This window comes from Spinacia oleracea, chromosome 4 (genome assembly GCF_020520425.1).
Source record: "Spinacia oleracea cultivar Varoflay chromosome 4, BTI_SOV_V1, whole genome shotgun sequence".
Lineage (NCBI taxonomy): Eukaryota > Viridiplantae > Streptophyta > Magnoliopsida > Caryophyllales > Amaranthaceae > Spinacia > Spinacia oleracea.
In genome coordinates this window covers 171,681,953-171,824,605 of record NC_079490.1, presented here as the reverse complement: position 1 = coordinate 171,824,605, position 142,653 = coordinate 171,681,953, and the positions used below count along the sequence as shown (strand labels likewise).

Below are 142,653 nucleotides of genomic sequence, written 5' to 3'. Positions count from 1 at the left end.
AATATACTTTTATACAGGTTCAATACTCCTCCATGTGAAAATTAATATTGAATAGTAAATTACAAAAATATACAAGTAGTACAATTTCAACTTTAAAAAAAAAAAAAATTAGAAGGTAAAAGAAAGTGCCATAGCGGATTACCCATAACCCTGCACGGGTTAATCTAACCCGGGTTAGCGGACTAAATATTCTGAAAGTAGGAGAATGATAAGGGAAACCTTCTCTCATATTACAATTAAACTTGTTTTTGAAGCTTTCTTGTAGTGATGCATGGTATTGGATGTTAACTAGATTCAGCGTGACCAATCCACCTATAATCAGCACGATGATTCCTACACCTAAAAGATCCCGGATGTCTTGTGGGTGAACAAACACATTGTGTCTCTCTTCCACCACTACTGCCGCCGCGTATAGCCACGTCGCGTTGTTGTATCACCACCTCCGCCGCCACCATCTCTGGTGATTGCCACGTGCCACGGCGGCTAGGTTGGCCACCAAGAGACTCACCAACGCCGTTAGGGAGCGAGACAATTGGGTAGCACATAGCTAGCTTAGCTTAATTAGTAAGGAGCAGAAGAACGAGCTATATATTAGTGTGTATATATGCTTTAAGAAATTAGTAATGTTTAATGTTTATTTTTGTTATCTTTATTTTTATATTTATTTTGAGGAAATTCTCAAGGCCATATACATGTTACAAGGCTAAGATTCCATATAAAGTTAATATTTGGAGTTTGTGTGGAGGGGATAAAGACCCAAGAGTTATGGATTTGGAGTATTTTAATTGTGTGCCATATGATGTGGGTGATGAACACTTGGCCAACAAATACATTCTACAGCTGGATATTGTAATATTTGTATACTGTATTACTTTATATACTTACTGCATTATGAAGACTTGACCCATCGTTTAAAATTGAGGATCTGTGTACGATATGTCTTAGATTCGAATCCCCTCACCCTCATTTTATAATTTGTGAATATATAGTTATGTAAGTTTTTGTTTAATTCGTTTCGATATGTACTTTTGAAATATCAAATTTTCATAATTTTTACAAAAAAAAAATTAAATATTTTAATATTCAGACATTTACATTGGCAAGCTAGCTTAAAAAGGTAAAAGTATAACTATTAAATCAAATTAAGTGGATAGAACACGAAAGTATAATTCTATAACTGCTTAAAGTTGGGACTTTAATGAGCCTATACACTCGTGCACAAGATTGGTCAAAGTTCGTTTGATAAGTAAACAGGCGATGTGACCTGCGGTTGAACAAAAATTTAGGCTTGATAGATGAATAATTAAATAAATAAATAAAGTCTAGCTAGCTCGAACAACAACCGTATGAGTTTTAATCAAATGCTCAATCATTTAAGCTAACAAATAACTCGTTTGTGTTTATTTATAAGCTTAATTAATTGGGTAAAACGAAATATCAAATATTTTAAAGATACCCATGGCCAATATACATAGTGTTAAAATGTACACTACAAGAATTTGTATTTTTAATGACAACCTAATTACGACGGGTCAAAAATTCCGTCGCAAAAGTCTTTTGCGACGGGTCTAACAACCAAACAAAGACGTGAACAACCGTCGCAAATGTCTTTTACGACGGGTTAACGACGGCCCCCTTTTATGACGGGTTCAATTCACGACAGGAAATCCCGTCATCAATCAACGATTATTGGCCTTTAGCGACAGGATTTCCTATCGTTAATGGTACAATTTCTTGTAGTGGTAACTGACTGGTAAGGCTTGGAAATATCAATGAAAGTATTTATGATATACGAAGTATTTAATTAAGTTCTTTATAGTAGTATATCTTTTTTGTTAATTTGATTTTTATTTTGGAACGCACATACCACTTAAATTACCACGTCAAATAGCATTGTTTTCATACATTAGCATTGTTTTCATACGAGACAAATTGTTTTTCATAGGAGGAACAATAAAAATAGTTTTAATTTCTTGCATTAGCTAGACTACCATTAGAAACATAGAACTCCCTAAAAAAACTTGTAAGTCAAATGGGAGTGGATGGATTTCGTCATCTCAGTCAAGACATCATACAATGATAAACGGTAGCAAGTGCATTACAAAGACCAACGGGATTTCTCTTTTGACAACCATAATGACTGACATATGCATGTTAACATAATGATCATGCATGGTTGTCTGGTCGATATAATTAAAATAGGGTGATGGTATTCATCTTATATATTTATAGAAAAAACAACCACCAAAAATTATATAATATAGAGTATATATTATATATATAAAAGGTACATTGTTAAATGAATAATATAAAAAATAGAAATGTTTTTATTTTAAAACCACAACAAAAGAAAAAATTTAAAATCAATAACTTTTTTATTAGACCTTTGACAAGTATATGATAAAATACCAACATTTTTTTTTTTTTTTGAGGGGATAAAATACCAACATAATTCCAGCTTAAGCCAGCATACATTTAACACCTAGCCAACTAATTTAACAACTTATCTTCATTTTTCTTCCTCTAATTTTCAACAAATTCCTCAATATTATTTCTTCCCCATGAAAACCAATCCCATTTCACAATAATGATCTTCAAAATGGATGAAAACAAAAAATGGAGATCAAAATCATCATCATCAACCTCTAGAATTATTGATAATAGTCCCAAAACCCTAATTTATCTGCTAAAAAGCTTCTCCGAACGGTCTAATGACCGCCGATTCCACCACCAGCCGCTGCCACCAACCGAGGCGGCCACCACCGCCACCGCCAAGCCAACAATGGCAACAATATTAACAAGACAACCGTCGTTAGAACCACCACCAAATAATAAAGTGCAGAGATTTTTCAAGGAATTAAAGAGAAAGTTTAGTATTAAGAAAGAGAAGAAAAGTATTGGTAATTGTTCAACACCTGTTCGTCAATCAAACCTTGTTATAGAGCCATATGATTCTTATAATTATGCTAAAAATTTTGATGATAATGATTTGGACTCGGTTGAGCCTGATTACTTGTCTAGATCGTTCTCGGCCCGGTTCGCCGCCCTGCCGTCGTCTGCGGTGGCCGTAAAAGATCAAGCAATGTGATGATGATGAAATTTTTCTAAGGGGTTGCTTGTTCATGAAGAAAGGTCTTCTGTATTTAGGTTGGTCTTATTTAACGAATATTTTTTACCTTTATTTTTTCTGGGTTTATAATCAAGGTGTCTACCGTTGACAGTAACTATTAACCCTTTCGCCCCGCATGCTCCAACCAAAGATAAAAGGATATCGATGATCTTTTTTTTTTCATTCCAAATTAAAGTTGGGATTCTTGTCCTCAATTAATCGGTTAAGAGACAAAGTGAGCAACCAGCCAACCAACCGTGTAAGACGAGTTTGTTAATAGTTTTTTAGTTTTATATTTGTCTTTTGTATGGATGTTATATGGATTAAACACCAATTAACTTTTATGTTTATTGGTTTGTAAATTTATAAAAATGATCCGCGTGAAGAATATATAATCTATCTGATCTCTTGTTCCTATTTTTACTACAAGAATTTGTATCTGTAATGACAACCTATTAACGACAGGTCAAAAATTCCTTCACAAAAGCCTTTAACGACGGGGCTAACAATCAAACAAAGACGGGAACAACCGTAGCAAATGTCTTCCAAACAAAGACGGGAACAACCGTAGCAAATGTCTTTTACGACGGATTAACGACAGGATTTTCCAATTAATGACGGCCTCCTTTTATGACGGGCTCGCGACCATGAAATCTTATCGTTAATCAACGATTATTAGCCTTTAGCGACGGGATTTCCCGTCGTTAATGGTACAATTTTTTGTAGTGTTCGTTCTTGGGTTTTTTTTTTCTTTTTTGTGTGTTTCAATTGAAAAAAAATGCTACATAGGTAAGCCACGTTATTTTCTCTAATACCTTCTTCAATTTAGTTAATATCCTTTTGGAAATTCTAATCACAAAAATATTTTACAATATCATATATTTCTAACATCTTCAGCCTAAACAAGTTTAATCACCAAAGTCAACTATTCTCCAATTTAAAGACTTTTTGCGATCATATTAATACTTCGAGGTGACCACCCACGAACTAATAATTAATTTTTGGTATACCACCCGGTTCACCCTTAGGGCTATTCCGGATTCGGGGCGAGTTCTGAGTGGATATGTTCTAATTCCCTCCCAATTGTTGTTGCGGGGGATCGAGCACGGGTCCTCCCTATCAAGTTCGGCCTCAATCACCACTGAACCAACAATCAATTGGTACGAACTAATAATTAATCACAATATATGAATGTACGGAGTAATCAATATGCCATCATTGCCCACCGTTGCGATCTTTGTTCAACAATTGCTCAAATCTCTTATGAAAGTTTATTGTGCATTTCATCCGTTTTAAAATAATGGGAACACTTTGACTTTTGATACTATTCACAATTTTAATTTGACTATCATTTGCAATTTATGGGTAAGGACAAATATAGTCGTGTGATATCTTGTTTGATTCTTCACGATATATACTTTCAGAATACCGAATACAAATTTAGAGATATTATTAATGTTCAAACATTTACATTGGCAAGCTTGAAAAGGTAAACTATCCCCTTATTTCGAAACGGAGGGAGTATTAATTTAGGATGGGATTTGTTATGTTTAGGTTCCCCCGTAATTCTGAATATTGAGGTTGGGAATAGACCTGATCAATTTGTGCCCAACCCATTAGCCCGGTCTGACCCTGCCAAAAAAATGCGGGGTTTTGCGTAGATTTGTAGGCCCATTTTTGGACCTGGACCGTTTTTTAGATTTTTTGGGCTGGTTTTAGGCAACTAAAAACTACAATTTTAGTTATAAAATTAGCCTGATTCCAATGGCACAAAAAGCCCACTATTTTCGGCCCAAAAGAGTCGGTTTTGCACACAAGTCGGTATGGAGTTTGGCCCGGCCCGATAAAATGGGCTGATTTTTAGTTCACAGTCCAGCCCGTCTTCTAATCCGGTCTAGTTGGGAATAATAGCGAAATACGGAGTTTCTGCATGAAACGAGAATAAGAAACAAAACACAACCGGGAAAATCCATGTTCTGCACCCGCTCCTAGCCATACGGTCAGACCGAGCAACCACACCTAGCCATGCCCAGCTCACATTAAAAAAAATGGAGAAAAAGCCGACGAAACTGAGAAACATAAGTCTGCCAATCAACCGGGCCAGCTCACCCGACTAGGCCCGAACCAAAACTCTCCGAAAAGGCGAAAGAAAGAACTGATATACATATACATACAGCAGTTCAACACCCAAATCTCTGTAAACATCAGGAAAAAGGATCCCAGTATTTGTTTGTGTCCAAAGTTCTATATACAGCCTTATTTTGCAGTCTGTTAATTTCCATTTACAACAAAAATAAAGAAAACCTACCGAAAATTTCAGTATTACAATCAAACTAAACAAGTTACTGCATTAAACCCAAACAAAAGCATCAGCAAAGCTAAATCCGAGTTACCAAAGAAAGAATACAGATCACAAGCACAACGTAAACACTCAAATCGATAAACACAGCACGTACCGTTTGATGAAACACAACACCTCCCTCTAACAGAAACTCTGCTCTTTCCCAATTAACTCCACCTCCCTTTGAACCCTTTCTATCTTCTTCAAATGATACAGAATTTCGTCTTTCTAAAACAAGGTATGAAATTATGACAGTGAATTCTGTCACTAACAGCATATATAGTGGCCTCAAAGCAATGATGCTCTTTGAATTCACGATATTAATTCCAAGTAAGGGATAATCGATGAAAGATAGAACCACTAGCAGAGCTACTGAAACAGAACATATGGTACGTGTACTTTCTGAGGCTATGATGCTGGAACTAAGTTCCTTTGCAGTAAACAAAAGAGGTCGATGGGGGTCTGGTTTTGGTCTTGAGTCTTTGTTCTTACCGGGAAATCTAGTATCAACAATGGAAGCAACTCTCAGTTCTTGTTCCATATCATCAATCATATGATTCGTACTATGTAGAATGCCTGCATTAACAAATACATAGAAAACAGAAATAGGGAGCTATTTTAGAAGAGATACTCGGACTAAATTGATAGAAATTTAACATATTGAATCAAATGTGTGATAATATACTGCTATCTTCAGCATATTTTGCAGTGTGGTTTAATGCCAAGGGATTGAGCAAAAGAAAGTTGGGAACAACAGAGAGATGTGGAAGCCAAAAATTGAAAAATAATGATCAAGATCTAACTTTTCTTTACAGCACTTTCCCGTTAAATGATCAATTTACATGGAGTGGCATATTTTTCAGGCATAAAATAGATTTTAATGTCCAAAATGGGGGTGAAGTTCGGCTCATCATTGTACTTGTTACTTGTTAGCCTTCACAATCATCTACCCTGGCCATAACTTAGGTCTTGTTCTTTTCACTTTATAAGATTAGTGCATAAGACAGCCATTCAGTTCATATAAGGTTCAATAAGTTTTTAAGGGCTACCATCTACCATGTTCATTTTACAACTAAACCCAAGTTCAAACAAGGGCTAAAAGTTCAGATAAGAGGAATTATGATAAAAAGAACAAAGCAATTTTATATAGTCACTCCGGCCAGCCAACCCTATGTAAGGCATTGCCAACAGAAATTGTTAAATAGTCAAGCAATTTGTCCATGCTGCATTCAGAAAAACTTCAGACCTGCAGCATATCATGTCCTGAATATGGAAAAAGCTGTCGACGTAATCAACCACATGTGTCTTACCACCTACAACTAGAGAGATACTTTAGGCGAGAAAGTCTAAGTCAAAAGTTGCTTGCACCCATATTGGACGCAAGTACTCGTATCGGTACTGATTAATTTAGTATTGGTATTGATTAGTGTGTTATTGGTGTCCCAATACGCTACTAATTAATACCAGTAAGAGTCACTTGTGTTATTGGTATGATTAGTGTGTTATTGCAGTATCAATACGCTACTAATTCATACCAATAAGAGTCACTTGCGTTATTGGTACTGACATACTCTTTGTTGATACTAAAAAAGGTCCTATTGGGTGAATTGTGTCCAATTTGGTCACAAGCCACTTGAGGTTTAGAAACCCTCAAAGCAAGCATGTCTCAACCAAATATTATTACATAGAAATCTCAGGAATCATCCCAAGTTCCCAACATTCCATTGCCAATCTAAACAAGAAATTCATTAATACGATGACTCGATCCATCCCTTATCTTTCTACCAAAGCTATACTCCCAATCTTCTTATAAACAAGCTATGATAGTTGTCAAATTTCATCGACTTCTAGGGGTTTCAATCAAGGAAAGCATCACAAACTTTGCATCATTTCCAAATTTTCCACCATTTTAGTTCAATTAATCCAATGTATAAAGAAAATTGGAAACCCTCTTTAAAAGGATCCCTCAATTACCCTATGTCATACTTTAGCCCTATTGATTACAAGCATTGCCAAAATATTCCATTGCTTTCCCATCTTCAAACACCCAATTCTTAAATCTCATTCGAAAATAAAATTAAAACGAAAACTTGGGACCAAAATGTACATACAAATCGAAAGAGGAAGCTCCAATTCAAAGGAAATCATCAAACTAATTCATGTTAAATGATCCTTCTACAAACAGTCAAAATACCCAAAATCCGAAACAATTAATTTGATTAACTGTTCTAAGAGTCTAAACAATCTTTAACAAGAAAAACTTCACAAACCCAGATTATAAAGTTGCTAGAGAATCAAAAAAAAAAAAAAAATTGAAAAAAAATTAAGAAATTGCAGCTTTGATGATTTATTGAGAACATACGAAGATAAGGAAGAGGGGTTTACCGTTGGGTTGAATGGGATGATCACATACTTCCACCTTCTTTCATCAACCAATTTCGAAAGATCAAAATATTGTCTGGATTTTGGGACAGGAAATGGGGCAATGACCTTTTCTTCCTTCAAAACCGATTTATTTATTGTTTTACGGGGAAGAACAATACTCTGTGGCATCTACTTCTTTCTTCGATTTATTTGGAAACTGAAGAATCAAGAATGTCTGAACCTTTTAACTTTTAAAAATAAAATTATAATCCAGAATGTCTTTTCGGTTAATAAGAAAATCTAGTTATAACCCGATAGGGAGTGAATCAATTCGTGTTTTACTCGTTTAAATAGACACGTCTCACTAATCCGTGTAATTTTGTATTGGAGTTGTCATGCTAAATCTACTATTATCATCTATACTAATGCGATTTTGATCTAATGGTTAAAACTAAGGATCTGTGTATGTATGTTTCAGGTTCAAATTATTCTGCAATCCCGCCCCCGTAGCAACAACAATAAAAAAAAACAAATCAAAAAAATTATTGCCACTTATGAAAGAGACCGGATGTTTTGTGGGAGGTGAAAATTTAGGAATTAGAGTTGCTCATGAGCCAACTCGAACTGTAAAGGCAAAAAAAATTGCAAGTTTATTTAGCTATTTGAGGGATGGAGGCACATCCTAAAAGTGGCTTGACCTTTTGAATCAAGTCAAATGTCAAACCAAAAGTATCAATTGTGTTACTTGTACAGTCGAATAGAGATGTTTAGTTGGAAAAACACACAAATTATAACTTTTCATACTTTCCAAGAAGTAAAACCTTAATTTTTCCTTGTCTTGTGGTTTTGCCTCTTTGCCATGCACCTGTGGCGGCTCCAATGTATAATAAACTAGTGTGTGGTCCGGACGTTGTCCCGGTTTCTTACTTTTATTCGGGTTTATTTATTTTTTAAATATGTGCACATATAGATGGAGTCTTCGTCGACATCAAATGACATCGAATTACGGTGGTGACACAAGATTAGTGGCCGATCAACAACTTTTCCAAATATGAAACCCCATATTCGAAAATCAAAACAAAGTTGGATACTTTTCTTCAAAATTAGTTGATCGATTTTGTAACACCCCGACCTCTAAATCACTTATTAAAGCATAATTAGCAGCGGAATTAACCTAATTCGGTCGGGACATTACTGCCGTAACTCCCTCTTGGGAATTACAAGGCAACCATCAATCATAAGCAATTAAACTCCAAGATTAACATAATGATCCTTTTTAAATCCTTAATAAAAGTACGTAACTTAATCCAGAATCTTTACTTAAACTTGTTACAACTTAACATTGACTTAGGTGAACATGGTAATGGTGAAATCCTCGCCACTACTCGTTTCCGTGGTCCCCAGCAGTACCTAAAACGGAAAACAAAACGGTGAGCCGAAGACTCAGTAACGAGTTACCCTAGCATCGTAACATCATTTCAATTCATTTTATTTAGTAAACAGGGAGAATATAATATAGTAAAACATTTAATAAATCATCATTTCAGAAGCATCATTTCGAAATATCATTTCAGTAATATCATTTCAGGAACATTATTTCAGGAATATCATTTCAGGAATATCATTTCAGGAATATCATTTCAGGAACATCATTTCATTAATCTTTTTCCTTTTTAACAGTATTATTCTGGTCGTCAGGACTTTACAGGAAAACATGGTAGGACGTCTCCTACGAACAGGGGAAGCCAGTGCTTCATTTTAGGGGGAACCTTGGTTCCATATCAGGGGAAGCCAGTGCTTCTTATCAGGGGGAACCTTGGTTCCATATCAGGGGAAGTCAGTGCTTCTTATCAGGGGGAGCCTGGGCTCCATATCAGGGGAACTTGGCCAGTTCTTACACTTTCATTTATCATGTTTACATTTCTTTTAGTTGAACATTAATCAGGAAAATCTCATTCATTCAGGATTGTTCAATAAAACCATTAAATCTCGTTATTTCATAAAATCATTACTTTCAGGAACAATAATTCATTAAATCAATACTTTGCATAAAGCTGCATTATCATAAAACAATTCAATCAAATCATACTTGTAATCCCGCAAATCACAAAACATCATTATAAAACATCAATCATTCACAACATTATTCATAAATACATTTCGAATGGATTGCGGGTACTAGCAATAACTGTTACCTTAATTCCACGATTTGCTAAGCCTTTTCGTTGGTCCGTTCGTCCTGAGCTCCGAGTCTGATTTCTTTTAAAGTATTTAATCATTGAATTAGTATTAAAACGATAACTACTTTAAAACTAATTATTTTTTTATAAATATTATATTATTATTATTATTATTATTATTATTATTTTGTTTATAAATTCATAAAATAACTTAAATAAAGTATTATTAAATTCCATTAAATCATTACATGAAATATTTTCATACATCAATAAAATACTTAAAAATCAATAATATTTTTCATAAATCAACACATGAAATATTTATCAAAATTTTAAATCAAAGTAGTTTCTAAATCATTTATTTATTTATAACAATGCTAAAATAAGTAGTAATTTATTTAGGGCTTAAATTGCATGGCAAAACTTACTTAGAGGTGTTTGGGCCTAAGAGTTTTGGGCTTAGCTTGAGCAACAAAAAGGAACAAAGTTCCAATACTGGAAATCGTTCTCTTTTTTTTTTGAAACTGATACGAAGAAAAGGGGAGGCAAAGGAACAGGGGAGGCACGAGGAAGCACGAAGGGGAGGAAAGAGAGAAGGGTGGAGGGTGGCTCGGTGGCTCGGTGCTGCCGGATTTCGCCGGCCAGGTCGACGGTAGTGGGGTGGGGTTCGCGGCGGCAAATAACGAGGAGAGGGAGGGGTGCTGCGCGAACAGGGTGAAGCAGGGGAAAGGGGTGGTAAGTTGGGTGGTTTTGGGCGGCGGCTCGCCGGGGTTTGGGGCGGTTATTGATGAAGGTGGTTGGAGTGTGGTGGTGTGGCGTCGGTGGTACAGCAAAGAGGTAAGAAGGAGAGAGGCAGGGGAGTGCGAAGCGGGGAAGCAGGGGACGGTGGTGGAGTGCGTGCGGGGAGGGGAGGAGTATGGAAGGTGTTGCGGTGGTGGTGCTGGGTGGTAGGTGAGGCGGGTAATGGTGGCGGAGATGGCTGAAGATGGTGGTTGCAGTGGTTGTTGATGGTGGTGATGGTTCGAAACAGAGAGGAAAATTAGAATTGAAAATTGGTTTTGATTTTCTGATTTGAATTCCAATTGGTACCATGACTGATTTGTATAGTCAAGAAGAGTGAATGGGAAGGAAAAGTCCTTGGTCTCCAAGGCATGAATGTAGACAGAATTCAAGGAAAGGAGTGAGAACATACGTGGAGAGGAGGAAGAAGAAGAGAAATGGAATTTTTCTCTTTCAAGGGCATTTTTGTAATTTCAATTATTTAGGCAAAAAATTCAGAAAATTAATCTCTATTATTAATTAGGAAATTAATCGGAATAGAAAAGTTTAATTAAAACCAAGTTTTAAAATAATTATTTATAAAAATATCGTTAACGAAAAATAAATTTAGTTTTCAAATAAGAACGTTCCGAAATTATTAAAAATCCGAAATAAATCACGGAATAATTTAGATTTTTAAAAAGTAGCTTAAGCTCGTAAAATACGAAATTTAATCATAGAATCTAAAAATTAATAAATCGTGTAATAATATTAAAAATTCAAGCGAAATAAAACTTCGTTAATTAACTAAAAAAAATAAAGTTCGAATTTTAGGATTTAAAACGATTTTAAGCTAAATAAAAATAATTAAGCATAATTAATCAAGTTTTAAAAATTCGGGGTATTACAGATTTATTACACCGTTTTTTGTTTTTGAGGTTTAAGCTAGAAAAGTAATAACGGAACATTTATAAATTAAGTAATCATTATCATTTTTTTCCCTTTTTTTTGCATTTACTTTTATTTAATGTATTATTTTACGTCAAAAGAATATATATGTTTATGTCGAAATATGTAACATAAGTTGTAGTTGGCTAAGATGGTAGGAAGTGCAACTTTTAGCAAAGAGGTCTAGTGTTCGATCCTTGTTATGGGTCTCATGATTTCACTTGCATAACTGTAGTTAATTTTTCATTATTTTTTTATTAGAACATACTTATTTTTAGTTAATTTTTTATTCCCTTTTAAATAATAATCTCACTTAGTATAATTTATAGATCCGCCACTTATAATTGTGCAGTAGAATTACTAGCATGATGAATGATACAAAGTTGATGAGTGACGTATTGACATGAGTGGCATGAAAAAACGACACTAACAAGCTAAGGTTGCTACTTAAGTGGTAGTGTGAGTGTGTGACCCTTGACTGTGAGGAAGATTAGAGAGCCAAACTTGTGTTATTTTGGTGGGTTTCTTGCCTTGTTAATTAGTTTCAATATTATGATAGTAGATGATGTTATATTGATGTAGCTTTTTATATCAATAAACAAAATGTGCATGATATACCTTAGAATTAGACTATTAGAGGGGGTTGACTTTGTAGTAAAACATTTTTTTATTTGCATTTAACGATTTTGAAACTCCGACTAATTAGTGATAAAGAGCTCTACGTAAAAGGAAATTTTTACTCCCTCTGTTCTTAAAAGTGTCCACTTTGGATATTTACGCGGGATTTAATAAAACTGAATTGTGTGTAAGAGGTAATGATTGGGAATGTTTTATTTGGGAAAAGGAAAAAGTAGATAATAGTTTAATGTTAAAAGTACAAATAAAAAGAATGTGAGGATCGAAAAGTGGGAAAAGTGTAGAATGTGTAAGAAAAAGTAATAATGATTTATAGAAAAGTGGAAAAGTGTGTGGAAAAGTGGGAAAAGTGTATAGAAATGTGGGAAAGGTGTATGTCCAAAAATGGAAACTGGACACTTATAAGGGAACGCTATTTATGGGAACTGGACACTTATTTAGAAACGGATGGAGTATTATAATACCCTTTTAAGAAGTACAAAGTATTTATTAGCGAAAATTTTAAAAAATACTTAAATAATTATTATTGTCGAATTGAGATGTGTCTTGTGCGAGTTGGTCGAGTTTTACTGTTGACCTATCACTTGATTCTCAATTCTCATAGTAGGAAAACAATGCAACAAGATAACTCATTTTGAGTAATGTTTGTTACAAATCTAATCTACCTAATTGACTGAAAATACACTGATTTATTCATATCAAGTATTACTTGACCACTTTAATGAGTTACAACGTAATGACGTATGTAATATATGACTATGTACTAATGTCGATTTAATTTCCAAACCTTAAATATAATGAAAAATATACAAACCAGCCCATTTTTTTAGCAGATAGGAAATAAACTCACAATTATTTTTCCCTTTAAAAAAAATACTCACAATTATTTAATGAAAAGGACTTAACTATCAATTATATGAACAATATAATTCTATTTTATTTTATTTTGCTTGAGATTCAAGGACACTAGACATTATACAAACGGAAGAGGATAAATTTTAACGCGTTCTTAGTCTGAATAACTAGGTCAATGCATCATTAAAGTTATTTTGATTTTTGCATAATATAAGATAACATCGCAACATTATATTGGATATATTTTTATTTTATTAATTTTGGTGAAGATATTAAGCATATTTAGTAGAAAATCATTAATTAGCTAATAGAGTAACTTGCCATAAGAATTGCATTTATAAGATCCAAGGGGATCAAATCTTGCCAACATATATGGTAACAACCCTTTTCTCTGATTTCCATATTCAGGTGGATTTTCTTATTATAAAACGTTATGTTTTCAATTGCATTCATACTAATAATATCTTATGTTACCTTTTAAATAATATAATATAATAATATTCGATAAATTAACTGACCAACTCGTTTGTCACCTCTTGCTTAATCTCTTTGTATATATATGTTTAACAACAATTAGTTCTCCTACAATACAAATTAGGGAGCCAAATTACATAAAATCAACATGTCTAAGAAACTCCAAAAATCCCTTCAAGAATACATCTCAAAGATCAAAAAACAAACTCCACACCTACAATTCTCTCATAGTTCCCTTTCCTCCACCACTAGCAAGATCATATCAGGGTGTAAGCACCCAAAGAGCCTCTCCTTTTCCGGCGACCGCCGCCACAAGATTCACCACGATGATGATCCGTCCGCCACGGCCGCCACCTTGGAGGACATTGATAATTTCCTAATCGAGAATTTCAAGTCATTGTACGGTGGCAAAGACCGTGATTACCATCAAAACGACGAGTATGATGAACCTAATAGTAGTAATAATAATTCTCATGGATTCTTCACTCCACCTAGGGACCTTTGTGGGTCCCACCGGTTTTTCGTCTCCTCCACCTCCTCGAGCTCGTTGGTCGAGGAGGCGGTGATGACGAACACCACCGAGGACGACGGCGGGGGGTCCACCTCTACAACAACCTCCACCCCAAGGGCCACCGGCCGCCACCACGACAACGACGGCGATGACAATATCAACACCGATAAATCGGCGATTCCACCTGGGATCGAGGATTGCATAGCACTTCTAACGGTGTCACCAAGTCCATATGAGGATTTTAGGAAATCCATGAAAGAGATGTTGGATGCAAGGATTAAGAACAAGCAAAGGGTAGATTGGGATTTCATGGAAGAATTATTATTTTGTTACTTGAGGTTGAACGAGAAGAAACAATATAGGTACATTCTTAGTGCATTTGTGGATTTGGTTGTGGTTTTGCGTCAAAATTCGAGGAATTAGAGAGAGGGCCGGAAGGGTCATGCAGTTGATATGGAGATCAAATAACGTCTAATAAAATTAATTAATTACGTAGTAACTAATTAAGGGGAGTTTTTATTAAATGTTTATTTTGCTAATAATGCTATAATATCATAATCGTCATTGGTTGATGATGTTCACACTTCACAGAAATTTTATATAGTTGGTATTATAGTATAGTATTTTGATTTTTGAATATGATGTTGTAGTTTTCTCGTTGATCAAAATATTATGGGGCAAGTAAACAGTTTCAAAAATGTTGGTGTGGTCTAAGTTTTGGCTTTCTTCGGTAAAACTAACCGATATAATTAGCAGTTGAGTAGCGAATAACAGTTAGGTATTTAGGTTAAAGTAACGGATAACTAGTATGAGTGTGCAGTAACAGTTGCATACTGGCTTTTAAAGTACAATAAAAGTTGTATGCATTGCTTAAAACTTCATTATAAATTTATCAAAAGTTACCCCCGTTATCTTTGAACGCTATTAATGTAACGTTTGACACAAAAAAAAAAACTACCCAAGTGCTACCTCTATTATTCGCTACCGAATCTTGACAAATTTTACAAGTAGTATCTTAAATATGTCAAAACACTATCCACTACCTCAAATGCTACTGCCGAACACGTCATTTGTCTATGAATTTGGATTATCAGTTGTGACATGTAACTTTTATGAGATTTCAATATTTCATGATCTTCGTGTTAGAGCTTGTGATTGTATGCTCTCTTTAAATGATTTGGAGTGACATTAGATGATACGGAATATACATAATAGATTGAGAAGTTTATAACAATATTTTCTCTGCATATTTGAAAGTTGCACTATTCAATTCAATAACGATTTATGGACAACGTTTCTTGACAAACAATATCTTTTGGTTAAAGTAGGAGTGGTGATGTGATCGAACTGCATTAAAAAAAATGGGACAAACTATGCGTGAAGCAATTTGCTTTGCCAAAACAATCTCTATTTCCCCCTAAAAATGATACATATGTGGACCAATTTTGGTTTGTCAATTACTTTGCGACGTTCATAAATTATCAAAATTACTTCCAATATGTGAATGAGCCAAAAGGAAAATGCAATCAACAAATTGGGGACAGGTGATTCGAATTTGATACCTATCAATGGCAAAATCAATTCCATTATGCTTATGAATAAAATAACTGAGTTTTTAAGGAGTTGTAACAATGGTGACCATAATGGAGTACTACTAAAGATGGCTGTGGGTCGGCCCGGCCCGAAGCCCAACCCGAGGCCAGCACGAAAAATGTCCGGCACAAGCACAAAGTCGTGGGCCGTGGGCCAGGCATGGGCCTTAATTTTTTGGAAAAGGCACGACAAGACACGGCACGACTCGACCGGGCACGACAAAACACACTAAATTTAGTAAAAATAGCCTTAGGCACGACGGCACGACCCGACACGAAGCATGTGGGCTCGAGCCAGGCCTTGGCCTTGTTTTGAACTTTTTGGCCTGGCCCGGCACGATACAATGTGAGCCTGCTGTGGGGCTCGGCCCAAAGCCCGGCCTGGCCCACGGTCATCTTTAAGTACTACCAATGGAATCATCAAGCTCTGTAAATGGTAACTTTTTCGCAATTTAAAAGATGATTATGACCAAATCAGAGTTTAAATACAGAATAGGATGGAGAACAGAGTATTCGATGCAAAGATTAGTCCCTTTGAAGGTGTGAACTTTCCACCAACTCATTTACAATATTCCTCATACAAGTTAGCAATCAACAGGAAAAGATCCTTACATTTCAAGTAGTATCTGTTCTGCCATTGCAATATTCATCGTACAAAGAATGGTACTTCTGTGGGATGTATTGCTTGAATCTGTAACAGAACAGCAGAAGAATCACTCAGATTTGTACATAACATCTATTGTAAATTTGCAACAATGTTGAAATAAGAATAGGATTGAGGATGTTATGAATAACAGGATCCATGGTTAATAAAATCGCGATTCAAGTCGTATAATCTTATGATTCAAATATGGTCTACAATTCGATTTACGATTTTACACGATTCTACACTTTTTTCTCGACTATCGAAAACCTCGTAAATTTAAATCATGCTGAGAAAATTATTAATAGATAAATATTGTTAATTATTGTTTATAACTTTATATAGCTACTAAACAACTACATATTTCAATTATTAAGTTTTTCACCTATATTATAAGCACTTTAAATGAATTTTTACGACTCGATTCTTAGAGCCCTTACGATTCAAAGTAGAATCACGATTTTGATAACCTTGACAGGATTCACAAATGGACTCAAATACATTTTTAGATTTGGATATTATATAAGAACACTTGGCCTGCGTGGCATATCATGATGACAATCATTCCAACAGCATGGATGATAGATAATAGCAGCTGTTTGAACAATAGTTTTGGATTCAATAAAATACTAGTAATGAAACATAAAATCCCTGATAAACATTGATTAAGGACATTGTAGGACAGCAGTTCTATAATCTGCATATACAAAGACCAGAAAACCCCTGAAAGTCACTTATTTTGAATAATGAGCACGCAAAAGTCCGAAAGGCTAACACATAAACCCTGTAAGGTGGAAAGGTTTTGGTGAAAATTTATCCAGAATTAACTCATCAGGCCTTCAATAGGATATAGGCGCATTCTTGGCCTTTCTTCAGAATTAACATTTCTTTTCGATAAATCTCAAGTTGTGGTAAATATGTGTGTGTGTGTGTGCGCGCGCGTGTGCTTTGTGTGTATAAGCAGTAGATATTTTGAGTGCAAAAGCAGTAGATATTTTGAGTGCAATGGTAATTGGAAGGTGATTAAAAAGCTGCGAACATATGGATGGTATTACCTTCTAAGAAGAGAAAGCCTCTCTTGCCCAGAAAACAGTTTTGCAATAGATTGCAAAACAGCACCAATTTTCATAGCTTTTGACTTCAGTGCCTTCATGTAGCCAATAAATTCTTTATACTCGGACTCATTAAGTTTCTGTTGGACCTGCAACGTCAGGAGAAAGAATTTGCAGTGAGCTTGTACAATCCATCTGATATCTTATAAAGCAAATATTTAAACACAAATCTAAAGCCTATTTGTTTGTACAGAAACAAAATTAGATTTCCTGGATAATACCAACATTCAGCTGCTAAAAAGCATGATAAACAATACAATATTACAAAGCACACAGAAAATCTTCCTTTCCAGTGATAAAATTTCAAAAAAGCGCAAGCCAAAATAATATTGTTATTGCATATCCAATTATCCAAGAGTTGCAACATAAGAGTTCAGCACTTAAATTTTTTTAATACCACTATGTCCACTACTAATTCACTATTGTTGGGGCAAATAATTAGCGGAGCCACTAACAGCATGCTGACTCGTAGATCCTAGTTTATCCTATGTGTTAATCAAAATGGGGAAATCATGGTCTGAAAACTTAAAACAGGAGAAGCACCACCTCTAACTCCAGTCCTTGATTATTACATCAACTAAAGGGTTAAAAGGTATGGGAGGGGGGGGGGGGGGGAAGAAAGGATTAGTTCATTTAACTCTGTATCCAGATAATGTGCTAGAGATGTATGTAGCTCAGAATGCCCAACAACTTGGCATCATACATCTCTAGCACATTATCTGGATATATTCGTAATTAAGCAGAGAGAACTACCTGTGCCAAAAAATTATGCCCTTTTGCTTCATCGTCCTGAGAAGATAAAGAGGGAGTACCCTGATTTGCCTGGCTGGAAGACGTTTCTTGTGCAGTCGTACTACCACGAATACCACCAACCTCTACTGAAGAACTAGCAGAGCTGCTTTTCAATTTCTTAGTCAAACTAATTGGACATTTTCCTGCTTCTATATAACCATTTCGTAATGGAGTGTCTTCCAATTTCACTTCTGTGATAGCAGGGGTCTTCTCCCAAGGAAACTTTTTATGCTCCATATTATCAGGCTTTAAGTCAAGAACTCTCTTTTTCTTAGAAGAGCAACCTACAATCAGTTCATCTGAATTTCGATGAGATGAAACATTACTTGTCAAGTCAATAATTTCAGAGGTTTGATGTCTATAAGTAATCCCAGAAGGATGCAACTTGCTTCCATTCCCAGGTAAGAAACTGGGTTGCTTCATTGCAACAAACTGCATTTTCTTTTGATGAACACCAGACAATCTATTAGCTGGAGGAATATTGTATAGCTGGATATCACTTTTGCCTCTATCAACACTGTTTCTGGCAGATGATGAGATCATACAACAGTCTTCATCCTCAGCCTACCACACATTACGAAAAAATGTAATATGGAATAGTTAGTGGGAAAAGATAAATTAAGAACTAGTTCTTTACCCAGCAGAAGATTAACAATTATGCAGACTTACAACAGATTTGAATTTCATTTCTGAACAGCAACTATCACGGGATAGGGAGACTTTTTCGCTGCAGGCCTTTCCTGCAGTAAGATTTAAATGTCAAGTGTCAGCCATAACTCCTCGAGTCCTAGCATAACCAGTGATACGGAGGACAAGGTTCACTGTCCAGCAACATGTAATCATTCGCAAGTAATAACACTATCATTAAATGTGTGTAAATTAGCAGATGCAGCATCAAATTGTAAGTTTAAAACAAACTTAGAGAGGGTTTTCCCACAGTTTCTCAATTAATATGCAGCAAACAGTTAAACACATGAGCATCAATTATACTGAGAAGAGATAGAATCCCCAAAGAAGAGATGCACCCTAGGGAAGGACTGGTATTTATTGAAAATAAGATTGAGGAGAACCAGTTGCAGTGGTTTGGACATGTTTAAGTGTTCCAGCACCAAGATAAAGAGGCACCAGTTAGGAGAACGGTAAGACAGAATAATGGAGATATTTTTAAAGGAAGTCAAGGAAGACCAGAGATGACCTAGATGGAAGCAGTAAAAGAACATGAACAATTGGGCCTCCATAGTCATATTGCGTTGAATAGGAATGAATGGAGGAGAAGGATTAATGTAAACGTCTCATGGACAGTGGCAGAAATATCAAGCAAGTTTAACGAATGATATTTTTTTCCAGTCCTTATCTATAAAATAATCTAACATTCCATCCTCAACTTGTTTGGTAACATGTTAGTTATGTTACAAGAGGTTCCAGCAGAGAAGTTGCAAGAGGTTCCCGCACAAATGGAAAAATATGTTTGAGCAAGAAGATGCTACATCCTACTTACCCCCGCCCCAAAGAGCCTCAATACGCAAGCACAAACTCTTAATTAAGGCGGGTGTACAATAAATATTGTAAGACGGATGTAAGCTACTTTAAAATGCTTACAAGTTACTCTTATATAATGTAAAAGTTATTTTTTTCTCTTTAATAAAAATTATCCTTTCCAAATCATTCGTAGTGTATAAAGGTAACCATGCAAACCTTTAAAAAGTTTATCCATCAAAAAGTATTTCATAATATAAAAAGTTAATCAAAACATGTTAAAAGTTACCAAAAAGTGGGTAAAAGTTACCACGGTGTAAATAAGTTTACCACTAGGTCAACTACACTGAGTGAAAGCAATACCTTTTAATACACCAGTATGTCTTTAGTTCAGCAAGTGATTATTCTTCACGTTAATAAACTTAAATTTATTCAGGGATGTGAATAAAACGGGCTTTTTTTTATTTAACACTTGTAGATATTTAATATTGAAATAGTGATCATACATAGTGGCATAAGAGGCATGATTTAAATTAACTAGAAGAAAAAAGTATCATTTTTGCTGACTATGTGAAATACAAAATTACGAGGGCATAAGCTTAATGTTAGCCAGTGCAAATTAAAAACTTTAGAAAAATGCACTTGCAGGACAATACACTGCATAACCAATGTTGCAGATGGCTTTAAAACACTCATGAATTAGACAACTTACAAATACATCACAAACAGCATTCACATGAAAATACCAACAGAAATATTTTACCTTTGCAAACAGCTTCTTCTGGTTCAGCCTTTACAGTAAGATGAGTTCCGGCACGAAAGAACCGGGTTAAGGAGTAAACAACATCCCCAAAATTTGAATAACACTGCAAGGTCGTTTCCAAATTTTAGACAGACCACAATGAGAAAATGAAAATGATAACTAATTTACAACAGATTGAAAAAGAAAAACTTCACACATGCACCTGGATATGAGGCTGTATCCAACGTGAAACTTGGGCCTGGCGATGTGAAGATGAAAACCTATTCACAACTGAAATATTAATAACCTAGGAATCACTGAGCCATATATTTGATCACTATTTGACAATCCAAATTCAAATTTTCTCAAGCTTTTAGTTGTTAAATATACCAAGTAATACCTCCTTTTTATGTATGAGTAACTAGAATATATTGTGTATAGATAAATAGATTGGAACACAATTACACGTCTTCCAAGTTACACTTTCTTGCATAAATTTCATAATTATAATTTTTAATACTCCACATACTTTATGACATACTTAATCCCTTCAAACACAAGGTTGGACTGTTCATTCAAAATCAGAACCGGTCATTGAACAGATCCCAGAGCCTTTTGGGTTAAAATAGAGCAATTCACCTTCTCTTACAGTCTACTTTATGTCACCCATTCACAATCCTATACACGTGGCCAGCCAGGTATTATAGGGAGTTCTCGTGACTAGGAAGCAAGAAAGAAATGACAAATGGTCCTACGGGTTGGACAGAAAGAAGTTTTCCGTCTTGAAAAAGATTAGCTATTAAGAGAACCTTTCATCGCAGAATATTATTGCTCCATAATCATGGCGATGACGGATTACACGTCCAACAGCCTGATTTACAGCCCGAGATGCTTGTTGATCATACCACGCCTCTCCTGATAGAGGCTGTCATTTAACATCTCAGTTAGCAAGATCAAGAATGGCCCTTTCAAAACCAATCTTATATGCTGTTACATCCACATACCTTGTGACCTGTATTCTGGTCCCTCACATGTTCGTCCAAAAATTCACGTTTAAGTCGGACCTGCCATTAATTATTATCGTGGAAAGGACTTCAGAATCAATAAAAATAAATAAGTATGAAATTCACCGGACATTAAAATTAATATGAGTAGCTTAATTTTCAAAGGAAGAATAATAGATAACCAGATATCACACAGTAACTCTGACAAATTTGTTTGGATTGTCCATTCTTAGAGAGCCAACAGAGAAGGTCAAAACATTCAATTCTACAGCATAGATGGAATCATAAGAAATAAACAATTATGTCGGAAAGAACCAGACCCGCAACAGCAAAGAAAGATTAGGAGAGAAACAACTTGTTGAACCAATTTGCAAGGCATGGCATGCAAATCTAAATCAAGAAATATTTAGAATACAACATATCTAACAATATTCAAAAGTGACCACATTTATTTTCTATACAAACTCTTAGTTTAGATACTGAAGAATTAGCCGTGAGAGGTATGGGCCTCGTCTTAAAGATGAAGGCTGTTGATAGAAGCAGCCTCCCATTAATCACAGTAGAAAAGCTGTGAAACACCCCCGCCATCAAATAGGCAAGCTACCTCACAATCTCATATAGACTACATCCACTATCCCAGTACTAAATTCTTTCAAAATCATTTTCTGTGTACAGATTCTCCAATACCTACATGTTCATTGTTCCTTCTATTTCTCCAAACAAAGCTCTTTGCATCGCAGTGGCTACTGTAACAGCTTGACTTTCAATCTTTCATAAGTGAAGACAATTTAGTGTTTATAATGAGGACATTTGTTATAGATTCAGCACACCCTGCAGTGTCCAAGTTAATATTCTTATTTTCTTTGAAACCGTTGTAAGTTACATATATTAGAAAAACAGTCTATGACAGCTATCATGGCGTTATTTCAGAACACATTATAGTACAGCATGTTGTGAAGCGAAAAGACCAAATTCTGTTACAGGGCCTTAACGTAAAGCAACGGCTTTGTTTAATTCCATGGTGCTCACTATCAAATTTCTGTTGTGGTGAACTAAATAATGTACGGCCACCTTCTTGATCAAAAGACATAATATATTGTTCGACTTATCTATTTTAAGACAACAGGTCATATCTCAGCTGATATGAACCACCATATCCTTGATTCAAAATCTGCACACCCTTGCAAACAAAGCACCAAATCTACCAATTGCTCAGCATCATTTGATGCCAAACAATATTAAGGCGGGAAAAGGGGGCACAGAAAATGCCTAAACCAAACATCATGTTAGGTACTGGTCTTTTACTTGTTTACACAACGTCTTTTGCGATTGACAAGCTTACGATTTGACACCTAGTGGCAACTGGCAAGTGAGCTCAAGTGAACCCGCGTCATTCATGACCTGCTAGGGAGAACGAGATCAATCAATTGATACAATGAGGAACTCTTGACACTGAGGGGTTTTATCTTGCCAAGTAGGTTTTACAACCCAAACTGATTAGTACTCTATATTTCTATGACTTCATCTAGAGCATGCAATTGATATAATAGACTAAAAATTAATGGCAAGTTGGCAACTTAGATTCTGCTCACAAATGCATATGATATTGTCTCAAGGAACCAAAAATGAAAAGCATTGAACCTTAGGATCTGTCCTTAAGGCAAATGGCAATCCGGTTACAATCACAGCCCTCCCATATTGGTCAGCAAAATCCAATCCTTCGCTGACCTGCAAATCATTGTAGACACGGAAATATTTGGAGAAGGTTATACTTCATTTTCAACAAAAAAAGTGAAAACATAACAGCAACGTATGCCAAAATAAAGTTACGGTCAATAATCACGGCAGGAATGTTCTTTATGCATGCTTCTGCCAAAGGCTCAACGGTACAAATTTCTTTACTAGATGCTGAATCAGATTAACCTAAATGTCAATATGTTCAGCTCACAAGTGTAGTCCGGATCTGCAGTTTGCTTCTAACAGAAATTCACTGAAGGTGTAAATTGGAACATTGCATATGACAAGCTTTCCTGTTTGTGGAGAAATGTGTGATTCTACAGGGAAAAAAAAATCTTCTGTACAAGGTTTAATTAATTCTTCGAGCACAAAGAAAGAACTGAGGCTCAAGAAAAGTGAAGTTGGGCTAGCTAAATAAAAGGCTAAGATCCAAGTAATTAAGAATCACCTTCTCCCTTTTAATCATAAGCATCATTAACCTTTCTCTAACTAAACCACTGAGCCACTCCTTTTCCCCGCCTGCTTAAAAGTCACTTAAAGCTGATAAACAGCTGGTCAAGTCACCTGTTCAGACTGACAAAATCCCTAATCTTTTGTGATTCCTCTGTTTATTTTAACACTTACTTCTTAATCAAAGGAGTATTGATCAAAAACCTATATTCAAAATAACTTTAGCATTTCTTTTAACATGGAAGTGAAATTTGCATTCAATAGGAATTGCGGGCAGCTCATGTTACCCAACAATATATTCTCTATCTTTGATCTCTATCCTCTCTTTTCTTATTGATTTCTGCCTTTCTGGGCTTCTCGTCTCAAAATTTCTACGTCAAACTATTTTGCATGGAAGCATAAATCACCTCTTCAAGCAAACTGCAAACCGTTGCAGGCTATGTAGAAGTAGAAGTAATTCACTAGGGAGGTGGGTGAATTTGGTAATCCTGCACTGAATACTACAGCATCACAGTTTCTGAATTTTGGTACCTTGCCCCGACAAACAGCAAAAAAGACAGCGCCGGATGTAGATGGGTCATTCAGCTTGGACGTGAAGTCCTGTATATAATACCTTTGCATCAGATTCACAGTTGAAAATGGTAACAGAAAAGAGAACTTTCAGCTAAAACTGAACAATTGAGTTACCTCAATCGATGTAGAAAATAATGAAGACTGTCTAGGTTCAACCACAGGTTGTTTAAATTTGCATATTCTTTCCCATATGGTACTTTGTCTGGCCCCATTTCCACGAGGCTAGCAAAATGAAACTCAGTGTGAAATCATTTCCATCAAACAAAAACTCTAGGAAAAACTTATATTCAATTTCTTACATGGTCCTTCCAGCAACTAATACATTGTTCCATGACATAATATGACGGGAAGAATACAAGAAGGCCATCAGGCACTATCCGAGCAAAATTTACTGCAACATATATCAATAAGATACAAATGTGAGAAAAACAGGTAAAGGGAAAAAAAATAATAAGGTAAACTTTCACGACTTATCTCTTATCTAAAGACTGAAATCACAAGTACCCCCCCACCAACACACGCACACATACATGCTCAAAAAAATTCTCACTCCCATGTTTTTTCTAATGGTTTTTATGTTCTCTTGCTACCATGATTCTTCCATAGAAGACTGAAAATCAACTTCTGACTACTCGCACAAGCTAGATTCATCCTCCCTGATATAACACTGATGCCATAGATGAATAGCTCTGTGATTTTATCATTGATCTTTTAAAAGAAATATATAGTATTACAGACCAGGGATTCTGTACAATCAGAAAGATAAATTTTCCTCACAATAAATAAGTATTCCGTATTTTTAAATATAATACTATAGGGCTATCAACTCCGAATCAATGCCTCATAAACTGCAAACCCTAGAAGATATTGTTACTAAACATCTAAGCTAACACAGAAATAGGTGGTCCAAGACAACCCAACATGGCACTCTTAGTCTTGAAAATTCTACAATCTCATTTAAGCCAAATAGTCAAGTACAACACGTAACGAAAAACATAATGTAATTTTTCTTTTAAAAATAACTTACTGAGCAAAAAAGAAAAGATGGTTAAGCAATAAGATATTGAAACATGTGTGACATCTCAGGCCAAAGGGTTTAACGGATACAGGCAATGCACGATTAAGTTTTCTTCTCAAAGCAATAAAGAGACGTGATATACCCTATCTTTAACAAATGTATCTTGCATTAATAGTCATTACGGAGGTTATACTCACAAAATGTCTAAAAATGTAACAAATTGAAAAAAGTAAATGATTGCAGATTCAGTTAAGCGTACCAATGGCATTTCCCAAATCCTGTTTGTATTCTAGGACATCACGATTACGGTAAGAAGAGTTGAAAGAATAACTAGACGGACCCACTGGTACAACTCCGGCCCAGATCTGACTTGACGATATAACATGAGGATTCTCCAGTCGTATGGGGAATTCTCTATTATGAAAAGAAAATAACTTGTTTTGGTCAGTGAGCTATTAAAAACTGAGTCATAGTGTTACGAAGCAAACCAGCAGTGCCTACTTACAGCTTAAATTCATATGCAAATGAATCCATGGGAGACAACGTTCCTGATGTCAAAATAATAGAACCAACACCCTTTTTAGAGAAGTCTTCCATGCTTATTCCTGGATTGAAGCACCACCAACTGAGCGTCCTAGCGCCAGACACATTACCTGAACCACAAAATAAGTGAAAACAATTATTTCCAACAAAAAGCTTTCCTGAGAAAAACAGGAGAACTGGGAAAAGTGAACATTATTTCCAACAATACACTTTCAGCAGAAAAATACCTCACTTACAGATCAGTATTAGAATTTAGTAAATTGGGGATATTGAAACAAAGAGGAGGGGAGGAGCAGAAGAGAGACAGTATCCATTACTATATACATTTTTATGTTAGACTGGTACGTATTGGCCCTTAATCCGGACCACTTATAGGCCCAGCCCATCCACAACTTCCTATACGATTCGCCCATGACTCCATGAGAATTGAATTCCTGACCAAAGGGATGGAAATTGAGGGTTTTACCACCTCAACCAACCACGATTCTCTACAAACTATTACTGGATACATAGATTTAGAGAATTATATACATAAAAGATTAATAATATAAAATGGAAATTATATACGTGATATATGAACCAAATGTCATCACTAAAGCAAAAGAACAAGTCAACAAATTCATTTCTTTCATTAAAATCTCAGATTAAAGCAATTCGTGAAGCGCTACCTTTAAAAGAATCAAAATCACTTGCCGAACGCTCTTGAACATGTAACTGCGATTACACGTAAAGAAGTGGACCAGTCAGACATTTCCTTTCTGATAGAACAAATAAACAACAGAATATGTGATGCAGGATAGTGGAACTTACACGATAGTACTTTGCATGAGAAGTACCTCCGTCTCTAAAGATCGTTTTGAGAATATCACCCATGGTCTCCAACCTGCAGGAGTTTCCATGCGACTCTTTACTTTCAATTACGTTGGCATCTACAGCAAAGACATGGACGTTGAGAGCACAAGAAATACTCAGTGTCACTGTGGCAATAGTTATCACATATGCATATACATGAATTCTCGAAGTACAACCATCCACGCACACACAAACATATCCACGCAACGGGAAGGGACTATTTATGGTTGTCAATAACTCAGATTATGTACTCATCAACTATCAAAGGTTACTTGTTTACCTTCTTCAAGCAGCAGAACAGCTTCCTCTATATTTCCTGTGAGCATGCTTGCAGTCTTACTTGTGACATTCAAATCAGCAAGTAATTCATATATATAAGGACCAGGTCTTGTAAAACCAAGTTCCTTGGAGTCAATCGGCACTTCAGCAATTCTCTTCTCGAGCTTCAATAAAAGGGCTATTCAAAAAACAGGGAGAGAGTATCAGAGACCAAGGTTTCAGGGCAAAGGCCATTGGGAGCCCCGTAGAGTATATAATGAACTTATTCTCGTGAAAATTAGGGTAATCGGGTTAAAATAAACATTCACAAATCTCCATACGTCAAACATTACCAGTCATTAATCTAATACCTCTAAGAATAGCAAAATTGTCAGGGTTAGAAGTCATGTCACTTGACTTCTCTACGTCTCTTCTACGAATAGAAATGTCAATGCAGCTTTTTGCTTCAGAAATGCAGGCAGACAACAATGAAGAAGGCAAGTCAAAAGAGGCGGCATCTGAACATATGCTTTCCTGCATTACACGACAAACAGAGTTTAAACTCATCCGCGAATCGAAATAAATTTTATGCAGAGCCAGATTAAGGGAACAAAAATATTCCACACTCCAACTAAGTAATAGTATATAACAGAATAACCAGCTAAATTTTCCCTCTTTTTGATATACATTTTACTGCAAAAGGCTGAATGTTAATGAAAAGAAAATATAATGTAGTTATATACTGCGTATAATTTTTTAACAAAAATGATATACGAATGAAGTTTCTTAAAATGGGATATTTTAAGACGACAACCTAGGAAAATGGTTTTCTTACAAGACAACATAGGAAAATGGGATAGTTTCTTACAAGACAATCTAGGAAAATGGGTTTCATAAAAGTTAAAACCTTTATAGCATAGCTCATATAACAACTTAGTACATAATTTTCAAAACGAAAATTTGAATGATGAAGAAACAAAACAAGTCAGGGAGGGGGGAAGAAGTCCTTCAGCGTCCCGCTAGAGACAGATGTTGATTCATGCTCCATGGGGAAGAAAAAGGTGAGGCTTTGCACAAGCCTTAAGGCTGAAGCATTGTTAGTGGGACAAGGGAGACTGATCAATCAATGAACATTGTGAGCATATCCTTTACCAACATGAACATTGTTGGTTCTCTTGTGTCATCTTAAGAAACAATCAAAACCTTTTTAGGAATATTATCAAGGTATACATAAGAATTAAAGAGTGGTCGGATGTTAGGACAATATATTTCCCTGCCCTTAGGTGAATGGGTCGATTTTCATGGACATGGGTGCAAAGGAAAGAAGGGGCGCGAGGGATTGAAAAAAGGGATTATGTACTTTAGGTTGAGGTCTTAACATGCATGAGGTTATCTGCACTACACAATCAACAGTTGATTGTGTTTCTATTGAATCATGGTTTTGATAATTTTATGCTTTGTTCTTCTTTCTGTGATTTCTTTTGCTCTAAAAGCTAGCACGAGTAAACATTCGCTGTATTTCTACTGTATACCATGCTAATTTCTTATAAAAAGGTAAGGAAGTGGGCCTTGGCCGAGGCTGGTGATGAGATTGGGAGAGCATTACATGCAAAAAGGACTAAACTGTACTACAATAACAAAGCAGGCTTGATAACATTGGAGACTTGACAAAAACCTCTATCAGAAGAGAAATACTCCGTACAAGATATCATAGTAACCATACTCACCAAATTATGAGCTTCATCAAATATTAATATGCTGCTGTTCCACTCTATTCCAAGGGAATCTTTATTTGAACGATCAATGAGATAGTTGTAGGGTGCAAACAATATGTCAACAGATTTGATCAGCTCACGTGACACATAGTATGGACACCTAGACAAAAGTAACTAGTCACCTATCTTTGTACACAATAATACAAAAGCTTGTAGGCAAATCCCATTAATTGCTCGCAATCGACTCATTGTAAAAGTTCACGAAAGAAAGCGACAGAGGAAAGGAAGTAAGAGCTCAAGAAAAAAATAGTATAATAGTATAAACACCTACGGTCCACAGCTTCTCCCAATGTTGACCAAATCCTCGATGTCAATAGGTTCATTTCCAATGTGAGGGTTGCTTTTTACGAAATCTGCCAAAGAAAGATATGGAACACGCAAGTTTTTAGGTTCAGAAAACTCACAAGTACGACAATATAGATGTTAGGTGTCGAGAGACTATCATGTACAAGTCAATGTCCAACTAAAAGGAAACATCTTTAAAACAGCACGAGAACGTTAAAGGGTATTATCATCTGTCAGTTTCCCATGCTAGATTAACATGCAACAAAACTAAATAAAACGACCAGAAAATTTCGTTTACTATGATGAATAATCTGAGGGAGACAAAGCATATGAGGTTTTAAGAAAACATTTGACTAAAAGTCATGAGGACAACATGTAAGCATAACCTTTGCTTAACAATGCGAATTTGAGCCCTGTAAATGCAGCACAAGTGCACAACATAATTACTCTAGCCAACTTCTTAAGGCTCAAGGCCGCTCAACCTAAGGTAATCCTATGGAAATAAACAACATGAATATCAATAGTCAAGTTTATTGTGTTGGGATAACTTGAAAAGGTTGTCACGTTTCCTACAAATATAAGTTAAAATTGGAGCCAGGCAAACATTCACTTAAATTGGGTGATGAGGACACAACTACCGAAAGAGTTCTTTTGGTGGAACCACAGAAAATTCTTAATAATGAGAGGTAGGGACAATGTTATAAATAGTTTCTGATAGAAGAAACTCATTTACACAATTCTTTCATGCTCATTCAAGACAAACATTTATATCAAAATATAAAGGGGGGAGAAATAAAATTTACCGGTGGTGAGCTTGTGATGTTTACAATAATGCTTGCTCCGTCTTTTTCTAACATAAGAGCAGGCATTGGATTGTGCTCTCCCTTTGAGTAATCCGACTTTCTCATGAATACAAAGTTGCTCGCGAGATCCTAAAACAGTCATTTTTGGTCTGCATGGTGGTTGATTCATATATATCAAACACTGCCAATCCAGATAATACTTAGCTAACACAGCTTAACATAATCAACGAAGCAACTGGTTCCGCACATTCAGAGAAAAAGAAGGTGAAAGAAAATCATTATGGAAAAGGGAAACCCTACAACTACTAGGATAAATTACAGTAGCGCGTCAACATATGTACATGACTCAGACACAAGGAATCGTATAGTTACACATTCGAACATGATTCAGGTACAAAGAATCTATGAAGGGAAAATGTCTAACACACGAGAGAAAGCTCAATTCACACTTGCAAAGATCAAAGCAAATACATCAAAGTCTACTAAATAAGGGCTTTGATTCAGATTGTCACAAATTTCTTTCAAAAGAAATCAGGCATATATTCTGTATATTCACCTGTAATTGGTTTTCTTCAATTCCTGAACCACTTGTCGAAGCTGGCTGTGAGTCCGAGAAGTATATACAATTTTCGGCAGCAAAGAGCCAGCAGTCTGCGATGATGGGCTATCTGACGACTCGTTTTTATTTACAGGTTGACCAGCACAGAAAGGACCCAAACTTGCCCTGTAAGCCAATGTAGCACATAGAAGACACAAAGTTTTTCCAGTTCCTGTTGGACTCTCCAACAATGCATTGTTTTTCTGCCATACCAATAATCAATACCATTTCAATTAATCACAGTTGACCATCTGACAACAAAATCAATAATGAACACTGCATAAAGTCAGCCAACTCGAATCATTATACTTGCCCAGTTAACTTTGTGAAATGTTCCCATAAAAATTCAAACATACAACATACAAAGAACATAACTCGATGTCTCAGTCGAACATTCGACAACAAAAACACCCAAAAACAATACATGAACTAAAGCAGAGACTCAAAGGCGAGCGATTCGGTATACTCCCTCCGTCCCAAATTGTAACTGGCAAGTTGAGCCGTAATTTAAACAAACTAGTAATGTGACAATTAAATCCGGGCAATCTAGGGAAAATATGTATACCACTGGTTCTTGTCTTCTACGGATCATTTGAACAATCTACGAAAAAAAATAACCTAAAATTGAATTGAAAAAAATAGGAGCTTACTTCTTGAAGTGCTTGAATAACTCTATTCATGTAATCAATCTGGGAATCGTAGGCATTGTAGGGGAAATCAACATCGATTCCTCTGATTTTGTAAATCGGCATTGCTATTGAACAATTATTGATTTTAATTGGAGAAATTGAATGTTAATTATCATTTATCATAGAGCTTCGTAAACCCTAGAAAATGAGGAATTTTGAGTTGCTAATTGAGAGTAGGCGGAGTTTCCCGCCATTTGTATATAGGTTTTGGCCCCCAGTTCTGTGGCCACTGGCCAGTGTAAACGATGTCGTACTAATAGACCTAGAGTTTTGAGACCATTTTTTAACTCTCTATGTCCCTATTTTATAAAGGAACATGTGATCAATTAAATTTTTGATATAAAGAAAAACTACACAGAACAACTACAAGTTTCTTAAGGAAATCAAAGCTAAGGTCATGTTCTTCTGAACTTTATTTGGCTGAACTGAATTGAACTGAATTGAACTGAACTTAATGGAGCTGAACTGAACTGAACTTAATGGAGCTGAACTAAACTGAACTGAACTGAACTGAACTAAACTGAACTGAACTTAATGGAGCTGAACTGAACTTAATGAAGCTAAACTGGACTGAACTGAACTGAACTGAACTTAATGGAGCTGAACTGAACTGAACTTAATGGAGCTGAACTGAATAGAGCTGAACTGAATGGAGCTGAACTGAATGGAACTGAATGAATAGTAAATAATAAATAATAAATAATAACTATAATGTTAATATTTATAACAATACTCATAATAATAAATAATAACTACAATAATCATAATTATTTATTAATAACAATAATTACAACAATATTAATATAATAATAGTAATATTTAAGTAATAATAACGATAATAATAATTATTATATACTTATATAAGTAATAAATGTCAATTTTAATTGCAATATCAAGAATAAAAATAATTACAAAGAAAGATGAATCCGTTCTTTTGAACTGAACTGAATTGAACTGAATGAAGCTGAACTGAACTGAACTGAACTGAACTTAATGGAGCTGAACTGAACTGAACTGAACTTAATGGAGCTGAACTGAACTGAACTGAACTTAATAGAACTGCAAAAAAGTCCAAAAGAACAAGGCTTAAGCTTCTCAAGGAAGCTAACTCAAACGAAAATCGACAGTCAACCACCAAGGCGAGATCTAAGGAGCACAACATGGATGCCTCGTGCATGCATCGGCGATTGAAAACGAGGACGGCGTCGTGCAATAGCGACAAACCATCGACTAGGCTCGGAGGTTGTGGTGGTAGCGAGGAATTAACACCGCCAAGAGAAAACAAGTCAAAAAAAGGGGCAAGGCGGAACTAAAAAAAATATTGCCATCGACAAGAAAGACATAATAAGATCCAAGATAGAAAATCAGTAGACGGTCAAAGTTGAAGAAAGCGACAAACCTTGAGGTGGCCAAACCAAAACGGAGAAAGTGTTCTTGTTAAATTTCATGTAAAAATAACACTTTTAACACAAAAATGGCTTAAGTGGACCGAGAATATGCTATAATTGATGCTAAATGAAGAAGGCTAACAAAAAAAATAAAAGGTCTTCCACACACTAGGTGTACGATAAATTAATTGTACATCGAGGTAATTTACCTTATTTTTTATAACTTTTAACGTGTTTTGATTAACTTTTATATTATAAATATTCTTTTTAATGAATAAATATTTCAAAGGGTTACATTATTAGTGATCGCAAAATAGATAATTTTTTAAAAAATGGAAAAAATTGTCACTAGAAATTAGATAACTTTTACACTATATCGGGGTAACTTTTAACATATTATACAATAGTATTGTACACCAACTTTAAATAACAATTTGTGCAATTGAAATTGCTAGATTAATGTCTTGATAGAGGTGGTTGGGAAATTTTCTAAATTGGGGACAAGGGTTTCTAAGAAAAAAGGAAGAACCCTTCTCTCTGTAAACCGATGTAATTTGTTCTTTTTCCATTGAAACAAGTGTGTGTGTTTTGACCGACCGTGATCGTTTCAATTAAATTTAAGTCTTTGTATCCTTTTGAATTAACTTAAAATCATTAAATTAAAACATTATACTTTGTTTTAATATAAAACTCCCCCATAATGGTGTAAAACTAGTTATTGACTCTGGCGATGTCTCAGATCATTGTTCATTACAGCTAATATGATATTAGTATTTTCAAACAAACTTGATTATTGAAATATTAAAAAATTTGATGAATTCAAAATATAACAGTTTTGTAATACATAAATAAAATATACGGATTTTTCATGAAATACCCCCGAATTTTGGCGTAATTCACCAAATGCCCCTCGACTTTCAGAAATTCACCAAATGCCCCTCACAAATGACTTAATACCCAAAATACCCTTACTAATAATGCGCCGTTAGTCCTCCGTTAACCTAATTTTCAAATTCACCAAATACCCCTATTTTAATACTTATTTCACCAAATACCCTTATTCAGAAACTTAATTCACCAAATACCAATAACTTAAAATTACTCATTTTGATGCTCAACGACTAGTTTGTGTGTTTGAAAATTAGCCGTTGCTTATTGTTTGCTTATAAATACTCTTTTTCTGACGATTTATTGTAGTTTTCCTATTATTTTGTTAATTTCATATCATTTTTGTCATGAGTTTTCTTTCAAAATCATCATCCACACCCAATGAGTCCACATATGTAAGAGTCCCAAATAAATTTTGTTATCATGGGAGAAAATTTGACATCCGAATATCTGATACAACACTCAATCTGAAGCTCCGGTACAACACTAAAACAGAAAACACTCCTAAAAACACCTCAAAACGTCGCAACTCTTCAAGAAAATAGCTACTTCTTTTGTACCTTATTCTTTATGTGACCAATTAATTATATTTACCACGCAATCGGAAGGTATTCCTTTTTCAATATGGGAAATATCTTTAACATATGCAAACAGATTAAAAATAAAGCTCTTATTAATTTTATTCTAACGCATATGTTCCAGCTACCCCGGCTTCTATTGCTTCCATGCCACATATTTAACGTTAACTCCCTTTTGTCTCCTGTCTCTACTGCCTCCAAACATCTTTCTTCAATCTCCTAACTTTCTCTCAACCTTACAGTCGAGGCATAAAGGTTTTCCCACTTTTCTTTTGAGCTAGGTCCTATTGACATGGTCAGATTTATGGACAAATGTCTATTTTTGGATTTGAGGGAACAAGAAAAAAAAATGAAACTAAGGTATGTTCCAAAGCTCATGAACCAGTGAAAAAACATGAATCCTGGCACAAAGATTTGCCTCCAAACTCAAGATTTTCACATCATGAATCCAAGTTGAAATCGAGGTTGTGATAAAAATGTATGTGTTATTGAACTTGATTTCTTAGTTTCTTTACCATTCGGACAATAAGAAAATTAAGGTGTTAGCTTTAGATTGATTACTTCAGCTTCACTTACATAAGATCCCTTTGAAAATGGGGTTTTTTGGCCTTTTGCTCAGCTAAAGTGCATTGTCTTTACTGGATGAGGCCTGAACTTATTGGATCATAATTGAAACTTACTGAGTGTTGTATCGGAGCCTCAGATGGAAATTTCCTCCCATAATATTAGAAATTGTTTGGGACTCTTACATATGTGGATTCATGGGTGTGGATGATGATTTTGAAAGAAAACTCATGACAAAAATGATATGAAATTAACAAAACAATAGAAAAACTACAATAAATAGTCAGAAAAGGGGTTTTTATAAGCAAACAATAAGCAACGGCTAATTTTCAAACATAAAAACTAGCCGCTGAGCATCAAAATGGGTAATTTTAAGTTATGTGTATTTGGTGAATTAAGTTTCAGAATAGGGGTATTATATGAAATAAGTAATAAAATAGGGGTATTTGGTGAATTTAAAAATTAGGCTAACGGAGGACTAACGGCGCGTCATTAGTAAGGGTATTTTGGGTATTAAGTCATTTGTGAGGGGCATTTGGTGAATTTCTGAAAGTCGAGGGGCATTTGGTGAATTACGCCATAATTCGGGGGTATTTCATGAAAAATCCGTAAAATATATGTATTTATTTTACCCATTGATTAGATTCATTGTAGTACTACGTTTGTTTAGTATTTTTAAAATGCAATTTACGGAGTGAATGGATAATCGAATTCACCTAAAAGCATGTCGTCACGTATTCACTTGTGAGACAATGTGGTATCATGTCATGTTGAAAAAATAGTGACATACATATAGTAGGATGACATTCCTTGCCTTAGATGTAGGGTGTTGTTAAATGCAGAAATTAATTTCTTAACACAAAATTAAAAATTACCAAAATACCCCAAGTTAAAAAATATATTTTTTTATTAAAAAACTGCTACACTAGTGGAAAAAACCCCTGTTGTAGCACCCTTGTTGAGGGGGGCATATATAAGTGAGCCTCAACAACCATCTAGTCAACGCGGGTCAAATAATTTACTAACAGATTGGGGCGGGCTTTTATGGAGTTCGCTTCAATAGAACCTGTTGAAGGGGGCTTTATTATGCCCGCCTCATTAGATACTAGTCTAAAGGGGCGGGCTTTGTTTTGTTCGCTTTAACAGATATGTCCTCACAAATTTTAAAACAATTAAAACACTACAGCTTCTCACCGCGGGCTAGGTATTCCAATCCCTTCAATTCTCTATTCGAACAAAGCAAGTACTCCGTACCTTCCAACGCAATCTGCCGACGAGTTCTCACCGCGCGGATCCACCACCACCACCACCTTCCTCGCCTCCTCTTCAATAGTAGTCGCCCCTGACCATCGTCTTCCCTACCTCGGTTGACTCTGTTTCTATTCTTTTGTCAAGGTTAGTTTATTATTGATTCTTGTTTTGCTTGGTCTTAAAATTCAGTTTCACTTCAATTAGTTGAGCATAATGAGTTGATTATGCAGAAAATTTAGGCTAATGTTCCAATATTGGATGAATTTACAAATTAGGGTTTGATATTTGTGGTTTTTCTAGTGCAATTGTTAGTAATAGGTTCAATTGGGATTTTTTAGTTCAATTGTTAGTAATATGTTCAATCTAGTCGATACCATCCCGATTACCAATTTTTCGGTGGCTTTGGTGGTTGGAATTTACAAAGTTTAGCACCTTGTTGGGAAGATCGTATGATAGCTTTGCTTCCCCCTTTCTTTGTCGTCCTCTTCTGAATATATACTGTTTTTAATTCTGCTTAATGTCTCAATCCAAGTTCAAATTAGAGCTTGTGGTTGTTCTGATGTTATAGGTTGCTAATTGGGCACATTTTATCGATCTGTTAATAAATTTTAATTTATTTTGATGGAATAATTCATAATGGTTAATATGGTCTTATTTTAAAATTGCCTCTCTGGAAAGAATCATTGTCTCGTTTCCAGCTGCAATATGTACATTTAGGTTCTAGAATCAGATTCTTATGTGTAACATCCTAACATGCTAGTATATATAGTACATGTTAGTATATTGGTTTTCATCAAGCTTGCTTATTTATAGGGTCTGAATTGGCATAGGAGGGAGTGTTAATTCAAAGTAGTGTTTTTGCGGTGAAAACAAAATATTGGATTGTTTTTGTGGTGAAAACAAAATATTGGATTGTTTTTGTGTTTGTCCGAGTGCATAAACTACACATTTAAGTTTGTTTGCACCCTAAGTATGCTTTGGAAACACATATTGACTTCTTGCTTTCGATGTCTTGTTTTAAGTAGAGGTATCATGAGTAGATAGTGGAGCAATGGAGAAGAAAGTTCAGAAGTAGATTACATGAATCTTCTTTTACCTGGGTACAGAGGTACGTACAATCATCTTTTTTGCTCTTGTTCCTGGTTTATTTCATTTTTAATTAACTGTTGGTGCCATGTATTGTTTCTTTTGGGTCGTGCTTGGTTGCCGAGGGGCATTATACAAAAAAATAGTTTCTCTTCCATTGTCTATTTTGTACTTGTTTGCCATTAGATTTGTTTGTCAGACTCTGCTTCAGTCAGATGCATGCAGTTATTGTCGAATTCTGATCCTGTCTTTGTAACTAGAATTGATGATAACTACTGTATCAAATTCCAGGTTTGGTGAAGTACAGTCAAGTCTTCATGCATGGAGTAGTTTACCACTACGAATGATCATGATTCATGAAGCTCGTTAAAGATACTCAAATTAGGGGACTGCTGATAGATTCTAAGTTAATTAGGAGTATTATCCTTGTGCCTTTCCATATGTAAATTTGTCAGGTTAGGCTGTTTAGTGTGATCTGTGATGGTATGAATAAACTTTAGAGTGATGTTATATGTTGTTGACCCTTTTTCCCTTTGGTTACAGTGTGGAGGATATACTCATAACGTTCATTCGAGATAGTTTTTATTAGTGCACTAAAAATGAGAGAGCGAGTGATAGTATATCAGATATAGATCAGTGTTTTTCTTCCTTTTTTTTTGTTTTTTTACCCTTTTAACATGTTGTAACGACCAAATCTAGTCGAATTTCATGTACTCATTACGTAAATTTACTTTGGTTATTTATCGTGTACTCATTACGTAAATTTACTTTGGTTATTTTGTCCTCAAATTTTGCCCGCCCCAATTTTATGGTCTCTGAACAAGCTTCATTTTCTTGTTTTATGAATTTGACTTGTTTTGTTGTCAAACTTTTAGTTCAGTTCTGTACCTTAGTTTTTCCTTTTGATTACCGAAGTCTGAACTGCAGCTTTATCTTAGTCTTGAATGGTCTTGTGCTTTTTGCTTATGTAATTGTGTTCTTAGCTTAATGTGTATAAATTGTAGGCACTATAGGTTATCCGTGAGCTTCAGCAGAAATTAAAAGTTCATTTCAAAACTCTCTTTTTCCCGTAATAAACTAATTTCAGCTGATATATAGTCCTGCATATGTAACTAAATTGATACACGGGAATGGCTCAACTGTCACTGTGCTGAATGTGATATGTTGTTATGCGATTGTGTTTGACTTGATGTGATGCAAAATTGCAATGTAGTGGTTAGTGGCTACTTTAAGTCCATCTTTTTGTACTCTGAATTGAAAGTTACTTTGACACTTTTCTCATTGATTTTCTTATCTGTGTTCTTCGTTGCAAGTACTTGACCAACCAGTTGCTTGAGGCTCCTTCATTTCTTATAGAATTGTGTGGTTGTGTCACACACTAGTGGAAAAAACCCCTGTTGCAGCACCCCTATTAAGGCGGGCATATAAAACTGTACTCAACTGTTGATTTCTTATTTTGATCTTGATATATATTTAATTACTTGTTGTAGAGCCAGTTCGGGTACTCAACTGTCGGCTTTGTGCTCTCTGATGGCGGCTGTTTATAGGTAATTCCGCGTCCTTACTCTTGTGTCTTATTTCTTGCTAGTAGCCTCTTGCTCAAATATGCCCATTACCATTGATGGGTACTGTTATTACTAATACTGAATGACAAGTAAAAATGTAATGAATCCATGTATGTGTATCTACTACAATCTTCTTGCGGATTTCCGTTTTGCAGATGTGTGTCTGCTTGTTCTTTGAATATTAATTCACTTCAAGATATTGACATAAGACTTAGTTCAAATCAGGCTAGGGTACTGAATGCATCACATAATGGTTATTGCCTGCTTCCCAACTTTCCAGACTCTGTCAAAACTCAAAACTATGACATAAATGGAGTTACATATTTAGAGATAGGGATGAGAAAAACAAATAATCACTATCCTAATGTATATATAGCTTCAAAATTATAATTCTCGTGTTGTATTGTCGTGGCAGTGTAGAGGTTGGTTCGTTTGACCCTTGAACATCCACAGTATCCAATTGAGTATTCATTTCCGTCATATGAGCAGGTCTATTTTTGAAATCTCCTTGTTTTGCTGTCATACGTAACAGTGATGATTCCGTTAAGGAATTAAATTTGTTGTCAACAGGACTGGATTGTTTTTAAACTAGGTAACAAGTCCAAGGTTGCAACATCAGATATATTGCTGGTTGTTGATTGCGAGATGGTTCTCTGTGAGGATGAAACGGAAGCCTTGGTTAAAATATGTCTAGAAGATCAGGACTTAGAGGTGCCACCTACTTTATTGGTTAGTTTCTCAATGTTATATGATAATATTTAGGAAGTCTCCGTATTTGGCTTATCACATAGTGTTTATCTGTCCATGTATCAGGTTAAACTCCACGAGTTTGTTAATCCTAATAAAGCAGTAGCAGATTATACTATTATAGGACACAAATAACTGGTGTTTATGCTCAAGATTTGGATGGAATCACTTGTTCCCTTGCAGATATACAGGTTAGAAATATCTTCCAAAAAATTTGTGTAAGGTATGTTATTATCTGATCTCTAAAATTTCCTTTGTTTCTATAATTGTTCAATTGTGTCTAAATTAGAAGATTTCTCTGTTTAAAACTTGGGTCTTGACAGTTTGTGCTGGGTTATGAAGTTCGCAAGAAAGATGCTCCACATAATTTCTGAACCTCATTTGTGTTTTTTCCCTATTGATTGACATGTTGTGTGCTGCAAATTTTCCACGAAGTACGGGGTATAAACCTAGTTAAGAGTGATATGTTTTGTTTAACTTTATGGGATTCTTACCGCTAACACATGCTGTATTTGGTGCACGAGGTGGAGCCACCCCCGACTGTTGACCTTTTGTATAACTCGAACGAATGTGAATAAACATGATCATGGATGCTGTTTGTACAATTTTTTCTTCTCTGGCATCTGCTGTCTCTTCTAATGGGAATATCAGAGATATATTTTCTTGTATTTGTTCGCCATCTTTGATTCTTTGGTGGGCAGGTGGGTTAATTTTTCTGAAAGATAAATATCAACCGAATAATCCTTCAACAGCAGCACCTCGTGCACCAGTCATACTATATGGTTACAGTTAAAGTTACAGACTCTCTGCATCTATTTCATTTCTGGAGTTTGATGATGACTGCTTTCTAGTAAACTTGAATCCCAACAAACCCCTCACATTAGAACTTTTGTTACATGCAACACTCTATCAATTCAGAACTTCTGAGTATGTTGTTGGAGAAACTTGTTGTAAGACCATCAGATGGTTGCGGCAATGTCTACATCTGGGCAACTTTAACGAATATGTCAGGGCAATCTGAATTTGTACCATCTGGACCATTTTGCAGGGATCGAGTCGATTGGAAGAAAGTCCACATGGCCTTAATTAAGGTTTGTAATGCATGTCTAAAGGGACCTAAGTGGCCGGATTAGAGAAATTTGTTAGACTAGCTCTCTAGCCTTTTGTATTTATTTGTTAATATTAGTTGTAATTTGTTAGACTAGCTAGGTGTTTAAAAATTGTAAACGTACGTACTATACGCTTTGCTCAGTTGGGTTAATATAAATGAAGTTAATGTAATGATTTATTTATCAAAGATAAGCAGATTCATACCTTTGCTATTTTGGTGTTGATTGGTGTACAGATTTCAATACTCAATGGAGTATATATCTAGATTTGGTTATTGCCACCTATTTTATATTTTAAAAGAATTTGGGAAAAAAAAAATTAATGTTGTTGAAGGGGGCTTTTAATGTACGCCTCAACAACATATGAATTTATGGCGCCAATGTACAGCTATTGGCGCAAAAATACAGGTCTGTTGTGGGGGGCATTTAAGAAGTGAGCCTCAACAGAGGTGTCTGTTGAGGCGGGCTTTGGTAATGCCCCCCACAACAGGTCCTTTTTTTCCCTTTGGATATGGGCTGTTGAGGCGGGCTTTTGAAAGCCCCCCACAACAGATGACCTGTTGAGGCGAACAAAGCCCGCCTCAACAGCTCAGTGAGCTGTTGAAGCCCCGTCTGTCGAAGCGGGCCATGTTCGCCTCAATAAGCCCAAAATGCCCCCCTCAACAAGTATTTTTTCTACTAGTGCTAGCGTCGTTCTATACATCTACAAAGCCATATTAATCCCCATCTTGAATTTTTTTCTTTGTTGAAGGATAAAAGATATCGCACTAACAACCATCTTGATTTCTCAAGTTTAATTGGTAACCATTTATTTATTTTAACAATTCATTTTGTAGACAATTAGGTATAAAATCTGCATTACATATTCAAGGATTAAATAACTAAGGTTTAATTTCCAATCTAAAAACTCTTGTTTAAGTATATGGCAAAGAGGTTAGATTAAAGATTAAAAGTTGAAGACTTTGATTGACATGAAAATGGCTGGTTTGAGGTAGAAGAAGAAAGAGAAGTAAAATGAGAATACTTCGTATGTAGGTTCATAATACAAGGTAGAAGATGATGACATGTTTTTTTCTTTTTTCATAAAAATATATTTTTAATAAGGATATAAAAGGGTAGTTATGGCTTTTCCAATTCTACAAAAAGAAATTAATTTCTGCATTTAGAAACTATGTAGATGTATTGGGAGATGCTTCGTATATAATTAATTCTTCGATTTCTCCTGTGTATTCAATGCACAATAAGGGAATGTTTAGTTACAGTAAATAGGGGGGGGGGGGGGGTCAAACCCTAAATTCTTTTAACTTAATAATACAACAAGAGTGCAAAGGATTGGATACGTGTAATTCTAATTTCTGTTAATATTTTCTTATTCTCTTGAAGTACATACATAATTATTTGGAAATTGTAGATCACAGTTTCCTTAGACATATTCACTTCTTGAATCACATGAAGGATTAAATACCATTAGTTTGTAGGGGGGAGTCTGTAAAACTTTAGGTGTTCCACTGCTTGTAATCTCTCTCTGATATCAAACACCCAACCTATTGCTGCTTGTTTTTCCCATTGGCATCTCGTTTCCAAACTCCACGGACAATCATGAATACAGGTTTATTTTTTGGTTTCTTTCATCAACATAAAGAAGAGCTCATGTCATTATTATCATTGTGTTACTTGATTGAATATTGCTTATTTAAGTTTGTACCATTAATATTTCTTCACTTTCCCCCCTAAATCTAGTTGTGTTAGTAATATAAGAAGCATGTGCGGAATTGCCTCAAAACAACATCATATAGTAATGTAGATGATAAGGAGAACGATGCAAATTTGTAATATTCTTTCATATTACTCTATAAAGTAGTCATGTGCAAGTGGTCTACATTCACCTCACAACCTCTTAACAAGTGTACGTAAATAAAGATTCATTTTTGTTTATTTTAATAAAACACACTTTCTATCCACTCGAACCCTCGCATACCAACTAAAATCTTCTATTATAGGAATAACCCTATGTATAATTTTCCAAATCAAGAGTTTTCATTTTGGGCTAAATTTTCCTTTTAGAGCTTAGTAAACAGGCGGTGGCATATCGACAAGTGTCATTATTATTGCGCCGACATCAAAATTTCTAAATTATAGAGTCATCATTATCACTGTTTGGATTTTCACGGTGAAGACTTATGACACACAGAGTATTCACCATTCGTTCCGAACATCCAACCCTAGTATCCTCTTGTTTCCTATTTGAAGTATGCTTTGTTGAGATACGTCAAACTACGTTATATTAAAGATGTTAGATTTTTTGCACATTTCATTCCCCAACCTACATTAAAACAGATACCTTTTTTACACATGTTTACATTATGAGATTTGAAAGAGACATGGTTGTAATGTACCCATACATCAGTTTGCTCACTGTTGCCTATGGATATTCTTAAACCTTTTTCTAGGACGGGCACACACAAGTAATCTTCATAATCCCTTTTTGTCTAGGAGATTGTTATTGGATGTGAGATTTTTCACTGTCATCAAACTAGGCTACCTTGTATTTTCACACTGGAAGATTTTTGATCGTCAATAAAATGTCTATTGTTTTATTGTCCAAGCCTGTTTGAATCAAGATGGCTTCTTTAGATATTCCACATTTCTAATACTAAGATCATCCTCATTCTCATGCATATGAAGTGTCATGTTGGTTTTGTTAACATTTTTTATGTCCGCCAAAACCTCATGACAAAATGAAAATAAATGAGAAATTTTGTGGATAACTACAAGAAGCAAACACATGGAAAGAAAATAGGAAGTCACAACAACAAAAATGACAGTTATGAGAATTATATTCAATATATGGTTGCAATCTTGCAGAAGTTTCAAAAACTTCTATGCAGATATGAGGATAGTTTCTTCACTTGTTTCAGATAAAAACTCATGAAAGATTCTTATCGATTTTTCATCTACATTCTAAGGCCATGCATCCACGTATATAGAATACCATTTTTGTTTCTTGACTACTAATAATTCTTCTGAGTATTTTCTTGAATTTCAAAGGCACATGCTTTTAGATAAATAACAATGGACTTCTGAAGGTTGATCACCTGAAAGCTGACAAGATTGATATAGGTGTTCTTTATTTTGTCTTCCACAGTTCGGCATATCAACTTCAATGAATAACAAAGTACCATGCACACAAAAAGGAGATGAGAACAATTTGAAGCAAATCGAGAAAAATTCAATCCACATTTATTTCTATCCATACAATAAAGTTTTTTTAGATAACGCCCCATGCAGAAAATGAACAGACAAAGAGATAATAGATCTCCTTGTCTTAATCCTGCATGAGATCTACACCGAGATGCATATTCTCCACTTATAAGATCAACACTCTTCATTCTCCACATCTGCACAACGCAATAAATACCGATTAAACATAAGAAATATCATTAAAATATCTTATTCAGACGCATTACAGATTTGAGTAACCTTAACTAAACCTAAAGTGTAAACCTAAAGTGTAAACCTAAACATGGCCTAGCTTATAAAACAAACCGAATGTCATAAGTCAAACCCCACATTTTCTCCCCACCTCCCTCAAGGCCTCAACCACAATAAAAAAAGTTCAACACCCAAAAAAAAAAACAATGACGATTCAATAAGATGTTTCTAGAAGCATACTCTAGAGGTGTCGAGTATTTGGTAATTTATTAAATTTACACATAAACCCCTGACCACTCCTCTGCTTCAATATTTAAGCCCCTCCCATTTTTTCTCTCTCTCTCCTCCGCCCTCGCAATACTAGAACGCACACCTCCTCCTCTTCTCAAAAGTGTGCTCATTTAGGGGATTTTTCTCATTCACGTCGTTTCTCTCTCCTTTTCTCCGCCGTCCGATCCTCTTTTCCGCCACCGCGTCCGTTAGATCAAAGGTTTGATAAACCCTAGCCTTTTCGATTTTGTTTTTTAGATTTGGATTTGTATTTGATTTTTATAGGTTGTATCAGATCTGTTTGATGTGCATTAATTCTAGGTCAGAATTTTTTTTATGGTTAGAATGATTTTATTAGGTTTTGATTTTGCATGTGGTTTTTGCATTTTTGGTTTGTTGTTTTCGGCGATTTGTTTGAGCTTTGATTTGAATTGATAAGCTGAAAGATCGGATTTTGCGTGTTTTAGATTGGTATGTTAGGTTTGTGTCAGATTAGGGTTTATTTTGTGCAATGTAATGCGGGATTGATGCGATTCTTTTTGTATTATGATGATAACGCTGCAGTGTAGCTTGAGTGTGTTCGTAATCTTTGGTTGCGTCCATGTATAAATCCCTATATGGTTACACGATTGGTTGCTTTATTACAATATTGTATGCTCCTTCATTGTGTGTCTTGGGGGCAGAGGCTATCAATTTGATCTGCTGAAGGATGTTTATTATTCACATTGCTTGTTGAACTTAATTTAGGTCGTTTTGCAGTTTATTAATTATGTATTGTGTCTGGCTAAATGGTTATACTCGCATACTTTATGTATTTTCCAAGTAATCTGATTTTTAGCAGGTGATTAAGCTTTTATACGAATTATACTTCCCTGTCAGTAATTGTTGTTGCTGGTGTAGTGGGTTGTGTTGGTGGTTTTTTGTGGGATGGGATGTTATGAGAGTTTTTTCACCATCTCTTTGTACTGGTTCTTGGCTAATGAATAATGTATCAAATGACTATGCCCCTCATATCGGGAATGAATAGATTTCTGTTTCAGATAACTACCATGATTTTTTATGAATGTTTACTAGAGATATTGTGCTGGTTATAATGTTGTGATGATTTGACAAAGGGTAGTAAAGGTATTTATTTCTTTTGAATTTAGTTGTAAGAAATTTTAATATATTTAGATTTGCCTGAGAAAGTTCATTACCAGGGTGATGTAATTGGGAACGTGGTAATGTGGTATACTGTATATGAGTGGAAAAAGTAAGAAGTTGTGTTTTCTTTGTATAAATAATCTGCAATTCTGCATGTATTCTGTGCTTTGGCATTTTGATTCTAAGAAAACTGCATTCATTCCCTCATGCTATTGTTTTAGTGTGGATTAATGAATTAAGCAAAAGACCTAACGTGGACGTCCTACCTATGCACTATGTTCTTTTCAGGTTGACCGCGTGTTGCTTTAAAGATGAGTGTGGTTGGATTTGATTTTGGCAATGAGAGTTGTGTCGTTGCTGTCGCAAGGCAAAGAGGAATTGATGTTGTTCTCAATGATGAATCTAACCGGGAGACACCGTCAATTGTTTGCTTTGGTGAGAAGCAGCGGTTTATTGGAACAGCTGGAGCTGCGTCGGCAATGATGAACCCAAAAACCACTATTACCCAGATCAAAAGATTAATAGGTCGGCAGTTTTCTGACCCTGAGCTGCAAAGGGATATCAAATCTATGCCATTCAAGGTGACTGAAGGGCCTGATGGATTTCCCTTGATTGAGGTGAGGTATCTGGGGGAAACCAGGACATTTACCCCCACTCAGCTCTTGGGAATGCTGTTTTCAAATTTGAAGGGTATAGCAGAAAAAAATTTGAATGCTGCAGTTGTTGATTGCTGCATTGGAATCCCAACTTACTTCACTGATCTCCAACGAAGAGCTGTCATAGATGCAGCTACAATTGCTGGATTGCATCCTTTGAGATTGATTCATGAAACCACGGCTACTGCTTTGGCTTATGGAATCTACAAGACAGATCTTCCTGAAAATGACCCAATAAACATTGTGTTCGTGGATATTGGACATTCAAGCCTACAAGTCTGCATTGCGTCTTTCAAGAAAGCCCAACTCAAAGTATTGGCTCATGCATTTGACCGGTCTTTGGGTGGCCGTGACTTTGACGAGGCTCTTTTCCAGCATTTTGCTGCCAAGTTCAAGGAAGAGTATAAAATTGACGTGTATCAGAATGCCAGAGCTTGCCTCCGTCTCAGATCATCCTGTGAGAAGTTAAAAAAGGTTCTCAGTGCCAATCCAGAGGCCCCATTGAACATTGAGTGCCTTATGGAGGAGAAGGATGTGAGAGGGTTTATCAAAAGGGAGGAGTTTGAGCAAATCAGTTTACCAATTTTGGAGCGAGTCAAGAAGCCTTTGGAAAAGGCTCTTGCAGATGCAGGTCTTTCAGTTGAAAATATACATGCCGTTGAGTTGGTAGGCTCCGCTTCTAGGATTCCTTCTGTGTTGAAGATATTGACTGAGTTCTTTGGTAAGGATCCTCGCCGCACAATGAATGCCAGTGAGTGTGTCGCAAAGGGCTGTGCTTTACAGTGTGCAATTCTCAGCCCTACATTCAAAGTAAAAGAGTTTCAGGTGAGAGTTACATTCTATTTTAGATCAATTTACATGGATATGCTTGGTCTGCTGCTGATATTGTAGTCTTAGATGTGGTCTTACAAGCTTATATTTGTGCAACATTGCTTTTTTTTTTTGGGTAACAATTTCAACTTTATGTGCTTATGGATCCGCTTAAGGCCTTAAATCTTCTACGGCGTATAAATTACTATTATGTGGACTGCGTGTTACAAAAGGCTTTTGGACTACCATGTGGTAGATTAAGTATATCTTTTATGTCTTTGTGGCACTCTTAAGATGGTTCATCATCTGTGTTTTGTATGATGTGACAATGTGGTTTCTAAAGGCTCTCGAACTACCATGTGTTAGGTCAAGTATATCTTGGCACTCTTAAATGTGTTGGCTAATATGTAAAACTATTAGTTCTTCAGGATTGGTTTCATCTCATGTCCTTTTTTCTTATGTTCACTGCAGGTTAATGAAAGTTTCCCGTTTCCCATTTCATTGTCATGGAAAGGTGTTGCTGCTGATGGTCAGAATGGGGCTGCAGAGGGGCAGCAAACAACCATTGTAATTCCCAAAGGGAGTCCCATACCTTGTGTGAAGGCTGTAACAATGCTTCGGTCAGGTACATTTACCGTTGATGTGCAGTATGCTGATGTCAGTGAGTTGCAGGCTCCTGCGAAGATCAGTTCCTACACGGTTAGTATAGTCACGGTCAATTTATGTTGTCTACTTAATTATGTAATGACATTATGCTATTGCAATATGCAAATTGTTGTTTGTTATTCGCTTCCACTGCCATTCTGAATATGCTTTCGCTCTGCACATATTTCTGTGGAACGGACAGATTGGCCCTTTTCAATCGAGCAACGGTGATCGTGCAAAGCTTAAGGTCAGAGTGCGGTTGAGTCTGCATGGAATTGTGTCGATTGAATCAGCAACGGTGAGTCTGCTAGTAATCTATTATTGGTGGTGACTGTGATTTCTGCTTTCACGGTTAGTTGGCTTATGACTTCTCTTTTTATTATTTTTATTTCAGCTTTTGGAGGAGGAAGAAGTTGAGGTTCCTGTCGTTAAAGAGACTGCTAAAATGGACACTGATGATGCTCCAACTGAGACTCCCTCTGGTGAAGCTGATGTAAACATGCAAGATGTTAAGGGTGGTGCGGAAATTCCATCTGCAGAGAATGGTACCCCTGAATCAGCAGAGAAGTCTACTTCTGAAGGTGATGACAAGACAGTACAGATGGATACTGATGTCAAGGTACGTTAGGTGCTTGGTCTCTTCCGTTTTTTGTCGGAGCCAGGATGTTGTCTGTAGTCTTGTAGTGTGTATAAACTCGTAGATTTTTGCGGTGCCATCCGTCCTCTTTTTCTGAACAAGTCAGCTTATAGCTGGTTAGCAGCTTCCTTGTGTTATGTGAATGTTTGAATACTGGTGTTGCTTTTCAGGGTTGCATGACTTTCTGTGAATTATTACTTTGTTTTGTGAGGGTATAATAAATTAGTACCGTAAACAAATTAACTACTATGTAAAAATGAAATGAAAGCATTTTTTTATTTGATATTTCTATCTTATTTTTATCAACTCCTTTACATATGTAGGTAATTTTATTTCTGTGTTAATTCCTTGACTGTAAAGGAGAACTTCAAGGGCTCTTGCATAACAAATGTAGCTTTTAGGCACTTGGTTGATTTGCTACTGGTTATTGCATATAAAACTATTTCAGTTTCATGATGTGGCTCTGTATGAAGTTGCATTGTTGGGTCTGATGCTCTGTTGTATTCTTTGCAGGCTGATGCTTTAAAGAAGAAGGTAAAGAAAATAACTGTCCCGGTATCTGAGCTGGTTCATGGTGGTTTGTCCCAAGGTGATCTACAGAAAGCAGTTGAGAAGGAGTTTGAATTGGCTTTGCAAGATCGTGTAATGGAGGAAACAAAAGACCGTAAAAACGCTGTTGAAGCCTACGTCTATGACATGAGAAACAAGGTAAGTGGCGTAGTCTAAACGTTTACTTTTGTGGATCAATATTTTGCATCCGAAAATGAACAACGTTGAATGTCTAACTTTCGTACAGCTTAATGACAAATACCATGACTTTGTCGATCCCTCTGAGAAAGAGAAGTTTATTGCTAGACTTCAAGAGGTGGAAGACTGGTTGTATGAGGATGGTGAGGATGAAATCAAAAGTGTCTACGTTGCGAAGCTTGAAGAACTGAAAAAGGCATGAATTCTGAATTTAAGTGCTTAAATTTCCATTTATTTCTTTCCCCCCTTTGTTTTAGGTTAAGGAACTTTATCTTTCTTTTTAGCTGATGTTTATATTAAAAACTGCAGCAAGGTGACCCCATTGAGGAACGTTACAAGGACAGTATGGAGCGGGGAAATGTTATCAACCAGCTTACACATTGTTTCCAAAGTTTTAGAGAAGCTGCAGCGTCGAATGATCCCAAATTCGACCACATTGATATTGCAGAAAAACAGAAGGTATTATACTGTTTTGTCATTTTTTTTCGCCAATGTGTCGCTGCATATTTTTATCCTCAGATGCTTACTTACAGGTTGTATGACTTTTTGGAATGATTGTAGGTCATAAATGCCTGTTCGGAAGCAGAATTATGGCTCGGAGAGAAGAAGCAACAACAGGATGCACTTCCTAAATATGCTACCCCTGCCCTAAGGTCTGCGGATGTGGTCAAGAAAAGTGAGGAGGTTGACAGGTAGTGCTTCATGTCAATTCTGTGTGGTTCTGCTTTTAGAAGAGAAATTTTAATCTAATTGCTGGTTGTAGTTGGCATACATATGAATAAAGATGTCAGTGGGCTGGGCCGAGATTTGTGGCTAGTCTGTGGGCCTGAATGAGCCCGACCCGCAGCAAGCCCACTTTGTTTTGTGCTGGGTTGGGTCACAAGTGTCATTTTGGGGCTCTAGGCCTGTCCTAGGCCCATGGACTGTCATGCCGGACCCGGGCTGCTGTTATGCCTAAGCCTAATTTTACTAAATCTAGTGTTTTGGGGTTCCAGGCCTGTCCCAAGCCCATGGACTGTCATGCCGGACCCGTGCTGCTGTCATGCCTAGGCCTAATCTTACTAAATTTAGTGTGCTGGGTCGAGTTGTGTCGTGCCTTGTTGTGCTTTTGTGAAAAATATCAGCCCAGGCCCGGCCCAGACTGGCTCATCACTTTGTGCTTGGGCTGGGCCGGAGCGTTTTAGGGCGGGTCAGCCCGGTCTGACCTGCTCCACAGCAATTTTTTACATGTGAAGCATGCACTTTCAATAGTTTTTTATTTTTTTATTATTTTAACTCACTGTACGCGGTAATTAACAACATTTTACTGGTCTAAACAGGTTGTGTAGACCGATAATGACAAAACCCAAACCTACCCCACCAAAACCAGCCACTCCTGAGCCACAACAGCCTCAGCAGGCTCAAAGCGGTGAGGCCCCTTCTCCAGGCGGAGACACCGATTCTGGTGCTAACGACAGCAACGAGACACCAGATGCCGAGCCTATGGAAACCGAAAAGCCTGAAAATGCTGCTTAAGTTGATGTAATTCGGTTTGCTCCGGCATGATTCGCTTGTTTTCTTGTCCAGATTCGCTTTTCTTTTTGGGAGGGGCCGCCTCCAACGCGGAGGAGCAACCAGAGACGTTTTTGTTCTTCATCCGGTTTAGAAAGATTGTAATATTGTTTTTGGTATTAGGGGAAGTGCTTGATATCTACTTTATAGGTTGGAAAGGGTATGTGACAAAGTTCCTTTGAAATCCAGTTTTATGGATGGTTTTTAAGGGGATGTTGAGGTTAAATGCTTTATTTTGGATTATCTCTTCTATTTGTTACTTGGAAAGTAGTATTTCTAAGCTATTTTTAAGTTCATTTCTACAAAAATGATTTATTGGACTCAGATAGAGAGTGTTTCGCAGCATGATTTGGTGATGCTTGTCGAAAGCTTTTATAGTGATTGAAAAGATACTCGTGTTCTTGTGGAGAAGCTTCTAACTAGGAAGAGCAATTTCCGTCAATATTGCACAAAGATACATTAATTTGAGGCATCATAATCACGTCAGCGTAGTGTACTGGTCTTTTTTTTGTAAAATAATCAGCGTAAAACCGCTATCTGAGATAGCGATTATGGTTTAATGAACCGCCATCTTAGATGGCGGTTTACCCCTCATAGTGGCTCATCACATACCTCCATCCAGGAAGCATATTCAAAAAATCAAAAAAAAAAAAAAATACCCGCTCTGTTGCGAATCCTCCCTCGTCCCTGCTTTGCTGCGAACCCTCCGTCGTCCCTGTTTCTCTCTCCACCGGCCGGCTCGCCGCAGCCGACCTTCTTCCTCGCCCTCCCTCAATTGAACTCCATATTCCGGCCGTTGAGCCTCCTCACCCACAATGGATTCTCGAGTCATTTTTTCTCACCCTTTGCCGTCGCTCCTCCGTTACGAGGATAGTTCCTCAGCCCTCGGCCTGCCGTCGGACCTATTCCTCACCACTACAGGCCGTCGAGCTTCATCATCAGCCACCAAATCCGTCGAGCTTCTTTCTCACCCACCACCGGCCGTCGGTGGTTCTACATCAGGTAAGCCCTAATTTTTTTTTTTAAATTAATATATTCGAAGCTAATTATTAATTCAGTAATAATCGTTGCTATGTTTAGGTTTGTTTGATGACCTTATTAGGAAGATCATGCTTAGGTTTGTTTGATGGGTTTATGATCATGATACCATGAATTGTAATTTTTTTTAATGTTAATGTATTTCTAACCGCTAATTGAGATAACGATGTTATGAATCATATTATTTTAATATCCTGTGATTATTATTTTTTTGAATTGTTTATCGCTTAAAAATGCTCTTAAAAGTATGATCTTTGATTCGTTTTAAGCTCTTGAGTTTTTCAATTTGGAATTTTAGTCTTCAATTTCTCAAGTTCAATTGAGTTGAAATCAGATTATGATGCCCCAAATTAGGGATTCATATTATTAATCATATTATTTTTTGTTTAGAATATGGAGTTGCCACTTGCCAGATTGTCCTATTTATTGTCATTGGGGAGGGGAAATGCAAAGTAGCGGTGATGCATATAAATGAGGAGAGCGAAAATTTGGGTTTGTCAATTGTCAAATGAGTTATGATGAGGTTTTGAGTAAGGTTTATGATCTTATGAGATGTGACTCGAGATATGTGGAGTTGAAGCTACTAATGAGGTATCCAATGATGTCCGGTTTATATGAAGCCATTCCGCTGGATGATGACAATTCTTTAAAAGTAATGTTGATTGCTATGTCTCAAACACAATCAACCACAATGCAATTGTTCATCGAGCAACTTCCAAAGCAACCCGAAACTCAATCTCACTTGGAATCCTTTCATGAAATCAAAGTGGGTTTACGGGTTTATTCACAAGAATGCTTACGTATGAACAATATGCTAGTGAACACATTTCAGAGCTCACTTCTCCAACTCAAACACCACATGTAGAAGCTACAAATGGTGATCCAACTATGATACTTTTCGATTATGTAGATCAAATATGTGTTGATTTTTTTTGGAGATGAAGCGGTTGAGGTGGATAGTGATGTTGATGAAGATGAAGATACATAAGATGCTAATGACAAAGCTATAAGAGAAAGTACTCCATCTCAAATTTTCAACAATGTTGCAGAGTTGTGTAATCCCCCGTAAAATTATAAACGTTATTTATATATTTCAACGTATAGTTAATTATATTTAAATAGAATTTACGAATTTTAGAAATATAAATGTAATTAACGGATATTTATTTTTATACGTTCTAAATATTTCAGCGATTTATGAAAATAAAAATAATTTTAGAATTATACTTTGAAAGAATTTGAACAAAAACATTTCTAATCGGTTTTGGATTCAAACACTAGAACACAAATCTAACCCTAGCCCAATTAGTAAAGCCCAAGTAAATACACTCTCAAACCCACATAATTTTCTAATTTCTCTTCCCTCTCTTTCACGTTTGCCTTTCCTTCCTTCCTCTTCACGTTCTTTCCTCTTCACGTGAAACTCGCCAAACTCAGCCTTCACCCTTGCTTCAGACACCGCCGTGCCACCGCCTGACCACCGCCGCCTTCCTCCTCCGTCGTTCGGTAACTCTCCCCTCCCCTTTCGTCCTTCTCCTTCTCTTTTGGTTTCATTTTCTCTTCTTCCCCTTAATCTTTGTTGTTTGTTCAGCCACACACAACCACCGCGAGTTTTCCTCGCCGCCAGCACAGCCGCCGCGAAACTTGCCGTCGCTTCACCGCCGTCGCTGCTGCACGGTAGTCCCTTCCTTTTCTATTTGTTCTCTTTTGTTTTCTTTTCGCTCTTTCTTCCTTCTTGCTTTCGGTCTTTCTTCCCTTTAAGTGTTGCTCTTTTGTTCGACAGCAACCACCATCGTCCGGCCGTCGTTTCGCCACTGCCGCACCCCTGTGCCGCCGCCCAGCCATGCCCTAGTCGCCGGCAGTTCCTTATCTCCTCTTTATTTTGGTTAATTCCTTTAAACCTTAAGCTAATTGAATGGTTTAATTATATTTTATTAATTCAATTTATGTTTTTCTTGAGTTAAGTTTATGATTCTATGATTTATTTACGAATTTCAGATTTACATGTTTGCATAATTGAATTATTAATTTTCAGATTTCATAAATTGTTTAAAACGAGAATTTGAATTATTTAAAGCATGAATTTTAAGGTTTTAATATTTTATATTCACGATAGGATGATTATAAGTTATTAAATTATTATTTTTATGATTTTTAAGTATGTTGGATATATTTTGGAGTAGTTTGGAATTAATGTATGTTGCTGGAAATTGTGAATGGGCATGTTTATTGAGGTTTATGATAAATTATGGTCATTAGTGAAGTAATCACTATGCTAGGAGGTTTAGTAGCTAAGTGTTGACATTGGGGAATGTTCTAATTATGTTTAGGAAGGGTTTGAAGCACCCTAATGTTGCTGAAAATTCAATGTGAGTTGATATGAATCTATATTGGTTGTTTTTAGGTGGAGGATTCTTTGTAGGCGACTCTTGAGATTGTTATAGTAGTCTATCAATTTATTTACACAAGGTACGTACATACCGGTGTGTTTGTGAATGTGTGCTATTGTTGAAACTATGTTGAAGGTATGTGTGGACTGGTTTATGTTGGAAATTTCATGATTCAATGTCGTTGAATGAATGCATTGAGCATAGAACTTTATTATGAGAATTATAACATGTTAGCATGGATTATTGATGCAAGCATATCAGTTGGGAACTTTATACTATTTCATATATATTGGTTTAGATCGATTGATCGTTGTTCCCTTTTAGCTTTTCACTACTTTGTAAGGGTTGAGGACCTTGTTTAGTAAGTTGAAACCTTATACCCATATACGTGCTTTGTTTGTGTGTGTTGATCATGGCTATGCCTTATTGATCATGTGATGACCCATTTTTGGTGAGCAGTCTCTAAGGATCAATAAGCGTTGCCATCTACAGGTTTGAAGATGATGCATCATTGGGATCGGGATTAGAGAGCTTGTATTTAGTTTTGTTTTGCTAAGTGACTTGGTTTGTTAATTTGGACTTAAAAACTTGTCGTACTATTTATATTTCCTTATTTTCGTTGATTGATTTTTGGATTTAATATGTAATCGATTATTTATAAACCTAAAAGTTAGTTTTATGTTTTCCGCTGCAAAATTCTGAATAAGCCGTTACGTTTTCACACGGGCGATAATACTTTGATAATTCTCTATCGTTATATTTATAAAAAGGGTTATTTCAGAAAAAGGGAATTGTCAGGGTGTTACAGTTGGATCCGATTTTGGTTGATTCTTGGAGGACTTGGTCCAACAACGACTCTTTTCATGGTGAATTTGCTATTGGGCAAGAGTTTGATTCGTTGGCGCAATTGAAAGACATAGTCAAAGGTTATTCCATAGCTAAAAATCATTCATTTAAGGTGTTGGAGAGTGAGCCCACAAAATACATAGTTGAGTGTAAAAGAAAGAGTTCATGCAAATGCTCATGGAGGTTACGTGCAATCAAGGATCCCTGTCTTGCTTCATTCAGAATTGTGAGGTATAATGGCCCCCATGCAAGTAATTGTTTGGGTGACATAAACTCAATCGATCTTCCTCTTCTCTCCTCTGATTTTGTATGCAATGAGATAAAAGATCTTATTCGTGCCGATCCTTCTTTGAAAATCCGTGTTATTGTGCAAGCGTTGAAAGACAAGTTTAAGTATACCATCACTTACAAGAGAGTTTGGTCAGCGAAATAAAAGGCTATTGAAAGCATTTTTGGTGATTGGGAGAAATCTTACGAAGAGTTGCCTAGGTACATGCAAGCATTGAAGGAGTCTAATCCAGGAACCGTAGTGGAATGGTGTACCTTGGCTTCTGATGAAGATCCTTCATTTCACATATTTTTGAGAGTGTTTTGGGAATTCAAGCCTTCTATCGATGGTTTTAAGCACTGTCGACCCCTAATCACCATAGATGGAACTCATTTGTATGGTAAGTGCAAGGGCATGTTACTCATAGCCATGGTGTAACGACCCGACCTCTAATTCAATTATTAAAGCATAATTAGCAGCGGAATTAACCTAATTTGGTCGGGACATTACCAACCGTAACTCCCTATTGAGAATTACAAGGCAACCATCAATCATAAGCTACAAAATCCCAAGAGTTATTATAATAATTCTTTATATTGCCGAAATAAAAGTACATAGCTTACTAAGAGTCTTTGATTAAACTATCAAAACTTAAAACATAAACTAGGTGGGAATTATTAAAGTGAAATTCTCGCCACTACTCGTTCCCATCGATCCCAGCGGTACCTAAAACAGAAAACAAAATAACGGTGAGCCGAAGACTCAGTAACGAACTATTCTAGCAACGTAAATTCATTTCAATTCATTTTATTTAATAACACAGGGAGAATAGAATAATGTAAAACATTTTATAAAATCCTTTATTTAATTCATTTTCAACTTTAGGGTGCACATGCTAGTCGTGGCAAGTATGACATGGTGGAACGTCTTCCACGATGGACCGCTGTCCATAAACATGGGGCCTTGGCCCGAAAACATGAGAGCCTTGGCTCAATGGGCGGATGCCCCATGGGTACATGCATGACCGAGAATCGTAACCCGTGAACATATACTGCCAAACGGACTAGGAATTTCACTTTCATTTATCATGTTTCGTTTAATTTTACATTTTAGCCTTTTTACTTCAGTAGAAGTAACATAATTCCTTTAGATCATGAGATCATGATAAAACATCATTTAGATCCTGGGATCAATAAAATATCATTTCTTTCCTGGCATCATAGAGACATCATTTCATTCATGGTTTCTTATAAAGATCGTTTCATAAGAATTTCAATCAATTATATTATAATAAATAATTCAATCAAATCACATTTCATTTCCCGCAATTCATAAAACATGTCAAAGCATTCAATTAATAAATAAATCATAACATTGTAATCTCATAAACGCATTTATAAGGGAATTGCGGGTACTAGCAATAGCCGTTACCTCACTTCCACGATTTTGCTAAGGATTTTCGTTGGTTCGTTCGTCCTGAGCTCCGAGTCCGAATTCTTTCAAAAGATTAAATTATTGAATTAATATTAAAACGATAAATATTGTAAAATCAATATTTCTAAATAAGTTTTAGTTGATAAATTCATAAATTAATTAAATAAAGTTTATAATCAAATTCAAGTTTTAAGGGAATACATGTGTTAGTAGTTTAAATTTGAAAATAATAATAATGCTAGATAGTTCTTAAATTTAATTGCATAAAATAACACTCATTGGAATGAAATAGCAAAAATCAGAAATTTTAATAAGAAGAATTGGGCCTAAGTAGAATTTGGGCTTACTTTGAGTTATTAAGCAAACCAAAGTTCCAAAGTTGGAATTTGGTTTCACGCACAAGGCAGAGCAGGCACGAAGGAGAGAAACAGGAGGGTGAAGCAGCGGAGGGAGAAGAGATGGAGGGCGGCGGCTGGGTGGTTCTGGGCGGCGCAATGCGCTGGTGATGGTGGTGGCAGGGAGGTGCGGTGTCGACTGGAGTGGCTTCGTGGAAGAGAGAGGCGGAGGGAGTTGGGCGCAGAGGAAAGGGACGACGAAGGGGAGGTCGGGCGCGGGGGAAAAGGGACGGCGAAGGGTGGTGGTGCGGGTTGTTGGGGTTGCCGGAGAAATAAGGCGGTGGTGGTGGCGGTAAGTGGTGGTGGCAGTAGGTGGCAAGAGTGGTGGTGGTTTTAGGAGGTAAATTAGAAATTTAAAAATAAAAAATTTAAATTGAAATTGTTAATCTGATTTGGGTTGCATTTGGGGATGATTGAACAACTATTTATAGTTGCTTGAGTGCTCCATTGATGCCACAAATCAGCTTGAATGTATTGACAAGTGGAAGAGATTGAATCAAAGAAATTGATGAATAAGATGAGCTATTCTAGTTCTAGATTTCCAGATATTCAAGTAGGTTTGATGAGTAAGGTTTGAATTGAAATATGGTGGTGACAAGTAGATTGAGTTGCCTTGAGGTGGTGACAAGTAGAAAGTGGAGCTTTTGACTCCCATGGCCAAAGTGACGTGAGGAAGAAGAAGAAAAGAGAAGGCTGACTTTGTATCATTTAGATGCTAATAAGGGTAGTTTAGTAACTTTTGAGCTAATTTTCAGAATTTAATTACTAATAACCGAAATTAAAATAACAATTTTGACTAAATTAATTTCTGAAAATAATATTTATAAAGTGTAAATAATTAAATTTAGTTTCCGAATAAGTCGCTAACGAAAACGTTATTTTAAAATCTTTTATAAGTTACGAAATATTTAAAACGTAATTATTCTCGAAAATACGATTTGAAATTTTATAATCTAGAAAATAAATCGTGAAGTAATATTAAAAGTTAAAACTTTTGTTAATAAAATGTGACATTACGATTTAAAACGAATTTTAAGCGAAAAAAAAATAATTAAACTTAATTAATCGAGTTTTGAAATTCTGGGGTATTACATCCTCACCCCCTTAGAAAAAGTTTCGTCCTCGAAACTGGAGCTCAGTTGAACTTTCCATTCTTAGAAATCATATATGTCATACTTAATCGTTTTATTCGTTATGCAAATATGATCGAATAACATTATAACATAATCATTCATATAACATAATAAAGATTCATACGTCTTATCGTTTCTAAACGAATAACTGGGGATATTTCGATCTCATTTGTGCTTCGACTTCCCATGTGGCTTCAGATGTCAAGTGATTGGCCCACAAGACTTTAACCATTGGAATTACTTTGCTTCTAAGTCGCTTTTCTCTTCGTTCAAGAATTTCAATTGGTTTTTCCTCATATGTAAGATCGTTACGCAATAACAAGGGTTCGTGCGTAATCACATGACTAGGATCATGAACATATTTCCTTAACATCGACACGTGGAACACATTGTGCACCTTTTCCAAGTCGGTCGGTAAAGCAAGCCGATACGCTACTTCACCTATTCTTTCCAATATCTCGTACGGCCCGATGTATCTTGGGCTCAATTTTCCAGTTTGACCAAATCTCATTATTCCTTTTGTTGGTGAAATTTTCAAGAACACGTGATCTCCAACTTCAAATTCTAATGGTCTTCTTCGTTGGTCTGCATAACTCTTTTGCCTACTTTGTGCTGCCTTCATTCTCGATTGGATCAAACGAATCTTGTCAGTAGTTTCTTGAATCAATTCAGGTCCTATAACACGTGCTTCATCAATATCACTCCAGCACAACGGTGTTCGACATCTCCTTCCATAAAGAGATTCATACGGTGCCATACCAATGGTGGCCTGATAACTGTTGTTGTACGAAAATTCAACCATAGGTAGGAACTTTTCCCAAGTTCCTTGAAAATCTAAAACACATGCTCTCAACATATCCTCAACAATTTGGTTAGTGCGTCCTGTTTGCCCATCAGTCGTTGGGTGAAATGCAGTACTGAAGTTGAGCTTTGTTCCAAGAGCTTTCTGCAATTCTTTCCAATAGGTGGATTGATATCTCGTATCACGATCAGAAATTATCGAACTAGGAACCCCATGCAATCGCACAATAGTACTCACATATAGTTCAGCCAGTTGATCTAAACTCGAATTGTCCTTTACTGCTAAGAAATGTGCTGATTTTGTCAATCGATCAACAATAACCCAAATAGAATTCATTCCCTTGGTTGACCTCGGTAAGCCCAAGATAAAATCCATCGACACGGAATCCCATTTCCATTCTGGCACATCCAGAGGTTGTAACAAACCTGCTGGTCTCTGATGTTCGATCTTGATTCTCAGACATGTCAAACATTTAGCCACATAATCTGCTACTTCTTGCTTCATATTGCTCCACCAATACACTTGCTTCAAATCTTTATACATCTTATTTCCTCCTGGGTGAATCGAATATGGTGAACTATGAGCTTCTTCTAAAATTCTCTTTTTCAACTTCTCATCATTAGGCACACATAATCTTCCCTGAAACCTTAACGTACCATCTTCTTGAATGACAAAACCGAGTGACTTTCCATTTCCCACCCCACTCCTTATTCTCTCTAATTGCGAGTCTTTACATTGCGCTTCCTTAATCTCATCAATCAAAGTTGGCTTTATTACCATCACATTCAAACAAGCACTTCCTTCCTTGATAAACTCAATTTCCATCTTTTGCATATCATCTTGGTTGGCTCGAGAAAAAGTTAGGATTGAGCTTAGGTGAGATTTCCGACTTAATGCATCGGCAACAACGTTAGCCTTTCCGGGATGGTATTGAATATCAAGGTCATAATCTTTAAGAAGTTCTAACCACCTACGTTGTCTCATGTTGAGTTCTTTCTGGGTGAAAATATACTTAAGACTCTTATGGTCAGTGAAAATTTGACACGACGCTCCGTACAAATAATGTCTCCAAATTTTGAGAGCGAAAACAACAGCTGCAAGTTCGAGGTCATGGGTAGGGTAGTTTTGTTCATGAACTTTGAGTTGACGTGAAGCATATGCTATAACTTTTCCATTTTGCATTAAGACACATCCTAACCCATTCTTAGAAGCATCACTATAAATCACAAATCCCTCAGTCCCAGATGGAAGGGTAAGAATAGGGACAGTGGTGAGACGTTTCTTAAGTTCTTGAAATGCACATTCACAATCATCGTTCCACACAAATTTGGTATTCTTCCTAACTAATCGGGTTATGGGTAAGGCAACCTTTGAAAAGTCTTGAACGAATCTTCGATAATATCCAGCTAAACCCATAAAACTCCGTACTTCAGGTACATTGGTTGGTCTAGGCCATTCTACAATTGCTTTTATTTTCTCGGGATCAACAGATACACCTTTCTTAGAAATAATATGACCTAAAAATGATATTTTCTTAAGCCAGAATTCACATTTCGACAACTTAGCATATAACTGGTTTTCGATCAACATATTTAACACTTTTCTCAGATGCTCCTCGTGTTCTTCGTTACTCTCGGAGTACACCAAAATATCATCAATAAAAACAACCACAAACTTATCGAGGTATGGTTTGAAAATGCGGTTCATTAAATCCATAAATACAGCTGGCGCATTGGTTAACCCAAATGGCATCACGACAAACTCATAGTGACCATATCTAGTTCTAAAGGCTATCTTTGGAATATCCTTGGGTTTAATTCGAAGTTGATGATATCCAGACCTCAAGTCAATCTTTGAAAACACTTTTGCATCTCTAAGTTGGTCAAACAAATCATCAATACGGGGTAAAGGATACTTATTCTTAATAGTAATCTTGTTTAACTCTCTATAGTCTATGCATAACCTCAAAGTTCCGTCCTTTTTCTTCACAAACAATACAGGGGCTCCCCAAGGTGAAACACTAGGTCGGATATATCCTTTTTCAAGTAACTCATCTAATTGTTTCTTTAATTCTTGTAACTCAGCTGGTGCCATTCTATATGGTGCCTTAGAAATAGGGGTTAACCCTGGGATTAATTCAATGCTGAAATCTAATTCTCTTGATGGGGGCATACTAGGTATTTCTTATGGAAAAACATGCGGGTATTCACATACAACAGGGATGTCAGTAATGGAAGATGCAGGGGTATTTAGGTCAACAACACTACATAGATAACCAGATAAACCATTCTCAATCATTTTACGTGCTTTCAAAGCATGGACAATTTGAATCGTTGGTTTTCTTACTAACTTATGGAATGAAACTCTATCTCCATTTGGTGTTCTAAGGGTCACACTTTGCCTCGAACAATTAAGGTTAGCGTCATACTTAGTCAACCAATTCATTCCCAAGATTATATCAAATTCAGATAGGTCAAAAGCTACTAAGTCTGCTAGAAACTCTACTTTTTCTATTACAATGGGACAATCTCTATACATGGTTCTACATTTCACTATTTCTCCACTAGGAAGGGAAACACTCATAGCATGAAAGTCACAACATGGTTTCAAACTTAAACATTTAGCAAACAATGGTGAAATAAAGGAATGTGAAGCTCCAGAATCAAAAAGAACATGGGCAGGTAAAGAATGGATAGAAAAGGTACCGGTGATAACATTATCATCCTCATCTGCTTCATCTTGTCTCATCACAAAAACTCTTACAGTTGGCGGGGGTCGAGGTGGGTTGCGGTTTGAACCTGAGGCATTGTTGTTGTTACGACCACGATCGTTGTTAGTTGGAACTGGTCCTCTCATGGTTGACGTCACTTGATTTGGGCAATCTCTGACGTAATGATCATGACTTCCACATCGGTAACAAGCATTTGTGCCCACACGACATTCACTCTCAACATGACTCCTTTTTCCACATTTGGCACATCCTTGCGATCGATTGTTCCTTCCTTGAAATCCTTGTCCCCTATTATTTCCTTGATCACCATCGTTCCTCCTTTGATTTCCCTGATAACTTTGGTTAGGCTTCTTTTCTCCTCCTTGGCTTTGGTTATCATTTCTCCTTTTATACCCAACATTCTTCGCTTCTCGAAGTAATACCACTCGCTCTACATTAACTGTGATATCGACCAAATCCTGATATGAAGTAAACCTTTGAGTGGACAACCTATCCTGGTACTTAAGGTGCAGACCTCGCTCGAAACGGTTCATCCTGGACTGTTCTGTCGACACCAAGTCTGGTGCAAACCTTGACAACTCCATGAACTTATTTGCGTATTCCAGCACGCTCATTGTTCCTTGTTGCAGGTGGAGAAATTCATCTTCCTTTTGTTTCCTTAAGGATGGTGGATAAAACTTGTCTCTCATTAACTTCTGGAGTTGGTCCCAACCAAATCCTGACACGTTCTTTCGTTCCTTGTTGACTTTCCACCATAATCCTGCTTGGCCCGTTAAATAAAACACCGCAAAGTCAACCTTCCATTTCTCCGGGCATTGCAGGGTTTCAAACAACTGGTCAATGCGACTTATCCAATCCTCGAACTCAACTGGATCGGGCTTGCCATCGTAGGATGGTGGGTTGAGCGATGAAAAGTTCTTGAACATCGTTGCGCTCTCGTTCCCACTTACATCTTTCTTTTTCCGAGAATCATGGACTAACTCGGCCAACATTGCACTCACATTTTCCAACCGTTCCATTCTCTCCTCATGTCCATCAACATGGACATTCTCCTCGTGGATAACATTGTTATCATCATGAACATGGTGCTCATTGTGAGCCCCGTTGGTGACATCATTGATAGCATCGATAGTCGACATTCTGTGTAACATATCTTATCAGATTGAAGCAAAATAATAATATAAAATAATCCCTTTGATCCCGTTCCTACACTCACACTCATATTCATTTTAACTTAGCAAGATTTAAGAGCATTCTTTTTAATTCATTCCTTAAAACTCTTTACTTAAAGCCTAATGAATTCAATTCGTGCGAAAACCCATAAGGTTTAGCACTTATGGTCCAGAACCTTTGCTCTTGATACCAAACTGTAACGCCCCGACCTCTAATTCAATTATTAAAGCATAATTAGCAACGGAATTAACCTAATTTGGTCGGGACATTACCAGCCGTAACTCCCTATTGGGAATTACAAGGCAACCATCAATCATAAGCTACTAAATCCCAAGAGTTATTATAATAATTCTTTATATTGCCGAAATAAAAGTACATAGCTTACTAAGAGTCTTTGATTAAACTATCAAAACTTAAAACATAAACTAGGTGGGAATTATTAAAGTGAAATTCTCGCCACTACTCGTCCCCATCGATCCCAGCGGTACCTAAAACAGAAAACAAAATAACGGTGAGCCGAAGACTCAGTAACGAACTATTCTAGCAACGTAAATTCATTTCAATTCATTTTATTTAATAACACAGGGAGAATAGAATAATGTAAAACATTTTATAAAATCCTTTATTTAATTCATTTTCAACTTTAGGGTGCACATGCTAGTCGTGGCAAGTATGACATGGTGGAACGTCTTCCACGATGGACCGCTGTCCATAAACATGGGGCCTTGGCCCGAAAACATGAGAGCCTTGGCTCAATGGGCGGATGCCCCATGGGTACATGCATGACCGAGAATCGTAACCCGTGAACATATACTGCCAAACGGACTAGGAATTTCACTTTCATTTATCATGTTTCGTTTAATTTTACATTTTAGCCTTTTTACTTCAGTAGAAGTAACATAATTCCTTTAGATCATGAGATCATGATAAAACATCATTTAGATCCTGGGATCAATAAAATATCATTTCTTTCCTGGCATCATAGAGACATCATTTCATTCATGGTTTCTTATAAAGATCGTTTCATAAGAATTTCAATCAATTATATTATAATAAATAATTCAATCAAATCACATTTCATTTCCCGCAATTCATAAAACATGTCAAAGCATTCAATTAATAAATAAATCATAACATTGTAATCTCATAAACGCATTTATAAGGGAATTGCGGGTACTAGCAATAGCCGTTACCTCACTTCCACGATTTTGCTAAGGATTTTCGTTGGTTCGTTCGTCCTGAGCTCCGAGTCCGAATTCTTTCAAAAGATTAAATTATTGAATTAATATTAAAACGATAAATATTGTAAAATCAATATTTCTAAATAAGTTTTAGTTGATAAATTCATAAATTAATTAAATAAAGTTTATAATCAAATTCAAGTTTTAAGGGAATACATGTGTTAGTAGTTTAAATTTGAAAATAATAATAATGCTAGATAGTTCTTAAATTTAATTGCATAAAATAACACTCATTGGAATGAAATAGCAAAAATCAGAAATTTTAATAAGAAGAATTGGGCCTAAGTAGAATTTGGACTTACTTTGAGTTATTAAGCAAACCAAAGTTCCAAAGTTGGAACTTGGTTTCACGCACAAGGCAGAGCAGGCACGAAGGAGAGAAACAGGAGGGTGAAGCAGCGGAGGGAGAAGAGATGGAGGGCGGCGGCTGGGTGGTTCTGGGCGGCGCAATGCGCTGGTGATGGTGGTGGCAGGGAGGTGCGGTGTCGACTGGAGTGGCTTCGTGGAAGAGAGAGGCGGAGGGAGTTGGGCGCAGAGGAAAGGGACGACGAAGGGGAGGTTGGGCGCGGGGGAAAAGGGACGGCGAAGGGTGGTGCACTAGTAGAAAAACATTCATTTGCTGCCATGATTTTGCTGCGTTAATTACTTAACGCCTCTAACTAAACGACAAATTCGAAGAATCAGTTAAAAATTAACACTTTGCGGCGTTATTTACTATTATGACGCAGCAAATTAATAAAAAAATAAACGTTTTGCGGCGTGGCTCCTTTTAACGCCGCAAAGTTGTCACCTGTCCCCCACCCAGAGACACGCGTATTAACCCCATATTTTTGGAGCCAGCTGCTTCTCTCTTTCGTCTCTTTCGTTTGGCTTGTCTCACTTCACAGAAACACCAACACCTTCTTCTTCCTTCATACGACTGACCCTGACCTACTCTCTTCACCACCGAATTTCGCCGGAAAACTTAAGCTCCACCGCCGCCGTGGTCATTCGAACTCATCTCCGCCGCCGCCGTTCTCAATTGAGGTAAATTATGCTTCCACTGCTCCTCCTCATCCTTGCCGTTTTTTCGTTTAATTGCTCTATTCCCCCTCATATCAGTCTCGCAATTAACATGAATTGTGTTTGAATTATCTAATTAGTACTCTCTTGCTCTGTCCTCTCCTCTCCTCTCTCCCCTGAAACTGTAAATTAATTAACCCTAATTTTCAATGTCAAATTTTGGCTTAATAGAACATTAAAAATGCCTAAACTTTATCTCTGATTGTATCCTACAAATTTGGTATTGGTTCAGGCTCAAGACTAAGAAACTTGAAAATTTACCTAGTGACTGCAGCTTCTCTTGTAGCCCCTGAGCTGGACCGACTTCCTCGCTGTCTTTGAATATGTAAACCCGTAAAGGTTGTTTCTAGACTCTGTACTCAGATTTTAATTTCCTTTAACTCTTTCAGGTTAGCATTTTCTCTTATATATATGGCTTTTTGCATATTTTCAGTTGTGCTTGGAATTGGGGAACTTGCTGATTCATCTTTCTAGAGATAATATTTCTCACTGAAGAGGTAATTGACTGTTGAGGATTGCATCGTTATTTTGATTAAATAATGTAAAGCACTTATATACCGTTGTATTCACGCATATCTCTGCTTGTCAAGTTGAATACTCTAGCAGAAAATTGATTTCAATTTGTACTTCAAAAGTAAAACTTAGATTGACTGAATGCTACACTGAAATTGCATATTCTGTTTTGTATTATCCTTTTTAGTTTCGCTATTGTACTAAAGTTAAAAGATTCAAATTTTGCAGAGCTATGGCTAGAAATGGGGATGAATCTGATGAAGAAACGCCAGAAAAAGATAAGGACTATGATGCCTTGAACGAGAAAGACCAAGGTGAACCAGAAGATATAGCTAATGACGAGTATTTGCGTCGACTTGATGAGTTTGAGGAGCTGGCTGATGCTGCTGCCCTTCTCGGAGTTGATAATAATCATCCTACAGAGGAGTCAGGTAGCAAGAAAGGCAAGGGTAGGGGAAGGGGGTCAGGAAAAGCTAGGGGTCCGACAAAAGGGCTAGGAAAGACCGGGCCCATGTTCCTGCAGTTTGACAGCCTTTTGCGTCCATCCGGCAAATGGAGATTGAAGTATGGTCAACAGATCGGTTTGTGTAGTCGCAAGTTGAATATTAATTGGGATTGGCCAAGTGTTAGTCAAGGTTTAAGGAGTAAATTATGGGAGGACACAATGGTAAGTGCTAAAATTATTCTTTTTTTTCATTTTTCTATACCTACTGCCTTTATTTTTTGAAATTTTAAACAGCCCGGTCGTTGGTTTCTACTTGATTTAGTGTGATTTTGTAGAAGTTGGGAAGGTTTGGGGTTATTTTTTATTCATTTTGCCTTTGGTTTCTGTTGAGCTGCTTAGAATATGTTAGCTGGTTTTTCTGTTTCAGCTGGCATGATCATTGTCCAGCGATTCTTTTGATGTTTGGGCTACATGTTGAGTGAGCATACTTGCTTCTACTTGACATGCTCTTGGCAATTAATGCTGTCGGTGTAGTTTAAGGCTTGAGATATAGGGGCAGCAGGTTCATCTAGTTCAGTAGTTTAGTTATTTGTTTTGTTCACTCACATCTGTATTACTGGTTCATCTGTCAGTGTTGTTTAAGGCTTGAGATATAGGGCAGCAGTGTCACATTAGCTTTGGATTACTGGTTGATTATTTAGGACAAATCAGGATTTGTAGTTTAGTTTTAGTACAGCTGATGGTTGCTGTTAATTCATTATCTGAGTGTTTTAGTTTTTGTCTCGTGTTCTAGGTCTGTTTAGAAACTACAGTTGTATATCGTGTATTCCAGCCTCATTCTTCAGCAGGGCCTCATTCTAGCATGCAGGTCGCGGTCCTTAACAGTCCTTGTCCATGCCTAGCCCGGCCACTCTGTTTTGTGTCAGGCCCTGCTGGGTTGAGTAGTTCAGCTAGTTGAGTAGTTCAGTAGTTCAGCTAGTTCAGTAGTTCGGCTTTAGTAGGGCAGCAGGTTCAGCAGTGAACCTGGTTCAGTAGTTCAGCTAGTTTAGTAGGTCAGCTAGTTCAGTAGTTCAGCCTGTATTTCAGCTAGTTCATTAGTTCAGTAGTTCGGTAGTTCAGCCTGTATTTCAGCTATTTCAGACTGTATTCCTGCCATGTCTTGATTGTTTTGTTTTAAACGTGCAGGCAAGATTCCACCTTGAAGATGATCCAGTAATCAAAAAGAATTTCCTCTCTAGTGTAGCTAAGAGATTCAGGGACTTCAAGGGAAAGCTAGTGAGTGGCCATATTATTTTTACAAGAAAGTTGAGCAAAAATGAGGTCAATCGTCAACCATATGAGATTTGGAAAAACATCCAACGAGAAGATTGGGAGACATTTAAAAAGTCAAAAACATCTGACATAGCAGTGGTAAGTTTATATTTCACTATTTTGTATGATGTGTATAATTGGCTATGGTATGAAACTAACGTAAAAATTTATGTTTGTTAGCTTAAGCGTCAAAAGGCCCAAAAGAGTGCAAAATCGAATGATAATCCTCATCACTTGGGACAATATAACTATGAGGATGCTCGGAAAATATGGATCCACGAGGGCTTTTACCCAAATTCTGAACAAAATCGAGGTGATGATTGGTATTGTTCAATGCATAAGAAAGACAAAAAAACAGGAAAAAGATATATCCCAAAGCCCAAAACGAAGGCAATTGCTGACAAATATATAAGTAATTCAATTCTTGTGATTTTCTATATGCGGCCCACGAGATAAAGTCTAGTTCATAATGTGATACACTGAATGATAATGGAGTTAATATCTTGCCACTTATTATATGAACTAGAGCCTGTGATCGATACTTTTTTTAAATCAATGGTGCTTATAGTGCTTTCTTTGTTGGTTTGCTTGTGTATAAGTTTTGATGCCTATTCTTTTATATAACAACTATGAACAGCTGGAGATTAAAGAAAAGCAAGCAAAAGGGGAATTTACTCCACATCGGAACCAAGATGCCTTATCCGAGGCTCTTGGGAAGTCAGATCATTTGGGCCGGGCACGTGGATTTGGAGGGGTGAATGTCGGGGTCAAAAGGGCGTTTGGAAAGGCAACATCAAAGCCTAAGTCTGATCATGAGACAATAAAAGCACAACTTCGGGAGGAACTTCGGGAGGAAATGAGAGAAGAGTTAAAGGCTAGCATGAAGGCCAATCTCCCTTCCATTTTAGAATCTATGGGTTTAAGTACCACATTGCCTTCAACAACTCCTTCGAACCACTCTCAACGTTCACCACCCAGGCAAATTGAGCTACCCCATTAGAAGGCTCTGCCATCTGAGTTGGAGGAGGTTCTGCCGCCCTTCGAGGTAACTTATCACTCACTGAATGTCTATTATGAGCTTATGCATACAGATTCTAGCTTTTTCTAGACTCAAGATTTTCATAGCTAGAGTAATGCCCGGTTTTTTGAGCTATACGAGAACCACTACACTGCAGCACTGATCCACTTGTCTACTGCACAGCAGCACTGCACCACTGCATCACAGCATCATTGCACTGCTGTCCTGCTGTGCATTGCACTGCTTGCAGTAGGACAGCAGTGCAGTGCACAGTAGGACAGCAGTGCAGTGCTGCTACAGGACAGCAGTGCAGTGCTGCTACAGGACAGCAGTGCAGTGCTGCTACAGGACAGCAGTGTAGTGATGCACATGTCCGGAAAACTGACCAAGTTGTTCAGCAGCCAATGCACTGAGAGTGGAACTTTAATCCAATTCACAAAGTTCTGTTAAAAATTGAGCATTAGGCGCCGTATCATACAAGTTAAAGTTATAGAATCCCAATACACAAACATATCCCAAAATTCCGACTTAATTAGAAAAAAAATCTAATATATGTGTCTAGGAATCAAATTCACATTGCAAATCTGATGCCATTCTGTTGTTAGTTCTGGTCAACAGGGTTGACTTTTTTGAGGTTCAGGTCAAAGTTGACCAGAGTTGACTTTTTCAAGAATCTAGTCAAAGTTGACCAGTGTTGAAGTGCAAATGTTTTGCCTTATTTTGTGTAAACTTATTTGAAGTTTACTTATCTCTAATATATATGTCTAATGTGATAAAAATCCTTACCCAGGTAGAAACTACATGCCAACTTCTACTTAAAGACCCGGAATCTGGAGCAATGTATGATATGGCGAGTGCTACCGCATATCCACCTCGTGAGAATGAAGTTTGTCACACTGTACCGTTACTTCCCGGTCATTTGAAGGTGAAAATTCAGAAAGTGCCAGATGAATTCTTGGGCTTGCCACTTCCTGTTCCTTTTCCGGCGTTCGAAATTGAGGCAATGGAGAATGCTATTGGTACATATGTGCAATGGCCTACTACATTAATTAGGTTTTCAGTTGAGGTAATAAGATTCTAATTGTATTTATTCAATTATATGTATTTCATATTCACCAATCATGTTATCGATTATAGTTTATATTCTTTGATTTTAATCTAAGTTCACTGGTTAGAGTTGGGAGCAAAAACGACTATAACGGTCAAAATATGACCTATAATGATCATTAAAGCCTTAAACGTGCATAACTTGACCAAAGTAGATGGGAATGAGTCTAAGTAACCTAATACTAAGTATATTAAACATTTAAAGGGTTTAGAATACCAATCTAAGTTCACGGGTTAGAGTTGGGAGCAAAAACGACTATAACGGTCAAAATATGACCTATAATGATCATTAAAGCCTTAAACGTGCATAACTTGACCAAAGTAGATGGGAATGAGTCTAAGTAACCTAATAATAAGTATATTAAACATTTAAAGGGTTTAGAATACCAATCTAAGTTCACGGGTTAGAGTTGGGAGCAAAAACGACTATAACGGTCAAAATATGACCTTTATTGATCAATAAAGCCTTAAACGCGCATAACTTGACCAAAGTAGATGGGAATGAGTCTAAGTAACCTAATACTAAGTATATTAAACATTTAAAGGGTTTAGAATACCAATCTAAGTTCACGGGTTAGAGTTGGGAGCAAAAACGACTATAACGGTCAAAAAATGACCTTTATTGTTCAATAAAGCCTTAAACGCGCATAACTATACCAAAGTAGATGGGAATGAGTCTAAGTAACCTAATACTAAGCATATTAAACATTTAAAGGGTTTAGAATACCAATCTAAGTTCATGGGTTAGAGTTGGGAGCAAAAACGACTATAACGGTCAAAATATGACCTTTATTGATCAATAAAGCCTTAAACGCGCATAACTTGACCAAAGTAGATGGGAATGAGTCTAAGTAACCTAATACTAAGTATATTAAACATTTAAAGGGTTTAGAATACCAATCTAAGTTCACTGGTTAGAGTTGGGAGCAAAAACGACTATAACGGTCAAAATATGACCTATAATGATCATTAAAGCCTTAAACGTGCATAACTTGACCAAAGTATATGGGAATGAGTCTAAGTAACCTAATACTAAGTATATTAAACATTTAAAGGGTTTAGAATACCAATCTAAGTTCACGGGTTAGAGTTGGGAGCAAAAACGACTATAACGGTCAAAATATGACCTATAATGATCATTAAAGCCTTAAACGTGCATAACTTGACCAAAGTAGATGGGAATGAGTCTAAGTAACCTAATACTAAGTATATTAAACATTTAAAGGGTTTATAACCGTAAGGCACACAGAACACCTAACTATAAACAGGCTGGAAAACTACAGAAACTATAACAGCAAATATGAATCTTTGCTAAATCCTCTGACAAATGGTAAAATCATATGTCAAGCATTTCATTCTTGCATGAAACTAGAGCTTTTCAGCATAACATCGTCGCACATTCTGCTTTATCCCGTTACTAGAGACACTGGATAAGTTGACAACTTGACATGGGCATCAGTATTGAATCTAACCGAAGATAACTAATTTTATGATGTATATATTATTTTGTTAGGTTTGCACATCAATGAGTGGAGATCCTTTCACCGATGAGCAAATTGATGAAATACGAGACAAATGGGCATCATACTTCACCGAACATTGTGTGTAATTAACGCTTCATCGATCTCTTTTTGTGGATGTTTCATGCTATTAAAATCATATATAATTGCCTTATTATATTTTTGGTGCAATTTTGTAACGTGTGAAGTGTAAAAGATATATTTATTATAGACTTGAAACTATTTAGGTGGTTTATTTTGTAAACATATGATGGTTAACTTATATGTAAAAATCAAAGTTTCTTGGAAGTTATTGATAGTTGATGACACTTTTGAACGTTGTATAAATGTGGCGTGAGTACAGGTTTTATATTTTTGGGATTGTTTAGTTCACAAAAAATATATTATTTATTAAAAAAAAATTACAAATTATTTGCGGCGTATAAACTCCCGCAATTTTACCAAAGTTTGAGGCGTTCAGGTAGAAACGCCGCTATAGAATTCATATAATTTGAGGCGTTTTTTTTAATAGCGCCGCAAATGAATGATTGATTTGAGGCGTTAAAAAACGCCGCAAATCAATACCATTCATTTGCTGCCACTCTATTTGCTGCTACGCCTAAAACGCCGCAAATCAATATAAAAGTGACGCCTCAAATCAATATTTTTCTACTAGTGGTGGTGCGGGTTGTTGGGGTTGCCGGAGAAATAAGGCGGTGGTGGTGGCGGTAAGTGGTGGTGGCAGTAGGTGGCAAGAGTGGTGGTGGTTTTAGGAGGTAAATTAGAAATTTAAAAATAAAAAATTTAAATTGAAATTGTTAATCTGATTTGGGTTGCATTTGGGGATGATTGAACAACTATTTATAGTTGCTTGAGTGCTCCATTGATGCCACAAATCAGCTTGAATGTATTGACAAGTGGAAGAGATTGAATCAAAGAAATTGATGAATAAGATGAGCTATTCTAGTTCTAGATTTCCAGATATTCAAGTAGGTTTGATGAGTAAGGTTTGAATTGAAATATGGTGGTGACAAGTAGATTGAGTTGCCTTGAGGTGGTGACAAGTAGAAAGTGGAGCTTTTGACTCTCATGGCCAAAGTGACGTGAGGAAGAAGAAGAAAAGAGAAGGCTGACTTTGTATCATTTAGATGCTAATAAGGGTAGTTTAGTAACTTTTGAGCTAATTTTCAGAATTTAATTACTAATAACCGAAATTAAAATAACAATTTTGACTAAATTAATTTCTGAAAATAATATTTATAAAGTGTTAATAATTAAATTTAGTTTCCGAATAAGTCGCTAACGAAAACGTTATTTTAAAATATTTTATAAGTTACGAAATATTTAAAACGTAATTATTCTCGAAAATACGAATTGAAATTTTATAATCTAGAAAATAAATCGTGAAGTAATATTAAAAGTTAAAACTTTTGTTAATAAAATGTGACATTACGATTTAAAACGAATTTTAAGCGAAAAAAAAAATTAAACTTAATTAATCGAGTTTTGAAATTCCGGGGTATTACACATGGGTACAAATGCGAATTCTCAATTGTTCCCTCTTGGTTTTTCTATTGTTGAAAGTGAAAATGGTGAGAGTTGGAAATGGTTCATGAAATGCATTCGGCATTTAGTTACTCAGAGGGAAGGTTTGTGTGTCATTATTGATAGACATGCAGGGATTTTGCAAACAATGAATGAGGTCAATAGTGGGTGGGAGGAGTCGCGTGCCCACCATCGTTTTTGTACTCGTCACCTTGCCTCCAATGTCAACACTCAGTTCAAGAATGCTTATGTGAAGAACCTTTTCGGAAAAGCCGCAGATACTCGTCAAAGAAAGACGTTTGATTACTACTTGGGAAGAATTGGTGAATTGAATGTTGAAGCTCGTCAGTACTTGATGGATATTTCTTCTCATCCGTGGTCGATCCACCATGATGGTGGTTTTAGATATGGCGTGAAAACCACAAACATGTCCGAAGCTTTTAATGGGGTGATGAAAGGTACTTCATTTTTTGCCGATAACCGCCCTTGTTCGGATGACGTTTTACCGAGTGAACTCACGATTTCTTTGAGAAGGTCACAACAACAATTGAAATGAACATGGCAAAATCTGGTGCCCACGAGGTCCAAGTCTTTGATCATGAGATGGGGCTATTTGAGGTTACAACTGGACGAGGAGGCAGGGCTTCGGATAAAGGTGGTAACGTACACACTGTTAACCTTGTAGCCAAAACTTGCACTTGTGAGAAATTAAAAATCTACAAGTTGCCATGCTCCCATGTGCTTGCGGTTTGTCGTTCTCGCAGCTTATCTTATGCTGCTTTCGTTGATCCTTTCTTTACCACTGTCGAGTATAGGCAAACATACTTGAGGAGCTTTCATGCACTTCCTGATGTTCCCTATTGGTCTCCTTATACTGGGGTGAGTATAGTTGTTGATGCTAGTAAACGGCGTGGTGTGGGACGCCCAAAGTCGTCTCGATACCCTAATGAGATGGATTCGAGTGCTCGACGCAGTGTCAATATAAAATCATGTTGCATTTGTCGAAAACAAGGGCATAATAAGAAAACTTGTGCAGCTAGGGGTGGTGTTGGATCATCGGGGTAATAAACTCTGTTTATGTTCTAAGTTATGTTCTGAGTTTAATTTTTGTGCATATATATCTTTTGACGTGTGATTTTACTAATTCTAATAAACTTATTTTTCAGGTCTCATGGAGCCGACGATCCATCTCGGCCCATGTGATACTTCGGTTTTGACGTTGCAGGCGGAGCATAGGAGTGAGGATGTGTCGGGAGCACGTGCTTGGTTTAGGAGACTGGGTGATACATGATCGAGTCTTAGAGCATGTTAGGTTAGCAGGGTTCTATGGTGTTCATAGATTGGTTGGTGGTGGATTAGCCTTAGATAGGTCTTTAATCACAACATTGATTGAGAGATGGAGACAGGAGACGCACACTTTTCATTTGGCTGTTGGTGAGGCTACTATTACTCTACAGGATGTCGCTGTTTTGTTGGGGCTTAGAGTTCATGGGGCTCCTGTCACAAGGGATGGTACTAGGGTGTGGTCAGATTAAGTCGAGGAGTTGTTAGGGATACGACAAGAGCCTGGTGATGATGCAAAACCTGTTCCCCAGGGCTCATCATTGAGGATAACTTGGTTGAGGCGACACTTTAGTCAGGGCCCCCCTGATGACGCTGCTGATATTGTTTATGAGAGGTTTAGCCGAGCATATATTCTTGCACTTATGGGGTCCATTTTGTTTGCTGATAAGAGCGGTGATGCCGTGCAGCTCGTTTACTTGCCATTGATTCGCGACTTGGTTAGTGTTGGGACATACAGCTGGGGGAGTGCGACCCTTGCTTATTTGTATCGACAGATGTGTCGAGCCGTTTGTAAACGAGCCCGTGAAATTGGTGGTCCACTTATACTTCTGCAGTTATGGTCAAGGGAGCATACTCACATTGGTCGTCCGAGGATTTCGAGAGTCCGCGATCCTCCACTTCCCGACCCAGAGCATCCTATTGAGGTCGACGACGATCCATCTATTCTTGGTTCTCAGCATCAGCGTGGAGTGGACCCCTTAGCATGTTGGTAACTAATTTGTTTAACTATTCATTACTACTTCGATAAATCAAGTAATTTGTTAAAACTTTACTTTACTAACAATTTACTTTACTTGTTTTGTTGGTTGGCTTAGGGTTCACTTTTCATGTGGCCATACAGCTAGTGGACTCCCTTTCTTTAGGGATGCACTTGACCATCAAAAGGAGACACAAGTATTTAATATCTCACCTTACTAATTACTCAAGTGCTTCTTTTGTTTCAAGTTAGGTCAACTTTGGTCATTTTTGGTCAATGTAGGTCAATTAAAGTCAACTAGGTCAACTTTGGTCTAAATTAGCCTAAATTCAACTGAAAAAGCATAAAATGACCTAAATTCAACTAAAATAGCATAAATTGACCTAAATTCAACTAAAATTGCCTAAATTCAACTAGTTAGGTCAACTTTGGTTAATTTAAGTCAAGTAGGTCAACTTTGGTCTAAATTAGCCTAAATTCAACTAAAAAAGCATAAAATGACCTAAATTCAACTAAAATAGCATAAATTGACCTAAATTCAACTAAAATGTCCCAGATTCTGCGCTAGGTCAACTTTGGTCAATTTAAGTCAACGTTGGCCAACTTTGTTCAAAATTGTGATTAATTCAACTAAAAAAGCATAAAATGACCTAAATTCAACTAAAATAGCATAAAGTGACCTAAATTCAACAAAAATGTCCTAAATTCAACTAGTTAGGTCAACTTTGGTCAATTTAAGTCAACGTTGGTCAACTTTGGTCTAAATTGGCCTAAATTCAACTAAAATAGCATAAAATTGCGTAATTGTACCTAAAATAGCATAAAATTGCCTAAATTTACCTAAAATACCTAAATATGTCAACGTAGGTGAAGTTAGGTCAATTTAGGTCAATTAACGTCAATTTGAGCTCGCTCGATTCTATTTAGGTGAAGTTAGGTCAATTTAGGTCAACTTAGGTCAATTAAGTCAACTAACGTCAATTTGAGCTCGCTCGATTCTATTTAGATGAAGTTAGGTTAATTTAGGTCAATTTAGGTGAATTTGGGTCAACGTTGGTCAACTTAGGTCAATTTGACCTCGTTCGTTCAAATTCACCTTAAATTGTCTTAAATACCCTCCATTCACCTTAAATGACATATAATGGCCTAAATTCACCAAAATTGCCAAAAATGCCTTAATTCAACAAAAATTGCCTAAATTCACCAAAAATTGCCTAAATTCACCAAAAATCGTCTAAATTCAACTAGAATAGCATGAAATGGCCCAAATTCACCTAAATCGCCTTAAATAGCTTAAATTCACCTAAAATAGCCTTAAATAGGTTAAATTCACCTTAAATGGCAAATAATGGCCTAAATTCACCTAAAATCGCCTTAAATATATAGCTTCAATTCACCTTAATTAGCCTAAATCCACCAAATATAGCCTAAATACACCTAACATAGTCTAGAATAGCTTGCATTCACCTAAAATAGGCTAAAATAGCTTAAATTCACCTAAAATGGCATATAATGGCCTAAATTCACCAAAGATTGCCTAAAAAGGCTTAAGTTCACCTAAAATACCTTAAATTCACCTAATATTGCTTAAAAAGGCTTAAATTCACCTAAAATTGTCCAAAATAGCCTAAAATAGCCTTAATTCACCAAAAATTGCCTAAATTCACCAAAAATCGTATAAATTCAACAAGAATAGCATGAAATGGCCTAAACTCACCTAAAATCGCCTTAAATAGCTTATATTCACATAAATTAGCCTAAATCCACCAAATATAGCCTAAATACACCTAAACTAGCTTAAATTCACCTAACATAGTCTATAATAGCTTCAATTCACCTAAAATAGCCTAAAATTGCTTAATTTCACCTAAAATATTCTAAAATAGCCTAAATTCACTTAAAATAGCCTTAAATAGTTTCAATTCACCTAATATAGCCTAAAAAGCTTAAGTTCACCTAAAATAGCTTAAATTCACCGATTATAGCTTAAAAAGGCTTAAATTCACCTAAAATGGTCAAAAATAGCCTAAAATAGCCTTAAATTTCTTAATTTCACCTAAAATAGCCTAAATACTCACTTTTTACTCATTGTAGATGACTTGGCATCCATATTCAGAGACGGTGCTTAGTTTACTACCCGAGATTTGTAGATGTGATAGAGATATATGGCGCTCAGTTGCACCGTTGATTTGCTTTGACATTGTTGGGTACCACTACCCAAATCGAGTGATGCGTCAGTTTGGATTGGAACAGTCATTTCCCGTTGCGTGTGACACGAGTGTTGATCTTCATAATGTGGATCGACGACACAAAAACAAGAAGTTTGAAGAGATGCATCGCAAATATGTGGAGGAGTGGCGTGATCGTGAGAGTCGGATTGTTCAAGGCACTCCTTTCACCGGTCATCATGAGAGGATGAAGGAGTATATGGATTGGTATTGTAGCATCATCAGACTTAGGGGTGTTCATTACCGGGTACCCGGCTTTTCGGGTACCCGAATAAGCGGGTACCCGCTTTTGCGGGTAGTTAAAAACTCGGCCCATGACCCGACCCGAAAAATCGGGTACCCGGCTAGCGGGTACCCGATTAATCCGGGTCGGTTTATAGGGTACCCGCAAAACTTTATCATTTTATTTCTTTAACCATTTCTTAAAAGTAGATCTATCTTAATTCTATAATAACCAAGTAGTATGTAAGAGATTACAAATTAGAGATTATATATAACGAAAATACCAAATTACAAGTACTCCTTTGTGAAACCCATGAACGCCAACAAATTCACAATAATAAAATGAAAGAAAAAATTCATTTCCTCTTTTAATTTTCAAAAAAAGTGAGAATTTAAAAGAGATGATGTGTGAATTAGACAAACTGACAAAGTATACTTCTCATTTCTCAAAAATTAGAATAAAAGAAAACAAATCTATTTATTGATGGTAGGTGGTAGCAAGCAGCTTGTATCCATTAAATCTGACGTGCAAGTAGTTCTTGGTGGCTGCGGTATGGTATTTGGGCGGCGATTTTTTGACATGTTGAGTACTCCGTATATGCTAGTCTAGTAGTGATCGAATGAGTTTATGTGGAGTATTTTGAAAAGTGAGAGTGAATTGTAAATTGTGTGAGAGTTGGAAGAGAGAGAAAGATAAGTTTGTGACTTTGTGCGGCTACAGACGAAAAGAAGGGAAAAGCTAAACCCTACACACTCCCCCTTCTTCTTTTAATTTTCTTTTTTTTTAAAATATGTTAACGGGTATTCGGGTACCCGACTAACTAAACAGACGGCCCATGCCCCGACCCGGATACCCAGATAATTTCCCGGGTCGGGTACCCGGCCCAATTATTTGAGTAAAAACAGAAAAATACCCGGTTCATTTAAGGCGGGTCAGCGGTCGCCGGGTCGGGTAATGCGGGTCGGGTATTTTTGAACACCCCTAATCAGACTCCTCATTACTCCTGTTACACGATCACCCCCCACCACTCATTATCAGCCGTCTTCCTCTGATATTATTTTGGTAAATTAATCCTTGTTCCATTTTCATGTATAATGTTTATATTCTTAACTAATGTTGAATTCTAATTATTGTTTCACATTTTTTTTTGTAGTCACATGCATTGGCTGATCTTGCCTCAAGATGCACTCGAGCTGTGGATTCTGCGCTAGAGTTACCTCCCAGTTTGGCCCTTTCTCTCACTCTTGATACGTTACGCAATTTGAGTTCTTCTTGCATTGAGACTTATCAAGAGTGGGGAAAGACCATATCCTCCAACAATATGATTTAGCCTCGTCTCGGTGTACACCCGACACCTCCTCCACCTCACATGTTTCTCGAGGGCGTGGTTTTCGACCACCACGTGCACGCCCTCCACCACTTACTCCTCCTATACGCCCTCCAGCACCACCTTCTCCACGTCCACCACTTACTTCTCCACGCCCTCCACCACCACCACTTACTTCTCCACGCCCTCCACCACCACCTTCTCCACGCCCTCCACCACCACCTTCTCCACGCCCTCCACCTCTTACTCCTCCTATTCGTACTGCATCTCCGCCAGCATCATAAGTTATTTCATCTCCTCCTTTGCAGCTTCTCACTTACAATTTATCTCATAGTCATCGTCCCGAGCCAATTGCCGAGGAGGATGAGTCCTCATTTTCATCGTCCGAGCATGCAAAGAAACACCGTAGAACTTAGATTTGAGCTACATTAGAAACTTTTATGTAATTTTTTGTTCTTTTTGCTAGTATTGGAACTTTTGGAACTTTTAGAAACTCATGTGTCATTATTGGAACGATTGAACTTTTGGAACGATTGAAATTTTGGAAATTTTTGGAACGATTGAACTTTTGGAAATTTTTTGTTTGCACTCTTCTATTTTGTTGCCTAAGTGTTATGATTTGGTTGATTGGTATGATTTATGGAGGTTGTTAGAGTTGGATTATAGAGGTTGTTGGAGATCTTGGAGTTGTTTGCAGGTTGTTGGAGTTGGACTACTTGGCAGGAAGATCTCAGCCCATTTTCTGGCTGAACACTGGAAACTGCAAGGCTTGATGCAGGGTGCATTATGAACCGCTATCTGAGATAGCAGTTTGGTTTAGAACTAAACCGCCATCTCAGAATGCGATTTAGTAACATAAACCGCTTTCTGAGATGGCGGTTTAGTTCTAAACCAAACCGCTATCCCAGATATCGGTTCAGTGTTGAATCAGAAAAAAAAAAAAAGTTTTCTCTCTTCCTTGCTGACGTGGACGGTATGGTGGGAATTAAGTAAAAAAGTAACGTATTTTGGGAATTATTGTATCTTTGTGCAATATTGACGGAAATCTCTCAACTAGGAAGAATGTTTTTATTAAAACTAAAATTTGTTCATTGATAAAAAAGTCTTACGATATTTGGAGATCTGAATCTAGCAAATACTAACAAATAGAATCAAATAAAACTCTTTTTCTGCAAAAGTACAATTAGGTTCAACTGAACAATCAGATTCCATTGATATTGAATTAAATCAGATTCAATTGAACAATCTGATTCAATTGATATTGAATTAAATCAGATTCAATTGAACGATCTGATTCAATTGATATTGATTTAAATCGGATTCAATTGAATGTAAACGTAGAACTGACATTTGTGGTGACACTATATAAATCTTCGTTTCTGAATTATTTTCTCCTACAATGTGACATATACAAATCTTCGTCGCTGAATTATTTTCTCCTGCAAAAAAACTCTGTGTTACGAGGGAGAAATGTTTCTCGCACAAGGAGGAAGTAATATTAAACCCTGAAAGACAAACAAACTCAAAGGAAATATTGATAAAATATAAAGATTGAGATTTTCATCGATAAAAATCGATGAAAAACCTTTCGAAATTTGCTAATAGAGGCTAAGGGTTGAGAGAGGGAGAGGAGGAAGAGTCTAGAACCCTTTTGTACAGAATCGTAGTGGCTAAAGCTTCTTGTGTGCAATGGTTTCTTTGGAGCCTTAGAGGTAAGAAATTTCTAGGTAGATGAACATCACTTTGGAGTAGGTTGTAGAATCCTACAACCTTTAAAAGTGAGAACTTGGTTTTCACTATTCATTCAATAGTTCATTGACAATAGTGCCCTTAAACTTCTTCCATTTAGCATTTGTGCCATCTTGCTCATCTGTTTCCACGTTGCTTTGTGGGCTGCCTTAACCCCCTCTGTTTTGTTTTGTTTTCTCTCTCCCTTGCCTCTCCTTCTCCCTTCATCCTTTTCTCTCTCAAGATTTGCTGCCATCTCCCATGGCGTCGGCGCGGCCCCGCCGTTTTCCCCGGAAAAAAAACTGTCGGCTTTCTTGATGTTTTAAGGTTAATGTTGTGTTAAAAAAATCTGATTTTGGATCTGTTGAGCTTGAATTTGATCTCGATCGTGTTTTCTAGGGTTTCTACTCCTAGATCTTTTGATTGGCTGATGCGGAGGTGAAAGCAACGAGCTTCAAGTTCGAGGTTTTTCTCCTTGACTCTCTCCCTTTCTCCTCTGTTGATTACGTTTTTAGGGTTTATGATATCAATTTTGAAGCTAGGATTTCGTTTGATTGGGTACTTGAGTTGGCAAAGGCGAACGTTTTCGATTTTATAACATAGATGTGTGTAATTGGCGATGTAAGCACTCTAATTGACGGAATCAGACAATTAGCCATTGAAGAATTAGGGATTTCATAGAAATTAATTATTGGTTATTGAATTTATGGCTTTTGTACGCCGTTTGTTGAGTTTAGATTAACATAAAATCAGTTCTAATGTCAAATTTAGTCTCTCTTCTGGGATTGTCACTGAAAATTAATATTACTTCCTACTTCCTAGAATGCAGCTTACCAATGGTCACGTTGAACCAAGGAAGCGCACTGAACATACAGGTCAAGGGAACTTCAAGGTTTTGATCAAAATGCTCAGATGGGGCTACAAAAAAAATCTTGTTTATGGTAATTAAAATTCTGAAAGCCAGTTTTTGTTTGCTTTAATTTTTTATCCACTTTGTCTTATTTAATACTAACAGGAGCATTTGGGACTCTATTGATTGGTAAGCATTCTCTTTGAGAATTAGAGATTTCATAGAAATTAATTACTGGTTCATGGACCGTGCACCTAAGTGATTGGGGTGGGTGGCTGTGAGGGTTTTTGGGGTAAGTTTTTATACGTTCTGGGTGTGTTTGAAATATTTTTACTTTTTAATTCTTCTTTAGTTGGGAAGAAACTTAATTTCTTATTATTTTGACACCTGTGCACACTGGCATGAAGAGAAAGCATTGTATCTGTAGAGAAATGTTTCATGAACTTTGTCAATCATTTATTTCCATTTTATACCTATTGGCAAGTACTTTATAGTTGTTTCACACTTATTCTAATAATAACTCGATTGCAGCGTGTTACATTAGAACTTGGGGGTGAAAGTCCTATTGGTGTTTGAAGATGTTGATATTGATAAAGGTGAGTTGATCTTATTTCAGACAAGATTTGGTCCTTTTAGTATCTCATAAACCTTCTCTTACCAGAATTAGTTTTCTTCTGATTTTTTTCATCAGAGATGCTTAATCAATTCCCTTCTTCTAACATGTTGAAATGTGAAATTGGACAGTTGTGGAGTGGACTATATTTGGTTGTTTCTGAATGATTGCCACTTGATCTTTATTTCAAGATAAAAATGGTGTCGTTGGAGCTTCAGAAGCGGCTCGCCGACGATATCCTCAAGTGTGGTCGTGGCAAGGCTTGGCTTGATCCTAATGAAGGCAATGAGATTTCAATGGCTAATTCCCGTACGTTTTTCTCCCTCTTCGATTTCGTATTACTTATAGATTTCTATTATATGTTATTTTATGTGGAATTGTTATCAATCGATTGTTAGATTTTGTTGTTGTTCTTCAATTTTTTGATAATTAGAAACTAAGGAATTCATATTCTAGGTTGACGCTGCTGATTTATGATTCCTTCCTGTATTTTTCTTAAAAAATGATGTGTAAATGGCAGCTTTTGATGTTTTGTCATGTAATTGTAGTCGGTGTTTGAGCGAGATCGTAATTTTTGTGATTCTGTTGATTGATTAATTTAATTACAGATTAGGACTTCAAGTGTTAACTTTTGAACTTCAAATATTGATACAGCTGCTTCTCAGATGACGATTTTTTCCGATAAAAAATTGATTTTTAGTTTGCGAGGAACTATCTTAATTGTTAAATCAAAGTTAATTTCGTGTTCTGATGATTGTTATTGATGTATTATTATATACTGTGAATGATATTTTCGTTTGCTGATTGAGGAATTTTGTTCGATTACAATTTTTAGGCCAAAACATCAGGAAGCTTGTTAAGGATGGGTTTATCATCAGGAAGCCTACCAATATTAATTCGAGGTCTCGAGCTCGTCGTATGAATGAGGCAAAGAGGAAGGGTCGTCACTCTGGATACGGTATTCATACCAAATAATTCGTGTAATTGTTTTTAATCATAGAAATTGGTGATTTTCCAACTTCTTAGTAGCTCATGTGAATGAAGCTCCTTAATCTAAGTAGATTAGTAATGGCATTCTGTATGATCATGTGGCAAGCATTTAGAAAATCTTTTGGCAGTGACACTCAAACAAGTTGATAGCTTCTCATGTTAGGCAGATTAGTAGCATCTTGAAAGATCAAGTGGCAAGTATTTAGCATTCTTGTGATCTTTCTATTGAAATATGTGATGATGGCTACTCGGTAATCAGTTAGTTGGATGATTCTCTTGAATGATAACAAATACCAAATAATTTGTGTAATTGTTTTTAATCATAGAAATTGGTGATTTTCAAACTTTCACTACTACAAAAAGGCCTAAGGAACTACTTCTGTGGCACCATATAAATAACTAATACGGTTTCTTAGATAAGGAAACCATATATCTGATTTATCTGGTTTCTTAGGAGAACAATGAGAAACCAAATATTAATTAAAATCCGGTTTTTTAGATTCCGTTTAATATTTAACTATGATGGTAGGGTATAGCATATTCGTAACAAGGTTCAAGGAACCGAGTAACTAGAATCTGCGGTCTCTTAACAATTTTCTAGACATTTAAAATTTAATTAATTTTATATTTCATAAGACTTAGTGGACAGTTACATATTGCCCACTTCTTCATTTCTTATTATCTTACCGACTCATAAACAAAATCGTTTTTTCCTCTCAATCAATTATCTTTGCTTCTTCCTTCAAAAAAATAAATTATCTTTGCTTCATCTTATTCTTCGTTCGATTCATCGTCTCTGATTTTCTTCCCTCTAGGCCTCTATAAGCATATGTTATTCAAAGATCTGCATTTTCCAGCCTCGTTTGACTCGAGTAAATATCATATCCAAGACTGGGGACTCTGATCCTTGAGCAGACACATCTGAAACAGAACTATATTTGTTTCCTTGGAGTAGCGGTATTAATGGAGTAGATGCTCAATTAAAATGGAGTGGATGCCCATGTAATAGACTCCCCCAAACTATATCAATTTAGAAAAATGGGTTTGTAACTTGTAAACATTAGACTGAGTTTATTTGTTTGACTTCGTGTTTGGTTGTAAATTTTAGTCTATTAATTGATTTTTTCGTTTATGTTTAGTTCTTCGTGGTTTAATTTTTGGAAATTTTGGGGTAAATTTTGTTTCTGAAATTATTTGTTGAACCACACATCAAAGAGAATTTAGTTTGTTAAACATCTTGATCACATGGATATGAATCTAATGTTTGGAGAACATATCCATAATGCTATTTCTGGCATGTGTCATAAGACACTAGATAGTAAAATGATTCACATGCTCAATTTTAGGAACCCGTTGATGCTATATTCTTGCCAAACTTTCATATCCAATTGACCAATTTACTTGCTGATAATAGTTAATGTTAGCTGCTTCAAGCTAACTCTGAAAATCTAATGACAATAAGACCTAAATCATTTGATGTAAACTATTGCAGCATTTGAAGAAAGGTTGTTACATTTAACCCACCATTGTAACTGATCTCCACATCCATGCAAATATGGAAAGAGGAAGTTTTTGGCTCTGTCTTGTGTGTTGAAACATTTAGTTCTGAAGATGAAGCCATTGCATTGGAAAATGATACAGAGTAAGATTTTTGAATGATGCTTCAGTATTCTTCCATCATGAAGAGACTCTTTCTTGTGCAGTTGTGTTGACCGTAGTTTATGGTTCTCTGGTCTGGTTTAGGTACTGCTGTGTTTTCTAAAGATATTGAAAGGTGTGAGAGGATAACGAAGGTAAGAATAACTGCACCAATCAAACAAACCGTATTGTCTTCTTGATTAATAAAAAGATTTCCTTTTTATTTATTTTTTATGATAGGATAAAGTTACCATCAGAACTTTGGCTCATTAGAGACGTGTGTCTTAATTGCGTTACTTTTGGTGTAGGGGAGACATTATTTCCTTGTTCATACTTTTGATGTGACATACTTCTCATATTTCTGACATATAATAGGATAGCATACTGTCATATTTCAATATTTCATAATCATATCACTTATCATCCGTGTATGTACGCATTTTGCAGATATGTCAGTGTCAAAAGTGCAGAATCTATGACTGCTATTAGAGTGTCTTTTGCGTCTGTCAGTATGGGAGACGAAAAGCCCTTTGCCTTAATCTTCAGTCGCTAATAGGTATACTCTAAATAGTCTAACTTAAATCTTCTTGAATTAATTAGGGAGAAGACTTGTGTTCTTATTAGGAACTCTTTCAAGGAACTTGAATTACATGTTTACAAGGTTGTGTGCAAGTTAATTTACTTGAGGTTTGAACGATATGCGATCATTGCTTATAAAATTATGAAAGCTGGTCAAAAAAGCCATGTCGAGAACTTTTCAAATCAGATTTCAATTGTAATCTATCACATAGTATCATCTTATGCCAACTTTGCATCTACTTTGACTCTTTGAATCATGCGTGGTTCATTTCACAATTTTGAGTAATTTCTAATGATCTTCGTTCTGGTATGTTGCTTTTAAACAAGTTTAACGGTATAATAGAAAATTTCCTCTAATCTGATTAGCATGTTCTTGTAAATAGTGTAACTGCAGGAGGTAGTGTTGGTTTCGTTGTGGAGACTGTTTTATACCCAATTGATACCATAGAGACCCAATTGCATGCATGTTGAATTATGAGCTGCATTTTATAGAGGAATTCAACCAAGTCTTTTCTTACATTTGTACTCAGTTTGGTTTCATCTTTTTGAGAATTGAGTTTATGATGTATGATGTATGTATCTCAAATTTTATGCAATAACCGTACTTGAATTCGCCAATCTCTGTACCTTGGTGTTCATTTTAGTTTCATAGGTAAGCTTTTTTCGGTTGGATTTACATTTATGTTAGTTTTTTTTATTGTTATATGTTAGTTTTTTTTATTGTTAGCTACCGTTATCTTTTGTCTTTACACTGCCATTTATTTGTCTATTTTCAGATTCTACTTAGGAATTTTCTGTTGTTGACCTACTCACCCTATTTGGGGTTAGATATAATTATTCTCCAGTAGCTCAAAGCAATTAATGTCATTTGAAGTCCTTGATTTGTTTTTGTCTTTGTTGTTAGTTCGACGTGCTATGGAATCTGGTTGTTTTGGAATTAAGATGTTCAATACCTTTCCTTTATGTACATTGTTTGATAATCATCTTGTAATTGCAGACTCTTTGTTTTGTAAAACACTTGGTAGTCTGTTAATTAACCAGATTTTTTTTGTCTTGGCAGGAAGTATTTCAACTAAGGATGCCGACCACATTGTAAGCTTATTGTTTTTTTTATTTTTTGCTTGCATTTTGAAGCACACTGTAATGCCTTAAAATCGAGTATGGTTTTCGTGAATTAAACGTAGAATTGATAGCAAAAATTGTAAGCCTGTTAGAATTGTGTTGGTAATTCTTGTACAATGGAAAATTAATATTGAAAATGGTATGTTTTGGGAAGCTGATTTTGATTTGACAGGCCACTTGGTGTGGCCTGGAGCAGTGTTGTTGAATGCATAACTGGTCGATAAATGTTGAGACATTAATAAACTACTCAAAAAATTCATGATTGTACTGGCTACTATTTAGGGTCCGGATTATGTTACAAAAATGCAATTTTTTAGCAAAACATATAAAAGATCGACCTTGCAGCTAATTCGAGTGCATCTCATGGCTAAATTGACAACAGTATTGTTTACATTTCTTAGGGTTTGTTTGTTATCATTTTTGTTTATGGTTAAAACACGAATATAGATTAACTATTTATCATTTTTCAGTATATACTGTAAAATGACATTCGTTTTAGTTTTCACAATATTATAAAAGACATTTTTTTATCGCGATCCCAAAACTTTTCACATTCATGTTTCTGTGTAGTTTGTTTAGGTCATGCTTTTATTGTGTGTAGTGGGTAAAGGGGACTAATAGGATTTATAAATTCCCATTGATATGAAAATCTATATTCCCGTGCTGTTAAAGTAAATAACCTAATTCCATGTGTCGCATCGCCTCTCATCTCATGGAGGTATTCATATACAACATGCTTTACATATAGCCTGCACTATTGATGTTTCTGTACAGAATAATAAGGCAGTTGCTTCAAAGTGGAACAAAATACGCGTGCGCTGTTCGGAGATCAGATTACAACATACAAAGATGCCCTCCAGCACAAAGGGACTTATGAAATCACAGATGCTCCAATCCAATCTGCAGACTAGCAGTGGAAACGAAGCGAATTTGAGATGATATGAGAATGTTAGCTGATTATGATAAGCTCATGCTTTTATGGTAATGTTAGCTGATTGTTATAAGCTCTTGTTTTAGCTTATTGTGATAAACCCTTATTTTAGCTTATTGTGATAAACCCTTATTTTAGCTTATTGTGATAAACCCTTGTTATTGGCATTGAATGTTGATTGGTACTAGAATCATTATCGTTTGTCCCCTTGATTATATACAGATTAGTGTCCTGGGTTTTTTTAACCCAGTCAGTAGACTGCAGAGTTGTTGAAGCTGAGAGTTGGGCTCCCATAATTTTAGATGTATTCAATTACTCATCCAAGTCATATGTTGGCTATTGTTTCTGTGTGAGGCTCATATAGTATCTCCATTGCGCTCAGTGTCAGATCTATAATCAGCAGTGGCATTGTGTTAGCATTTTAGTTTGCAAAATAAGCTATTGAGGCAGCAATCCTGCTTGTTACTTATGATCGGTCTTTTGGTGTTGTATTCATTGAGAATCCTTGTTGGTGCTTCAGTTTAACTGAGTGACACTGATATATTTTTATTTCTGATATATTTTTATTTGTAACCGTTTTTGCAGGGATAAGAGTTTCATACTTATTTTGACCATGATGGCACTCCCTTTAGTGCCTTTTACAATTTCAAAACTCTGTCGTTTTGTGAAGAAGGCGAAAAGCTTCCAATGTGTCAATGTGTCGTACACTCACGCTATGAATCACTATTGTAATTACTATATTGATGCTATAATAATAATCTGGAAAAGCTTTTAAATTGTAATCACTATATTATGACAATAACAATTTCACAATTTTTTTTTGCTAACTTGGGGGACGGCGCGCGTTAGCGCGTCGGCCAACAACTAGTATTCTAAAGTAAATGTTCTAGGGACTTTGGGGTATATAAATAGACATTCTCGTTCATTTTTACAAATAAGTCAATACATACACTAAAGAGCAATTAAAAGTATCCATTCAAACACTTGCTTAATTTCTTCTTAACCACATTCTATAGCACATTGTGCTTATGTCAACACTATACAAGTACCAACTCATGCACCACCTAACATACATGACAACCAACACATAGTACAAAATTAACACCTAAAATTATTCAAGGGCACTTTTCATGTGTATACATACATACACAACCATCATATAATCATGAATTTTGGAAGATGGAAAACTAATACTCCGTATAAAGAAAAGAAATTATCACGAATCACCGTAATTTTAATTTTTAACCCTTATCCTTCCCGACTCTAATTTTAACCCTAAAATTGTCTATTTTTCTAGTTCTCTGATACACCAACAAAATCAAAAGAAAAAACTGAAAATTCTAAACAAACAATTCGATGGCTGCATGAGGGAATTTCTATCGCATTCTACCCCCCTTAAAGAAAACGAGTTACGCCCTCGTAACTCATCTCAGGGAAAAATTTAGATATTTCCTTCAACCCATTATGTTCCCAATACAATATTTTCACTAAGATCATTCCAGCAAAATGGGACTTTTACACTTCTGTCCATACAATGCCTCAAAGGGTGTAATCTTAATTCTCGCATGGTAACTATTGTTGTACGAAAATTCTATCAGTTCTAAATGGTTTTCCCAACTACCTTTAAAGTCAACCGCATAGGCTCTCAACATATATTCCATTATTTGGTTATTCCTCTCAGGCTGACCATCGATTGCAGGGTGGAAATCAACACTCGTTTTCAATTGTTGTCCCCAAGATTCAACTGTACGTTATTGCCAAAATTTCAGACTTTTATGGTCGGTAAGAATCTAACATGTTGCCCTATAAAGTTAATGTCTCCAAATATTTAAAGAGAACACACTATAAGCTAGTTCTAGGTCATGGGTAGGGTAATTAATTTCATAAAGTTTCAATTGACGCGACAACAGGTGCGGAGGTCAAACGCTCTTTTAAAATCTAGAAAGCTTTCTCACATTTCTCACTCCACTCGAATTTCGATTCCTCTTTCAACAAGTTGGTCAATGGTTTTGCTCTCTTCGAAAAGTCTTTCACAACCTCCTATAATGGTCTTCTAGGCCTAGAAAACTTTAGATAGGTCACGTTCTTGGAATAGGTCACTCACTCACCTCTCTAATCTTAGCAGGATCTACAGAGACTCCTTCTGTTCAACTTTCCCTTTCTACTGAACCTCATTACGCCTTTCATGGATGTATAACTCTTGAGATTAACTCTTAGCACTTTTACCAATTACTACATTCCAATCTTTTCAAGACAACCAATGATTTCTAACAATCCTGGACCACTCGAATCTTCTCTTAATTTTACTCCCTTACGTAACGTAGTTTTCAATTAATTTAGTCCTTCACTTTTTCGTCGGTGTCACTTATACACCCATGACTTAAAGATCTGTATACTTCATCTAATAAAACTAGATTCTTTCTAAGTGTCTCCAAGTAATTCTCAAATGTTTGTCATGCTCTTTCTCATTCCTTGAACAAATCGGGATATCATCAATAACATATTAACGAACTTAATTCGGAATTCGTAGAAAATCTTATTCATCAAATCCATAGTTAATGCAGGTGCAATGGGTAACCCAAAAGACGTTACTCTAAACCCTTAATGACAATACGAATCCTAATGAGGTCTTAAGTATATTCTTATCAGCTACTCTCAATCGGTGGTACTTTAAACCCAAATCAATTTTTTTTTTTTTTTTTTTTTTTTTTTTGAGAACACCCTCGCCCAATTCAATTGGTCCAATATGTCATCTATCCCAGGCAAAGGATACTTGTTCCTGATGGTGTTTATCTCCCTAAAAGCGATGCATGATTCCATACTCTTATCTTTCCCCTTAACAAACAGCACAGGAGCTCCCCACGGTGATGTACTAGGCTTAATATATTCCTTGACCAAACAACTCTTGCAACTGTGTCCTAATTAGCTCATTTCAGGAGGTGTCATGCTATACGGTGTTTCAGATATAGGAATTGTTTCAAGATTTAACTCTATAGTGCACTCAAATGCTTTAGCTGGTGACATACTCGCAATTCCACTCGGAAACACATCAACGAATTCATTCACACTGTGAACAACCTCAGTCTTCACTCCAACTTATTTACTCCCAACTGGAACACTACAGAGAAATATCTCACACTCCTTATTCATAAATTTCCTAACTTGCATTACCGAAATAACTAAGGGTTATTGGACTTCTCAAAACGTCGATATGAGGTCAACCTTTCTAATAGGGTTCCTTAAACTTACTTTCTGAATTTCACAGTCTATCTTAACCTTGTACAAACTTAGTCAATCCATCCCTGGAATTACATCTAGGTCCCTAAAGTTAAACTTTTGTCAAATCAGAAGGGAAAACGCAATCTTTTATCTTCAAAGGCGGATTCTTAAACAACTTGGTACACCTTATGGTTACACCAGTAGGTATACTAACAGGTAAATCAATTACTCAAAATCTACCAAATTCAGACTCTTAACAACAGATGACGAAACAAAAGAATAAGTTGCTCCCGAATCACATAATGTTCTAACTAGCACAGTGTTAATAGAAAAGTACCATGAACTACGTCTGCAGAATATTCAGCTTCATTTCTAGTCATCAAGAACGGTTTGCCCTGAGTCTTATTCTGGTGGTTGTTATCATTTGCGGGCTTATTATAGTTTCCTTGATTGTTTTGTGCCCCTCCAGGCTTTGAATCTTGTCTTCCAGACTGGTTAAACCTCACTTGATTTTCACTTCCATTACCATTTTGTTCCTTTTTCTGCTTGGTGAAGCACTCATACTCCCTATGCCCCCTTTTCTGACAATAGTTGCATGTCACTAATTCTCCCTTGCAGTTTTTACCAGGATGGTTGTTGTTGCACCTCTTACAGTGATGCACTCTCTCAGATTGGTTGCTATTGTTGTGCCCCTGATTGTTCCTCTGTTGAAAATTTCCATTTCCACCCTCATTCCTGTTCACTTTCGTACTTTTCTTGAAATTCCCTTGGTTTTTCCCCGCATTAAACTCTTTTCTTTTCTCCCCAACCACATTTTTCTTGTCCCTTCTAGACTGCAATTCATAAATATGGGTGGTTTTCTCACGCACATTATCTAGGGATGTAAAGGTTTCTCCATCTAATCCCAACTGAATCTCATCGGTCAACCCTTGCTCAAATCTCTGAGCCTTTAGCTCCTCAGTAGCTACCACCTCAGGTGCAAACCTCGACAAAGTTATAAACTTACTATAGTATTCAGCGATAGTCATACTCCCCATCCCAAGGTTTATGAATTCTTGCGCTTTTCGTTTTGTTATGAAAGGAGGATAAAACTTTTCCCTCAACGCAACAACAAATGAGTCCCAATTAAATCCTTCAACAACACTTAGCCTAGTTCCATTCTCTTTCCACCATAGATCGGCCTCATCTTTTAGGTAAAGGACAGCTTGACCTATTTTCATATTTTCAGGACAGTTTACCACCCAAAATAGTTTTTCAAACTCCCTAATCCAGTTTTCTAGGAAGGTCGGATCTGCTTGCCCCTTGAAGTATGGTGGCTTAACTTTCGCAAGCCTTTCAAACATGTCTCCTGCAGAATCGGGGCGCTCAGTTCTTTCCTGGGCTAGTTTTTCCGCCAAGAGGCGAAAGACAGCAGCTAGGTCATTACTGTTGGTCATCCTAGAACGCGACCTGAGATTAATATACTCTAATTCAGGTTCAAAACTTTACTTATATTATCCTCTAGCAATGTAATATCACACCAACATCCAAAATTCACATAAAATGAACAATCATCTACGAATGATATTTGCATGCAGAACATTCAGCTGAGAAACAAGGAATAACTTCAATCATCGCGAATAATAAGGTAGAATAAAGAAGAAAACATTCTCTTTGCGTGCCCAAAATAAACTCTTGATCCTTTGGATAATCAATGATCTAACTCTATTTCCCAAAAGAATGTTAATAACAATCCTAAATATCCACAACACACCTGTCCTCAAAATAAAATTAAAAGTTCTATGACATAAACATAAACTATTGTTGGCGAATTATGGAATTCTCACATTGGAAACGAATGCTTTAACTTTTATTGCTAATTCTATAAAGGTTTAATACATCCTTAAAAGAATAAAGAATAACTCAAACTCTTATTGCTTTAACTTTAAACTGTTGTAGCTTTGCTACTTATTCTCCAAAACATTTAAGAACAAACTAACTATTACAACTTCAAATGTTTAAGGCATCTTGTCTATCTGTTCTTTCCTTGGAAATTTGTGAAGTGAAATCTAGATCCTCAGTATTCGTCGATCTTCTCAAAGGATCCTATGTTGGTGTACTTGAAAGAAGCGTTTTATTCATGAAACAAACAACTTAAGATCTTACTAACGATTTCCCAACTAAAGCATAATCAGAATTCAATAAAACAATAAGTTTGGTGTAATCAAACAATTTTTATGCACATTTACATGCAACACTTAAACATTTAACATATACACATAGCAATTAACTTCTTATGCTAGCAATTAACTACTAATGCACATATAATTCTATCTTATATGCCCTTCTTATACTACCCATCTCTCATAAACTAAATTATTGAAAAAAATTTAAATGACGAAGTAAAAGAACGATAATATAAGAAAATTATAACATAAAATAATAACATAGATATAAATATGAAATAAATTATGTAAAATAAATTAAGGAAATGCGTAGCGAATAAATTCGAAAATAAAGTTTTTAATTCGAAAAAGATTTATATTTCCTAAATAACGAATTCTAACTCTTGAAACAACTTCTTTTTTTAAAAAAAAAAAATTTTAACTTCTAAAAATTGTACTCATTTTTTTTTTTTTTTTTTTTTTGAATAATAAATAATAAGAAAAAGAATGGAAATTTCGAAAGTCACTTTAATTCGAATAAATAATTTGATTTCGAACTTAAATAAGAAAGATTATATACTTTCAAACAAGATAAAAGGAAATCGGCCCCCCAAAAAAAAGTACCAATTTTTGAACACTATAATGCGTAGAAGCTCGATTTTTAAGAAATTCATTTTAAATAACTAGATAGTTAGGCGCCTAAAAAAATTGTTAAAGTAAAACCTTAGCTTCTAGATACCACTTTGTAACACCCCGACAATTCTCTCTTTTCTAAAATAACCTTTTAATATAAACGTAGAGAATTATCAAGGCATTATCGCCCGTGTGAAAACGTAACGGCTTATTCAGAATTTTGCAGCGGACAACATAAAACTAACTTTAGGTTTATAAATAATCGATTACAGGTTTAGTCCCAAAAATCAACCAACGAAAATAAGGAAATATAAATAGTATGACAAGTTTAAAGTCCAGTTAAGCAAACCCAAGTCAACTTAGCAAATCAAAACTAAATACAAGCTCTCTATTCCCGATCCCAATGATGCAACATCTTCAAACCTGCAGATGGACAATGCTTATTGATCCTTAGAGACTGCTCACCAAAGATTGGGTCATCACAGGATCAATAAGGCATAGCCATGATCAACATGCACAAGCAAAAGCACGTAATCAGCAAAGCTGAGTACTACATACTAAATCAATAATAATCCTAACATGATTCTATTAAACGAACAACCCTAACATGATACTAATGAACACAAACAAGGGCAGACAAAACATGATAGTTTGACGACCATACTTGACCAGACTAGACTAGGCTAGACTTTTAGCAATAATATTATTTTAGTTGAAATAGACAATGGACCGAGTTGACCATCCAGAAGTCTTCACTAAGGAAGACGAGGTACGGGCGCGACTCCGTAACCTCAGTGACCTGCGATATCGAGGAACGTTTAAATAAAAAATAGGACACGGTGATCAATCCGGTCCCAGAAAAGGCCATGGGCTACCACCATGAACCCCAACTCCTTTTTGTCCGTCACTTCAGACGTGCACAGTCTAAATCTATTGCTATTCAGTTTCACTTTACATGATTTACAAATTGAGATTCCGTTATGACTCAACCATTACATAAGACAGACAATTCACATTTGTTCACAACTGTTTTTATCTTGGAATTAAGTAAGTGATCATAAAAGCATCAATCAAGACTCATTCCAACTTAACCAACCTTTCCTTTAACCATGAGCAACCCTGTATATGGGCATAGAGTTTCAACTTACTAAACAAGGTCCTCCGCCCTTATAAAGTAGTGAATAGATAGAAAGGGAACAACAACCAATTGATCCAACCCAATCATATAGAATAATCTAGTGTTCCCAACCAACATGTTTGTATCAAACATCCATACTAACATGTTACAGTTCTTATAGTGCAAAATAAGTTCAATAAGTTTGTCCAACAGTATTAAACATGCACATTCCATATAACCAAGTTTGTCTATAATATCAACATCACCAAGTTCAACAATAATATCAACATGATTTCAACAATTAGCACACATTCCAAGCACGCAGGTATGTACGTACCTTGTATAAACAACTAGTAGGCCACTTTAACACTTTCAAAAGTCGCCTACAAAGAATGCTCCGCCTAAAAACAACCAATAAAATTCCCCAATCAATTTCTAACAATTTACAGCAACACTAACGTACTCTAAACACATCCCAAACGTATTTAGAACATTCTCCAATATCGAAACTTAACTAATTAATTTCCTAGCATCATAATTATCGGATTAGTGATTGAAATTCGTTGAAAACTCTTTGCAAACATCGTACTTTAAATTTTCAGCAATATAACTAATTTCAAACTACTCCAAAACATAATTAACATGTTTGAAATTATAAAAATAATAACTTTAATAACTTATAATCATCCTACCATGGTTTCAAAACTACAAAAACCTTAAAATTCATGCTTTAAATAATTAAAATTCTTATTTCAACTCAATCATATAATCTGAAATTTAATTTATTAATTAAGCAAAATATATAACCTGAAATTCATAATCATTAAATCATAAATTTAATTCAATCAAAACATAAATTAAAATAATAAAATATAATTGAAACAATTTGATTAACTTAGGGTTTAAGAAATTACCAATTAAAGCTTCAAGGGGATGCTGGCCGGCGGCAAGGGAGGCGCGGCAGCGGCGGCTGGGCGCAGAGTGAAGGTGGTTGCGTCTGGTGGTCGAACGAGAGACGCCGTTGGAGGCGGTGACTGTGGAGGTCGCACTCGGTGGTTGCGTGATTGAGCAAGAAGCACAGAAGAGAGGAGGAGAAAGGAGGGACAGCCTGACCGGGAGACTGCGGCGGCTAGTGCAACGACGCGACTGGTAGTGTGCGTTGGTTGTGCGGGTCGATGGTGGCAGCGGCTCGGTGGTGGCTGCCGAGTAAACATAACAGTCACATAAGGATCGAGAGGAGGAAAACGAAAGGGAAAAGGGAAAACGAAGGAGAAGGGGAGGAAGAAGAAGTACCGACCGTCGGATTGAGGAGGAGCAGCGTCGTGGTTGACGGCGGTGGTTGGTGCGGCGGTGCAATGAGAGTCCACGTGAAGTTGAAGCAGGGTTTGAAATTTTGTTTTACTTTTCTGGTTCACGTGAAGTAAAAGGGGAAGAGAGAAAGGAGGAGAGTGTTTTGGGTTTATTGTTTTGGGCTTCACCCAATTGGGCTAGAATTAGGATTTTAGTTTTAGGATTTTAGTTTTAGGATTTGAATAACAAACCGATTAGGATTGTTTTCTAAATTCATTCGTGTTTTCGTAATTCGAATTCTTTTCAACATCGGATTCTTAAATTATTTTGATTTCATAAATCGTTGAAATATTTAAAACGTATAAAAATAAATATTCGCTAATTACATATTTATTTCTAAAATTCGTAAATTCTATTTAAATATAATTAACTATACGTTAAAATATATAAATAATGTTTTTAAATTTACGGGGGATTACAGTTCACCAATTCTTAAATGGACTTGGTCCACACTATTTATTGTGGACCATGCCTTAAAATAAAGTTAACAACTTGTTCCTAATTTATTGTGGAATTTTATTAGGATTATTATGAGTGTCGTTGATAAATGTTGTGCTTGAATAATGTGATTTTAAATCACAATTCGCTTTTAAAAACATAGGGTACTATGCTTCAAAAAATGGTTACTATGTCTAAGAATTTTAGTGTTTAATTTATTATAGTTACTATATGAACAATAAAGGTCATTGTGAACATAAAAAGGTGCTAGGGAAAACTATTGATTTTGGGTCCACACTAATATTATTGTGGACCAGGTCCACGCAAGAATAATCTTACATTGTTCTGCTCTTCATTTGCCATGGACATTCCATACATCATCAAACCCTGGGGACGAGCGACTCGTAATGCTCTCGACGATCCTTAATTATTACGATAAACATCGTATTGATCCATAGACTATAAAATATTACAATTGAACATATTAATAATTCCCGGCTAATTACGAAGTCCAACTAGTATTCTTGAAAAAATCCCCCAACAGTCAACAAACCCGAATTTCTTTTCTAAACCTAAAATTGTAGAAATTTTCTGTATATATTGATCCAACATATTTATTACAAACAACTTTCTTGGTGAAAAACTTGAAGATGTTTTTTTATAAATTCGGTATTAGGAATCTGGAATAAAATAGGTGATCAATGTGTAAATGGGTATCTATGCCGATGACGTTCAACGTTTTTTCAATTCTTGGCTTGATTGATCGACTCAAGTAGAGTGATTCATAAAGAAATGAAAAATGATTGTTATAGACCAAATTACCAACTTTATAATTTTTTTTATGTAATCCTAACCAATTAATTAAAAGGTCATATTCTCTTAATATTTAAATTAGTTAGAAAATACTCTATAATACATAGAAATTAATTTCTTAATGGCAAGTATTAAGGCCAAAGTATGAGGAACGATAATCATCGCCTAAATTCATTTGCAATTGTAGATAATCATCGCCTAAATTCATTTGCAATTGTATTCATGTCTAACTTGATTTTCACTTTATCCATTTTTAACTTTGTTTTTTTCTGTTTTTTTTTTTTTTTTGAGACAATAGCTAATCAGTCTTTATTTATTTTAATGGAAGAAAATATATTATCACACTTGTATGAATTTAGTTAGATTTGTTTCAAAATGCACTCTTAGAAAATCTCAACCTTATTATTATTTTTACTCATAATTTTAGTAAAAGAAATTAATAGCCAAAATTATGTGTGACACAATAACCATAAGTTCCATCCAGAAACAAACAAATTTATTTTAAACGACTTGGTTTAGAACTCCCAATCCCACGCTCAAATACCACGTACTAAACGTCCTTATAGGTTCATAATCCGTATAAGAAAAGACTACGTGAATTGTATTTCCATTACACTTTTTTGTGTGTGTGGTAAAACGGTGTTCCCATCACATATTTAGTTGACACTTATATGTGTCAAAACAGACTTCGAGTGTCAAGACGATATAGACTTGAAGCATTCTTAATCAATACAAGTTTCATGTTTGAAAGTATATATAGAGACGGTCATTATTTTGTTATTCCTTGCGTAAAAATCATCAACAATGGCAACCTGGCCGGTTAATGACAGAGTTTGGTCGCGAGTAATTCATGAACGTATCAACTCTCTCGGCATACAAGTTTGATGTTTGAAAGTACATATAGAGACGGCCATTATTTTGTTATTCCTTGCGTAAAAATCATCAACAATGGCAACCTGACCGCTTATTGACAGAGTTTGGTCGCGAGTAATTCACGAACGTATCAACTCTCTCGGCTAGTTTGCACCCTGGCCCGCCAGCCAAATTAGCCCGTTCCATCCCGACCTAACCCGACCCAACCCGACTGTTGACCCTAAAGTTTTGATGATGACAAAGCAAACTCCTGACAATTGGTTAAGTTATGTTGCATAATAGGTTCCGAGATCCTTAGAGGGATAATGCTAAGTTAAGGAGATCTTGAGTTGGATAAACTAAGCAACGTGGAATATAAGCAAGTAATTGATCCATGTCAGACACTACATTGAAGATATAATCATTAAGCAAGTTTACAAAGGCGAGATCCTTAGGCGAGTTCCTAAGGCGAGATCCTCATATATTATGTGGATCCTCGATGTTCCAGAGAAGGAACAAATTGGGAAGTCTTCGAGTGAAGCTTCTAAAGGTGCAACATGAAGACTACAACATATGAGTTTATGTTTAGGATTTATGTAAGTATTTAATATTGTTTATACGTAATTTGGAACGAAAGGAACCTAAGTATTTTGGTACGTTTTAAATTGAAATATATTAACTGTAATTATAAAAGAGTTTTAAGTTGGAAATCTTTGTTAATAAATAAAATGAATTTAATTAATAAATGTAAACATAGGATTCTGTTTTCATTCTCCTTGTTTCTCAAGCAAAAGATTTTCCATGATCCTTAAAACTCTCCCACGTATTTCTGTTTAAACGTGCAAGTAGTGTTTTGATTTGGTCTCCCTGTTTCTCCCCAACTATGCCCATGTTACTGAGCAGTAACAGTTAGTGGGTAGTTGAGGAGAACATGGGTATCCAACCTTAGGCAAAACTCTTCTATAAAAGGGGAAGAGTTTTGGCTTTTCAAAACACAACTGATTTCTACAAAATCTATCTTAAAGAGCTTAAACGTTTTAAAAGAATCAGTTGGCAAAATAGAGTGTTCCTTGAGTTCCTTATTATTATAAGCTTTATTACGTACTAGAATCTATCTATCATATTGTATTTTGGGTTTAAGGATTGAGTGATCCTTGAGTGACTTAGAGTTAAGTCAAAGAGAGAAAGAGCGACTAAGAGTTTAGTCAAAGAGAGAAACAGTGACTTAGAGTTAAGTAAAAGAGAAAAGGAGCGACTTAGAGTTAAGTCAGAGAGAGAAAGAGTAGCACAGTATTCGAAGGGGATTGATGTGGGGAACTTGTGTTCGAGAGGAACTCGAGTTAAAGAGTGTATTTGTAATAAAGTTATTGCATTAATACAAAAGAGTAGTGAGGTTCTTCTTGATTAGGGTCAAGAAGGTTCCTCTGTTTTATATCTTTCTTTGCTCATTGTTCTCAGTCTCTTTATTGTTTAAATTCCGCAAGAAACTTACTCAAGTTCCCAAGAAACAATTCACCCCCCCTCTTGTCAAGTGTTCCTACTGAACTAACAGTTGGTATCAGAGCCGGATCTCACAAAAATACAGGAAACCCTGTTGAGAAAAAGTTCCTGGAAAGTATGAACGCTTACGAGAAACTCGAGGAAGGTTACTCCACTCAAAGACCTCCAATGTTCAACGGAAAATTCTACACCTACTGGAAGAACAAGATGGAGATCTATATCAAGGCAGAGAATTATCAAGTCTGGCGAGTCATAGAAGCTGGCGATTTCGAGGTAACAACGACCAATGCTCAAAATGAGGTAGTTCCTAAACCTATGTCTGAATTTGCTAGGGAAGATTTTGAGAAATTTGAAATCAATGCAATGGCTGTGAAAATCTTACATTGCGGCCTTGGACCTCACGGACATAACAGAGTTATGGGGTGCAAGAGCGCAAAGCAAATTTGGGATCTCCTTCAAATAACTCATGAAGGAACTAATGAGGTCAAACGTTCAAAAATTGATTTATTAATGTCTAAGTATGAACGTTTCGAAATGCAACCAAGAGAAACAATACAGGAAATGTTTACTCGTTTCACTAACATTAATAATGAGCTAGTTTCTCTTGGAAGAATTATTCCCTCTGATGAACAGGTTAGGAAGATCCTAAGGAGCATGCCACAGGATGATAGATGGAGAACCAAGGTCACGGCACTGTTTGAAACAAAGGACTTCACCAAATTCAACATTGAACAATTGGCGGGATCCTTGATGACTCACGAATTACATCTAGGAGCATATGTTCCTGAGAACCGAGGCCTTGCTCTCAAGGCTGAGGAACGGGAGGACTCGGAACCTGATGAAGATGAGGTTGGTACGTTGGTCAGAAGAATGAAAAGATTTTACATGAACTCTAAACCTGGAAATCTAAGAGGAAGAAACTCAATGAGAAAACCAAGCGGTTCCAAGTCTGACCAAGGATGTTTCAAGTGCGGTGATTCTGACCATTAAATCAAAGACTGCCCTCAGTGGGAAAATGAAAAAGGGAAAGGCAAGGGAAAGGATCAATACAAAGAAAGATTCAACAAATCCACCTTTGCCAAGCCCAACTTCAAGAAGGTAATGATCGAAGAAGCCACTGACTCGGAAGAAGATGAGGATCAACCAGAAGAAACAACAAACCTTTGTCTTATGGCAAAGATCGATGAATCAACCCAAGATCCATCAAGTGAAGTAAGTTCCTCAACTCTCCTATCTCTGTCTAAAATTAAATTAGTGGAATTATTGATAGAAACTCTAGACAATTTTAAAAAATCTTATCATAATAAAGGCTCAAAGTGACAAGGCAATGGAACTTAGCAAAGAACACACAACCTACCTCGATAATGTTAAATCTGATGTACATGGTAGGTTCTTTAAGTTGCCTGTCAGGAATACCTCTCTTAAAGACTCTTTTGAAAGAGTTAAAATTGTATATATTATGTTTGATGAAGCTGGAAATCTTGATGAAGTTCAGGAACAGGAAGATTTCGAAATTGGTTTAATTCATTTTACAGATAATGATGAGGAAATCTCTCCTGGAAGTCAGCAAAATAATAGCAGATCCACAAACACGAGAAACTACCACTAACCAAGAAGTTCTTGTAAAAAGAAATCCAAGAGTTCTTGAGGAACCAGAAACTGTTGATCCTGAGGAACCAGAAACTGCTGATCCTGAGGAACCGGAAGAACATCAAGAAACTTCTGATGGAGAGGATCTATTAGAAGTTATTGTTCAACAGGGATCTCATGAAACAGAAGGAACTGAAGAGACCTTAGATGTTCCAGTGGCACAATTTCAACCTAAGCCCTGGAATCATCAAAGTTCTCACCCAATGGATCTGATTATCAGAGACATTAGGAAAGGAACTCAAACGAGGTCTCAACTAAGGAACTTCTGTGCTTTTCATGTGTTCCTCTCCACAATCGAGCAAAGGAACCACACTGAAGCTTTGAAAGATGTTGATTGGATCACTGCCATGCAAGATGAGTTCCAAAGGAACAAGGTATGGCATCTGGAACCCAAACTAAAGAATCAGAAGGTCATAGGATTGAAGTGGGTGTTCAGGAACAAGCTCGATGAACATACAACGATCATCAGGAACAAGGCAAGGTTAGTAGTCAAAGGCTACAATCAACAGGAAGGTATTGATTTCAAAGAAACTTTTGCACCTGTTGTTAGATTAGAAGCAATTCGTACATTAATTGATATTGCAGCCTTTATGGGATTCAAGTTGTATCATATGGACATCAACTGTGCTTTCTTAAATGGTTTTCTTAAAAAAGACGTCTATGTGGAACAACCCCCCGGTTTTGAGAATCCCGAATTTCCGAATCACATCTATAAGCCTGACAAAGCTCTCTATGGGTTAAAGCTGGCTCCTAGATCGTGGTACGAGAAATTATGCAAGTTTCTTTTACAAAATGATTTTAAACGAGGAAGAATTGATAAAATTCTAATTTTAAAATCAAAAGGATCTGACTCACTAGTTGTACAAATTTACTTTGATAACTTACTGTTTGGTACAACTAATGAAAGTTTTTTGCAAGAATCTTGCAAAGTAAACAAGCAGAGAGAAGCACGGGAAAATGAGATTCCATATCGGGATGATCAAGATAAGATAAGTAAGCAGGACAGTTCCTCACAAGGTATGACTTTTATAGATTTATGCATAACTACTGTATACCATTATAAATACATGTGCGTAAAGCATAACTGAAGTTTACCATTGTTAAGGAACAACCAAAAATTTAGAATTATAATGTGTATTTAATTAGTCAAGTCATATGAGATACGTAATTAAAACAGTTCCACTAAAATAAGGGGATCATGGATATATTTTTACTGCTATAATTTTTCATCTTTTATTTATTTTATTTTTCCACAAATTATTTTTATTTTTTTCTTTATGAATATATCCATACATTTTTTATTTTCCATCAAATTTTATTTTTTCCAAAATTAAAAGCTAATGGATCACCATTCACCCCTATGGATCTCTCATACCCAATTCCACCACCAAATTCAAATTTCACCAATTCAAACAAAAGAAACCCTAAAAATAAAAAACCCCCAAATTCAAACCCTAAATATCAAAACTCCCCAAAATTAAAGCACCAACCACCACTACCGGCGGCCTGACTCGGCGAGCCATGACCACCGGCCAAGTCGCACTCAGCCCAGCGACCGGACTCGACCGGCCAACCGATCGAGCCCAGCCGCGGAGCCCACTGTCGCGTTGCCAGCGAAACTGACCCATCCCTCAAAGAAACGCGAGCCACCAGCGTCGGTCACCCACGTCCCTTCGCTGGTGGCGGCTGATGACCCAAACCCGGCTGTGTCCGACACCCACCTAGCCGCGCCGACCATCGTCCCTAAACCACCCTCCAATGTCAACCCCTCCTCCAGCAACGATCCAAACGCCGAGGTGCCTCACCGACCCGCGAAAAGGCAGCGGTGGTTGTGGGGGGTCCTCAAACCGGTAGGGGAATGGGGATGTTCGTTCTCAGGGGGAATTTACACCAAACCGTGTTCCTTCGTTGAGGATGCAAATTGGTGAAGGGGTCTGCAGTTTATAGACTTGGTGTGAAAAATATTGAGGAATTTGTTGAAATACTAGAACTCGTTGAATGGGTTATGATGTATGTATTAAGGGGAAGACGTTGTTTAACAACAACAAAAAAAGAAAAAAAAAATATGAAAGGGTTACAACGTAGTTCCTAAGGTGAACAGTCCTCTGTTGTTTGTTGATACATCTTTTGATAATGAGGATATTGATGAGAAAGTGGAAGAATTAAAAGAAGCAGTAGAAATTGAGAAAGGATGTGGATCGATATGAAGTTGTGAAAGGACCAACCTACACTTGCTACATACCAAAACCATCCTCCCTGATCCTAGCTGTGTTACATTATGCTTTTGATTTTTTTTTGGAACTTTTTATTTTATTTTTTATATTTTTTTGGTTTGTCACCCTCTGTTGGGAAACATACGATTTTTATTCTTTTATTTCTGTGGAACTCCTAAAAGATCGTATCTCTAAAAACTTGGCTTGTTAATTATTATGTTTTATATTCGAATTGAGTACGTTGGAACTTAACTTTGAGGCTAACTTAGTTTGCCAACCGTTGATCGGAGGGCGCTATAATCGGTATATATTAGTACTGTATTTTTCTACTTTTTGTTAATGCCAACAGGGGAAATGAATGCAAACTTAACTTAAATTGATCACTTGAGTCCGTCTCACTACTCTCTTCTCGATTTAAGTTTATAAAATTTTATTTCTCGTTTTTAATTTTATTTTCGCTTATTAAAAATTAATTTCAATTTTCCTTAATTTCATTTAGGAAGTTTTGATTAATTATTATAAAAATACTTTATTTAATTTATTGCTTTATATTTATGCTAATTGATTATTGTTACATTTAGTGAAAGTTTGCTTTTGTTGTCATCACCAAAAAGGGGGAATATTGTTGACCCTAAAGTTTTGATGATGACAAAGCAAACTCCTGACAATTGGTTAAGTTATGTTGCATAATAGGTTCCGAGATCCTTAGAGGGATAATGCTAAGTTAAGGAGATCCTGAGTTGGATAAACTAAGCAACGTGGAATATAAGCAAGTAATTGATCCATGTCAGACACTACATTGAAGATATAATCATTAAGCAAGTTTACAAAGGCGAGATCCTTAGGCGAGTTCCTAAGGCGAGATCCTCATATATTATGTGGATCCTCGATGTTCCAGAGAAGGAACAAATTGGGAAGTTTTCGAGTGAAACTTCTAAAGGTGCAACATGAAGACTACAACATATGAGTTTATGTTTAGGATTTATGTAAGTATTTAATATTGTTTATACGTAATTTGGAACAAAAGGAACCTAAGTATTTTGGTACGTTTTAAATTGAAATATATTAACTGTAATTATAAAAGAGTTTTAAGTTGGAAATCTTTGTTAATAAATAAAATGAATTTAATTAATAAATGTAAACATAGGATTCTGTTTTCATTCTCCTTGTTTCTCAAGCAAAAGATTTTCCATGATCCTTAAAACTCTCCCACGTATTTCTGTTTAAACGTGCAAGTAGTGTTTTGATTTGGTCTCCCTGTTTCTCCCCAACTATGCCCATGTTACTGAGCAGTAACAGTTAGTGGGTAGTTGAGGAGAACATGGGTATCCAACCTTAGGCAAAACTCTTCTATAAAAGGGGAAGAGTTTTGGCTTTTCAAAACACAACTGATTTCTACAAAATCTATCTTAAAGAGCTTAAACGTTTTAAAAGAATCAGTTGGCAAAATAGAGTGTTCCTTGAGTTCCTTATTATTATAAGCTTTATTACGTACTAGAATCTATCTATCATATTGTATTTTGGGTTTAAGGATTGAGTGATCCTTGAGTGACTTAGAGTTAAGTCAAAGAGAGAAAGAGCGACTAAGAGTTTAGTCAAAGAGAGAAACAGTGACTTAGAGTTAAGTCAAAGAGAAAAGGAGCGACTTAGAGTTAAGTCAGAGAGAGAAAGAGTAGCACAGTATTCGAAGGGGATTGATGTGGGGAACTTGTGTTCGAGAGGAACTCGAGTTAAAGAGTGTATTTATAATAGAGTTATTGCATTAATACAAAAGAGTAGTGAGGTTTTTCTTGATTAGGGTCAAGAAGGTTCCTCTGTTTTATATCTTTCTTCGCTCATTGTTCTCAGTATCTTTATTGTTTAAATTCCGCAAGAAACTTACTCAAGTTCCCAAGAAACAATTCACCCCCTCTTGTCAAGTGTTCCTACTGAACTAACACCCACCTAGAACCCATATTTCTTCCTTCTGCAGTCACCCAACGAAAATCACTTTCCTACGCCCCTACCAGTCCACCACTGCCACGAACTCCGTTAACGCCAACACTCCATCGCCACCAAAGAACAACCACCGTCAACGGCGGTGTCAGCGGAGCAGCCTCCAGCCAGCTAGTCATCACTCCACTTATTTTCTAACCCAACTATGACCAGCCAGGCAGCCATCGAGTTAGATGCCTGACTAAGGGGAAACAAAAATCCCAATTGATCTTAGGTAGCAATCAACATTTTACGATTTTAAGTGTATTTTTCCAATTGATTGATCAAGGAGGTGTATTTTGATGGAAACTTTTAGGGTTCATGGGAAATGCAGTCTTTGAGTGCTCTTTCTCAGTATTTGAAAAGGTTTTTTCTCTACTCTAATTTCATTTTTTTTAATGAGTAATTTGATTTATTTCTGTTAAGTTGGTGTGATTCAATGGAATTTGGTTATTCTCAATCATTTTGAGAGTTCTGGGGATTTGGGTTTTTTTTCTTCTGAATTTAATCAAATTTCAGGGTTTTGGGGTATTGTTTAATCAAATTTTAGGGATTTTTTGAGTAGAGAGAAAATATGGGAGGAGCATGTTAAGTGGGACGATGGGTGGCAGGATTAGTTCAGAAGAATTGGAGCAGAAATAGAGGTGGAGAGTAAGTAACTACAATAATAGCATCAACATTAAGCTGAAATGGGATAAATGCTTTGGAGATTAGAAGAAATGGATTTGCCAATGTATGTACATTATACTAACATTTCCCATCAAATGTTTAGCAATGAAGCTAGAATTGAAAATCTGAAGTAGTGTCAACTATTTTGTAATCCTTAAATTATGATAGCATATCAATATATGTTTATACGAATACGATTATTCGAATACTTGTGGTATAAAATGGGAAGGACATTCTTTTTTGGTGTAGGTTTTTCTAATTTGATGAGGTATGTTTATTGTTTGCAGGGGGCTTAACGTGGGGAAATGATGTTTGGAGTGGCTGCCGGAAGGCGAGGAATATCAACTTTTCCTAGTTTATGCCAAAGAATTAAGCAAACAGGTAGATTGTATGCACCAATCCTATATTTGTTGTCGCTGCGTTTATGTCATGTTGAATGTTCCAATATGTGTACTCTGGGTCTTCATTCCAAAATGAAAGTCATTTTCTTTTCGAATTTCTTGTTTGGTTTGATGGGAAGAGAAAAGAAAGGGAAGTAAGTAGGATTTTTGTCTTTTGGTTTTATAAGTGGGATTCACAGGAATTCAGTTTGACAAAAGACATTGCAAGAAGTGAACTGAATTCATGATGTCTCCTAATTTTGGATCCGCATATCACTATTATAAAAGAACCAACCTTATCCGTTATTTTCCTTCTTTTCCTCCTAAATTTTAGGACTGAAACCAATAGGGTAAGAGGATATTTTCATTCAACTCATTCCCCCCCCCCCCCCCCCCCTCCCACCCAAATGGTTTCAAACAAACTCTTGAAAAAAGAGCCGAGTTGACCGCCTAGGCATTTTATTCTGTGCATGAACTTAGTGCAGTCTTAGACAACTCTGATTCACATAGTATCAGGTTGATAGCTTGAATGGAACATCGGTTCTGATGTCCAGTCTTTTTAATGGCCGAGTGTCTTATGAAGTGTAATGATCTGGGTTTTGGGTCTTGCCTGCTATCTTCTATTAGTCATTTTTCCTTTACTGTATATAACAGAGGAATGTACCTTCACTTCTGTATGTCTTTTGTCACACTGCAGATAATGAGATTGTCAAAATGTTTCTTGTACCGAATCCAGGATCTGACTCCCGTATCTCTTTACCGAGTCGAAAGAGTTCTGCTCGAATGTTAGATGAACGATTTATCAGGATTTTGAAAATATTCAAGTGGGGTCCTGATGCTGAAAAGGCTTTGGAAGTACTTAAGCTAAAGGTGGATCATAGGTTGGTATGCGAAGTTCTTAAAATAGACGTTGATATAAATGTCAAGATTCAGTTCTTTAAGTGGGCTGGGAAAAGGAGAAATTTTGAGCATGACACTACAAGTTATATGTCTCTGATCCATTGTTTGCTTGAAGCTGGATCAGCTGGTGAACTGTGGAAGACAATCCAGGACTTTGTTCGAAGCTCATGTCACTTTAGCCCATCTGAATTTTCTGAAGTTCTGAGAGTTCTAGGCCATGCTAAGATGCTGAGTAAAGCAATTTCAATCTTCTATCATATTAAAAGATACAAGTGTAAACCAACATCAAACACTTACAACTCCCTCATCTTGATGCTGATGCAAGGAGGCCATTACGAAAAGGTGCATGAACTTTATAATGAGATGTGTAACGACGATAGCTGCTTCCCTGATACAGTAACATACGGTGCTTTGATACAAGCATTTGGAAAACTGGGCCGTGATGATTCTGCTGTGAGGTTGTTTGATGAGATGAAGGAGAATGGGTTAGTTCCCAACGCAAAGATCTATACAACAGTATTGGCCATTTATTTCAAGCTGGCTAAGGCTGATAAGGCGTTGGATCTGGTTAAAGAAATGAAAGATAAGGGCTGTTCTTTAACTGTATACACTTACACTGAATTGATTAAGGGACTTGGTAAACTTGGTCGGGTTGATGAGGCTTATGACACTTTTTTGAGTATGCTAAAAGAAGGATGCAAGCCAGATGTTGTCTTAATTAACAACTTAATAAATGTTTTAGGCAAGTCTGGTCTTTTATCTGAGGCTCTTAAGGTGTTTGAAGACATGAAATCTTTGCAGTGTATCCCAACTGTGGTGACATATAATACAGTAATTAAATGTTTATTCGAAGCAAATGCACCAGCAGCTCAGGCCTCTGCATTGTTTGAGAAAATGAAGGCCATTGGTATTGCTCCTAGTTCTTACACTTACTCCATTATGATTGATGGCTTTTGCAAGAAGAACAGAGTTGAGAAGGCTTTGATGCTTCTCGAAGAAATGGATGAGCACGGTTTCCCTCCTTGCCCCGCAGCATATTGCAGTTTGATAAATAGCCTCGGGAAAGCGAAACGATATGATGCTGCAAAGGAGCTGTTCCAGGAGTTGAAAGAAACTTCTGGCACCTCAAGTGCTAGAGTTTATGCAGTAATGATTAAACAGTTTGGTAAAAGTGGCTGTCTTGATGAAGCTGTAGATTTGTTCAATGAGATGAAGAAACTTGGTTGTAGTCCAAATGTTTATGCGTATAACGCTCTCATGTCTGCGTTGGCGAGGGCTGGGATGATTAATGAGGCACAAATGCTGCTTCGGACTATGGAAGAAAATGGCTGTGCACCAGATATAAATTCGCAAAATATAATATTAAATGGTTTGGCTCGAACAGGTGGTCCAAAACAAGCGATGGAAATGTTCGAAAAGATGAAGGATTTATCCATCAAGCCAGATGCTGTTTCCTATAATACTATGCTTAGCTGTCTTAGTCGTGCTGGTATGTTTGAGGAGTCTGTGAAGTTGATGAAAGAGATGAGTAGTAACGGTTTTAAGTATGATCAAATTACCTATTCATCACTTCTTGAGGCAGTGGGAAAGGTCGATGATGACCCTATACCACCAACGTTTTCACAGTAGTCAGGTACTGCTTGCTTTCTTGTTTTTGTTGACTTCAATGATTATTCACTTGTTAAAATTTCAAGGGTAGTGGAGGATTAGATTCTAACTGTACCAGTGTTTGGATAAGTCAACGTCTGCTTGATTTCTGTGGATGTTTTTTCATTTTTTGGATTCGCTCTTTCTTTGCTTGCCCTGAGAGGCAATTGCTTCTTCTGTTTTCAAATTCAAAAGGTCTTGCACACACAGGGTGTGTAATAAATTTATTGTATATCAGGATAACTTTTACCCATTTTTTGTAATACTATAAGAAAAAAATTTGATAGATAAACATCTTAAAGGGTTAAATGATTTATTTTATAAATTATTAGTGATTTGAAGATTCTTTTTTATTAGAATGAGAAATTTTATCACTTGAGAATTGATAACTTTTACTTGTATAAGGGTACTTTTAAGAATTTTGAGTTAACTTTTACTATTTATTATACACCACTTGTAAATAAGAATTTGTGTTTCAAACTAGTCTGACTAGCCATTGAGTTTTTATAGAGAAGTGAGGCTGTAATATCACGAGTTAATTTGACAATTAAGCATTCAAATTTCTTTCTGGATTTGACTATCATGCCTTTTCTGATCCTCTGCTTATTTACTTGTGTTTCCTAGTGTTTGTTTTCCTGTAAAACAAGGCTTCTGTTATCCAAAACAACAAGCGGAATCATGCAACTGAAGCAGCACCTCTTAATTTTTAGTGCCAGTTTGTAATCAGTCCATATTGGGACTAGATTGCTGCAGACCCTGCCATCACCAGTTTGGCTACTTCTCATTGGTTAATCGTGTCCTTTCATGGTTAGTTTCTTCAAAATTGACATCATTAGTGTGTAATTGGAGTTTTAAGTACTCTGCTCGTTCCAAATTTATCTCCGCACTCTCTTTTATACGGTCTTCAAGAACAAACTTTGTCCATTTTTTTCTATCATTAAAGTTACTCAACTTAAAGCTATATACAAACAAAATCTAACAAGATACAACTTGATAGTGTGTAATAGTCATGGTTAAAGTTGATATTATATAACAAACAACATATGGTTATACTTATAGTTGATGAGCTTTGACCCTAGAATTACAAGTGGGAAGTTAACTATGGTGCGGAGGGAGTATTTCTCAAAAGTACAGTCCTACATTGATAAACTTAAGTTCGGGTAAACAAGCTATATCTGATTCTCATACAGACAAAATTGGACACAAGAGGTTGATTCCAAATAGTCAAAATCCTTAAATGGGTTGTAATCATCATTTATGTCAAGTGCCTTGTCTATTTATCTTCTTCTCTATGAAGATGTGCATCCTCTATTTATAGAACTTGCTGTATTCAGATTATATAATACTCCCTCCCTCCCAAAATTATAGTCCTGTTTTCTATTTCGGGCGTCCCAAATTTATAGTTCTGTTTCCTTATTTGGACATTACTTTTCTCACTTTCCAATGAACTATATTCCACTTTCCCACTTTCACATACACTATGTTCCACTTTTTACACTTTCCTTTACAATATATTCCACTTTTCTTAAAACTCGTTTTTTTAGTCAAACAAGACTATAATCTTGGGTCGGAGGGAGTATTGCCTAGATAATTGAGCACCATTTTTATGTTGCAGATATTTTTGGTTAGCAGATGTCTTCCTCACAATGAACATAGTTCACAGCATGCTTCGATCAAGAATATGCAAGGTAGAGAACTTATTCTCTGTTGCAGCAATGATGGATGCACGTGATCCGATGATAAAAGTCGAACACACATCTGACAGCTCTATGAGGTTGTGATGGTGGATTGAGAATTTTCCTCAACAGATGTTAAAATAAGCATTATGAAGAACTTGAATTGTTTACCTGTGTGCAATAAAAATGTACAAGAACTCCTACTACCCAAACCGGATCCTGTTTCTGGGAAGATTGCAGATTGCAATGGTTGGAGTATGAAATCAGAACACCTCTTGTAACTAGCCTGAACATAAAAATTCATACCCCTGACTTCAAACAGAGGCATTGGAGCAGCTTTTTTGGCACTGTTTACAATGTTGGTTTGGTTACCAAAGATGTTTTCATCTTCCCCATTAAATAGCTGATGTTATACTGGAAGAAAAGAGGGGAAATAGATGAAGTACAAAGACTCTGAACATGGCATGCTATTGCTGGAAATCATCACCTGTATTAACTTCTTCTTTTGTATCATGAAGAGTTGTATTGACAACATATATGCAGAAGTAAGAGGAAAGAAAAGAAAAGCATTTGCACTTTTTTTCTTCCTGAATGCTTAGAAATATTGGGCAATTACTGTTATTGATTAGAATATTACAATGTTCTTGACTCTAATAATGTACTTGTAGAGTTGTAGTTAGCATTCCTAAGCAGTCACCTTCATTCACTCTTTCGATGATACTGGTTGACTCTAATAACTATTTAGGCTATGTTCTGTTCAACTTATTTTCACTTATTTCGGAAAAAACGAGGGTTGGTTAAATACAATTTATAATTAAAATAAGTTTTGATAAGTGCTAATAAGTTCATAAAAAAAAAGGTGAAAATCGGGTGAACAGAATGCACTGATAACCTCATGTAACAATTCCTAAATTTAGTTTTGTTTTTTTTTACTTATCAACTGTTCCGTACACTTTGCAACATAGGGTGGATCTTCCACCAGGCCCTGCTAAGTTTTTAAAAATTATTAATTATACAAGCTAAAAGTATATATAAAATGTAGGCGACATGCTTATTGAATGCTTTTGTATTCAATAAGATGTTAAAGTTTCAAACCGTGCCCCCATAATTTTTCGGCCAAGATCCGCCACTGCTTTGCAGAAAATACTGAGGTTAAATGTCTAATTGTTAGACATTAACATTCTATAAAATACTCTCCCTGTTGTTCCACTTCTACCATTACTAAACATGTTTTAAGGGCATAATTGTGAAAGCCGAAGTTGTTATGTGAGCAATCTTGTTAACTACGAACTCACAAAACATTTAGTTTCTTTTCTGCAAAATGACAATTTATCTCTGTATGCTGGTAAACCAGTAATACAGAATTACAGATACATTTATTTACGCTTATGAAACAAATCAGAAAACTCTGGTTTCTCAGCAAATCTGTAACTGCGAATTTCAGGTGCAAAAGACCTTAACAACCATTATAATCATAACATTCCATTGATTTCCAGAAACTTTGATAAACTGTCAAATAAGAACCTGAATCTGTCAAAACAAAACCTGTCCATGCTATTATGCTAACCACTATTACAGAACTTCCTTCCAATCTAAAGATAAAATTGACAAGTAACAACAGAATATGGTACTACATTTTAGCAAACAATCAATGACCTACATTATTTACGATCTTTTTTTTTTTTTTTGACAAACGATTACAAACAAACGAATACGAATTACATCAGTCAACTGATGAGCAGGCAAAACAGAATTCCTACTTACATTACAAAAGCTACAAACAGTAAACAGTCTACTAAAAGGCCTTAATATCAGTGACTATAGAAGCTAACTCAGGCGGAAAAGTGTACCAGTTCTTCAAAGCAGCACAAAGGAGGGCCGAGTCTGTAATTAGGACATAATCAGCTGTACTTAGGACATTAATCAGCTGCACGGACCACATCTTCACTAGGCAACCTTTCTAAACAAAAATAATTACTCAAAAGTGAGTCATTATTAATGGAACTTTGTACATTTTGAGCATTTAGAAAACACCTTGACATTGGAGTTTGCAGGTTCTACCAATCCAAACTTCCCATAAAATGGCCACAAACATGACAATACGCGAACCATCATGACATTATTTATGAGTTACAACTGTATTAATACTAAACACAACCATCTTAAGGTAATTCTCATTCATCCACTGAGATTTTCAGCAGAGAGATCATTTTCATTATCATCATCATTATCATTATCATTATCATCACCTTGTCTTATCTTTGCAATCTCAGCTTGAGCTCTCTCCAAAATTTCCCTCCTTTGTGTTTCAAGTTGCCTTTGAAAATCCATCCTCATGTTTTCCAACTCCGTCATCTGCTTTCTCTTATTACTTTCAATCTTCTCATATATTTCGCTGAATTTCTCAATTGAATCAGCTAGCAATTTGACAGAAGAACCATCAAAAACCCTTCTGCCTTTATTATTGTTCTTGCTTCCCTTTGGCGGAAATCCACCTGAATCATCCGAATCTGAATTTCCCGGACTATCTCTCATCTCATCTAATCCATTTGCATGATTCAAGTAAACATTAGGGTTCATAAACACATACTCCCCTGAATCAATTCCACATGAAAGTCCAGTTCTAGTTTGCTGTTTTGGTGGAGAAGACATCAACATATCCATCCTTCTGTAGAAAACCCACTTGCTACCACCACCACCACCACCACCACTAGCACCTGCTGTCAACCTTGTGTTCTCTTTCTTGTACTTCTTCTTTAAAGTATCCAATCGATTTCTACACTGAGCATTCGTTCTTTCAATATCTGTTTCCTGTGAAACCTTTTCTGCAACTTCTTTCCATTCCTCTGAACGAAGACTCTTCCTTCCTAGTCTAAGAAACCGCTCTCCCCATGCATCCAACAAGGCGAATGTCTCCCTCTCAGTCCACTCTCCCACTGAATTCTGTCCACTTACAGCTTTCCGAACAGTAGGTGTAGGGTTAGGGTTAGGGTTAGGGGTAAGGGTAGGGGTAGGGGTAGGCGTAGGCAAACGTGGAGCAAATTCATAATTCGATACTAGGGTTCTTAACTTCCGCTTCTTTTGTGGCCTTTCGTTGCCATTATCTTCCACCTTCACATTAAAACTTTTACCATCATCATGTTCATCATTGTCCTCTTCCTCCTCCTCATCATCATCAGAATCATCCTCATCCTCTTCTTCATCACCATAGATATCTTTGCCTAACATTCTAACACCATTAGTTTCTACTTCCTCTTCTCCCAATTCTTCATCTTCTAAATCTTCCTCCTCATTACCAGGATATGTAGCATCATAACCAGAAACTTTAGGGTGGAGTGAGGAACCATACTCTTGTTGATTATTCAGGTCATATGCTTTCGGAATATACCTCGAATTGTTCTCCTCGTCATCCATTCTCAATTAAAGCAAGAAAATCAAAAGTTACCCTCAAACTATGTTAATGGGATTGCATTTCCAATTTTCCATCCACAACAAGATCACCCCCAAATTAAATTTCACAATTATCAGACCTGCTTTTGTTGCAACTAACTGGATTTCTTCACCAAATTTCCAAATGACCACAAATTTTTTTCCAAAAAAGGACTAAATTCCTAACTAAAGTAATCAAATCTGCCCAGAATCGAAGTGAATTGTACATGCAATCCAAAACCCATTATCCAAAAATCAAGGAAATCTACAACAAACAACAAGAACCTTCAAAAAAATCTCGAAAATTCAATTATTACCCACCAGAATTTTTCATTCAATAGAACAAAAGGCGCAAAGAAATCCAAAGAATCTCACCTCAAAGATTTGCATCTTTGTGACCCAGAAAATGCCTTTCTTGAAAGAATTTGACATTGATTAGCGCCCCAATTTCAAGGCAATGGGAAACCCCAGTGAACATTTTGGTGAACTTTTTGATTGAATTTCCAATTAAGGGTTTCAGATTGAGAGTAAATTGGAAAAAACTGATAAATCTGAAACAATTTTAGGGAGAGAGAGAGGGAGTGGAGAAGGGAATGTGTCCCCGTTGCTAAAGTGAGCCGGGTGCGTTATCCTGGTTCTGTTGATTACGATGATTGATAATCTCAGACTTGTGTTTCAGCTATATCGCCTGTGGGGCCCCACCTGCTATTTTGAGCCTTGTAGAGTCGTAGTGATTGGCCATGGTTAATCGTTCAAGTGGATGCAAACTAGTTTAGTCAATGTATATGAAGTACGAAAATATTCAATTTTTATTTTGTTGACTTCATTTTCACTTATTTTAGGAAATTAAATTAAATTAATTTCAGTTTGGGAAAAATAATGGTTGATAAAATAAGTTTTGATAAAATCACATAAGTTCAGATAAAATAAATTCATACAAAATAAGTGAAAATCAAGTTAATAGAACGCACTCTTAGTTGTACTTTCTATAATTTAGGTTGTTTTATAAACTTAAAGTTAGGTGTATCTAAAATTATACTCCCTTTGTTTCTAAATGTTATTCCCGTTTCTATTTCGGACGTTACTAAATGTTTTCTCAATTGGAATCTATACTATTTTTTGACATACTTTTCTCCCAAAATACCTTTATATCCCCTTCTATTTACCAAAATACCTAAATATTCTACCCAAATTCCAGCCTAAATTTCCCAACCTCTATTATTTAATTCATTTCCATTCCACATACACCCACCTTTCACCTCCTTTATCATCCATCGTTATCACTTCTCTCTCTTTACCTTATTTCTTTATTATTTTCTCTTTCCTTGACTTATTCCAATCTTTTACACACAATCATTACTCTTATTGAGTCTTACACACAACCATTACTCTTACCCTCAATCATTACACATACACCCAAACAAACCAAGATTCCAGTTTTCTTAATCCCACGATTCCAACCGGGAAGAACTTAAAGGAACAGATGGAGTAATCATGTTGCTTTGAAAACAAAACAAAAGGAACCTAGTTGGTCTCCCCTCCCCACCTTTCTCTATAAGATTTTCATAAAAACCTAATTGTTTTACTTAAATTTGTTCATGTTCGTATGTATTAAATCTGATAAAACTACATTGTTTGATTGGAGTGAGCTTTTTTGGTGGCTTATTTTTATTCGAGTTGGAATATGTATTTATTTAAGGGATACACTTGTCTTTTCCGGCCGTATTGATTTAAGAGATACACTTGCCATTTTTAGTAACTTATCAAACCCACCATCTAATTAAATAATTTATCTAATAAATCACATGTCCCACCACCCTATTAAACAAATAATTTTATAACTATACCCCACCCCCACCCCCTAAAATGGCATGACCCCCACTTGTTTTACTTAGTAAAATATCTACCCAACCCCACTCGTTTTATTATTTTATTTCATTCAATTTTTCTTCTTAATACCCGTGTCCGACCAAGTGCATCTCTTAAATAAATACGGAGGGAGTATTGTTAAAATATCGTGAAATTGATTCTTTTATTAAATAAATTATGGTATAACAATAAGATAAAATCGGATGAAACTTGGGAACATCAATAAATGCTTAGACAATATCTCATAAGATCATACTTTGTATTTTATAAGTTACCAAGATAGTCAAAATGAGATGTTTGAATATTGCAAAGCCAAAACACCAGAACCCAAAAACAGAGCAAGTAGTTCGTCATAACTTTTTAAATTTAGTTTATTCATTAGCTTTATCCTTTGTTTCATACTCTATAATGTTGTAGATAGGATTGTTCATAGGTGTTGGGGTGTTAAAATGGGCCTACCATTTTAACCCAAAAGCCAATAAAACCCACTAAAGCCCAATACCACCAACAAGGCCTCAAAAGGCCCAACAAGGCACTATATATACCCCTCAAGGGGCAAGGTAAAAAGGGGTCATTCTCTAACCCTAGAGAAGTTACCTTACTCTCTCTCCCCTAAACACCTCATTTTATACATCAATTGTACTGACTTGAGCGTCGGAGGCTCCGCCTCGGGGACCCCCCCTTGGCCCGGAGTTCATCTTGCAGGCACCGTACGAGGCCAGATCTCAAGACACCAAGGACGCTCATACTATCGTTTCAACCCCGGAACAATTTGGCGCCGTCTGTGGGGATCGAGTACAACAACCCATGAAGATCCACATCTTCATACTATTGTGTTCAATCGCAAAAATGGCCGGAATCTGAAATAACCGACCAAAAACTGCTGCTTGTCAACAAATATCCGATATTACAAAGTGGGCAACAACCGAGTTGGCAAGCTATTTGACGACATCTCAGTCACAAAATGATATGGCAATTTAGTATATGTTAGTTTTCTCCAATATTACTATATGGGAATGGGATTACATGCTAGAGTGAAAAGCCATCAGCAAATTGAGGTATATGCTTACATGGATATAATGACGTCAGCAAAGTAAAAAAAAAAACAAGCGAAAAGCCAGGTGCATCTCCATTAAAGATGTCCCGCGAGCCTCAAGCCGAAGGTAATTGCAGACGTCGAGCAGAGATACCCCAAGGCTGAACCGAGGTCAAAGCTAAGGCTAACTCAGCCAAGCGAAGAGAGCCACAAGTGGTTCAAAACACCGAGCCTTGCGAAATACGCATCATATTCCTCCAGTCTTATTTGTGACCTCAAAAGCTAAGTTCCCTTCATTTTATCTTATGCCCTTGCTTCACCATCATAACTGATTTGGTCTGGTAGTTGGTAGAAAATTGGTGAATCTTACTTATCAATTGTTTAACTGATTGTCTGGGCCTTTTAAAGGAAATTCCTCCAGTCATATTCCAGATCAAATTCACTTGAAAAACCGCCTACCGGGTGTTTGATAAAATGCTTCAATGAAGTCAGATTCACATTCATGCTACTATTCTCCAGTGAGATGTCATAGATAATCTCCCGGAGAACAAAGCAATGCCAAGCACACTAGCTCAGTGCCGAAGTTCCCGAGCCAAGCTCCCGAAGCTCACCTCCGAGCAGAGAATAGCCGAGCTCGATGCAGAATTGTAATGCCGAGAGTAGCAGCTCCGGAGCTCAATGCCGAAGCGCTCAATGCCAAGCTCGGTAACGAGGTCAGCTACTTCCCGAGGTCCAAACAACATGCCGAGGTAAACACTCAGCGGCCTGAAGGTGAAGCCACGGTCCGAGCCCGCGCTCCCAAGGCCAAACTCAGTACCGAAGACAATGCCGAGCATAGCTTTGTTTCCCCAGCAGTGCCGAAGACAAGGTCGAAGCAGATAGCTGAAGCTCAATACCAAAACTCAGCATAGCAAGAGCAAAAGCAAGTCGATGCCAAGGTAAATTGGGAAAGCAAAAGCAAGCAAAGGCATGGCACCGAAGCTCATTGCCGAAGCTCTGTGCCGAAGCTCATCTCCCGAACTCCAGAGCCGAGCATGGTGATAAGCTGACCAAAGGCCGACCAAGGTCCGGTCCAAACTCCCGAAGTTCAGCCATGGCTCCCAAATAGGAATAGCTCCCAAGGTCAGTCTCCTAAGCACCCGAGGTGACGGAAGCATACCACATTCTACTGCTACCTGCGAGTTTAGCAAAGAAGAGCTCCCCCGAAGTATGGGTCAAGCATAGAATCATCACTGCCGAGGTCGACCCATTCGAGTTCAATGCCGAAGTCAGTACCGAGGTCGTAGTACCGAGGTCGTAGCAGCTTCCCGAAGCAACTCCCGAAGTTCAGCCACGGCTCTCAAAGTATGACTCAAGGTCCGAACTTTGAAAACTGTAACTTTTTGAGGTTCGACTCCGCCAAGGCCAGCCCATTCGAAGGTCCAAGCCATGGTTCCCGAAGCTCGGCGCCGAGGTATGGCCAAACCACCCCGAGGTCGACAATCGAGCTAAGGCCAACCATGAGTTTCACCGATCCGAGGCTAAGCCGAAGAGCAGAACCGAAACTCAGAGTCGAGCTCCTTAGCTCATCTCCTGGAGTTGTTGCAATATTTTAGTTCACTTGGCTTGGAAAAATTTCAAAAAAAGGCCACGAACTTGACTTTGGTGGGCCAAATCCGGTGGGCCAATCAAATAAAATACAAAGTTCATTGCACAAGCAGATTGCAGAAGAAGTCTTCTATTTCGATTGGTGGGCCAACCAAAACAAGCTAAGCATAATATGCGCCTGTGCACCTCAAATAAGAGGAGTGTTTTGCATTATCGTCAGCCAATAAAATAAGAGGACGAGGAGTCTTTTGCAGCACAATAATTGCTCATTGTGCACCTTAAAGCTAAGTCTTCTATTTATTTAAGCTTTGTATTTTATATTTTGTCAACATATAATTTACCTGACTTGATAAATTTGGTAAAATGCTAGTGTTCTTGGAAACTTAATTTGACAGACATTGTCTAACAATAAGTCATTTTGCAAGAGCATGCACCTCAAATTGTTCATCATGTTCAAAACGAATTATAAATTCATGTTTGACAAACATAAATACATCAAATGTTGAAGATCAAAATTGTGTAGCAAGTCTCCGACCAAGTCTACGGATTTGAAAGAAGACTAAAAAACCGCTCCGAGATTACAACTCGAACCGATGTTACAATCCGAGCCGATTTTAGAAGCACGTTCTTGAACAGATCTTCGGATTTGAAGAGCGGGGTTAAAAATCGCTCCGAGATTACAACTCGAATCGACGTTACAATCCGAGCCGAGGTAAAGAAACCGCTCCGAGATTACAACTCGAACCGATGTTACAATCCGAGCCGATTTTAGAAGCACGTTCTTAAACAGATCTTCGAATTTGAAGAGCGAGGTTAAAAATCGCTCCGAGATTACAACTCGAATCGACGTTACAATCCGAACTGAGGTAAAGAAACCGCTCCGAGATTACAACTCGAACCGATGTTACAATCCGAGCCGATTTTAGAAGCACGTTCTTGAACAGATCTTCGGATTTGAAGAGCGAGGTTAAAAATCGCTCCGAGATTACAACTCGAATCGACGTTACAATCCGAGCCGAAGTAAAGAAATCGCTCCGAGATTACAACTCGAACCGATGTTACAATCCGAGCCGATTTTAGAAGCACGTTCTTAAACAGATCTTCGGATTTGAAGAGCGAGGTTAAAAATCGCTCCGAGATTACAACTCGAATCGACGTTACAATCCGAGCCGAAGTAAAGAAACCGCTCCGAGATTACAACTCGAACCGATGTTACAATCCGAGCCGATTTTAGAAGCACGTTCTTAAACAGATCTCCGGATTTGAAGAGCGAGGTTAAAAATCGCTCCGAGATTACAACTCGAATCGACTTTACAATCCGAGCCGAGGTAAAGAAACCGCTCCGAGATTACAACTCGAACCGATGTTACAAATCCGAGCCGATTTTAGAAGCACGTTCTTAAACAGATCTCCGGATTTGAAGAGCGAGGTTAAAAATCGCTCCGAGATTACAACTCGAATCGATGTTACAGTCCAATCCGAAGGTAAAAATCCGAAGGATAAAACCGAGCCGAAGGTAAAAATCCGAAGGATAAAACCGAGCCGAAGGTAAAAATCCGAAGGATAAAACCGAGCCGAAGGTAAAAATCCGAAGGATAAAACCGAGCCGAAGGTAAAAATCCGAAGGTAAAAAACCGAAGGTAAGAATCCGAGCCGAGATTACAACTCGAACCGATGTTACAATCCGAGCCGAGGTTGAAATTCCGAGCTGAAATTGACTTTCCCTTGGAAGTGATCAAAATCAAAACCCAACCCATTTTTCAAATAGAATTGGGTCTGGGGGGCATTTGTTGGGGTGTTAAAATGGGCCTACCATTTTAACCCAAAAGCCAATAAAACCCACTAAAGCCCAATACCACCAACAAGGCCTCAAAAGGCCCAACAAGGCACTATATATACCCCTCAAGGGGCAAGGTAAAAAGGGGTCATTCTCTAACCCTAGAGAAGTTACCTTACTCTCTCTCCCCTAAACACCTCATTTTATACATCAATTGTACTGACTTGAGCGTCGGAGGCTCCGCCTCGGGGACCCCCCCTTGGCCCGGAGTTCATCTTGCAGGCACCGTACGAGGCCAGATCTCAAGACACCAAGGACGCTCATACTATCGTTTCAACCCCGGAACAATAGGTATAAAATCGGACTGCAGATTGGTAATTTGCAAGACCCGAAGAGCGGACCGGTTGTGCTTGAATTGGTACGTAAACCAGTCCAAAACACGAACTCGGAACTCGGCTTATTGAACCATTTTTAGACCCCCTTTTTTCATTTTTAATGTCTTTCTATAACAATATGGAAAAAAAGACTTTTCTCAAAGAATATTGGAGTAAAGATTTTCTTTAAGTCCAATTCAAAACAATTGATAAAGAGTACTATTTATAATCCATTTTAGAGTGGACCAATTAAAAGACGAAAAATTATATTTTAGACCCGACCCATTAAAAGATGAAAAATTATATTTCTCGATCCAGAAACAGGTTCAATTGACTTCACCGCTCGTATGAGTTTGGTCCATTTTAGGCCTTAGCCAATACTGATAGAGGGATCAAAGATGGCTAAACAAAAGGGTCTTTTAGGGCTCCAAATTTGCAGGTGACAAACAAATTGATAACAGAAAGAAAATAAAATAGAGATAGAGAGAATCAACCAAGGTGTCAGACTCTGAGCTCTTCTTTACCTCTGAAAATTCATCAGTCAATTCATCCAAAATCCGCCATTGTTGTCTAACACCCAACAATGGGGAGCTCATACTTTTTACACTCTCCTCTTCACCCTTTTCTATCTCCTCCTCCTTCTTCCTCTTCATCCATTTCTCTCTCTTCTCGTCCTCTCTTCCTCTACCTTCGAAATGCAGAGGGTCAAAAGAGGAGTGGAAGAAATTGCAGAGTTCCAATGGCTTCTTTGAATCAACGATTGACTCAACAAGACATTGATTCGTGCAAAAGGAGAGCTTTGCTGCTTCTGGGAATTTCTGTTTTCCCTCTTCTGCCTTGGAAAAATGATGCGTTTGCCTCTGGTAAATCTTTTATTTTTAGGGTAGTGATTTTGATTTTTTGTTAGTATTAATTTGATATAATTGATAATTGGTGGGTTTGATGAGATGGGTGTTGATTAATTTGCCTTTAAATGCTGTGATTTTTCTGGGTTTTAATCTGATTTTTTGATGCACTTGATTTTGGAGTTCTATTGTTGCATTTGTTTGGTTTTTATCTTTTATTGTTTATAGGTCAAGCTGGATTCTTTCAGTGATTTATTGAGGTAAAAAGTAGTTTAATGATATCAGTTTTAGTATTACATGAATGAGACCAGAATCTTTTAAGGAAATTGAGGATATTTCCAGTGAGATTTGTACTATCAACAAAAATCGGAGATGAAACAATAGTTTGTCTACATTTCGATTCTATTCAAAATCACAGGGAAAGGGGGGTCGGGTAAATGCGTGGCTGATCAATTGGCAGAAATGTGATGCTTGTGAAGGATCAGCATACATGATAAATATACTTTTGATTGGATTGATTGTCCCTTTGAATGGTGTTGAAGAGAGGGATTTGGTGGTAGTGAAAGAATTTGTAACCTGGCAACTTGACAGTGGGATATAGAATTAGGCAGTGGATTAGCAGGTTAATTTGATGCTAAAAGGAACTTTTGTCTATAATTGGCCTAATATGTAAGTTTTCAAGTGACTTGCTCTAACAGTCTTCATAACCGAGCAAAGATACTTCGAGGTGGAATAGTCTTTGAGTGTAAATAAAAAAATGCTGTCTTTTATGTTTTGTTTTGTCCCCCCTTCTCTCGCTCGTTCGTTTTCAATGATTATAGGGCACATTAGAAACTTGCATTCTGATGGAAGAGAGGAAAGTAAGGGAGAAGGGGGACAGAATGAGAGGAAAGCGGTTATGGTAAAAAGTGCAACTGCCAGAGATTAGTTCATGTAAATAATATGGAGAACTGGAGATGCAAGAGGGGAATACTTATGCTTTCGTGTTTAGTCATGATTGTACACACCTTTTAAGGATACTATAACTTAACATGAAAGGAAATGATTAATGGATGTCCATTTTCTCGTGACTGAATAACATTAAGTAGTTCATGTAAGCTTATATTACAAAGTTTTTTCTTCATTTTGGCTTTCCTTTCCTAGGCGTAGATATAAAGGGGAGATGCACTTTAGGTAGAGGAATATAATTAACTTGTTAGTAGCTTGAAGAATAAGATAGGTAGTTTGTCACAGGAAAGATCTATATGTATAGAGCATATTAGAGAGTGAGAATTATGTTGAATGTTGATGGGAGTTTATTGTTAATTTGTTTTACATTTGGGAGAGAACAATCCTTTCAAATGCTTGTAACCATCCTCTATTGTTTCTGTTCTCCATGCCCCTATTAGAACTTTGGATTAATGAACTTTACTTGTAGAAGAAAGACTTTCTTCTGAGGTGATAATTCAACATTAGATAGGATGCCATCCTTTATCAATGAAAATTATGGTGTTTTGGATTTGAGATCAATGAACCTGTGTAGGTGGTATATATATTAGTTATCGTGTTAATCCTGCAGCTATAAACCTTTTTTTCGGTACTCTTTGCAACTGTAAACCTGGTTCCTGAACTCCATTTCCTGCTTTCCTTTTCCTTTTAATATAATCGGTTTCAAACTGGCATACATTGTCATAATTTGAAATTTTTGAATAACGGAGCCAGAGAAGTGTGTTATTTTGTTTTACAGTGGTGTTATGAGCTGTAGTCCACAAAAGTGCTTGAGAAGAAGGGTGACCTCAACATGATTGCAGGTCCTAATGTCATAATCTTATTCTATCAGTCTTTTATTTGAGTCAGCACTTCCTTATATAGTGACGGCCTGACTTTTAACCTGATTTCTACTCAACAGAAATTATTTTTACTGGTTAAATTGTTTGGAACTGATTTTTACTGAACTGGTTTTAACTTATTAAAACTTTATTTTCCCGATTCACCAGTTTATTTCGTAGTACTCCGTATGAAGTTACTAATTTTTACTGATCCAAATTGAACTTTACTGACTGAATAGGATTATACTGGTTGAAACTTACTTTCACAAATAAAAAAAAATTATGGTAAAGAGACCAGGGCCTAAGTTTTGATTCATCTTGAGAAAGGTTTTATAGCTTGCCTTAACTCCATTGCCCGGCGTAGCATCCTCAAATGAGGAAATTCTGTTTGCTCGCACTGCTATAGAGATTTTGGAATAGAAGGTGCAATGCTATTGTAAAACGGGACTGTAATCACTGTATACCCTACCCACTTGTGCTTCTACAACTATTACATCATTTTTCATCTTCTTAATAACCTTAGGTTGCCTAGATACTCTTCCTGCACATTGTTTCCTCATCTTCCTGGGGGCTGTAGGGCATTTTTTTTTTTTTTATAATAATTTTCAAACCCCTCTTCTTTTTTTTCCTTTGCAAACTTTTTTATGTAAACATCTTTGTTTCTTATTTAAACCAACCTTGTTTTCTTGTTCCTTATTTGTCGTGTCTCATTACCCTCACCTTCACTTTCTCAAATTTGCTTGTTTACTCTCTTTAACATAATCATTTACTTTTCTTGCTTCACGTTTCGTGGACGGTTCCTTATGACGGTTCATGGTTCATGTTAGCCGATCCCAAATCATTTTGGGACTAACCTCTTGTTTCTCAACTTCCTAAAAGTTATAATGTGGTGCCTTGGGCTGCCTCTATTCGCTACTTGTGCATTTCGAAGCCTGGTGCATTCTGATTATTCTGATATCATATTTTGCTGAAAACTAGTTGCTTCTTCATAACTTTATCCTACCTATTTACAGATTTAAGAATGATCAGGTCATCAAGGTTCTTAGTCTCTATAAGACCTCTTGGACACTCCATTTTTCTTTTTCCCAATAAGGTTTCTATTACCCCATATTTGCTATCTCATATGCAAATGGTGAGCAGATATGTTGGTGCAGGGCTCGATAATGTGAATTCTTATTATGATTACTTTTTTCTTTTTCGTTTTTGGCGAGACTGTGAGAGAGGGACAAAGCATAAATACTGCTTTCTCATTGGTGATATATACTAAATGGAGGAAGAACAATGCTAAAAACTAGTTCTTCTTCATTGGTGTCGAACTCAATTCCCCCTTCAGCATCTATGCCAGGCGGTGTTCTGTTCACATCCAAATAAATAACTTATTTAGTTGTCTTATAGTCAAACTGCAAAAAGCAACAATGGTGATTGATGATTCCACCATCCTCTCTGTGATATTCTAATAAAGGAGGATGATATGGTCTTAGATGAAGATATTGGAGTAGATGAAGCTGATGCTGATCTGAATTGTCCTACTTTTCATCTTTTTAAGGAAGATAAAATTCTTAGAAGTCCCTGGAGAAATTATCTGATAACAGTCAATTAGTTCTCTGATAACTGTTTAAGCTACATTAATCTTATCAAGAGGCTGAGACTGAAACAGAGCCTTAAAGAGATATCCCTAACAGATTTAGGCTGTTCTACTGCAGACTACATTTACTTATTTATTTTTATATTATTTTCCGGTAGTAATTCATACTACATTGTTCGATTAATTAATTGGAAGTTGACAATTTTGCTCTTTCTCAAGAAATTTGGCTCATTGAGGACATTTATCTCACTATCAAAAAAGTGGCCTCCCAACTCTATTCTGGATGAAGAACATAAACTTCATTTTACGAGTTGAATTCATATTCTGCAACTCTGAATTGAATTTTTTGATACATATATCCTAAATAAATTGGTGGAAAGGTAGGTACGATGATCATTTCATTATCATTCATCATTATCATTACCCCATTGCCTCACAGAGGCTTTCGCAAGAAACGGGGTAAGGGGGGGTCGGACGTACGCAAGCAACCTTACCCCTGCAATTGCAGAGATGTTGTTTCCAATTGACCCAAAAGCGATAATGGGACGACAACGGGACGACCATCTTCTACTTCATGGAAAGGAAGCGAAGAAGTTTTAAGAGCCATTTTGATTTAGTCCATTACACCCCACAGCCAAAAGAACAAATGAATCTTTGGCTCCATCAGAAATGGGCATTGTAGGTACGATGATCCACAATGATAAAAATACAGTTTGTTGACGGAGGCCAATACATTCGTATTGGTGTGGAGGTGGATATCTCCAAACCCCTCTCGTCTAGATTCTGCTTAAATGGGAGTGTGTTGAAGGTGCAGTGTGAAGGTTTAATGAACATTTTCTTTAAATGTGGCAATTTGGGTCACAAAAAGAAAAACGGTGAATTATTTAGAATGAAATATGGTTATAATCTTGATTCAAATGTTGGAGTAGCTGCTTGAAATGATCTTGATAGTCTTACATACACAAAAATCCGCTTCCAGAAGAGCAAGATTCTTATGGTTATTGTGGTTTCTCATTATGTAGTTTTCTTCTTTTGTTGCAGAAGGTGAAGAAAGAAGCGGAAAAGAAAATCAAGACAATGAGGTTTGCTTATCTTTTGTCTTATGATGTAATACGTCAAATTAATGAACTTTTTACTGTCCTGGTGAAGTTAGCTATCTGCTGAAATTGAGGAACCTTTTTATTTGCAGCAAATACGTCAAAGAAATCAATCATCGAATCCTTTTATATCTCTATTAAACGCAATAGGACTCCTAGGTTCAGGTGTGCTTGCTGCACTCTATTCTTTGGCTAGAAAGGACAAGGCAGCATCAGAAGCGACAATAGCATCTGTAAGTCATTACCTATGTCTTGTCTTATTAGTTATTACTGACTTTAGTGATCAGAAAAAAATTACCTTCAAGGTTAATCTTCCCTTTCCCTCTTTCTTAAATAATGTCTGCGTGCACCTGTATATTATACTCAGTAACTAGGCTCTGTTCTGTTCGACTTATTTTGACTTATTTCACTTATTTCAGAAAAAATAAGTTTAGCAAAAATAAGTTTTTTCACATTTTCACACACAAATAAGTTTTGTTCAGACAAAAAAGTTCTTTTTCCGGATAAAATAAGTTTAGATAAGTTAACATAAGTCCAGTTAAGTTAAGATAAGTTCAGAAAATTTAAGTTCAGTCAAAATAAGTCCAACATAACTTAAATTTTTTGAATGTCCCCAAATAGTTGTCCCATGTTAACTTTACATTTTTCTGTACAACTCCCTAATTTCTTCTTTCAATACCAATATGTGAGGTTGACAAATATTTTGAGACTATCAAGATCTAGTAGTCTCAGTTTCATATATCCAGATGCATTTGACATGTTTACAGTTAATTAATACTTCGTATGTGATTAATGTGGTGTTCATACTCTGTCAATATGTGATGTTAATATTTGTGTTTTGATGCAATATGTTATTTCGTTTTGTGTGTTATTTCTCATTGAACTGTATTGAAACTGGCAGCTCAACTACCAACTGAAGGAAAAGGATGCTGCCATTGTTTCCTTGGAGAAGAATTTTGAGTCAAAATTATCAAACCAACAGGAAGAACATAATAATCTACTCAACAAAGCAAAGGAAGAAAAGTTATCTTTGGTAAATCGTTTAGAATCAGCAAACAACACAGTTACTGGTCTAGGTCGAGAGCTACAAGGTGAAAAACAGAAAATTGAGCAACTGCAACTCGATATTGAAGATCTGGGTGTGAAACTTGAAAAGACTGGAAAAGAAAAAGACTCACTTGTAGAGAAAGTGAAGGAGAAGGATAACTCAGTTGCAGTTTTGCAAGAAAGAGTAAACTTACTGAGTTCAGAAGTAAAGGAGAAAGAAGAAACTATACAAGATCTGAACTCTTCCCTTGTACAGAAGGATTCTGATTTAGTAACGTTAAACTCTTCCTATAATCAAACTAGGGATGAGGTTAATGATCTTAAATCACAGATTACGACTTTGAATGAAGAGCTGTTGAAGTACAGAAATGAACTAGAGGAGAAGAATTCGATGTTGGATGGTTTGAATGTCAGTGTTGATTCTTTGACAATTGAGCGCGATAATTTGAAACTGAAGCTCAATACGCTTGAGTCTGAGTATGATGATCTGAGATCATCATCTGAGAAAAAGGAAGATGACGATAGGAAACTTCTGGAAGAAAGAGAGAGCGAACTGAAAAAACTGAAAGAAGTGTATGAGTTGCTTGTGAATGAAGCTAGTGTGAAGCAGGGTTTGATATCTGATCTGACACAAGATAAAGACAACTTACAGAAAATGCTTGATTTAGAACACAAAACTGTGCAAGGTTTAAACCAGGAACTTCAAATGACAAAAGAAGCTCTTGAATCATCAAAAGAGGAAGCATTTGATCTGAATATGCAATTAAAAGAGTCAAGAAAGTTGTCTTCAGAGCTGGATTCTGAACTCTCGAAAGTTCAGGCAGAGTTTTCAATGGCAAAAGAGTCATTTCAGAAAAGGCTAAATGAGGCAACTTTACATTCAGAAACACTTTCTGGGGAACTGAGTTTGGTGAAGGAAGCTCTGAATAGAACTAAAAGGGAGCTTGAAATTGTGTCCAAGGATTTGACAGCTTCATCCCAGAATTCTGACAGCTTACAGAAGGAATTGGTTGAAGTTTATAAAAAAGCTGAAACTGCAATTAATGATTTGCAAGAAGAAAAGAAGATGGTTGTTTCTTTAAACAATGAAGTACAGACTTTAGAAAACCAAATAATGAAGGATAAAGAGGCAAAAAAATCCCTTGAAACCAATCTCAATGAAGCTACTAAATCACTTGATGAAATGAATCAACAAGCATTGATGTTTTCTAAAGATCTTGAGGTGTATAACTCCAGAATTACCAGTCTTGAAGAAGAGAGAGATTTCCTCAATAATTCTCTTGAAAAGGAAAAGAAAGTCGCACAAGAAGCTCAAGAAAACATTGAAGATGCACAGAGTGTTATTATGAGGCTTGGTAATGAAAGAGAGAATTTGCAGAAAAAAGCCAGAAAACTAGAAGAGGATTTAGCTTCTGCAAAGGGTGAAATTTTGAGGTTGAGAGCTGAAGTTAACTCCTCAAAAACTGCAGCTAAAAGTAAACCTAAGCAACAAAGAGAGGTTGCTGTTAATAACAGTAAATCCGAGGAAGAAGGTGAATCTCAGAAAACAGTTGTTAGTAACAGTAAATCTGAGGAAGAAGCCGAGCCTGCTACTTCTGCACCTGCAAAGAAAACTACCAGGAGGAAAAAAGCAAGTACCACATGAGCTTGGATGAGTTCTAATAATTGATTTTTTTTCTCGAACATTATTGTTTACTCGAGCCTGTAATTTATTCGGCTTCTGTAACTTTCATGTAATACTTTCTGATGCCATTGCCATGTAAAGGTGAGTTACTAGATTTCTGATGTATGTAAATCCTTTTTATCAAGATCAACAGGCACTCTCTCTTCATGGGGTTTGTGTATCATGACATTGAAACTTGGGTTATTAATCTCTTGTATTCTTTCTTTGCCTCAAATCTTAAGATGATTCTTTTCCTGATTTATACTCCCACTGTCCCTAAGGCTTTCTTTGGTAGAAAGGAATCGGAAGGAAAAGAAGAGAAAGGAATAGAAAAGGAAAAGAAAAGTATGGGTTCCTGTGTTTGGTTCCAAAAATTAAATTGGATTTGAGGGGAAAGAAAGGAAAATGAAAGGAAAACATCATTAATAAATCTTCCATTTACTTTCCTCCTAAATTTCCTTCTAAAAGTTGGGGAATTCGGGAGGAGAGAAAAAACTAAAAGCTGTCAAATAATTTTTTTTTTTTTCCACTTCCTTCCATCAAACCAAACAACGAAAAAGAAATTTCCTTTCTTTTCCCTTTCTTTCCTTTACTAATGTTGTACCAAACAAATCCCGTTGACATGATTCAATTTGTTGTTTATTAAGCCTCGTTTGTCTAGTCCTTTACCCACTTTTGTTTTTCACTTTCCCTTGAGGTGTTCTATGTTAAATTTTGAGTAATGTGTATTTGTTTGTAACTAGACTTGCTAAGTGTACTACTACAAAAGTACGAAGTATTTAACAATTCTCTCTAAAAAAAAAAAGTGTGGTGTGAAAAGAACTTTACTAATTGAGTCAATTATTACAGGCTTACAATTCCATCTAAAAAAGGTGTAGTTTGGAAAAAAAAAAACAACGACCACAGTGGGAGTCGAACCCACGACCTTTTGATCCGAAGTCAAACGCGCTAATCCACTGCGCTATGCGGTCAGATTGTTGATATTTCCGGTCTGATTGTTAATACTACCTTAAGTTTGTAATAAAAAATAGGGGAAATGGAAATAATTGCAGTATTGCGGATGTCTGAATTCATGGTGCAACTATTTTTGTTTTCACATAAAACTAATTGTAATAAATTGTACCAAAAATATTTGGTAGTTTGGTTATTTATGTTTCTTTTCCCTTATTCGACTTGTTTAGGCAAAAATAAGCTCATGTAAATTATATTTCGTACAAGTTCAGATCAGTTCAACAATTTTTATTTATTTCCAGACAACTTAAAATATAAATAATTTATTTTCATCAAAATTAAGTCAAGATAAGTTAATTTTAGTCAAACTTAGTTGAACCAAACAAGCCTTAGCTAGGGTAGATTTTCTAGCTCATAGTTAACTTAGATTTTGATTTCTACGTAATGGTTGTAGGAAAGAATACTGTAAAATCCGAAAATGTGAATGAAATGTGGGCCGAATATTTGATGTATATAAAGCTGTGACGTGTTATTGAAACACTGTCTTAGAAGCAAAATTCGCCCCGACTATGGTGCAATCGTAATAGGCGTTGCCCCCCAAGATTTTACACAGCAATTCGTTTTAACGTGCACTCGAATAAAACGAACTAGGAACTCATAATATGCTCAGAAGAATAGGAGAAGAGAATTGGAGTTTTTCGGTGTATTCCAAATTGATCCCCCAAAAACTGATTATAAAGCAAGCAAGGTTTTGTAACCGAAATTAGAATTAAACTGGGCAATTAAACACTTGTAACTGCCAATCAGAATTGATCATGCAATTAACCTGAAAATCAGAATTGATTTGGGAATTAAAACGGAAGCGAAAATCAAGGAACGGAATAAATGCGACCGTTACGGAATGGGCTACGTAACTGAACTGTCTCATAATAACTGGACCGTCAGTTACGACATGGCCCAAAAAGGAGGCCCACCACACCGCGCACGTGCCACGAACCGGCCGGAAGAGCGACAGCAGTGCACGTGTGGGGTTTCCCTTTCTAGCCCAAACCACTAGGGGAAGCACTTCAAAGTATAAACATTTCTTCCCTATATTTAAACAAAAGGAAGAGTTCATTTTCTTCCCATGTGGGACAATCCCCTTTACTTTAAATACTTCCCTTGAAAACCATACTTTTAATTTCTATCAATGTGGGACATTTTCACAAATGGTAAAATTCTTTCTTTGCATTATTTCCAACAGTGGTTATGAGTATACTCGTTATGCATGGCATGAGATGTCGTTTTGTCCTCCATTCCCCAACAAGGGCAAGTCGCATCATCGAGCAAATGTCGAGCCTTGGGAAGCATGGTTATTAAAATCGCGATTCAAGCCGTAGAATTACGATTTTACGATTCGATTTACGATTCTACATAATTTTGCATTTTTTTTTCGACTAGCGAAAACCTCGTAAATTTGAATCATACCGAGAAAGTAATTAATAAAAAAATATTGTTAATTATTGTCAATCTATTTAACTATTCCGCAGGCCCGGCCCGAGGGGTAGGCGGGGAGTGCCACCGCCCAGGGCCAAAGCAAAAAAGGGGCCAAAAAAGAAAAAAAAAAAAGTTACACTGTTCTTGTAAATCAACAATAGAGATAATGAGAAAGGAAAAAGAAACAGAAAGATCAAGAGTCAAAGACCACACCACCATCAATTATCATTTCTGATTTCCCAATGCTAAAATTACGGGAAGACAATTAATCTAGGCAACCATTTACATTCCTCTTCTCAATGTTCTTCCTTTTCTAAATTGGAAAGTAAACGATTTTCAACAGCTAAAATAATAAATGAAATCAATGAATTGATTTACCTTCTTCTTCAATCCCCTAGTTTCAAGCTCTCTAATTAAAACAATGGCAACGAATCATCAATCATCAGTCCTTCTTCCCTCTTTTTTATTTTATTTTTATTTTTTATTGTTCTATATCAATTATTATTCGTCTACTCCACTCTCGCGGCAGTGGGACACAGAGGCTGAAGGCGGCGGCTCGACTCTGAGACTGAAGGCGGCGGCTCGACTCTGAGGCTGAAGGCGGCGGCACGACACTGAGACTAAAGGCGGCGACGGGACGTGGAGGCCGAAGTAATCACATTTCTGAATTCCGGGCTTCCTGGTTCTTTTCGTTTTTTTTCTTTTAATTTCAAATTTTCAAATGTGTTTCTTTTAATTTCCAATTAAATAATTAATCAATTACCATTCTTTTAATTTCAATTCTAATCTAGAAGTTGAAGCACCGATTATTTGTGAATTTTGATGTTGTATTGTCAGATACTTGCATTTAGTTTATTACTAGTATAGTACCCGTGCGATGCATGGTTTATAATTTAAATACAAATATATATGAAATATACTATCTCCGTTCCTAAATGATCTTTACGGTTACTATTTGCACGGTAATTAAGGAATTTTGGTGAACATGTGATGGTGGGGTAACAAATGGAAAATGAGTGGCTATAAATTGTCCACCAATGTGAGTGAGTGGAAACTAATATTAAAGTATTGTGAGTGGGTAAGTTATGGTGGGCCAAATAAGAGTAAAAATGGAATAAAGTAGAAGTGTAAAGAACTTTCAGGAACGGACTAAAACGGAAAGCGTAAAGAACTTTTAGGAACGGAGGTAGTAGTAGACAATTATCAAAATATAGATATTCCTAAATTAAAATTAATGATGGATAAGTTTGTTATTTCTCTTTCGGTGTCTTGTTTATTAAAACAATCAAAACAAAGAAAAAATACATGGATAAAATTATTTTCATTCTCATTCACCACTTGTGTCAACCATAAAGTTTTCATCAATCCTTCACTTCGATAGTAATACTAAATAGTTGCATCTAAAAAATTTAGGAATTACATAGTAATGTAGTAGATATTAGATTACACAAGTTTTGCTCATGTTTAAAGAAGTTGCATAATTTTCTTAAAGTAGTAAAATATTACTATTGATGGTGATGATAATTATAGAATTTAGTTGTTAAATATAGTACGTTTTAAATAGTACAATCGATGACGGTTATAATTTTCTCATTTAGTTTCTAAATATACTACGTATAGAATAGTAGTATAGATGGCTTTTTATAATTATCGCATTTAGCTTTTAAAATATTATAGAGTACTATTGCAATTTATACACTCTTATGCATATTTGATTGATTTTCTAATTTATTTGTGTTTGAATTATGTAAGTACGAAATACAAATAAGTAGACTACTCTTGAAATTTATAAAAATCATACTACGTACCCGGTATAATGCATGTATTAAGTTTTTATAAAAAGATAATCTTATATGGGTTATATTTGTTGCCAAATATAGAAAAGAAATATTTTCTAAAAAATATTCCGTATGTATAGAATGAAATCTTTTTTTTTTATTTTGAGCAAAAGAGAATCAAATATATTTTGGAGGTAAATTTTAACAAAATAATTATAGAATCAAGTATTTTATTTTATTTTGATATTATTTTTATATCTATAAGAGAGGCCAATCAATGAGTGACATTTGTCATCACCACATTGATTTCCTCTCTTTTAGTATAATATAGATTATAGATTATTCTTAACTTTTAGTTATTCTATTCATATACTTTGTAACAGATTTAGAATCATAGTTGTCCAATTGTATTTTGAAGATTTTATGTTGGGAAGTTCTGTCGGAATTTTCCATTTACAAGTGTTATTGTTCTTTGAATATTTGATTATTTGATTTATTACTTGGTATTATTATATAGTACTATGTTGATTAATAGATTAATTGATTTATTACTCTAAGTTTATTACTTTGTAGTATTATGTTGATTGGTAATTATTTATTGGTCTTTTTCTTATTAGGGGGCCCTTTTCTTCAATTTTTCCTAGGGCCCTTAAATTGTCAGGACCGGAGCTGCTACTCCGTATTAAACAACTAAATATTTCAAGTATTAAGTTTTCCCTATACTATAAGCACTTCAAATATCAGTTGAGAATAAAATATTGATTATACTTGTTTGTAGAATTTTACGAATCTTGATTCTACTTGTTCGAGTTTCGATTCTATTCTAAAAGTTCTTTCCGATTCACAGTAGAATCACGATTTTGATAACCTTGTTGGGAAGAGCTCTACTTGACAAGATATTAGCAAAAAAGTCACAAAAAGAAACGCCACAATTAAGGAACTCCGTCTTAAACAAGGTGAACTAAATACGACACAATTCATTAAAATTTCCTAATTTTTTTGTCCTAATTATTTACAAAAAACTAGTTTTGTGGCATGTTTAACGAACGGGCTAGTAGTAAGGAAAATGTGAATTCTTGTAAGAAAGTAAGGTTATACTAAGCATTATTATAGGGAGTGTTGAAAAGTTACAAACTTACAATATTGGAGACGTCTTGTGCATAACTGGTAAAAGTTACATTAAATTAATAGGTAGTAATATTTAAAACAATAAATAAGAAGATCGAGCAACGAAATTAATTCTTATTTACATGAGGTGTACGATAAATATTGTACACCGAAGTTAAAGTTGACGTAAAATGCTTAAAAGTCACCATTATATATGTAAAAGTTATCTACTATTTAGTAATAAAAATATTTATTCAAAATCACTAATAATGTATAAAATTAATCACTTAACGCTTTAAAATGTTTATCTATTAATTTTTTTTTTAATAGTATAAAAGTTGGAGAAAACTGAGTAAAAGTTAGAGAAAATTGGATTAAAGTTATGTTGGTGCACAATAAATTTATTGTACAACTTGTGCACGCAAGACCTTGTGTTTTTCTTTAGGGTGTGTCATGAGCACAAAGACAATACAAATTACAATTGGAGGAGGAGAAATAAACCTGGGAATTATCGTGCAAATTCCCTCCGTCTTTACCATTAGACCGATACCTCATTTGAATTAATGCATACTAATAGCTAATTTGTATTGTACCTCCAACTCTAAGATATTATTGGTTAAATCTATGAATTATTGTGAAGTGTGAAACATCAAACGTTGCTATTAAGAAAAAGAAAAGGAGGATCCCTTACTATAAAAACAAATTACAAAAAAGTGAAACACAAAAAAACCTCTAGAAAATTAGAGTAACCCCTCCACTCACTTTCGTGCTCTATCCGATCACTCTCTGTTCATTGTTCTTCCTCACCACTGTAAACAACAAATTATTTTCATTTCTCACATTCTACCGCCTGAACTCTCACATTCTATAACAATTCATCTGTAAAATCATCTGATAATTGTTATTCATCTCCTGATTTTCCACCGCCTAACCCACACTGTCACACATTCTATTACAATTTGATATGGTTGTGCAAGATATTTTAGTAGTTTGTGTTGTTTGTAAATATATTGGATTTGATCGTAATCGTAGATTGATAGTTTGCACGTGCAATAACGCTTATTGCTTTCTTTTGATTCCATTAACGAAGGTGTTAAGCCTCCATAAGTGGGAATTAAATTATAACGATAGAGTTAATGAGAGTATATTAAAGGATTGAATTAAAAGTGTAATTGAATCGAGATTGAATGAAGTTTGAACTGAAGGTTTAATTAGAGAGGAACAATTGAATGCTCACGAGAAGGTAACAGGGAAGATGGGTGATGCTCATGTGCCCGCCACATGTCTTTATAACGTTGTTGTTACGTGTCTTTAAAATAGAGATGGTTATCTTTTTTAAATACTAGATATTGATACAAACAATAACTATACAAGATTAATAGAGTAAAAATATACTCTCTACATCCCTTTCTATTCCTTACCTATTACGTTTTGGGAGTTTATAATATTTTGTTCAAGTTTGTAATAATTTTTTCAATACTCAAAAAAAAACTTGCATCCAATTTGAACGCAAAACAATTCAGGTTTAGAAAAAGGTAAAAACGTACTAAAACAAGCAAAACAAAAGAACTGTTCCTCTCATCTGTGTGAAGAATCACGTCTCACTAATCTCTCCTCCCCTTTACGTTTCCCACTCCACACCCAACTCCGAAACCCTAAAATCATCACAATTCTAATATCCGATCAACTATTTCAACACTGAAGAATTCTTTGATGATTCATCCTTCACTCATAAAACTGATCGATTATTTCACTTCAGATTCATCAATCAAATGATCCCAATTTGATTTCACGTGTTTATAGAACCCAAATTTCGCTCGTTTTTTTGAAAAATTGGAACCAAAATTCAGGCGAACCTGATTTTGTGGGTTTATAAAACCCTAATCACCCTCGAAAATTCAGGAATCGAAATTCAGGCGAGTTTCAGTGGTGATCGGAATTCAGCAAGAGAGAGAGTGAGAGAGAGAAGCGAGCCATGTTCTATGGGGCGGTGGTGTGGGATCCATGGCTCATCGTCGGCCAAATTGTGTGCTTGCAATGTTTGTATTACGTAACACTGGGATTAGTGTTTGCCCTTTTAGTTGGCACCAGGGTCTCCAGAATGAGCCTCTTCTACTTCTTCGATTACGCCGCGGTCACCGCTTCAACCGTCACCGGTTGGTGCGTCATTGCTTCCTTTCTCCTTACTTCCCTTGCTGGGTAAGCCTGTTTTCCCTCTCCTATTTTTCAATGTTTACTTCTATATTGGGGGTTTTTAGTTTGGTGAGTTTTTATTGTTAGGTTGAGCTTGTTTATTATGAGAATTCTGATCTAGTTTGAACCAATGAGGGATCTAGCAATGATGATGCGTAATGTTGGTAATGTTAATGTATTTGGTAATTTTGTTGATTGATTTAGTTGTTTTGTGCCGGTGTGAATGTGTGATGAGGGTGCTTTCTGTTCTACGAACAATGTTTCTAACCTGATTTAGCCATTTGACCTAGATTTGTGATGATGCTTCATGTTGGTGATTATTGATTACATGGTAGTGAGTCCTAGTGACATAGTTCTTTGAAGAAGTGTGCCGATTCTGAAAGTTGAATTTTGTATCTTAGCTTCAAGACTCAGTTCAAGTAAGTGTAGGGATCAGATTGGTTTACTCTTACAAGTAAGTAATTGGAATGTGATGGAGTTAAGGCTGTTGTTAAATTTAGGAGACTGTTACAAATTTAGGGGACTGTTAAATTTAGGACATTAAGGACATGTACTTGATGTTTTTTGTAAGAAGATCATTTTTCTTGATGAGTAGTTTGGGAGCAATACCAATTATCATCAAATTACCCGTTACACGGTCAACAGTTTAAAGATGAGAATAGTTGTCGATCACTTTGGAAAAAAAATTGTGGGTACCAAGAGAAAGTAGGAATGATTAAAAGGTCTTTATGGGAGGAGGATGTTGGAGACTATTATTGACATGGAAGTTTCGGCCTGGACTCCTCTGTTGCTAGTTTGTTCTTAGAGTGGCAATAAGAAGTATTATTGAAGGTATTGGATGCTAGTAGAAAATGGATGGATGAAATGAGTGTATGAACTCTATTTCTACTGTGTTAGTTTGTTTAAGGGATTGCTCCACTAAAGATTAGGATGACCTACTTATATTTCCATTGGATGCAGTTGCACATAAGAACCAATGCTAAGCTGATTACTAACTTGTTTTTATTATTTTAGTACGACTACATGGACGTAAAAAAATTCGTGGAGGTAGGCACTTTTTAGGTGTTGCAATTGCATATAATGATGAATGATGCAGTGTATGATGTTCAAAGAATAGTCTATAATTATTTGCAAGTTGGTTTGGAAAAGCTTTTGTTGGAGTTTGTTGAATTTTCTTCACAATATTGTGTTACAAAAGTGAACATATTGTCGTTTGATAGGGAGTTAGGTTCGTATTTGGTCACAGTATTGCTTGAGTTTCGTTTTGGTTAAAGGATAGCCTAAGACTCGGTTTAGTCCTCTTTTAGAGATTCAGTAGGAATATGTCATCTCCCCAGTCTCTGCTAGCAGATGGTGGATGTTAGTTTGTAAATAAATAGAAGGGTAGAAAATGGTTTTGGTAGTGTGAGATACATATTATTGGAGGGGGAGTTTATATTTTGCAGTTGTAATTAGTCTGAATGTCTGATAATGTTATCCTTTTCACATATTATCGTTAATTAAGGACTGTACCTAAAGTTCTCTATGACTTGAAGCTTAAGATTTAATTTGGGAAATCTTATTAAAACAATGATTGAATAAATTAATTTGGCAAATCATATTTTTAGAGGGATTGTTTAAGAGTGTAAGGGTCTTCATAGTGTATCTTTCCGACATGTTTATGAGCAAGGAGTTGCCTCATTCATAGAAATCTTTATAAAGGATGTAAACCTTTTCAAAGTTTATTGTCCTAGTTTTGTGCCCACTCAGAACAATGTATTTTTAACAGTGTTCCTTATTTTAAATTGGTGCTACAAATAACTTGTTTTCAGTTGTATTTGAAGTTTTGAACTATGCTACTCTCTTGATAAGATGTTAAAATCCCACAACTCCATTCGTGCACCAAATTGTTTGTACAATTATAATGGAACTAGACAATTGCATGACAACACTGCAATGGGGAATTAAAGAGGATGTGACATCTAACTTTGGTATGAAAGAGTTGTCGTAGAGGGCTGTGGAGTCGTTTCGTGTATACAAGTTGGAAGGATCTCTTTAATGGGAGATTTTGGTGATTCCGTAACTTTCATTTGAAGGGAGGGGAGTGTACTAGATGATCTTTGTAAGCAGAGGGGAGGTCTTAAATTACTGAACTATATAAGGTGAAACTTGTAGCGAAAGGCTAAAAATAAAATCATGGTGTTAACCACAAGTATTTGCCCCTGTACGGCTGTACTCGATATTAAGTCCACACCCTTCTATTGTATTCTTAAGAACTAGATTAAGTGGAAGTATCTAAAGATCTTTTTATAACACAAAGTTGGCATTTTGGTTGTGATGAACACATGGATAGGTATTAGAGTTAGTATGGTTTCATTAAATTCCCTATGCTTATGTAGTTTACATGAAGGAAGGTAGTAAAGGAGATATTCTGAAACGTACTCTACTGTTGTGTTTTAGTTGGGGGACTGGTACTGATTTACTGAAAACTAAATTCTTTGCAAGTATGATCTGCTTTTCATTTGTTGGTATGCAGATGGCAGGAATGCTGAAACTTTCACCTGCTTCACTTTTGAGATCATTTTTTCTTTGCCTGTGGCACAATTCAATAGCTAACCCCCTCCGCCTCTCCTTTATGCTAGCACAAAAAAAGAGACTGTTGGGAATCTGAGTTTCATAGTGAACTGTTAGAGCCTTGTACCAGAAGTGTTAGATTTCTAAGATCTGGGGAAATAAAGAATGTTGAGAGAAGCTGACTGGAAGAAAATTAAGCCATACTTAGATAGCTACTGTTTTTTAGCCGCATATCTTTTGTGGAGATTATGGTTATGCCGGCTATCATCTGGATGAAAGCTGCCGGTGCCTTCTCATATGTTTATTTATTATCTTATTCAGGATTTATTCTTTAAGATATTGAGTGCCTCTCTCACCCCCCCTCGCTGGAGGGCTTTAGAATGTGAGAGAAGCTGACTGGAAGAAAATTAAGCCATACTTAGATAGCTACTGTTTTTTAGCCGCATATCTTTTGTGGAGATTATGGTTACGCAGGATTTCATTTGGATGAAAGCTGCTGGCGCCTTCTCGTATGTTTATTTATAATCTTATTCAGGATTTATTCTTTAAGATATCGAGTGACTCCCCGACCCCCCTTGCTGGAGGGCTTTGTTGCAATTTGCAAGTAAACTGAACAAATTCTTCTGAAATGATATACTTCAGATTCTTCTGAATACCTGTAAATGGAAATTTCACACGATCACTATAAAATACCAGTTATCTTAATATTTATTGGGTATAAACCACTATAAACATAGGTTAGTGACATTCTTATTAATTATAGAGGGATTGGTAGAACAAAAGGGTGAATATGGGGGATCTAGAAGTGAGTAGTCTAAAGTTCTCAAGCAACATAACTCCTTGCCTGGGGATTTGTACTGTTTCATATGTTCGCTGTCTACTTTACTATTTTTTTCTCTTTTTGGTTTGCCTTTTCTGTGGCATGGACTATAATGTGGGTACTAGATTGTAACACATGAACAAACCTACAAGGAATGGGTTTGTACTGCAATGGTATTTCTGAACTGGAACAGAGTTCAATGAGGTTTTAGGGGGGCACATTGAAGCATCAAGCCATCAAATATAATTAGCAGATGGTTGAATCACCAGATGCCATTACAGTGATTATACTAGGTTTTCATTCTCTTTTTCCTGTTAGGCATGTGTACCTCTTGCATAATTACATATCTTTTGTTGGCTTGCATAGGATATTTCACAGTACTTACTTTTCTGGTTTGTCTTTTTTTTTTGTGTGCATATCAAGTTGTTCTAAGCTGGAAATGGTTGAGTTATTCAATAAGAGGTCTAAATTGTGGCATTTTATCTTTGACCAGAGCTGGTTACCTGCTTTATCTGGTTGAGAGGGCAAAAAGGTGCTTAGATTTTTCTGCAACAATCTACATCATCCATCTCTTCATTTGTGTTGTGTATGGTGGATGGCCTTCGTCGTTTACATGGTGGGTTGTTAATATTGCTGGACTTGCAATTATGGCATTGCTTGGTGAATATTTGTGCATAAAACGTGAACTTCAAGATATTCCTATTACTTCTCGTTTTCGTCCAAGTAAGCAGCTGGCTTTTCTATTCCTTGATTTTTATTTTATTGTTACAAAATGCTTCTTTTAAGTAATCAAAAACTTTTCTTTTATTCTCCATATTCTTGTTAATACTCTCGTCTATTTTTAATGGCTGGTTCAATACGTGTTTTTAGTTTTGAACTTTCTAGTTCTTTTATTACTCTTTCTAGAATATGCCAATAATGGGATATGAGATGAGAAACTCCAACTGACTACTTTTGTCTTCAAACTTCAATTCATAGTATTACGACAAGCAATTTAATATCAATAGTTTAATGCTGTGTTTTACGTCTGGAAAATAACTTAATGTTGCGTAATATTTGCAGTTAATTTTAAAAATCTTGATTTGCATGGTCTGAACTTTTTTTTTCTTCTGAATTTGGATGCTGGAGAACCTTGATTTGCTAGTTAAAAACCTTTAACCTGGATAACTCACCTTTTGTTGCATGCCTTCTGCAAATGGTTGATGATTGTGGCGTTGTTGTTTACTCTGAGACATAGCATTGTTGTTTGCTCGGAGATATATTACTCTTTTAATGATCAGAATGAGATTGTAGTTTGAACCTTTTTCTTCTGCTCGTCAATGTTGGTGTTGTATCCATCTTGACATGTACATACCTCGTGGTAGGACATATCTCATATTGTCCATGTAGTTTAAGTGCAGGTTTGAACTTTGAAGAAGGATCTCATATTCTCATATGTTATTCTAGGTCCTAATGATTTGCTGTTTGTTCGAGTTCTTTGTTTCCTCCTAATAGCACTGATGTTACAAGGTCAGTCAGGAGTTGTGTATCCACACTTGGAGGTCCATTACTCCATTGGTCTAAGACGGTTTTGCAGTGGTTCCTACTTTACTAGAAGTGGCAGCTGCAGACTGGTTTTTGTAGGATTTCACTTTCTAAATTGTTGGGGTTTCAGGTGGTAACGGTCCTGTTTGGTCTCCGGTTAGTTTGGTACATCTGTGGACATGGATATGTTCCTCTGGTCTTGATTTTTTCGTGGATTACCGTGTCATATAATCTGGTCCGCTTCTTGGATTATAATATGCTTCACACTTTGTTTTAGATCTCATTTAGGATGTAGATGATTGTTACGTTTAGACAGACATTGAATGAAGCTAGTGTGTTTTAGTGGGGGTAGAGCTGTATGAAGTTAGAGTGGAACATTCCAAAACACGTGCATCAAATGTATGACTCGGTGGAACTTAAAAGAATAGCTGCTGGAAAAAAAGGCAAGACGTGTCAGTGTCACTTAATCTAGAAGGTAATTGGAACTTTGCCAATCATAAAAAAACGAAAAGGGTAGACATATCAACGTGGAGATGAAAGAGATGGTGCAATTGCAAAACAAGTTATCTGATTTTTTCGAGCCACTATGCAATGATTTCATTTTTCTCAGGCTAGGGCCTAGGGGAAAATATATATTTTTCTTTGTACTTTTTTCATCTTTTATTGCCCATGGTGACTCCACGTTCAGACAGGAAACACCTTGTGGGGTAGAAGCAGGAATTTAGATATTTGGAGGAAAGTTGTAGCTGCTAGGAAACACCTCGAGGGATAGAAGTAGGATGATAATATTTTGAAGAAAGTGTGAGTTACGGATATTGAAGATAAAGGAGAATTGGCTGCGTTAGTTTGAGAATTTGATATTAGAGGATGCACCACCAAGGAAGGTGGAGGGTTGAGATAGTGGAGATTCAAAAGAAGCCGAGGGAGGCCAAAGTTGTCTTTTGGATAGAGAGTTAAGAATGACATGAAGAAAGTGGGTTTGCAAAGTATGTAGGACTAGTTCGAAGCGAACAGGGGAAGAGGATCTTTGTTGATTACCACGGGAAATAGATCCTTGGTTCATGCAGCTGACCCGATCCTTTTTGGGAATGACTTTGGTTTTGTTGTTATTTAAGTTGTGTTCAATCTATATTGGCCAAAAAGTGTTGTTGCCTCAGGTTTAGGCCAGTCACTGTATCAGCTTTGGAGTTGTATATTTTATGCCTTGTTTTCTGCTTCTAATGTGGGCCAAGATAGTTGTGAACGTAAACAGTTCAGTTGTGGCATACACCGCATATTCATATGTAGTTTTGTTTTCATGTTTGAGATGCATATCACATGAACGGTGAAGTTGAGAGCGTGTAATTCTTGTGCATTTGTTCTGGTTTGTTTGTTTGTTTGCTTTTCCTATCTACTATAACATCATGTCATCAACTGTAAAACAAAATTGAATTACATCTTATGGTGGATTTTTGTGTTATCTGACACAGTTCCTACAGAAGTATGATTGACCGGGGAAACTTATGTGGTTGGCGGAGTTGTTATTCTTAACTCGTAATTGGTGACTTTGCTCTTTAAGACGCTTGTGGAGGAAACATAAGATGTATAGATTTTCAAGAAATATTCACGAGAAAGATCGACTGGACCGCTTTACATGGTGATCTTATTGTTTTGATTGATTCTACGCGGGAGCAGCACTTGGCAAGAGTTAAAGAGGTAATTAGAAACATAGAGCATTCTCACTGGTTACTAGGTATGCATAACTTTCCAAGTTCTTGTAAAATTTCTTAGATATCTTCCCAAGAGAAGCATTTTATTGTTCATTACATCAAATCTGAAATGGATATCTTGGTTGTCCATTGTTTTTGGGGGTAATTTCTTCCTGATTATAGAAATAAATTTTATTCTTTTATACAGGAAAATCTTTGGTGGCATAATTACCTGCAATTTAACTATCAATTTAAACATGTAAAGAATTGAAGTGGAGCCACAAAAGAAGATAGAATTGACATCTTAGTTATCCATTGAATACAGATATAGATGGCATTTTAACAATTATTGATATGTTGTCTATATTTATCCCCTTTTCTTGAAAAACAAGAAGCAAATGAATGTACCCTCATCAAATAGAGCAAATGAATGTACAAGTGACAAGTCTATTATACATCGAGAAGTTTTTAGAGTCTCGTGTTCCTTTTAAAACGTTACGTTCCAAAATACACCTTATAGAACATAAACTTTGCATTTTAAGTACACCCAAGTGAACCTAAGAATTTGTTTTCAGTATCGTTCCAAAATACACCTTATAGAACATAAACTTTGCATGTTGTCTATATTTATCCCCTTTTCGGTATTGTTTTTTGTTTTCAGTTTTCGGTTTTTTACAAAACTAAAAACCAAAATATGAAAACCACAAAAAGTAGTTTCCAGTTTTTTGTTGTCAGTTTTCAAAATCAATATGATTACTATAACTATGACTATTTTTAGTTAATGATTCAATCAAAGTCACATTACTTTTAGTACTAAAAAAACCCAAAACTGAAAACTGACAGTGATACCGAACGAGCCAAAGG

General features: G+C 36.3%; 9 protein-coding genes, 1 long non-coding RNA gene and 1 other non-coding gene across 16 annotated transcripts; 7 read left to right on the top strand and 4 right to left on the bottom strand.

The window, feature by feature from the left end:
- Positions 1-5,303: 5,303 nt before the first annotated feature.
- LOC110787764 (uncharacterized) lies at positions 5,304-11,156 on the bottom strand. 2 transcript variants are annotated; one of them, XR_008932341.1, is made up of 3 exons: positions 10,010-11,156; positions 7,836-9,224; positions 5,304-6,026 (listed from the first exon to the last, which is right to left on the bottom strand). XR_008932341.1 is itself a non-coding variant. In XM_021992404.2 (2 exons), the coding sequence occupies exon 2, from the start codon at positions 6,001-6,003 to the stop codon at positions 5,488-5,490; it is 516 nt and encodes a 171-aa protein (XP_021848096.1). In that variant the 5' UTR covers positions 6,004-6,026; positions 7,836-8,128; the 3' UTR covers positions 5,304-5,487. The 2 variants fall into 2 exon arrangements, 1 of the variants encoding a protein (XP_021848096.1); XM_021992404.2 differs by lacking the exon at positions 10,010-11,156 and having other exon boundaries at positions 7,836-8,128.
- A 2,609-nt stretch (positions 11,157-13,765) lies between these two features.
- Positions 13,766-14,845, top strand: LOC110787749 (transcription repressor OFP14). Its single transcript, XM_021992391.2, has one exon. It carries the CDS (start codon positions 13,815-13,817, stop codon positions 14,598-14,600), a length of 786 nt encoding a protein of 261 aa, XP_021848083.1. The 5' UTR covers positions 13,766-13,814; the 3' UTR covers positions 14,601-14,845.
- Positions 14,846-16,210: 1,365 nt separating this feature from the next.
- On the bottom strand, positions 16,211-31,351 carry LOC110787765 (regulator of telomere elongation helicase 1 homolog). Of its 2 annotated transcripts, XM_021992405.2 has the most exons (23): positions 31,081-31,351; positions 30,389-30,633; positions 29,833-29,981; positions 29,016-29,097; positions 28,697-28,844; positions 27,341-27,503; positions 26,992-27,168; positions 26,670-26,788; positions 26,528-26,573; positions 25,822-25,969; positions 25,576-25,730; positions 24,598-24,689; positions 24,413-24,520; positions 24,257-24,325; positions 23,180-23,266; positions 21,539-21,598; positions 21,344-21,459; positions 20,758-20,815; positions 20,556-20,658; positions 18,986-19,056; positions 18,278-18,880; positions 17,468-17,613; positions 16,211-16,460 (listed from the first exon to the last, which is right to left on the bottom strand). In XM_021992405.2, the coding sequence occupies exons 1-23, from the start codon at positions 31,180-31,182 to the stop codon at positions 16,385-16,387; spliced, it is 3,123 nt and encodes a 1,040-aa protein (XP_021848097.1). In that variant the 5' UTR covers positions 31,183-31,351; the 3' UTR covers positions 16,211-16,384. The 2 variants fall into 2 exon arrangements, with proteins under 2 accessions (XP_021848097.1, XP_021848098.1); XM_021992406.2 differs by lacking the exons at positions 30,389-30,633; positions 31,081-31,351 and having other exon boundaries at positions 29,012-29,097; positions 29,833-29,971.
- Positions 31,352-43,877: 12,526 nt separating this feature from the next.
- Positions 43,878-50,510, top strand: LOC110787766 (heat shock 70 kDa protein 15). The gene is made up of 10 exons (XM_021992407.2): positions 43,878-44,217; positions 45,429-46,621; positions 47,078-47,305; positions 47,454-47,549; positions 47,646-47,870; positions 48,402-48,596; positions 48,685-48,831; positions 48,945-49,094; positions 49,197-49,327; positions 49,955-50,510. The coding sequence occupies exons 2-10, from the start codon at positions 45,452-45,454 to the stop codon at positions 50,148-50,150; spliced, it is 2,538 nt and encodes an 845-aa protein (XP_021848099.1). The 5' UTR covers positions 43,878-44,217; positions 45,429-45,451; the 3' UTR covers positions 50,151-50,510.
- A 15,213-nt stretch (positions 50,511-65,723) lies between these two features.
- Positions 65,724-67,432, top strand: LOC130472166 (uncharacterized). The gene is made up of 3 exons (XM_056842639.1): positions 65,724-65,879; positions 66,843-67,067; positions 67,149-67,432. Exons 1-3 carry the CDS (start codon positions 65,724-65,726, stop codon positions 67,422-67,424), a joined length of 657 nt encoding a protein of 218 aa, XP_056698617.1. The 3' UTR covers positions 67,425-67,432.
- A 13,577-nt stretch (positions 67,433-81,009) lies between these two features.
- On the top strand, positions 81,010-86,637 carry LOC130459644 (uncharacterized). The gene is made up of 8 exons (XR_008919171.1): positions 81,010-81,130; positions 81,279-81,456; positions 81,983-82,105; positions 83,630-83,779; positions 83,881-83,930; positions 84,223-84,331; positions 85,415-85,446; positions 86,251-86,637. It is a non-coding gene; the product is annotated as an uncharacterized lncRNA (long non-coding RNA).
- Positions 86,638-104,264: 17,627 nt separating this feature from the next.
- LOC110787767 (pentatricopeptide repeat-containing protein At3g16010) lies at positions 104,265-110,297 on the top strand. Of its 4 annotated transcripts, none has more exons than XM_056842866.1 (6): positions 104,265-104,545; positions 104,627-104,676; positions 105,267-105,360; positions 106,057-107,892; positions 108,531-108,713; positions 109,539-110,297. In XM_056842866.1, exons 3-4 carry the CDS (start codon positions 105,285-105,287, stop codon positions 107,886-107,888), a joined length of 1,908 nt encoding a protein of 635 aa, XP_056698844.1. In that variant the 5' UTR covers positions 104,265-104,545; positions 104,627-104,676; positions 105,267-105,284; the 3' UTR covers positions 107,889-107,892; positions 108,531-108,713; positions 109,539-110,297. The 4 variants fall into 4 exon arrangements, with proteins under 4 accessions (XP_056698844.1, XP_056698843.1, XP_021848102.1 ...); XM_056842865.1 differs by having other exon boundaries at positions 109,522-110,297; XM_021992410.2 differs by lacking the exon at positions 104,627-104,676 and having other exon boundaries at positions 109,522-110,297.
- Positions 110,298-111,194: 897 nt separating this feature from the next.
- LOC110787768 (trihelix transcription factor ENAP1-like) lies at positions 111,195-113,672 on the bottom strand. The gene has a single exon (XM_056842864.1). It carries the CDS (start codon positions 112,994-112,996, stop codon positions 111,761-111,763), a length of 1,236 nt encoding a protein of 411 aa, XP_056698842.1. The 5' UTR covers positions 112,997-113,672; the 3' UTR covers positions 111,195-111,760.
- A 6,373-nt stretch (positions 113,673-120,045) lies between these two features.
- LOC110787769 (MAR-binding filament-like protein 1-1) lies at positions 120,046-127,934 on the top strand. Its single transcript, XM_021992413.2, has 4 exons — positions 120,046-120,517; positions 124,934-124,974; positions 125,082-125,222; positions 125,891-127,934. Exons 1-4 carry the CDS (start codon positions 120,238-120,240, stop codon positions 127,679-127,681), a joined length of 2,253 nt encoding a protein of 750 aa, XP_021848105.1. The 5' UTR covers positions 120,046-120,237; the 3' UTR covers positions 127,682-127,934.
- A 662-nt stretch (positions 127,935-128,596) lies between these two features.
- TRNAR-UCG (transfer RNA arginine (anticodon UCG)) lies at positions 128,597-128,670 on the bottom strand. Its single transcript has one exon. It is a non-coding gene; the product is annotated as a tRNA-Arg (tRNA).
- Positions 128,671-134,549: 5,879 nt separating this feature from the next.
- LOC110787772 (uncharacterized) lies at positions 134,550-141,994 on the top strand. The gene is made up of 3 exons (XM_021992417.2): positions 134,550-135,210; positions 139,071-139,300; positions 141,571-141,994. The coding sequence occupies exons 1-3, from the start codon at positions 134,987-134,989 to the stop codon at positions 141,585-141,587; spliced, it is 471 nt and encodes a 156-aa protein (XP_021848109.1). The 5' UTR covers positions 134,550-134,986; the 3' UTR covers positions 141,588-141,994.
- Positions 141,995-142,653: the final 659 nt, after the last annotated feature.

Excerpts from the sequence above, each read along its gene's own strand:
- LOC110787764 (XM_021992404.2), bottom strand. The coding sequence starts at position 6,003 with ATGATTGATGATATGGAACAAGAACTGAGAGTTGCTTCCATTGTTGAT.
- LOC110787749 (XM_021992391.2), top strand. The coding sequence starts at position 13,815 with ATGTCTAAGAAACTCCAAAAATCCCTTCAAGAATACATCTCAAAGATC.
- LOC110787765 (XM_021992405.2), bottom strand. The coding sequence starts at position 31,182 with ATGCCGATTTACAAAATCAGAGGAATCGATGTTGATTTCCCCTACAAT. Across the intron at positions 24,326-24,412 it reads TATTTTCTACATCGATTGAG|GACTTCACGTCCAAGCTGAA; the intron begins GTAACTCAATTG and ends TATTATATACAG. Across the intron at positions 20,659-20,757 it reads GGATACAGCCTCATATCCAG|TGTTATTCAAATTTTGGGGA; the intron begins GTGCATGTGTGA and ends ACGACCTTGCAG.
- LOC110787766 (XM_021992407.2), top strand. The coding sequence starts at position 45,452 with ATGAGTGTGGTTGGATTTGATTTTGGCAATGAGAGTTGTGTCGTTGCT. Across the intron at positions 47,550-47,645 it reads TGTCGATTGAATCAGCAACG|CTTTTGGAGGAGGAAGAAGT; the intron begins GTGAGTCTGCTA and ends TTTTTATTTCAG. Across the intron at positions 47,871-48,401 it reads AGATGGATACTGATGTCAAG|GCTGATGCTTTAAAGAAGAA; the intron begins GTACGTTAGGTG and ends TATTCTTTGCAG.
- LOC130472166 (XM_056842639.1), top strand. The coding sequence starts at position 65,724 with ATGTTCCTGCAGTTTGACAGCCTTTTGCGTCCATCCGGCAAATGGAGA. Across the intron at positions 65,880-66,842 it reads AATTATGGGAGGACACAATG|GCAAGATTCCACCTTGAAGA; the intron begins GTAAGTGCTAAA and ends TTAAACGTGCAG. Across the intron at positions 67,068-67,148 it reads AAACATCTGACATAGCAGTG|CTTAAGCGTCAAAAGGCCCA; the intron begins GTAAGTTTATAT and ends TATGTTTGTTAG.
- LOC110787767 (XM_021992410.2), top strand. The coding sequence starts at position 105,285 with ATGATGTTTGGAGTGGCTGCCGGAAGGCGAGGAATATCAACTTTTCCT. Across the intron at positions 105,361-106,056 it reads CCAAAGAATTAAGCAAACAG|ATAATGAGATTGTCAAAATG; the intron begins GTAGATTGTATG and ends GTCACACTGCAG.
- LOC110787768 (XM_056842864.1), bottom strand. The coding sequence starts at position 112,996 with ATGGATGACGAGGAGAACAATTCGAGGTATATTCCGAAAGCATATGAC.
- LOC110787769 (XM_021992413.2), top strand. The coding sequence starts at position 120,238 with ATGGGGAGCTCATACTTTTTACACTCTCCTCTTCACCCTTTTCTATCT. Across the intron at positions 120,518-124,933 it reads AAATGATGCGTTTGCCTCTG|AAGGTGAAGAAAGAAGCGGA; the intron begins GTAAATCTTTTA and ends CTTTTGTTGCAG. Across the intron at positions 125,223-125,890 it reads CAGAAGCGACAATAGCATCT|CTCAACTACCAACTGAAGGA; the intron begins GTAAGTCATTAC and ends TGAAACTGGCAG.
- LOC110787772 (XM_021992417.2), top strand. The coding sequence starts at position 134,987 with ATGTTCTATGGGGCGGTGGTGTGGGATCCATGGCTCATCGTCGGCCAA. Across the intron at positions 135,211-139,070 it reads CTCCTTACTTCCCTTGCTGG|AGCTGGTTACCTGCTTTATC; the intron begins GTAAGCCTGTTT and ends ATCTTTGACCAG.